This window comes from Tiliqua scincoides, chromosome 11, assembly GCF_035046505.1.
Source record: "Tiliqua scincoides isolate rTilSci1 chromosome 11, rTilSci1.hap2, whole genome shotgun sequence".
NCBI lineage: Eukaryota > Metazoa > Chordata > Lepidosauria > Squamata > Scincidae > Tiliqua > Tiliqua scincoides.
In genome coordinates, this window is record NC_089831.1 from 11130085 (window position 1) to 11274263 (window position 144179).

Genomic DNA, 144179 nt, shown 5'->3' on the forward strand with positions numbered 1-144179 from the left:
AGATCTGGGCCCCGACACATACAGCAGGACACGTGTTGGACCTGGTGTTTACAGCTGGGCATGGGGGCAATGATCTGGAGGTAGAGGAGATCAACATCACTCCGTTGTCATGGACAGATCATTTCCTAGTAGGGTTTAGGCTTGTTGCGACTTCCTACCTCCGCAGAGGCGGGGGACCGTTTTCTATGGTCCGCCCCCGGAGGCTAATGGATCCTGAAGGCTTCCTGAGGGCCCTGGGGGATTTTCCCACTGCCAAGACTGGTGCCTCATCTGTGTCCCTGGTCGACCTCTGGAATGGGGAAATGTCCAGGGCTGTGGATGAGATTGCTCCGGAGCGACCTCTGCCACGCCGCAGACTCGGAGCGGCTCCTTGGTTCACTGAGGAGCTGCGAACGATGAAGCAGCAGGGCAGGCGTCTAGAGCGATGGTGGCAGAAAACTCATGATGAATCCGATCGGACACGGAGTAGAGCTCATTATAGAGCCTACTCCGTGGCGGTGGTAGCAGCGAAGAGATCGTTCTTCTCTGCTACCATTGCGTCTGCTGATAGCCATCCGGCAGAGCTGTTCCGTGTGGTGCGGGGCCTCCTCCATCAGGCCCCGCCAGTGGACCAGGAGGAATACACGGTCAGCCGCTGTGACGTGCTTGCCCAACACTTTGCAGATAAAATTGATCGTATTCGTCGCGACTTGGATGCCACATTGACAATGTCTGTTGATGTCCCCTTGGCAACTGCTTGTCCAGTATTGTGGGATTCTTTTCAGCTTGTGCAGCCTGAGGATGTGGACAGACTCCTTTGGAGTGTGAGGCCGTCTGCCTGCCTGCTTGACCCTTGCCCAGCTTGGCTGATTAGAGCGGCCCGGGGGGGACTGGCTGAGTGGACGGGGAGGGTGGTCAACTCTTCTTTGATGGAGGGGACATTGCCGCTCGCCTTGAAGCAGGCAGTGGTTCGCCCCCTCCTGAAGAAGCCCTCCCTGGATTCCACTGTGTTGAATAACTATCGGCCAGTCTCCAACATCCCGTTTCTGGGCAAGGTAATTGAGCGGGTAGTGGCGTCCCAACTCCAGAGGGTCTTGGATGAAGCGGATTATCTGGATCCTTTTCAATCTGGTTTCAGACCGGACTTTGGGACAGAAACTGCCTTGGTCGCCTTGGTGGATGACCTACGCCGGGGACTGGACAGGGGGAGTGCGTCCCTGTTGGTCCTGCTGGACCTCTCGGCGGCTTTCGATACCATCGACCATGGTATCCTTCTGGGCCGATTGACCGAGTTGGGAGTTGGAGGCACTGTTTTGCGGTGGTTCCGCTCCTACTTGGAGGGTCGGTCCCAGATGGTGGTGCTGGGGGATGCCTGTTCGACACCCTGGCCCTTGAGGTGCGGGGTGCCGCAGGGTTCAATTCTGTCCCCCATGCTATTTAATATCTACATGAAACCGCTGGGAGAGGTCATCCGGGGATTTGGAGTGAGGTGTCATCAATATGCTGATGACACCCAGCTCTATCTCTCCTTTCCTCCAGACTCCAAGGTGGCGGTTGAGAGCCTGGAGCGCTGTCTGGAAGCAGTGAGGATCTGGATGGGGGCTAACAAGCTGAAATTAAATCCGGATAAGACAGAGGCTCTCCTGGTTCGGAAATCCTCGATGCAGGTGCTGGATTATCGACTTGCTCTGAATGGGGTTGCACTCCCTCTGAAGGAGCAGGTTCGCAGCTTGGGGGTCCTCCTGGATTCGCAGCTGCTCCTGGATTCCCAGGTGGCGGCTGTGGCTAGGGGGGCCTTTGCTCAGCTTCGGCTGGTGCGCCAGCTGCGACCGTACTTGGATCGTGCAGACCTGGCCACGGTGATCCATGCCACGGTGACATCGAGGTTAGATTACTGTAACGCGCTCTATGTGGGGCTGCCCCTGAAGACGGTTCGGAAACTACAATTAGTACAGAATGCGGTGGCCCATGTGGTCACCGGAGCCAGGCGGTTTGACTCTGTCAGCCCGCTTCTCCGGGGGCTGCATTGGGTGCCCATTCGTTTCCGGGCCCAATTCAAGGTGCTGGTTTTGACCTTTAAAGCCCTATACTGCTCTGGGCCAGGATATCTTAGAGACCACCTACTCCCGTACAATCCGGCTCGCCATCTCAGGTCATCAGAGAAGGCCTTTTTGCAAGTGCCGCCACCCAAGGAGGTCCGGGGGGTGGCTGCAAGAAATAGGGCCTTCTCGGTAGTGGCGCCAACATTATGGAACTCCCTTCCCCTTGACTTGAGAATGGCTCCCTCTCTTGAGAGCTTTCGGCGAGGCCTGAAAACACTGTTGTTTAAACAAGCCTTCTGATTTCTGGCCTTCTTAACTTTTTATACATCTTTTAGTTTTACAGGCTTGATTCCTCGGTGATCTGCTCTTTTACTCTTTTAATCTGACTACTGTTTATATGGCCCTGTAGTGTGTTTTTAAATGTTTTTATCTGTTTGTATTAATGTTTTTTAAATTCTATTGTTTTTAATATGTTGTTAGCCGCCCTGGGTCCCGTTAGGGAGAAGGGCGGGATAAAAATAAAGTTTTATTATTTTTTTTATTATTATTTCCCAGTTTGAAGAGACACTTGGCCAACAGGCTGAGGCAAAGAGGCAAAGAAGGAAGGCCTATAGCCAGGGAGACAGACCAGGGACAGACTGCACTTGCTCCCGGTGTGGAAGGGATTGTCACTCCCGAATTGGCCTTTTCAGCCACACTAGACGCTGTTCCAGAACCACCTTTCAGAGCGCGATACCATAGTCTTTCGAGACTGAAGGTTGCCAACGAGTCGACAGATTTCTAGAAGAAAAGTCCATCACAGGTTACAAGCCATGATGGGAACGTGCAACCTCCTTCTTTTAGAAGCAGGCTACCTGATCATGCCAGGTGCCAGGGATTGGCAACTGGATTCAGGTCTCTTGATGTCTTGTGTGTGCCCTGGTGCGTCTGTGCGATACAGGAAGCTGGGCTAGATTGACCTGATCCAGCAAGGAGGCTCTTCTTATGTTCTTAAGGCATTCCTCGAGGGAAAAGCGATTCCCCATGGTTTAATTCTACATAAACCGCTCTGGGAGCCTTGGTGTCAAGTAAATAAAGAGATAAATAAATACAGATGTGTTGAAAGAGGTTATTGTAAATGATGTCATTAGTACAAAAATAAAAGACAGCATGCCCGAATCCTAGGCAGAAACCTCAAGAGCTTATAAGTCACCGGGAATCGGTGTTTCATGATTTACGGTTTGCACGCAAAATGAAAGGGGCTGGTTTTGAAATGATGAGTTGGGTGTGAGCGGCTCCAGCCTCTCGGTGACTTATGGATACCTATCCATGCTTTCTCAAATGGGAAATGTGTTTGTACAATTATGGGGCGGCAACAGTTTCAAAACTTGATTCTAAGGCAGGGTGAGAAGGAGCATTTTTTTAAGCATGCAATATTAATGTGATACGATTGTATGATATTAAGTTACCGAGTGTGGATTTTTCATAAATTGCCGCACACACCCACCCACCTACAATGACAGCCCCCGACCACAAATAAAATATTGTTCTTGCCAAAAAGTAGATGTGCTGAAGATATGCTCTCAGTGCTGTGCACAAGGGAAAATACCCCAAGCTTCAAAGGAGTTATACATGGACTGGATTCTGAAAGGGGACCCCATCTGTACCCTAAATCTAAATCTGTACTATTTATAGTGCAGTGCTGCCCAACCTTTGGTCAGGCACTACACCCTTCAGGAGGTAGCAACCCAACTGACATCTCATAGGTGCCATTAATATGCCATTAAGCCATTAATATGCCATTCCAACTTCTGCCTTTTATCCTGCAGCCCCTTGTTAAGTCCAAATGCAGCTCAGCTGTGAGCTACCTCATTAGCTCGGGTCCCATCAAGGTCAAATGAAGCTCAGGTGTCCAACCAGGTCTCCATTCGCCTTGACTGACTACAGCTGTAGAGCCAGCCCTGCCCTTCCCAGAGCTGTCAACCAGCTGTCAAAACAGGGAATCGCTGTCAACACCACATCATCCACCTGATGATCTTCTGATCTTCCATTACAACTTCGAGGTTGGAAAACATTCATGGACCCATATTTGTTAGAATACAAATGCACAAATGTGGCTCTTATTTTCATTGTTCTCCACAGTTGCCATTTTTTTTTTAACCAGCTCTGCTCCTGCGCCTTTACGAGCAGCTGGAGAGAAATTGAGCAGGTGCTGCTTTTTCCATCACTTCTCTCTGTGCCAGAAAAAAAAAAAAAGCTTCACCTGCTTATATTTCTATTGCGCTCTTCTTAGTGGCACAGGAGCAGGGTGAGTTAAAAAGGTGGCAACCTGAGAGATCGATGAAGCCGCATTTTGCCTGAGCTCAGGATCTTGATAATGAACTTCACAGTCCTGGGCTTATTCCCTTAGGAATGCATCAAATGCGTTCCCACTTGAATACTCCCGACATACAGTGTATGTTTCACAAGGAAGTGCTCCAGAGGTGTAATCCTACTGAGCCGTGCAATTTAATATCACAGCTTCAGGTGTGTAAAATCATGCTTGCTTTTTTACTCCCTTGAATTCCCACTATGAGCAGCTGCGGGCATTATGGAATTAGATAATGCATTCAACAAGCCTTGTGCCGAAGCATCGCATCAGAAGCCCAAAGCCTGATTGTTTTCGCAATCCCCGCTGCCGCAAAGCGGTGTTCTTTAACAAACCGCCTGCCTGGTGGCCCTGGTGAGATCAGAGATGGGCTCAGGAAAAGCCAGGGAGATCACACTAATGACAAGCAGCTCAATTCAGAGATTTCGCCACGTTCATGCAAATACCAGTGGGCCGTGTTTCTCAGCCACACTGTTCCAGGATCACTCCCTCACTGGTCCTCATCAGCTTTGCTTGGTTCCTTTTCATTCTGCAGCCAACATAATAAAAATAATAACTTTATTTTTACCCCGCCTTTCTCCCCGAAGTGACTCAAGGTGGCTTACAACAGGTTAAAATCAGATTAAAACATAATTTAAAAACATAAAAGCATAATAACACATTAACACATCATAAAACCAGCAGTCAGATAAAAAGTCAGGTAAAAAGAGCATAGAGCAGCAAATCATAAAAGAATCAGGCCTGTAAAAAATACTAAAAGATGTTGAAAAGATGTTTAAAAGACCAAGAACTCAGAAGGCTTGTTTAAACAGAAGGGTCTTCAGGCCTCGCCGAAAAGTCTCAAGAGAGGGAGCCAATCTTAAGTCAAGGGGAAGGGAATTCCATAGCGCTGGTGCCACTACTGAGAAGGCCCTTTTTCTTGCCACCGCCCCACGTACCTCCTTAGGCGGCGGCACTTGTAAAAAGGCCTTCTCTGATGACCTAAGAGGACGAGCCGGATTGTACGGAATACATGAAGTATGCTCTGATGTGCTCCAGTGTACAAACTCTCCATGTTCAGAGCAGCATTAAAACTGACTGCAGTTTAAATTTAAATCTCTCACTGCAGTGGAACCGTAAGGATTCTGTCACATCCCCTTGAAGGGTCAGAAGATCATTCCATAAACCTCTTGGGGCAGTTTGTGGCTAAGGACGAGGACCAGTGACATCATACCAAGATGTCACCAGGGTGTCAGGAAGGGATGACACTACACCTTTGTTTGGCGATCTCTGGCCCTCTCCAGACCCAGCTGCCTTGTGCTCTGGCCAAAGATTGTGCCCAGAGAGAACATCATAAGAGCATAAGGGCCCCTTCCCTTCTCCACTGAATCATAATTTCTACAAATTATGATATAGGATCCTATCTAAGGCTTACTCAAAACATGACCACTAGTCTTCACATAACGTATGCAAACATGTTCTGAGATTCCAAGAAATTTCCGGTTCCCATCCTTTGGCTCCTGGGTCCCCTTTTTTACCCAGGTACAACGTAACCCCTCCCCATTCATGAGCACTGGTGAAACCAGAAAATGTAAGATCCCAGAAAATTTGGAAGGTCCCTTTGTCGTGAATATGTACAGTTTAGGCCTAGTAGCATATAGAGCCTGTACCAAACTAAACCAGTAACAGGGAAGTGGCTTGCAGTTTCTAGCTGCAAGGATGTGAGTAACAACAATGAAATTAACAACTCAGTGCAGACAGGAAGGCGCCCATCAAGGATGGAATGCAGCTGTGGATCTCCAGTGGGGAGGGGAAGAAATAAGAGGGCTAGCATCCAGCCCCACTTCGGGAAGATTCTGTCCCCAAGAGTTTCTGATTGGACAGTTTAAATAAGTACAGAGTCACCTCCATCCTGTTAGCCTGAGAAGTATAAGAACAAAGCCCAAGGGGTGTGTCTGTGTCTTTGGTGGTAAAGGTTGTGGGTGCAACATCCTGCAGGTGGAGAGCCTGGTTCACCAAGGCCATATGGCCTCATAGGTAACCTGGAGCTGAAAGATCTACAAAAGAAAGCTGACCCAGGTGAGAGTTAGGGAATAATAGAGTTAGCCAGTTAGCTTTGCTATTAACAAAGGAGGAGGAGGAACAGGAGGTCTGGTCTAGAGGGTAGAGCCTCCCTTTGCCTGAAGATAACATCTGCAGGTTGCCAATTCGAGGCCGGTCGACAGTTCGAGGCCACCAGCACCGTGAATGGTGAGACCTTGAAGCAGCTGACAAGGCAAGCCAAGTTAATCCACCTGCTCTTTGGTGTGAGCGAAGAAGCGTCTTGGCTGCCCTCCATGTGAGAGATGAAGGAGCTGTTTGTCAGCTTGCGTGGGAGGAAACTGGAGGCCAGAATGTGATACCAGATCAGAAAGATCCATGTGAAATGTTGTGGTTCTTGAAAGATAGAACCTTTCAATTGTAAAAATCCCTATGGGGATTTAGAACAGCCTATCTTTGTAAACCACCTTGAATAAAGTCTGAGGAGAAATCTGACGACCAAGAAAGGCGGTATATAAATACCTGTATTATTATGATTATTTTAATGCTGATATGTTTCCTAGAAGTTTTATGCCTCTAGCATTTGCTGCCTTTTGTAACTTTATGTAACCCTATGTACTTAATAAAGTAAAAATCCTTTTACTAAGTTGTTTCATTGTCTGTTGGGGACAAAGGTTCAGAATCCTGCCTAGCCGTTCAGCAAGCTACCAAATACTCACTGAGAACTAGTAACTTGAGGACTGAGGCTTTGATTAAAGAAAGTGCTCAGTGCCTGCAAGGGATAGAATTAAGCCTTAGAGGGTCTGAGTGTCCCTGGACTGAGACACTGGCACATACAGGGTGGTGGCAGTACTACTGAACAGGGGTCCTTGAGGGCTCTAGGGTTTGAGAACCAAGAACTCTGAGCACCCCAAACCCCAGGAGCTTACGACACCCTTCCTTGGTTCCTAGGCCTCCCTTTTGATCCTGGGCTGGGGTACAATTTATCCCCTGCACTCCCCTCTTGTGGGCCCTGTTCAAATAAGTGAAAACCCTATGTTTGCAAGTGGCTGCAGCTCTCCTTGTGACAAAGCAGGTGTTTGCTTATTGTGACTGCTTAAGTGGTTTCAGGACCAGCTAGGATGAATATCTCCACATCCGGCTTTCAGTCTTTCTCATTGGATCATAATTTCTATGAATTGCACTATGTGAAATTATGCAGGCTCACACAAAATGTGAATGCTAATCTTCACACAATATGTGCAAACATATTTTGAGCTTCCAGGAAATGTTCTGTCTCCCCTCCTTCGGCGCCCGGGTCCCATTTTTTACCCCAGACCCAGGCATGATGTACCCCCTTCTCATGAGCCCTGGTGAGATCAGAAAATGTAAGATCCCAGGACATTTCTGGGCTCCCTGCTTTGACTCCTGGACTCTTTTTATGACCCTGGACATGGGTACAATTGACTCCCTGCAGCCTCTTCTCACGCAGTGCACATGATCCCTGGGAAATGGGACCATTGCAGAAAGGATTGAGAGGAGACTGGATGAGGTGGTCAGTGGAAGAGGTTCATGCCTGCATCAGCATTGCTCTGCAGTCAATGCTGCAAGGCACCTGGAATTGAAGCATCACTTCTAAGCCCTGAGGTCTCTGCAATAGTGTGGCTGCTGTTCCCCTTGAGGCATTCGGTCTCTTATTATCTCCAGCATATTTTTTTTTTTTTGGTTCCCTCATTAGGTTTAAAGAGGCCCCATCAGATAAAACATGGTTTCCAAATCAGCCTGATTGCCTCAATCAAGCCGCTTGCATAAGGCTTTTAAAAAATCCTTCATTAGCCTCAAGGATCCCTTTTGTAATGAGCCCTGCGACCAGAGAAGCTCATTGACCAAATGAGAGGAGAGCGTCAGCCTGAAAGAGCTGGGATGATGGACACAGAGGGCTCAGTGGCAGTTGGCCAGGTGGAAAGGCAGAGCGGCTACTACAAATATGGACAAATTCAGGAGGCAAGGGGTTTTCTGAATATATGCTACAGAGCAGTGCTTCTCACACATTTAGCATCCAGACCCACTTTTTAGAATGAGAATCTGTCAGGACCCACTGGAAGTGATGTCATGACTGGAAGAGACATCATCAAGCAGGAAAATTTTTTACAATCCTAGGCTACAACTCTACCCACACTTACGCAGGAGTAAGTCCCATTGACTGTCATTGCTAAAAGAATATACATAGCAGCTTGTCAAAAGTACAGGTCTGTAACATTTCCCCCAAGGCAGTCACATACCATTGTAGCATCACGACTAATATATTCAAAATAAAATATCAAAATGAATGGGGACCCACCTGAAATTAGCTCGCGACCATGGGTCCTGACCCACAGTTGGAGAAACACTGCGTAAAGTCCTGTTGTGTTTTACTGCTGAGTAACCATAGTGAGATCCAGCAGTTCCTGCTTTAGAGATGGATGACTGCGTCAAATCTTGTATTGCAATGGTTCTTAAATTCTTTAGCATTGAGACCCCTTTTTTTTTTTTTTTTAGATTGACAATCTGTTGGGACCCACCAGAAATGAAGTCATGGCCAGAAGTGACACAATCAATCTGGGCTTCAAACCTAAGTCAAAAGTTCCATTTCACAGTGTGCATGTGCTGCTATTTTGCATAGCTCAGAATCCAAACATTCCAGCTTGGAAGCCAAAGCAGAACCCAGGCTTAAATCCTTCTCCAACCACGCAGCCCTCCCCCCTTTCCAGCATCCCATCTCCCCACCTATTCAGGGCAAAGCACCAGGACTCTCTCCCACCAGGAGCCTGCCCTGCCCAGCAGCTCTGCACTCTGTCTTTTCAGCTCACTCTTTTCAATGGTGGCTGAGCTAGGTGCCACGTGACCCACTTAAAACTGACTCGTGACCCACCTACTGAGTCCTGACCCACAGTTTGAGAAACACTGTTGTGTTTTGTTTTTTTGACATGATCAGACTTCCTTCCCCATTGAGTAGCAGTCAGATTGTGCCTGAGCAAATATGAAATTGAGAAATTATCTTTCCTCTCCTTTCTAGTTCTCCTTATAAGCCTTCCAAACATCTCCAAATGCTGCCTTTAGTTACCCCAGCAGGAGTTGAGAAGGAGAGGGTCCTTCCTTCCTTCCCATTGTCCCAATAATTGATATGGAAACGGGTTTGTTTCCAGTGAGTAACATAGGGTTATTTATTTATTTTTCACATTTTTATACTGCCCTTTCTCCAAAGAGCTCAGGGTGGTGTACGCAGCTGCTCCCCTCCATTCATCCTCACAACAACCCTGTGAGGTAGGTGAGGCTGAGAGAAAGTGACTGGCCCAAGGTCACCCAGGAAGCTTTGTGGCTGAGGGGGGACTTGAACCTGGATCTTCCAGGTCTAAGCCCACCTCCCAAACCACTGCACCACCCTGGCCCTGGTTAAAACCGAAGGCTGCAATCCTATGTGCACTTTCCTGGGAGTAAGCCCCATTGAGTTGATTGGAATCTACTTCTGAGTAGGCAGGCATAAGACTGGGCTGTAGGTCTTACTCAGTGGGCTGAGTAAGGTAAATAACACCATTTTTAAACAGCTCTAGCAATATGCCTAGAGTAAATTGTGGAGTGTGAAAAGGTCTTCCCCCCTCCTTTCCTCACTTCTTATGTTCTTCCATTGCTGTGCTGATTAGGAAGAAGTTGCACAGACAGGGAGTTGTAGCTTTTGCAAGGGCTGCTACCCTTGGGGTAAGCATTGTAGACTATAACTTCCATCAGCTCTCAGTTCTTTCCTCTGTGTTACCACAGCAATGGAAGGATGCACTGACAGGAGAAGAGGGGAGGGGGAAAATATCAGCCTCATGGACACTCCACACTTTACTCTTGGTGTACTGGTATCAGAGCAATGAGGGGGAAAGTAAAGACCGTTACTCCCCATATTATTATGGGGGGTTAGTAAGGAGTACGTTGGTGTATGTGTTGGTGTTGGTGAAAGACTGAGTGGTTGAAAGACTCATTGACCAGAACAAATATCTCTGATCTCTGGCTTGGAAGCATGCTTTAGAGCTCATCTCTTCACAGTCGGGGGATTTTGAACCCCTCCAAATTCATTTTTGAAATCAAGTAGAGAATTTCACAACAGGTCTATCTGTCTGTCTGTCTCTGTCTGTCTGTCTCTTTCTCTGGTCATTGCCCTCCACCATCACACGGATGACAGCATGGATGTTCTTGGAATGCTACTATTTTGTTTCATAGCCCCCACCCCATACGCTGCTCATTGCTAAATGGGCTGTTGTATTTGATGCAAAAAGCCTTTTGTGGAAGACTTTTCTCCATTGGTTTAAAAACCAAGTTGGTGCTTATGCTTCTGATTAGGGAAAAAAAAAAAAGTATTAGGCCAAATAAAGTTGTCTGATGGTTCTCATGGCTGAGAAAATTCGTCCTCAACCACAGTGCAAGAATAGCAAGATGTGTGCTGCACATTGTCCCACATCGCCCACAGGGTGGTGATCACAGTTATGGCGCAATGGCTAAGAACATGAGCAGGGCTGGGACACCATCTCCTGGTACTTAAAGGAGTACACCCCCTTTACCAGGTGGTGCTCTTGTCCAGCAGTCTTCAGCCTATTTCATCCTCGTAAGTTGCTGCAACCCCACAACTGAGGTTTTGCGACCCCATTGGGGTTCCGACTCCAAGGTTGAAGAACACTGGCCTGGGCCACCAGTACTCCCCTCCACATGCTTCTATATTTTTAAACAGCAGGCATGGAAATAAGGCCTGTGGCTATGGGATCAGGGTGGAGTAGAGGTAAGTTGACGAGGTAGGTGATCAGAGATCATCCACAGAGCACCCACCCTCCCCCACGTGCAAATCCAACACTCCCTCTCAGGCCACTGCTTTGCTGAGCTTCATCAGAGAGCCAGGCTTGCACTCTGCAGCCAAAGAGAGTAATAGTAAATAACAGTCGTCCCCCTCCATTTTATTAGAACAGAAATAATATACAATACAATACAGGTATTTATATACCGCCTTTCTATGTCCTCAGATTTCTCCTCGGACTTTATTCAAGGCGGTTTACATGAGCAGGCAATTTAAGTCCCGGTAGGGATTTTTACAATTTGAAAGGTTCTATCTTTCAAGAAACCACAACATTCAGATGTTTCTTTCTTGATCTGGTCGCAACATTCTGGCCTCCATCCTCCCACGCTCAGAGCAGATGGAATAGCTCGGCTCAGCTTGTCAGCTGCTTCAAGGTCGCAAGGTGTCGGTGGCTTCGAACTGGCGACCTTCAGATGTTATCTTCAGGCAAATGGAGGCTCAACCCTCTAGACCAGACCTCCTGCTCCTCCTGGTGCAGAAACATCAGGCTGCATGTCAATCTTGGTTGTTTTCTCCTCTTTCTTTCACAGAGACCTCCAGAAGTTGGGATTTCTGCCTGTCGACTGGGGGGATGTGGGGGGACGTGGGAATCACATCACTGATGTGATGCCATGTGATCAAGGGCCAGGCATGGCACAAGCCCCATAGGTTTCCTACAGATTGCCACAGATTACTGTGGGGTTTGGTCATTCCTTCTTTCAGTGTTCACATATATCCGTGAAGCTGCTTTGGGATTTAATGAGGGATGGGTGGCAGGAATCTAAAGAGGCGATTTTTCTTTTTTAATCATAAGGAGAATATAGAACAGTGTCTTATTCGTACGTTGTGTATGCGTTATCCACCCCAGTGCATTTGATGTTGTGTCATATTTGGGAGCCCTGCCTGTGTTAACTAGAGTAATGGCCTTTCGGAAAAAAGATATTAGCAGGAAATTTTTCTCATGGAGCAGGTGGCATTAAGATGAGATGCCCTGGCTATTACGCTGTCAATTTGTTTAATGATTATTACAGAAGTAGGTGATTTCTATTAAATGGAACTGACAGACTGCCCATTAAATGGAGATGCATGTTTATTAAACTGGAAAGTAGGCAGGTTCTGAGCCAACTGGGTCATTTGCTTCCAAACTCCAGGCCAAAATCTCTCTCTCTCTCTCTCAATCTCTCTCTCTCTCTCTCTCTCTCTCTCTCTCTCTCTCTCTCTCTTTTTAACCTGGAAAGTTTAAGCCCTGTTTTTTTAGCAGGTAAGATGGGAGAGTGCTTAGGCCACCTTTATATCTGTACAAAAGGATTTTACTTCTCAAACTTTTTTCTTGTCCCACTCACACAACACCAGAACCAGGGGACATTCACTAAAATTAAGTGTTGAGAGAGTTGGGACAGACAAAAGGAAGTATTTCTTTTTGTCTGTGTAATTAGTCTGTGGAACTCCTTGCCACAGAATGTGCTAATGGTACCTGGCCTGGATGTAGGCAACCTTCAGTCTCGAAAGACTATGGTATCGCGCTCTGAATGGTGGTTCTGGAACAGCGTCTAGTGTGGCTGAAAAGGCCGATTCGGGAGCGACAATCCCTTCCACACTGGGAGCAAGTGCAGTCTGTCCCTGGTCTGTCTCCCTGGCTATGGGCCTTCCTTCTTTGCCTCTTTGCCTCAGACTGTCGGCCAAGTGTCTCTTCAAACTGGGAAAGGCCATGCTGCACAGCCTGCCTCCAAGCGGGCCGCTTAGAGACCAGGGCTTCCCACTTGTTGAGGTCCACTCCTAAGGCCTTCAGATCCCTCTTGCAGATGTCCTTGTATCGCAGCTGTGGTCTACCTGTAGGTCTACCTGTGGTCTACCTGGCCTAGATACCTTTAAAAGGGGATGGGATCGATTTCTAGAAGAAAAGTCCACCACAGGTTACAAGGCGTGATGGGTATGTGCAACCTCCTGATTTTAGAGGTAGACTACCTCAGACTGCCAAACACAAGGGAGGGCACCAGGATGCAGGTCTCTCGTTGTCTTTTGTGCTCCCGGAGGCATCTGGTGGGCCACTGTGCAAGACAAGAAGTTGAACTAGATGGGCCTTTGGCCTGATCCAGTGGGGCTCTTATGTTCAGGTCCTGATCAAAGTTGTTTGGGATCTTAAGAGAGTCTTATAGACAGTCAGACCATTGGTCTATTTAGGGCTCAATCCTAAACAATTTTCCAGCACGGGCATAGCTGGGCCAGTGGGGCACGTGTTGCATCCTGAAGTTGGGGGGCAGTCATGAAGACCTTCTCAAGGCAAGGTCGGAGTTACCTCGGAGTTGCATTGCCCTTATGTCAGTGCTGGAAAGTTGGTTAGGATTGCGTCCTTAGCTGTATTGTCAGTAATGACCTGTACCAGCAGCTGTTCAGGGGTTCAGTGAGGAGTTTTTTCCCTGTCCTGCCTGGAGATGCCTGGAATTGAACCTATGACAATTTGATTTGATCATATGGGGGGTGTTAAAAATGTTCCTGCTTGATGATGTCATTTCAGGCTATGACATCACTTCCAGGTTAATGAAATCACTTTTGGTGGGTTCCAGTGGACTGTCATTCTAAAAAGTGGGTCCCAGTGCTAAAAAGTTTGATAACCACTGCCCTAGAGTGTTGCATTGAAGTATCTTCATCACCTATCAGCTCTCTCTCCCCCCTCCCAAGTAATTTTTTTTAACCTATAAATCCTTTACCCCAGGGCCTGTGTTCTCTATCACCCTGCCAAGAGTCCCATGATCAAAGATGTTTCTTAGCTTGCTAGGGAAAAAAAATAAAAAAAATAAAAAGAGGAAGATGAATACTTTTGCCATGCAATGCCTCTGCAAGATCATCTAAAATTGGCCTTGTTAAGTGATGGACAATTTCCATTTGCAAACATTGAAATGAATTATCATATGCAAATGAGCAACTGTTGTTGTTCTGCTGTCAGCCGAGGAGGCAAATTAGGGATAGATGGTTCATGTTTCCATTCCATCTGAACGTTGCACAATTCTTTTGCCACCAAGAATCTCTGAGGTTTTTGTCTTCCATAACTGGAAAAATAAAAATCTATATTTAAATGCAGATTTTTAAAAATTCACCTCTGATCCTAGATTTTTCTACCTATCATGGTTGTTGCAATATTATATTGTGTAGTATGAGGTTACCTATTTCCCCCAAATGTTCTGAATATACAAGATCTTTGGACAGGTGTCATCCTGGGGGTGCAGAAAGTGCTCCCAGTTGGGTCTCGTGCCTAAGGGGTCCATGAACTAAGGTAATCTACTCTGGTCATGTATGCAATTTTAGAATAAAATGTGGATCAATTGGATCAATTTGGTTCATTAACTGACCTGCAGTGGTGTCACTATGGGGTGCGGTTGTGCAAATTGCACCAGGATGCACTCAGGGCGTGTGTGTGTGACCCCTCTACTGACAAAATTGTGAAAATCTTGGTATTTTTGAATAATACCATTGTGGTACATATCATTTGATCCGCAATTTAATGCAGAATGCAATGAATCAAATCACCTTAACGTATCTGTATTCCATCAAAGGTTATAGCCAAAAAACACAAAAGGAAAACGCAACAGCCTTACGTAACAAAAAGTGGATTTCTTTAACTCAAAACTGACCAATGAGACTGATTGTTCCGAGAGCCCATGAGGCTGTTATTATGACACAGCAGGGAACCAATGAGGTGTTAGTATGAACCAGGTCTCATTTCCATGGATTACAGCTCATACTAGAACTCTTATGCAGTGGTATGTCATCAATTTGACCACTGGTTTTCTATTGTTCGGTGATTTGTTGGGTGACCTGAACTGCTATTAATTAAAATAAGTAAATAAATAAAGTGAATGGGGGTGACAGCCACCCAAGTGATGCCACTGGATTGAATGATATTGTGTGAATGATATTGGATATTGGACTGAATGGTACTGGATTGAATGATATTGTGTGAATGATATTGTGTGAATGATAATGAATTTTTTTTCTGTATGGTCTGGTAAGGGAGGATATCCATCATGGGGGGTGACACAATGAACAATCTCACTGACTAACACAACCCTATTTTATTTATTTTTATTTTTCACCACCCTTCCTCCAAAGAGCTCAGGGCGATGTATGCAGCTGCTCCCCTCCTTTTGTCTTCACAGCAACCCTGCGAGGTAGGTGAGGCTGAGAGAGAAAAGTGACTGGCCCAAGGTCACCCAGGAAGCTTCAAGGCTGAGAGGAGGTTTGAACCTGGATCTTCCAGTTCTAAGTCCACCTCCCAAACCACTACACCACCCTAGTGAACCCTAGTGAGCCTTAGACATATCCAATGTTTATCAATCCAGTCCTCTGGAGAGTGGGAGGGGTCCAGAATCATGTGCTCCATCATGAATTTCAGCCAGAGAGGATTTTAGTGACATCTCTTGCAATATCCTTTTGGAATGATTACCAGTTGCGAGACATCCGTAGAGTTGCTCTATCCGTGGACAACTTGGACAAGTGAAAATCAAAGAAGCATCTCTTTTCCAGCAAATATTGTTAAGTCTGACCCATGGCTAAAAAATCACCCCTGCACTCCTCTTTTCTTTGTGTGATCTTGTTCTCTGGGTGATCTTGGCTGTGATGCTCTGATTTCTGATGGGCTTGTGTGGTGTTAAAGGCAGGCAAATGCTGCCATCCAGTGGTCGGCCGTATGTATGGCAGGTGGCTTGCCTACTCCCCCCCCAAATAGCAATAGTATTTCTGTTGCAGTGAGAGAGGGATGGCAACGTTTGAGCATGCTAAAGTATTAAAAAGCTATTGAGAGTGTTTACCAAATTAGTAAAACAGGAGGAAGTGGAAAGATTTCCGTAGGCTGGTATTGTAACGATCGCTGCTAAGTGCCTGAGTCCTCGCTTGGAACTCCTCCAGAGATGGCATAGACCTAAGTGTAAAAAGGAAGGTGTTTCGTATTAGAATGACATTACATACGCTTTCCTGTTCTCCCTGAAATAGACCTTTAATCCACAGAACTCCTTGCTGCAGGATACGGTGATGGCACCTGGCCTAGATGCCTTTAAAAGGCAATGGGGCAGATTTCTGGAGGAAAAGTCCAACACAGGTTACAAGCCGTGATGGGTATGTGTGACTTCCTGGTTTTAGAAGAAAGCTACCTCAGAATGCCAAGCACAAGGGAGGGGCACCAGGATGCAAGTCTCTTATTGTCTTGGCTGCTCCCAGAGGCATCTGGTGGGCCACTGTAAGATACAGGAAGCTGGATTGAATGAACCCTTGGCCTGATCCAGCAGGGCTCTTCTTATGTTCGCAGCAACTGTTACCCTGCACATGCCCGATCTCGTCTGATCTCGGAAGCTAAGCAGCATCAGGCCTGGTTAGTACTTGGATGGGAGACCACCTGGGAATGCCGGATGCTGTAGGGCTATACCATAGTCTTTCAAGACTGAAGGTTGTCAACCAACCAACCTTCTTACGTTCTTATGGAGAATAAATTGCTTATATGCAAAGATTGTTAATACCATAGAGCAGTGTTTCTCAACCACGGGTATGAGCACCACCAGTGGTACTTGAGGTGGTGCCTGGTGGTACTCACAGGACCACAGGACATCTTCCACCCAGCAGCCAGACCAGTGGTGCTGCTAGTGATCTCTAGGTACCATCTAGTGATGCTCTAGTCCAGTGGTCTTCAAGTATTTTCATGCTTGTAAATTGCCGTGACCCCACAACTGAGGTTTCGCGATCCCCTTGGGGTCCCAACCCCTAGGTTGAAGAACACTGCTGTATAGGATTGCAGACCTAATGGGGAGCCGTGGCCAGTGGCCAAGTAGGTCGAGGGAGCTGCCAGGTAGAAAAGGTTGGGAGCCACTGCCATAAGAGTATTCATAGAGTAACTCCCTAAAGACAACCATGCGTTTGTGTACACACAAACTGTGAGAACCTGCTTCAGCAGAGGTTGACCTGGTGTCAGGCCTTCTGCAAAGCATAACTGATTGTAATTGTACTGGACTATCCAGAGAGCTTGGATAGACACAAACACAGTGTTCCAAAATGGCAGCCATTGGACCATTGTTTCATGGCCATTCACATTACAACCCAGATGTCCCAGCTGCAACTGGAACCCATTGGCTTTCAGACATGGAAGGGTGGCCTTGAGCTAATCACTGCACTTAAAAGCCACCATGTTGTTCTCTCACCACTAGCTCTCCTGCTATTAAGCTGTTGTTTTGCTGCTTAGTTTTCCCGGCCATGTGTCTCCTTTTCAGACAAAATCACCACTTTCCTACTCAGCTGTTCTGATTGCATGAAGAGGAACCTGATTGCATTATTCATCCTCCACTCTGTAAAATATCTCTCTTTTTTTTCTACTTCTTTTTTTAAGCCTCTCGAGGAACCCTAGACCTTTTGATGAAATGATGTTGCAATGGGGAGGGAACCGTTGTGATAACTAGCTACATCTGATCCCACAGCTGCAGAAGGAAGCTGTGTGGCCCGAAGGGGAGGGGAATGAAAAATGGACTGTTGTGCTTTCTCAAGCACTTTGGAAACTATAGGACGCCGTTCTTATAGCTGGTTGCTCTTTTCCTCAGCCCTGGTTGGCAACCTTCAGTCTCGAAAGACTATGGTAGAAGCCTACAGCACCCGGTATTCCCAGGCGGTCTCCCTTCCAAGTACTAACCAGGCCTGACCTTGCTTAGCTTCCAATATCAGGCATGTGCACTTGTAAGGGCCAAGCTCAATGTGACGGGGGGAGGTTCATGTACAAGGTCCATGTACAAGAGCAACCATCTACAAGAACCATGGAAGGTCCATGTCTCCCAGTCCCCATGTCATTTTCTGTACTTCACAGTGCTGTTGATTTTGGCAGGGGAACTGGGACTCAGGAGAAGGGGCAATAACATCCCCATGCTATCTTGTTGGCCCAAACCATCAAGCCAGCCTTCAAAAACAGCAGCCACACAGGACCAATTCTTCCATGAGGCCAACTGAAGAGGTCGCTTGGTAGAGGTACCTGTCCACCTACTTGCCGCCACCGCTCCTCCTCTTCTTTCCCTCCTTAGATGGGAGAAGGAAGAGGGGGCCAGAGAGGAAGAGAAAATGTGGAGGAGAGGAGAATGTAGAGTTAGAAAATTAGAGAGAGGGAGGAGAAAAGGATGGCACATCATGGGGTGGAGCCAGTGTTTGGTATGCTCTCCATCTTCTGCAAGCTTTCACATCTCCCATTCACAAACACTCTATCCCAGTGGTTCTCACACATTTAGCACCAGGACCAACGTTTTAGAATGAGAATCTGTCAGGACCCACCAGAAGTGATGTCATGACCGGAAGTGACATCAGCAAGTAGGACCATTTTTAACAATCCTAGGCTGCAATCCTACACGTACATACCAAGGAATAAGTCCCATTTACTGTCATTGTTAAAGGGATATACTTAGTAGCTTGTTAAAACTGCAGGTCTGTAACATTTTCCCAAATGCAGTCACCTACCCTGGTAGCATCAAGTCTAATATATCAAAATAAGATATTGAAATAAATGGGGACCCACCTGAAATTGGTTCATGACCCACCTAGTGAGTCCTGACCCACAGTTTGAGAAACACTGCTCTATCCCATTCTGAGATGAACAGAGTTTTGTGTAGCCCTAGTAATCATGTCATAACTGAGAATATTCACATACCATTTCTCAAACAAAAAGTTCATCCATGGTTTACGTGGTCAAAAAAATGGGGGGGGGGAATAGACTCCCCAACAATTTCCATGCAATGTGTCCTCCCAAGTTCTTGCAGCCCGTGCTGGTCACTAGCTCTTGCCAAGAATGACATCATAGCCTGTTTCTCTGCAGTGACATCACAAAGATTCTACTTGCCTTCCTTAGAACATCTTTCTTAGAACGGTCTTTCTTAGAACATCTCCGGTGAACAATAGGAAAGCTGAGGAAGCAGACATGCCGGAAACAACTTCAGAGACACTTCGTGCTCCTGACCATGTTAAGGAGAACGTAGGAAGTGACCCTTCAGACCTCCAAGAATGGAGTACAGATCTTGGAACTCATTGCACCCAGTATGTTCAGTTAGCTTTCATGAGTGGCTGCCTCTCCATTTTTCTGGGCGGCATAATGATCATCTTGTTATTCAGGATACTCCAGCATGCCTTCTGCTGCTGTGTTGATACGGGTCAAATACTACAGGTAGGTACGCCACTGGGCTCCGGGAAAGCGGTCAGGGAGGAGGGACTGCTTTTCTGTGATATGTGGGGTTTTTGTTGTTGGCAACCTTCAGTCTCGAAAGACTATGGTATCTCGCTCTGAATGGTGGTTCTGGAACAGTGTCTAGTGTGGCTGAAAAGGCCGATTCGGGAGTGACAATCCCTTCCACACTGGGAGCAAGTGCAGTCTGTCCCTGGTCTGTCTCCCTGGCTATGGGCCTTCCTTCTTTGCCTCTTAGCCTCAGACTGTTGGCCAAGTGTCTCTTCAAACTGGGAAAGGCCATGCTGCACAGCCTGCCTCCAAGCGGGCCGCTCAGAGGCCAGGGTTTCCCACCTGTTGAGCTCCACTCCTAAGGCCTTCAGATCCCTCTTGCAGATGTCCTTGTATCGCAGCTGTGGTCTACCTGTAGGGCGCTTTCCTTGCACGAGTTCTCCATAGAGGAGATCCTTTGGGATCCGGCCATCATCCAGTTAGGGTTTCCCAAAATGCCAGATTCTCTCACACAAAGTTGCTGGGTGGAAAGCATGAAACACCCTTTCCACACTGCAAAATGTAGAAGGCTTCAGTAAACTCAGACACCCTCAATAGGTTGATTGGGACCTAGAAGCAGGTCACGCAACCCAACCTCAGGTGCATCTCAGCTAGGATGGGTCCTGCCATTTTGCTTTGAGGTTCTGGCCTAAACAGTTTGAACAGCAGCCAGGACTAGGAGGGCTGCTGAGAGCTGGTATTGCCCCCCTTCCTAAATCTTCCTACAAACCAGATGTTACTGTTTTAAAAACACATTTTTAAGAACATAAGAACAGCCCCACTGGATCAGGCCATAGGCCCATCTAGTCCAGCTTCCTGTATCTCACAGCAGCCCACCAAATGACCCAGGGAGCACACCAGATAACAAGAGACCTCATCCTGGTGCCCTCCCTTGCATCTGGCATTCTGACATAACCCATTTCTAAAATCAGGAGGTTGCGCATACACATCATGGCTTGTACCGCCTAATGGATTTTTCCTCCAGAAACTTGTCCAATTCCCTTTTAAAGGCATCCAGGCCATTAAAAGGGAATTGGACAGAGAGTCCACATCCTGTGGCAAGAGTCCACACTGACCCAGCGAGTAAAGAAATTCTTGTCTGTCTAGCCGCCAACCTCCTGCATTTTAGTGGATGTCCCCTGGTTCTGGTGTTATGTGAGAGTGTAAAGAGCATCTCCATATCCACTCTGTCCATCCCCTGCAAAATTTGTATGTCTCAATCATGTCCCCCCTCAGGCGTCTCTTTTCTAGGCTGAAGAGGCCCAGACGCCGTAGCCTTTCCTCATAAGGAAGGTGCCCCAGCCCCGTAATCATCTTAGTCGCTCTCTTTTGCACCTTTTCCATTTCCACTATGTCTTTTTTGAGATGCGGCGACCAGAACTGGACACAATACTCCAGGTGTGGCCTTACCATAGATTTGTACAACGGCATTATAATATTAGCATGAGAAAGTTTGAAATTCTGTGGATGTCAAAACCCATGGATAATGAAATCGGTGTTTCTTGGCACCTTTAACTCTCTGGAGGATGTTCTGAGGCCTTCGGGGGGCGGCACATGCCCCATTGACCATCACAAGATGCACACAAATCATCCATTATCTCTGAAAGTGCAAGACTGTAATACAGACTGGCACTTTGCTTGTGTGCGTGTGGTGGTGGGGGGATAGTCTCAGTTTATTTCCTTCAACTCTTACAGGTGGTCACCCTGAAGAATAAGAGGCTCACGCAATGGAAAGGGAAGTTTCAGGACTGGATCGTGATGATGCTTTCAGCTCAGACAGCTGTAGGGCGTGTGCTGGTGAGTGATGTGATGGGCAGTACAAAGAATCAGACCTTTTAAACCTGCACTGTTCTCAGATAGCAGGACACACGGAAGAAGAATGCTGGAGGCTGGAACATGGCCAGATGTCATTGATCACTCCATCTCAGGTGTCAGGAGATCTTAGTTCAATCCTGACTCATTGCACCATATGGTGAAATTTGCACCATTACCTGCAACCATTTGAAGTAGCCTCCATGTGTCTCCATGTGCCAATCAAATATGTGCCCTTTTATCCGCAGGGGATCCATTTCTGGATCCCCCATGGATATGCAAATCTGCAGGGACTTGAATCTGCGGCAAACTGGAAGTGGCTTTCCCCTGGTATCCACAGGATCCACGATGAGTCAAATCCACAGATGCCAAGTCTGTGGATACCAGGGGTGCACTGTACACTTTATTGTGATGATATTTTTGAGACCATAAATTAGCATTGTCGATAGAGGTGTGAATCGCCACAGGACTAGAATCAGGATGTCCACTGGATTTTTCTAGTGATGTTATCACTGATGCACTCTGAATTCTTTCCTTTTAGGTAATACTGGTGTTCCTCTTTAGTATCGGATCACTCATTATTTACATCATGAACTGTTACAGGTAATTCAAACCAAGAGACTTTGTCCAATATTCCCTCCTTTCCTATTTGTTTAGTACAAAGATTTGTGTCTTTTGTGGTGGAAGTAGAGAAAACTTGGGGTTTTGCTTTTTCCCTTCCCTTTTTCACTACAACTAGAACTTTGATGATGGGCGGCCCAAGCCACTGTAATTGCCGGTGCGGTGATGCAGTGGCACCAACAAGTTACCTGCTGGATCTTGTGGGGGAGTTTTGACATGTCGAGATCTTTTTGGGGCAAGGGAGCATTTGTTCCCTTTCCCCAGGGTAAGCTTCCACTGCTGCCATGAGTCAAATCAGATCTGCACCAGCAATATTGTATAAGCATCAAGGAATATGGATGTTTTGTCGGCATCCTGGATTTACCAAGCGGATGATCACATATTGGACCAGAGATTTCCAGCCAGTGTGCCATGGCACATTGGTGTGCCATGAATGGTCCACAGGTGTGCCATGAGAGTTTGGAGGAAGATCATGTATTAATAGGGCCATTGGGGAATGTGAGCTCCCTACCGATAGCATAGTGCGGCTTGTCAATTGTAAAAAAAAAAAAAAAAACTGATGGTGTGCCTTGACAATTTTAACATCTGATCAGTGTGCCATGAGAGGAAAAAGGTTGAAAATTGCTGTATTGGTTTGAAGTAACAAAATCTGCTTTTGCCCATTTTTCATGTCCCATTTGACACAGGGGTGTCGAAAATAAGGCCCGTGCGCCGAATGTGGCCCCCAAAAGCCATTTCTCTGGCCCTCGTTACAGCTGGGCTCTCCCAGCATGATAACTGGTCTCTCTCATATCTTGAAAATATGAACAAGATTTGCATATTTTCTCTTCTGTCCTTTGTAGCTAATGAATTTCTGTGTGAGAACAAAGTGCTTATGGCTGACCGTCACCTACTCGATGTCACTTCCTGCTAAATAACATCATTTTTGGCCCACTTCATTGACTCCCCTTCATTGACTCCTACCAGGAGACTCAAAGTGGTTTAGAATGTGCAATTGACAACCGTCCATACAATGGGGGGGATATCAGCAACCATGATCACAGTAAAACAGAGATAAGCAGCAGAGCGATCAGAGGGGAGAATGAAACTGAAGAAAGAAAACTGGAAAATGCCTACTGAAAATGTTGGTCTTTAATCTTTCAGGGTGCTCTGTCATTTGCCATGGTGTGTGTGTGTGTGTGTGTGTGTGTGTGTGTGTGTGTGTGTGTGTGTGTGTGTTTCTCTTCAATAGAAGCCTGTGCAGAGACAAAAATTAATGAAGCCCTTCAGTCCAGAATTTCAACAGCATTCAGTCACCAACTTTTCTTTAATACATGGAAATTTTAATATTTTTTTGAAATGAAAATTCTTCACGAACTGCTGTGTGCAAATTTCAGCCGTGACCTGACATCCGGTACCACAAATAACGATGAATCCCTCGTTTTCCTCCCTAGTGTTACACACTTCTGCCTCTCCTTCGAAGACCAGACCGTGTTTATTGACCTGTTCTTCAATATATTCTTCCTTTTTTACTTTGGATTACGGGTAAGGGAGCTTTGCAATAAAAAAGAGGAAGATCACGACTGCCTTGGAAAAAACATGCATGCAATGGGATGATGCTGAGGAGGGGTTACCTCATGCAGGTTGGAACATTCTCATATGCAATGCTGCCTCCTGGTTTCTCCCGATCTACTTGTCAACACCAGGGTCTGGAGAGGAGAGGAAAGTGGGAGAGCGAGGAAGAAGGAAGGGGTGGGGATGGCCTGATAGAGAGGCAGAGGACCCTCTGCTTGGTCCAGAGGGGACTGAGAGCTGACTCATGAAGTCAAAGCAGTGACCCCACTACCCTGTCCACTGCAGGCAACACAGGTCCCGGTTAGGGTAAGACTTAGGCAGGCTTAGCCCTCTTGCTGTCTTAAGCCAAAGACAGACAGAGAGAGAGAGAGAGAGAGAGAGAGAGAGAGAGAGAGAGAGAGAGAGAGAGAGAGGCCAGACCAGCGTCCCAGAATTGGGGGAGCCAGCAGAATTTAGACTCCCCCCCCCACCTTTGTGGTTCAGAAGCAAATCAATGGGGCTCTTCATTCACCACTTCTTACTAAGAAGGGTGAAGATATGCCTCTGTTTGACCTAGAGATAAGGATTATCCACAGATGGTGGGTCAGGGAGAAAGTGATGAAGTAACCTGTTCTCCCCCCCCCCTTTTGTCCATGTTGAATGACAGCAACCCTACCACTGTGTTATATAAAATAGCCTCACAGAAGAGGGAGCATATAAACCATTCTCCCCTGTACCTTCTCTAGACTGCCCAGAGCCATGTCCACCAGCAACTCCTTAGAGGCAGATCTACTTCCTTAGAGGGTGGATGCTTTTGATCACTGAAGGGCTGTAGTATTTGGTGCCCTGCATTAGGCAGTGGGAGTTCTTTGGCTTGCCCTATGGATCCAACTGAGAATGCCTCCTTTTCCCTTCCAACACTGGGGATGCTTTGGCTTAACATGCTTTGTCCAAAGGCCCATAGAGTGCACCTTCCTGTATCTCACAGTGACCTGCCAGATGCCTCAGGGAGCACACAAGACAACAAGGTATCTGTATCCTGTTGCCCCTCCCTTCCATCTGGCATGTCAGTGATAACCTACTTCTAAAACCAGAAGGTTGCACAAACATATCATGGCTTGTAACCTGTGATGGACTTTTCCTCCAGAAACCTGTCCAATCCACTTTTAAAGGCATTTAAGTCAGACACCACCACTACATTCATGTGGCAAGGAGTTCCACAGTTTAATTACAATTGGGTTAAGACCATCTTGTTTCACCCTCTGAAATGAATGCCGCAGTCACACATGATCCAGACCAGGGGTGCCCAAACTCCGGCCCTGGGGCCACTTGCGGCCCTCGAGGCCTCTCAATGAGGCCCTCAGGGAACCCCGAGTCTCCAATGAGCCTCTGGCCCTCTGGTGATTTGTTGGAGCCCGCACTGGCCTGATGCAATTGCTCTCAGCTTGAGGGAGAATGTTTGACCTCTCGGTGAGCTGTGGGATGAGGGCTCCCTCCGCTACTTGCTGTTTCACATCTGTGATGCAGTAGCGGCAGAAAAGGAAAGGCCAGCCTTGCTTTGTGCAAGGTCTTTTATAGGCTTTGAGCTATTGCAAGACCTTCATTCATTCATATAAGGTCATATTTAATATATTCATTCATGTAAACATATGTACATTTATTCATGTACATTTGTTGATTTGTTGGAGCAAACAAATTGATTGATTTGTTGGAGCAAACAAATTTGTTGGAGTACATTTGTTGATTTGTTGATTTGATTTGGAGATTTGTTGGAGCCCACGCTGGTCTGATGCAACTGCTCTTAGTATGAGGGCGACTGTTTGACCTCTCGTGTGAGCTGTGGGATGAGGGCTCCCTCCACTGCTTGCTGTTTCACGTCTGTGATGCAGTAGCGGCAGCAAAAGAAAGGCCAGTCTTGCTTTGTGCAAGGACTTTTATAGGCCTTGAGTTATTGCAAGACATTCATTCATATAAGTTCATCTTTAATATATTCATTTATGTAAACTCATTTATGTAAATTTATTCAAATTTTAAATGTAAATTAATTCTTTTTTTTTTGCCCGGCCCCCGACACAGTGTCAGAGAGACGATATGGCCCTCTTGCCAAAAACTTTGGACACCCCTGATCCAGACCGTTCCTTCCTTGTATGGGGTGTGGAAGAGTTTACTGTCAGCTTTCATCTTGACAATGGCAGTAGAGTTGAGTGGTTGGTCCTCACTGTTGTTTCAGTGGAATGGCTTAACTGGCTGAAGGGATTGATTGATGAATGGACATGTGAATGCAGTGGTGTCACGAGGGTATGTGACACCCGGTATGGGAGACCAGTGTGTCACCCCTATGGTGGACCTCCTCACATGCAGTAGGTGGGGCAACATCCTGGGCAGTGGGCATGGTGATATACCATTGCCCTGCCCCTGCTGGTTTATTGGCTATAACTTTTGATAGAATAGAGATAACTTAATGTGGTTTGTTACATTACATTCTGCATGAAATTGCACATCCATTGATATATAACATGATGGTATTATTCAAAAATGCTGAGATTTTAAAAATTGTTGGCCAGTAGTGCTGTCAAACTGCCCCCATGTGCATAAACCAGTGCGGCCCACACCCCCTAGCAACACCACTGTGTGAATGGCTGGATGGAAAGAAATGTGGTTTAAAAAGATATGGTTCTTGTATCATCTGATTTTGTATAGTTTCTCTAGTTCTTGGCAGCGAGTGACAAGCTGAATTTTTGGCTCGAACTTAATTCCATTGTGGACTTCTTCACGATCACCCCAGTCTGTATTTCCTTCTATTTAGGAAGAAACTGGCTTGGTGAGTGCATGGGTGGGGGGGGGGGGGTTACTTTTGCCTAAGGCTGCTATACTGCAGCTCCAAACATCTCCTCGCCTCTTGACTTAGATGTAAGTTCCCAAGCTAACAAGTACTAATGATCAAAGATAAGACAGATGGCTAGATGAAATCCTGATGATCATCATATATTGTTATGTATCAAATGATAGAATAAAAAATATCAGTGCAGTATCTGTCAAATATCAAGTGCTTTGATGTGTCAAAGAAATGACCTGGAAAACTAAAAAAAAAATATTTACCAAAAAGAGAAAATCTCGCTTACATCAAATAGATTCTTCCTTTTCTGTGCTGAAATCTGCAGGGGGGGGGGGGGATCTGTTGTATCTCTCCATGCTGAAGAATTCGTGTGGCTGACGTGGTTGATGCTTAGCCAGCACATTAAAACGCTTCTTTTCAAAAAACGCTGTTACACACACTTTCACCTTTTAATCATTCCACCAGGAATAGTGGATGAGTTTGTTTGTTTCTTTTTTTGGGGGGGGGAACGGGGACGACTGGGAAAGGTCATATCACTAGGCAGCTGCCAAGGGCCTGTGTCTTTAAGAAAGGCTCAGTGCTGATCTCTGATATCACCTCTGTGCCCATAGCCTTTTTGGGGGTGGTAGTGGCAGAACAACCCTCTTAGAGCCCACCCAACGAGGGAGAAGCCCTTACAGGACAGTTTGTCAAGCGTTCCTTGAAAGCTAGAGCAAACCCTGAAAGCAGGTTCAGTACCCATCTATATGCCTCCATTAGAGCATCTATGATGCCCCAGGCATATAGCTATTTCTTGCCATGAGCTTGTAAGTAGATTGTTTGGTGTAGTGTACAGTAGTATGCAGTCATCTCTCCATCCCACCCAATGGGAAATAGTGCAGTACCTTCTAATAACATTCACCATCTCTTAGAAGAGGCATTCCATCTTAGAAGAGGCATTCTCCAATATCTCTTAATGGAATGCCTCTTCTAAGACAGCAACCTTCAGTCTCGAAAGACTATGGTTTCCCAATGGGAAATTCCCAATGGGAAATTGGGAAAGACTATGGTTTCCCAATGGGAAATAGTGCAGTACCTTCTAATAACATTCACCATCTCTTAGAAGAGGCATTCCATCTTAGAAGAGGCATTCTCCGATATCTCTTAATGGAATGCCTCTTCTAAGACAGCACTCTACTGTGTTTTCTAATTACAACCCAATCCTATCCTGCGCTTCAACAGGCAGGCAGGTCAGCCTGCGCTGTATCTGGCTCAGGGCTGGGGCTGGCTGTGGGGCAAGGGGAATAACTTTCCATTACCCCCCCATCACATGGCAGTGGCCCAAATGGGGCTACTCGGAACTGCACCACCTAAAGAGGTGCCATAGATTCAAGAGGCCCAGAGTTAGGCCGGACCACCCAGGAGGGGGGTTAGGATCCAGCCTAAGTGCCAGATCCTGGCACCACCTCCCTCCTGGACCTGGTTCACCCATTGGCCCACCCTCTCCCTGCCCTGGAAAGCCCCCATTCCACTCTCCCCCCGCCACGCTTCCCAAACCCTAACACCAGCCAAGGCAAGCCAGCATATCTGCTGGCACAGAGGGGCCCGATTTGGCCTTCGTAGGCCAGCGCATGTCCATAAGCTCGCCTACCTCCTCCTGTGGTGGTGCAGAAGTGCCTTATGGTATTTTGCAACATCCAGAGGCCAGCGCAAAGGGCTTGTGCTGGCCTAGGGCGCAGTTTTGATTGCGCCCTTAGTTTCATTTTTAAAAAAAATCAGAATAATATCAATTATTCTGGTGCTTAATAACAAGAGCACTGTTTAGGAAGATCAAAAATACTTTTCGGTTGCAATCCTGTGTACACTTCCCTGGGAGTAAGCCCCACCTATTAAGAGACTTGCTTCTGAATAGATATGCACAGTTTGTTAATTAATCTAATGTTACAGCCCTAATAATTACAGAAGTCTTAATAAGTTCATTGATTCACCTGTGAGTGAGCCTTTTTTCTTCATTTATCTTATTCTCGATTTTCCCCCTCCTCTGTAGGGCTGAGGTTCTTGAGAGCACTCAGATTATTGGAGCTTCCCAAAATATTACAATTTCTCTACATTACCACAAGTGGGTAAGTCAAACTCCCGTCCTCTTCAGAGACAGTCTGACAATTCTCCAGGAACCACTTTCAACAGTATTTGAGCTTTGTGAATCCTACAAATGTAGGGTCCCGATCCTACCAATTTGGAAGCTTCAAAAATAAGACCAGATAATTTGGAAACCAAAATTTGAGTGATAAGCAGAGATAGTGAGCATTTTAGAAGTCTCTCTCTCTCTCTCTCTCTCTCTCTCTCTCTCTCTCTCTCTCTCTCTCTCTCTCTCTCTCACACACACACACACACACACACACACACACACACACACACACACACACAGAGCCCCAAACATTAATACATAATACAGGCAACCATCATAACACAATTAAACAACCCAACCAGCAATAAAACAACCTGTCAGGGGTCCAGCCCTTGACCAAACCCCTGCCTTACCTGCCTGGCCATAGAGCCACCACCACCTCTCCAGCTGACCAGGTAAGACGTAGGGCAGCTGGGTGGGAGAGGCTGTCCCCCCAGGGCTCACCTGACCTGAGCAGTGAGCAGGGCCGGGTCACCATTAACCACCAAAGAGGAGGGAAGCAGGGCAGAGTCAGGGCCCCTTTAAGCCTAGAGAGGGAGGAAGGGGAGGAGCTGGGGGTGTGGCTGGGGAGGATGAAAGCAGGGAGGCCTGTGATGAGGCAGGAGGCTGGAGCTGGAGCCCCTGCCTGAAGACCACCAAGGGCCTTAGGTCCTGCCTCCAGGGAGGAGGACAAGAGTGTCGTGAACCCCCTCCCCCTGGCTTGGTCTGAGGCTTCCCCTGCAAGGAACCCCAGGGAGGTGGACACCCCACCCAAGGATCCCATGAGACCATCCAGCTGACCCTCAGCACCCCATCAGGTGACACCCTGAGACCCCCCCTTTTCAGGGCAGCCCTCACACAACCCAATAAATCAACCCAATTATAACAAACAACCCAATCAGCAACAACCAGTAAAACCTCAACAAACCTTATTAAGATATAAGAAAAGAAAGAAAGAAAGAAAGAAAGAAAGAAAGAAAGAAAGAAAGAAAGAAAGAAAGAAAGAAAGAAAGAAAGAATGGAATTGATGAATTTATACTACCTTTAATGTGGAAAATAACCCTTGCAATTAAATCCCCAGTGGGGAGTCTACATGTCTGTTGGAAGAATTAAGAGGAAGATCTTTTGCGCCTGCCACCACTCATGTCACGCCTTTCCTTCTGTCTTTTCAGAACTGCAATCAAGTTGTCCAAGCTACTAGCCGTGTTTATCAGCACCTGGCTCACAGCAGCAGGGTTTCTTCATTGGGTACGTACAGCGATGCCTAAAGTCGATGTAGCGGAACACTGGTGTAGTACAATGGCTCGGATTTTGCATCACTTCCCCTTATGATTTGCATCACCTCCTGGTTAAGGAGTGGGGGCAAAGAAAGTGGGCTCTGTTGAGAATCACAACCCACTGGGGGGGAATGGATCATATCTTTAACCTTTCCCTGGGATCAGCACAGGCGTATTGAATTGTCCCGGTGCCTGGGGCAATGATGTCATGATATCATGTCTGAATTCTCCCTGGAGGAGGAAGCACTCATTGTGGTGGCTTCATGCCCTCCATCTCATGTGGAGGATCCCCTTGAAGGAATGAAGGGAGCAAAGCCTCTAGTGCGTCCTCATCTGGGAAGAAACCAGAAATGTCTACCTTGCACAGCTTGCAGTGCAAGGCACTCGCTTCCGGATTCTCTCTGGAGGAAGGGAGACTCACTGCGGTGGCTTTGCACACACATACACACACACCCCAGTGGAAGCTCTCCTTGAAGGGAAGGAACAGGGGGTATAAAGCCACCAGCATCTCCTCTGTAACTAGGGGGTAGTCAAGCCCCCCCCCATGGCGTAGCACTCGAGGCAGCAGATACCCCTCAGTCTCTCCCTAGTTACACCTTTGAACACAGCAACCCTCAACTACACCTGGTTCCTAAACACAGTGGGAAGTTTCTCCTCTCTTGAGAAGAAGAAAAAATGCGTGGGATTGTACTGAGAGTGGTTTTGGGAATGGCTTTCAGTCATATTACATGGCATTTTTCTTTGGTGTCTTTGTTCTTTTGGCCCTGCTGCAGATGGAGAATGCTGGTGATCCCTGGCTACAGAAGAGCAATTATCAACACATATCCTATTTTGAAAGCCTATATCTGATCATGGTGACCATGTCTACAGTTGGGTATGGAGATATCGTGGCCAAAACCACGTTGGGACGTGCATTTGTACTGTTCTTCATCATTGGTGGCTTGGTAAGGAAATGCATTAGTAGTTGGGTGAAGCGGTCCCTTACCCAAATCCTGTATGGGAGATCTTTAACCACACTGAGGATGGAAGGTGGCTGGCTGGCATTTTCTTAGTCAAATGAACCTCCTTTTTTTTCTGATCTATGTGCTCAGAATACATAAAGTTATCAGCAGGACCTTTCCTGGAATTTAACTTGGGTTGAGAAAAGAGTATGCCCTGAATCTAAGAGAAGAATCAAAATTGTACTCATTTTATCCTAGATCCTGTTTGCAAACTTGGTGCCCGAAGTTGTCGACATTGTGAGAAGCACTAAAATCCACAAAGGTGCCTATGAGGCTGTAAAAGGCAGAAAGTAAGTAGATTTTGTTTTGATTTCATTGCAATTTAATGCAAGAAATAGTCAGTTTGATGGTGGAAAGTTAAGGGGTCGGCCCATTCACGAGGCTGACTGACAGCCCAATCCTGAGCTGCCTGGAGCTGCGGGACCCGGCGGCTCCACAAAGGGCTCCCGCCGGATCCAGAGCCTCCCACGCTACCACGGGAGGCTCCTCGGGAGAAGGGGACAGTTGTCCCCTTCCCCCGAGTAAGGGAAGCAGTCCTGCAATGGGACTACTCACTTTAGTGGCGACTGTTTGCTTGCTGCTAAAGCGGAGGCGCTCGTGTAGGGCGAGCAGCCCTGCCCGAGCGCCCTGGATCCTGCAGAACTCGGCTCCATGGACCTGCCTCTCCCCCACCTCCGGGAACGCCCCCCATGCCCCGACCACGCCTCCCCCTCCATGGAACGCCTCCCCTACACCCCCGACCACACCCCCATTTCCCGTTCCTCAGCCCGGCGGTCAAGCTGTGGAACGCGGGCGCCCGCCGCGCACTGGCTCAGTGCCGGCCAGAACTGAGTCAGCTCTGGCAGGAGCCTGGCGGTAAGCCCCACGAACGTGCCTTATGGCACATTTGCGTCTGTGGTCCGCACCACGGAGGTGCGGCACGGACCACAGGATTGAGCTGGTTGCCTCAAGTGACAGATTAGTGAGAAGGTTTCTGCTTCTTTCCACCCACTCCACTGTCCCTCCTTCTCCTCCTTTCTGGGTTGAAAAGGAGGAAGGGAACAGAGTGGGAGAGGACGCATAGAGGAGAGGAGAGACTTAGAGCTATTTCCCAAAGTGAGGGTTATGACTCACCTGTGGGTTGTGTGCCTATGTGCGCTGGGTTGCAAGGTGCCCCCCCGCCCACCTTTGTGTTTGTTTGGCTCCAATAGAAGCCATTCCAGAAGCCAGTCCAGCAACGCTGCAGGCTGGAATGACTTATCGGGAGCCTCCAGTGGCCAGGTCATCAACCCAATCTATTGTCCACCGCTGGCCTCATAATGACACACAGAAGCAACTTACGATTTTCATATGTAACTTCTGGTTCGACCAGAAGTCCCTTCTGGATACTTCTGCAGGCCATTCTGAGGCTTGCAGAGGCCAACAGAGTGGGTTGCGAACTTGGCACGACCCAATAGAAGCTGCCGGTGCCTTCCAATAAGTTATTCCAGCCAATAGCATTACAACCCACTGTGTAGGATGAGATGGTTTGCAGCACTGGAAAGTTGGGTCTAGAGCAGGGGTGCTCAATAGGTGGATCGCGATCTACCGGTAGATCGCGAGGCAAAATGAGTAGATCGCAGAGTGCCGACCCCCCCCTTCAGGTGCCTCTGGGAGGAAACGCCGGGAGTAAGGCCCATTGTACTCAATGGGGCTTACTCCCAGGTAAGTGTGGCTAGGATTGCAGCCTCACAGCCTAATCCTAGGCATGTCTACTCAGGAGTAAGTCCTGTTATACTCAGTGGGGCTCAAGGTACACCAACATACATTGTACACATAAATGTTATATGTGATGATGGCGTGAACATTGTAAAAAAAAACTCTGGTAGATCTCCGGACCTTGCTGGGTTTCAAAGTAGCTCTCGAGCTGAAAAAGTGTGAGCACCCCTGGTCTAGAGCATCTCCAACGCTTAGGCGAGAAGCAGTTTCCCTCACCTTTCTCACTGGCCAGTGAGAGCATCTCTAGAGCACCTGTAATAATGAAAGGACCGGAGGGGGGGACATTAACCACTTGCAGATGGAGCACAGTGATGGAGTGATACAGCCAACTTGTATAATCACTGCCGCTGTTCTATGCTCCCAGAGTGTACGTATAAACAAAATATTCCCAGCAAGGAAATGAATCATGGGAATTGCCTCCTCATTCTGCAGATACCTTGTTGTTTGTGGTTATATCAACCTGCACAGTGTAACTGTTTTCCTAAAAGACTTCATATCTCAGGACACAGGAGAGGTTACCACCGAGATTATCTTCCTAGGAGAGTAAGTACTATCCCTTGTCTATGAAATATCAAATCTGTTATTTGATTTTCTCTGTATAGTGTTTTGTGGACTTGCTGTTGTTGAAAAGCAGTGTAACAGTAATAACAACTTCCTACTGTCACAAGCAGTCCACACACAAGGCAACGATTGTTTTAAGAAACCCCCCCCCCCACACTTGTTTTTTAGTAATTACAAGGTTTATCTCAGATCATTAGGTTCCTATGCCATTCATTATCGGATCCAGACCAGAAGGCTTAGACTCATTCTGGAATCACTGCTCAGTCGTGGTGGCCATTATTTCAACCATACCCGTCCTGAGATGGCAATGCCAGTTTAAGTAATTAAAATGAAATCTTGTCCCCAGGGAAGAGCCCACTTCAATGTCATCTCTTGGTAATAAGAGTACAATAAAATTCCAGCGCTCCAGCATCTGATGGCCTGGCTCTCCTGGTAACCTGGTCTCAAAATCTTACTGGAAATGTTTTCAGCTTGAGAACAGACTCCTCAGCCCCTGTGCAGGAGCAGACACACTTTGGAAGCCTCTTGGGGACAAAACTGAGCAGCTTGGAGATTATAAGTAGTAACCCTTTTGCTAGTGCTAAGGATGCTAGATAGAGAGTGCAGGAAGAGAGAGGGCCAGGGGAACAGGCATGATTGTGTGTGTGTGTGTGTGTGTGTGTGTGTGTGTGTGTGTGTGTGTGTGACACCAGTGGCATAGCTGGGGGGAGGTTCAGAGGGATACACTGTCCTGGATACCACAGCTTGAGGAGGTGTCTTAGAGACTTTTGAAAGTCACTTCTGGTTTTCACCAAAAACCAGAAGTGCCTTATGGAGGCTTCCAGAAGGCCCTCTGAGGTTCAAGAAAGTTAGGTGTGGCCTCCCCGGGCCTCGGAAAGAGGCACTTCTGGTCTTTGCTGAAAACTGGAAGTGCTTTTCGGAGGCCTCTAAGATATCATATGGGAGGTGTTAAAGTTGTGTGTGTGTGTTATGGGGGATATGGGGTATGAGGAGTGTTCAAATTTTTTGTGTCCTTGGATGCCACATGCCTTAAGCCAGGGGTGCCCAAACCCAGGCCCTGGGGCTACTTCCGGCCCTCGAGGACTCCCAGTGCGGCCCTCAGGGAGCCCCCACTCTCCAATGAGCCTCTGTCCCTCCAGAGGCTTGCTAGAGCCTGCACTGGCCCCATGAAACTGTTTGACCTCTCGTGAGAGCTGTGGAATGAGGGCTCCCTCCACTGCTTGCTGTTTCACGTCTGTGATGTAGTAGCAGCAGCAGCAAAGGAAAGGCCAGCCTTGCTTTGTGCAAGACCTTTTATAGGCCTTGAGCTATTGCAAGACCTTCATTCGTTCATATAAGTTCATCTTTAATACATTCATTTATGTAAACTTATGTAAATTTATTCAAATTTTAAATGTAGATTTATACTTTTTTTTTGCCCGGCCCCTGACACAGTGTCAGAGAGACGACGTGGCCCTCCTGCCAAAAACTTTGGACACCCCTGCCTTAAGCTATGCCACTGTGGCACACCCAGGTCCCAAAGGTGCCAGATTATTAATAATAATAATAATAAAACTTTATTTTTATCCCACCCTTCTCCCAAAAAGGGACCCAGAAGTTTAGAAGTTTACTGTACATGGTAAACACCTTTTGGGGCTGATCCAGACCCAACCCAGATACTGCTTTTAAAAGAAAGATCAGCGTTAAGGATGGAATTAACGGAATATGTCACTTGGCTCTTAGACAAAGCAAATGGTCTGTTCTGCCTCCATGCATTCCTTCTATCTAGAAACACCCCCTGTGTAGAGCTGGAAACCATGTTCAGGTGTTACGCTGCCTACACCACTTTCTTCCAAGGCTCTGTAATGGTATATGAAGATTTGAAGAGAGTCAAGGTAAGGCTTCCTCTTCCTTTGCAAGGAACAAAATGAACAGAATGATCCTCAAACAGTGAGCCTGGAGCCGGTCCGCCCATCAAACCGGGAGAGATGGCTGTTTCAAGCAGCAGGTTGGGGGGACAGTGAACTGACAAGGGTTGCTTTGCACCCCACACCTGCCCACCATCTCCACTGACCTGCCTGGCAATTCTTCACCCTACTTACTGCTACCGTGATATTCTTTGGCTTCGCTCTCCAGAAAGAGCACAAGGGAAAAAAAGGATTGCAGTCAGTGGCGTCACTAGGGTTTGTGCCACCCAGTGCGGGAGGCCAGCACTTCACCTCCATGATGACCCTCCTTCCATGCAGTGGGCGGGGCAACGCCCCAGACGGTGGGCGTGGTGATGCACCATTGCCCCACCTCCACTTTTTTTTTGCTATAATGTTTGATAGACTAGAGATATTTCAACCTCGTTTGTTTCATTGCATTCTGCATGAAATCACACGTCACATAACGTATAACATGATGGTACTATTTGAAAGCATTTTGAAAATGTTGACCAGTGGTGGTGTCACCCTCCCAGCCTGTGTGCATCACCTAGGGCAGCCCGCACTCCCGTAGCAACACCACTGGGAAGAATAGAGAGTGTTCCATCCTAATCCTGTTCTCCTTTGCTCTGCTGCTGCCTTATGGGAAATCAAATGTCAGAGAGAAGAATCATGATGGTGACAGCTATCTTAACCTCTTTTTTTGCAATCACGGTGGCTGGCTCCTTTTTAAGAAGCAGTCTGATGGGGAGGAACCTCAGAGCCAAAGAGGATGTCTTCCCTCTCTGCCTTTCACATGCTCCAACCAATCAGCTAGTTTAAAAATAAATTTTAAAAAAAATGAATTGGGAAGGGAAAAGCTTTACCAACCCCACAAGCACAGAATGGAGGGAAAAAAAGAAAGGGAGTGAATATTTGGCTCCACTCTGGGTGTGAGTGCCTTGGGCTGGGAAGAACAAGGTACTTTCCACTGGTGAAGCTGACCAGATATCAAGCAATATGGGAAGGCTCAAAATCAGAGTCACAGCAGGCAAGAATGGTTTTCCCCCTCCCATGGGAATCTGGAGGTTTGCTGGGCTCTCTGTCTGCTGTGGGGGGTGCACAGTGCTCCCTGCTTGAGTGTTCAGAGAGGCAAGTAGAGGGCCCTCCCACCCTCCTGCGCCTCCATTTGGCTCCAAATCAGAGCCATTCCAGAGGAGGGGGAGGTGATGTGATGACGCAGGGAGTGACACGAGGGCATCATCTCAACACTCCACCCTGGGCACTGGGAAAGCATGGCAACATCAGGGTTCAAAATATTCCTCACTCAACCTCTGTGGTTCATTCTGAGTAGGCACATAAGCGTTCTGAGTGTTTCAGCTCCCTTTCTCTCTTTCTTTTGTGTATGTGTTTCTTTCTCTCCTTGGGAGACAGATGGAACATGCCGAAGCCTGCCTCATCTTAGCAGATACATGTTCTGCTCAGCCTTATATCGAGGACACTTCCAACATCATGAGGTCAGGGAGATGGGATGTGAAAGATGACTTTCTGCTTTGTTTCCCCCCCCCCTTCTATTACTACTGGTTTTGTTCAATGTCAGTAAGTGTAAGGTCATGTACATTGGGGTAAAAAAATCAAAACTTTAGATATAGGCTGATGGGTTCTGAGCTGTCTGTGACAGATCAGGAGAGAGATCTTGGGGTGGTGGTGGACAGGTCGATGAAAGTGTCGACCCAATGTGCGGCGGCAGTGAAGAAGGCCAATTCTATGCTTGGGATCATTAGGAAGGGTATTGAGAACAAAACAGCTAATATTATAATGCCATTGTACAAATCTATGGTAAGGCCACACCTGGAGTATTGTGTCCAGTTCTGGTCGCCGCATTTCAAAGAAGACGTAGTGGAAATGGAAAAGGTGCAAAAGAGAGCGACTAAGATGATTACGGGGCTGGGGCACCTTCCTTACGAGGAAAGGCTATAGCATTTGGGCCTATTCAGTCTAGAAAAGAGACGCCTGAGGGGGGACATGATTGAGACATACAAAATTATGCAGAGGATGGACAGAGTGGATAGGGAGATGCTCTTTACACTCTCACATAACACCAGAACCAGGGGACATCCACGAAAATTGAGTGTTGGGAGAGTTAGAACAGACAAAAGAAAATATTTCTTTACTCAACGTGTGGTCGGTCTGTGGAACTCCTTGCCACAGGATGTGGTGCTGGCGTCTAGCCTGGACGCCTTTAAAAGGGGATTGGACAAGTTTCTGGAGGAAAAATCCATTACGGGGTACTAGCCATGATGTGTATGCACAACCTACTGATTTTAGAAATGGGTTATGTCAGAATGCCAGATGCAAGGGAGGGCACCAGGATGAGGTCTCTTGTTATCTGGTGTGCTCCCTGGGGCATTTGGTGGGCCGCTGTGAGATACAGAAAGCTGGAGTAGATGGGCCTATGGCCTGATCCAGTGGGGCTGTTCTTATGTTCTTATGTTCTTATGTCCTCCGGCTCACTTACAAATGTCTCAGTCAGTGGAACTTCAACAGTCATCTAGGGATGCCACAACCAGTAATCACTGTGGAATCGAGCTGGGCTTCAGTAAATGTTCCCAAGTGAATGTACACAAAAGCACAATCCTTTCTGAATCATCAATTTGATCTCTCACTGTCACCCTTGTATTCACCGACACCATGTGTGGAAGGGGTGGTCAGCCAGAACCAGTTCACTATCTCCACGAAGCAGCCCCCTACTTTGAGAATGCCAGGTTCCAGCCATTTCACCGTACTTGGTCGGGTGGGATAAGGTGGACAAAAGAAAAAAAATCAAAAAGTCCTCCAGATACCAAGGTAGATGAGCAAAAAAGCTTAACAGTTTATTAGAGCAGTGTTTCTCAATCTTTTTAGCACTGGGATCCACTTTTTAGAATGCCAATCTGTGAGGATCCACTGGAAGTGATGTCATTATCCTGGAAGTGATGTCATGACCGGAACTGACATCATCAAGCAAGGAAATTTTTAACACCTCCCATATGACAAAATCAAATCAAATCAATTCAGTAAACTTTAAGTTTGCAATAAGTATAAGTTTAAAAATTTAATTAAAATAAAAAGAACCCTCCTAATCTTCCCAAGCAGTTGCTAATATGCTTAAAAAAAAAATCCCCAAACGTTCCAAAGGATGAAATCCTATCCAAACTGACCTGGGAGTAACACCACTGACTATTGTGAGATCTGTGACATTTCCCAAGTATCATGGCATCAATTCTACATTCCATGGTAGCAACACATACCATAGTATCATCAAGTCTAATATATTCAAAATAAAATAGACATTGTAATGAATGGGAACCCACCTGAAATTGGTTCACGACCCACCTAGTGGATCTTGATCCACAGTTCAAGAAATGCTGTACTAGAGGTTTAGGGGGAAAAAATGTTTTAATAAATATATACGTAATGCCAGTTTTTAAAGCAGTTTGAATAACCATAGCATACGGCCATATGGGGACAGAAAGTAAACAGGGGTAACCACATTCAGCTACATTTGTTCCCTATTGTAGCCAGTATCCAAATTAAAACAATTTTCTCATATTTTCAGTCAAACTTCTTGTCCAGTTTTCTGTCCTTCCTTTCCAGATTTCAGCAACTCCTTCTGGCTCCTTCCAATGAAATTTCATATTCCCAAAGTGCTTTTAACCTACCATAGCCCCAAAATCCAACTTTTTCAACAAATACTGTTGTATATGAAAAGACCGACTCTACTATCCTTTCTGTCAAGAGTCGATCTGAAACTGACAAGAGCACTTTTTGGACATGCAGTAGCCCTGCTCTCCTTTCCACTTCCTTACCTGATCCATCCCCTTCATCCTTTTTAAAGACGGGGACTGCAGAAGCAGGCAAACAATTGGGCAGATTTACAGTTCATGTCACCTGCCAGTTTGCTACCTTTGGTGACCACCTTTGGTGACCACCTTAGTTGGCCTCGTCAATGTGCCTGTTCTGACGGATGAAAACTGCTTTCCTCTGCTTCTGCTTCTACCTGTGACTTTATGTGACAGCAGTAAACAGTACGGAAATGCCTCCATCCTGGGTCAGTACCAAACAAGTGCTGCTGTTTGGAACTCAGAACCAAAGCCATGTAAGAAATCAGGGGATATGAATAAACAAGTATTGTCCTTTCAACCAACTTCTGATCCCTAAACCCTTTTTGGAATTGCAATCCTATTCCAAAATCCAGGCAAGGTTGTTAATGTCAGTTTCATTGAATGCAAGGTTATTAGATGCAAATAGTTCCTTGCAACACTTGGAAAAAGGGGGGACATCTAGAGTTAATGTGCTTTAATTGTCGGGCCAGGAATGGCATTCTGAATGACAGCTTTGTCCGTCATTTAGGGTCCTGTCCATCAAGAACCACTACCCGCACACCAGAGTCATTGTACAGATCATCCAGTCTGCCAACAAGGTCTGTCTGTCTGTCTGTCTGTCTGTCTGTCTGTCTGTCTGTCACCTTTAATCACCTCTAATCAAGAATTGTTTTGTTTTATTGCAAATTGTAAATACTTTGTATGCTCCTGTTGGCCACGTACAGATTAACAGAATGGATCCCTAGATCTTTTGTAAAGAGACAGTAAGGGAACACGCCGATATAGGCTTCCGACTGAATTATATGTAGGTGTCCCTCAAAATAATTCTCACTGAGTATCTCATCCACTTGTATTTTCAATGGTTTTTCTCTTCAAACAGGTGTATCTCCCAAAGCTTCCCAACTGGGATTGGACCAAAGGGGACAGTATCATCTGTTTTGCTGAACTCAAACTTGGATTAATAGCCCAGAATTGCTTGGTGCCTGGTTTGACAACACTGTTGACCAGTCTCTTCATCAGGGAGGACTCCCAGGTATGCTTATATTTCTGCTAGGAATGAGAAGACATCTTTAATTCTGCCTCTTCCTTACTTTATTTATTCAACTGTTTTTATATACTTCCTCCCTCTGCTTCTGCACAGCAATTCAAGGCAGTTAACGCAGGCAGTCTAGTCCTAAACCACTATTTTTCAATGGGGTTTTTACAGGCTTGTTCCATGGGAGGAACTCTTGGAACTCTCAGTTCACCAGAAGTTTCCCATCCAAGTGCAACCATCATCCTGGCTGTGCTCTGCACTTTCAAGCTTCCACATTAGCCTTGATGTGCCTCATGGTGTTATCTAACTCTAGCTGACTCTTCCGCACTCCACACTCTCTCACAGTGTGCCTTCATGAGGTCCGGTCAGCAGACTTCCCCATCTCCATCCATAGTTAAGACCACAGCTGAACCTGCTTAGCTTTCTTCAGGCAGGTACTGGCTCAACTACCCGACCACACCGCCTGCCTTTCATTCCCTTCATTCAGTCTGCTCTCTAAATTTTTGACTTAACAAGGAGAATTTATAAAAAAAATAAATGAATGAACATTTTCCAATCTGGGGCTCATGACCCAGTGCATTCTGGGACACCCAAAGGTGAGCACAGTGCCCAGAGGTGATGTGATGCTTCCATTACTTCTGCTTTCAGGAATGGTGACATTTCAAGTACAGCTTTCACAAGCATTTGATCAAACATGCTCAGAAAAGTGAGCACCCTTTTCTAATGCTTGGCTCAGTCAAGCGCCCAGCTTACTGGTCGCCTCTGGCAATGCGCAGACCCCCTTTCTCCATTGGTCCTACAAGCCCTGAGCTTGCAAGGCTCCTGGAGTTTGCCCTGCAGAGTGGTCCACCCTGAACTAGATTTAAAGTTTTGCTAAATAGAATGAGAATGAGCACAGTGTAGTGACGATAGAAGTGAATGAGAACTCTGGAGGGCTGCATTAAAATCCGCACCTGGTCATGAAGCCCAATGGGTCATTGTCTCCCAGCCTGATCGACCTCATAGGGTTGTTGTGAGGATATAAGGGAAACCAAGTATGCTGCCCTGTATGGTTTCTTGTAGAAAGTGAGCAGTTTGTTTAAACACCAACTGGAAGTAGGAGGCAAGGAATACAAAGTGATGACCTGGTTGCTCTCCAATGATTTTGTGGATATGTCCTTCCAAGATGTTTGCCGGTAGGTTCCAAGTTTTTGTTTCCAAACCTTCACCCCTCCTGGTCCTTCTCTCTCACTGGTCCTCTCACTACCTACCCTCTCTTAGGGCCCAATCCTATCCTTGCCTGGCACCACATGGTACAGCGGTGCCAGAATGGCCACCGCCATATCCTGCGGGGCCAGAGCATCAGCCGAAGGTCTCCTCAGGGTAAGGGAACCAATGTTCCTCAACCCCATGTAGAACTCTGGCCACCTCGATGGGTCTACCTGGATCTGTGCCAGCTGGCACAAAATGGAGGAGACCCATGCTGGGATCCAAGGCTCTGGAGGGGGGATAGGATTCAGCAACAGATTCTGCTAGCCTCTCTACCCCTCCTGGGCCTGATCTGTCCTCTGGCCCACACTTCCCTTGCCCGGTTTTCAGCAGATGCAGCCACACTCATTACCCATTACCTGTGCACACACCCCCCCATTAAATAATAAATAAAAACCCAATAAAACCGGTTCATTTTTTCGCAGTTTTTAACAAAAATGAACAGTACAGAAAGTAGTGTTTTGTGGTGTTTTTGTTTTGTTTTGTTTTTTAATTTTTTTATCACCGTTTTCTCCCACCTTTAATTATCAATCCTGTGACAGTGCTACTCTAAGGGGTAACTAGGTTGTGTCCAAGGCCTCTCAGAGCCTGAGATCACTAGCATTCCTGGGGGATCAGGGGCACTAAGTTTTCCAGATGCCTGATAGGTGATGTAAAACAATCCCTCCCCCTCGCCTTCAGAGGTCCCCTCCAAAAGGTTCTGCAGGAGAGGGAAAGGGGGTGCTTTACTCCAGCATCCAGGTGCCTGAAAAACACAGCATCTCCCTTCCCCCCCCAGAACACCAGTGCCTGAGATGGTGAACCACATTTTGTCCACTTACCCAATGGCATTACAGCTGCCCCCATCCCGCCTCCTACCTGGATTTGAGAAAGAAGAGGCCAAACGAGTGGAAGTGTGGAGAAGCAGAATGCAGTGGGCAGAGGCGTCTTCGACACATCTCTCCTTCATGCTTCCTCTTTCATGCCATTTTCCTCTTTTCAAATGCAGGAAGTAAGACTAGGGGGACAGCAGAAGTGGGCAGGTGGAGACAGGCAGTGATTGCCCCCGCCAATCCACCAGGTGACCACCTCGGTCAGCCTGTCTTTGGCCTTTATCATTACATCAACAGCACAAAACTAGGCATGTTTACTCAGATGTAATCCCCACTGTAGTCCATGGGACTTACTCTCAGGTAAGTGGGTACAGGATTGCAGCTGGTGCATTTATAATCCTGCCTTTCTTCCGTCACTGAACTGAAAGCAGTGGGCATGAAATTCCCAAACATTGTACTAAGTGTTGGTTTTTGAACACAGGATCCAGCCTTGCTTACCTTCAACAAGATTTCTGGATCACCAGGCTTGACATCATATGTTTATCCAAAACCCACAGTTAAGGGGTGGCTCTGCCACTTGGGCAGAATTTGGAATAAGGACTAGTGGTGAGACTAGGGCTTGTGTCAGTCTGTGTCAGAGGCCCATGATGGACCTCCTTTCACCATGCTCCGGGTGGTGGGTGTGGGGCATGCACCATCGCCCCACCCCAGTAGTTTTTTTGGCTATAACTTTTGATATAATAGAGATACTTCAATGTGGCTCGTTTCATTGCATTCTGTACGAAATCACACATCAAATGATATATAACATGATGCTATTATTCAAAAGTACCAAGATTTAAACATTTTTGACCAGTAGTGGTGTCACACACCCCCCCATGTGCGTCACCTGGTGCGGCACGCGCCTCCTGCACTCCCCCCCCGCGATGCCACTGATAAGGACCATTTGGTTTTCCACCATTTGGTTTGCCACTGAGAAGGACCATTAAGGCGACAATAACCCTATGCTTCCCCCAATCTCGTAGTTCTCCCCGTCCTTGTTTTATATAAGCATTCCTCTGTTTTTAACCAGAGTTAAACTCTTTCTTTAGGTTGTGCTTTGTGAAGCTGAATCTCGTTCTGCTTGCTATCGAGTTCAGAACGCCCGTTCATGGAAAAAGGTGACCAACTCCCCTGCTGAACACTTCCACTGAGCAGGATTAACTAAGATATAACTATTCCCCATCCACTCCCCAAAGTCCTTGGGTTGAAATTTACCTGCGACCAGAGCAACCTACATGGATCCTGAGCTGGGCTGTAGGGACCACAGTGATGGTCGCTAAATGTTGATGGAGACACTTTTGCATGGGGAGATTCCTTGGTTCCACCTCGATAGGAAATGTCACAGGAAAGGCTCCCAGCTGCGGCTGTGGAACCTTACAGGAGAAACCACATTGCTCTGGCTTCTGTTACATAAGAAGTTGCTTTATACTGAGTCCATTTCATTGGTCCATCCATCTCAGTTTAGTTTATAGTTCACCTACTGGAAGCAGCTCACCAGGGTTCAGATAGGGGCTTTCCCCCATCATATGTGGATATGCCAGGACCAGTGGCAGACCTGCCATTGAATGAACAGGGCAAATTCCCTGGATGTGGAACCTCGCACGACTTATATATAATGTGGAATATAATAAATATAATATTTATTTTTCTTTCCTCTGCTTATTTGATTTAATATTTGGCCATCTTACTCCACTGCTTTTGATTTGTTCTTGTGTTGATTGTTTTTACTGACTTCTATAAGCTGCCCTGAATCCCCTCGTGGGAGAAAGGTACACATTTTGCCCATAAGTAAGTAAATATGTAAGTGGAACTGAGCTGGAGCGAAAGCAACTTGGGCCTATGACAGCTTAAAAGCAGAGAACCAAAAGGGAGCAAAAGTGACACTGATGGTGATTTTCACACTTTTTGGCTTTTAGCATCCTAATCAATCCAACGTCAGCAGCTGTGAAAGTCCATTATGACACCATGGGCTTCTTCATTGCCAAATCTCCAGTTGAAGTCAGAAGGTAATGTCCTTATTCCTTGCATTCAGGAGTTGGTTTTTGGATTACAGCCTAACAGCACAAGATGATATATGTCTACTCAGAAGTAAGCCCCTCAGAAGGCACACAAGACTCCAAGCTTGTCTCTTGAAATCATTTCACTTTCCACGCAGGGGGGAGGCAGAGCTGGGGAGGGGGTCACCTGAACCTAGGGTTAGTTAAGACAGCATTCCTCCTCTGGTCTTTGCTGGATCAAACTGTTCCCTTACATAAGAACAGCCCTGCTCAAACAGACCATAGGTCCATCTAGCCCAGCTTCCTGTATCTGACAGTGGCCCAACAAATCTCTCCAAGGTCCTGCGGTCCTGGTTTTGCCACCTACCCTACCTAATGCGCTCTCCTTTAGTGGCCAGGACAGGACAGATTTGGGACTTGTTTTGTATACTATTAGCAGCCAGTATTTTGCAAACGTGCCTAAGGTTTAGCTTGATCACCTGACTGCAAGGCATATGGAAAACAATTCCCATGAATGCTCTTCCTTGTGAACAATTCATGGTCTATCTCTACGGTTTACTATTATTATTATTATTATTATTATTATTATTATTATTATTATTATTATTATTATAAATCACTTAGCAACAAAAAAGTTCACAATGCTGTTTAGAGAGAAAACCAAATAGATTCCACTGGTAGATCTCTTGGTGAATTGTGATTTGCTAGTGCAAATCTAGCATCAAACTAGTGACCGACACAGGTTTCCGACTCCTATTAACGATAATGGATTTTCTCCCCTCCTAAATGAGGCTGGTAAAATGCCATCTCTGCAGACAATCAGATGGAGATTTGTTCTTGTAACTGGAAGCCATCTTAGTGTATGGCTCGTGAAAGCAGGCAATTTAAAGTAGTTCACCACCCCAAATTACCATTTCGCATTTCACTCCACTCCAGCCACTTTTTTGCACCTGGAAGTGGTTGGTGGACATCATGGTATCTCCAAACGTTTTACTTCTGCAGAACAAAAATGAATCCAGTCTGGCCACACCTGTTTTATACAATACACCTATTCTGAAGTATCTACTCTCTGTCTCCGGTCTCAGAGTTATGACCTTGAGTTTTTCTGGGACTCAGATATCTCCAGAAGTGACTTCTCCCATATGATCTCCCCCACCCCAGGTGTTAAGATGGGCCAATAAGGCATTGTTCTAGGTTCCATTCTCTCATGAGATAAGACCACCATTGATTAGAAGCAGGGCCTTCTCTGTCGTGTCCCCCGAGTTCTGGGAACGTGCCCACCTGCAACTTCATTTGTCTTCTTCATGGACTTATTTTTAAACACTGGTGGAACGCACCTATTCTAAAGACACTTGGCCAGGAAGATGATCTTGCTGTTCATTTTATTGTTAATGTTTCTATGTATTTTATTCATTCTGTACTTGCTGACACTGCTGGAATTGGATTTTTTTTTCTTATCACTTTGCACACACCTAGTTTATCTATGTTGAAAAAGCAGTTTACTAGTGTAAATTTTAAAAAAAACAACACTGTGAACAAACAAAAATGTAGTATTTCAGCAGTTTTCAGTGTTCTAAACTTTGAGCTAACCTTGTTTGCTTTGATTTTTGTCATCCAGGGCTCGATATTATTGCAGACAATGCCACAACGATATCATTAATCCAGACCTCATTGGAAAATGCCGTTGTAAGATGAAGACTTCATCAAAGTCCGTCTCATTCTTGCCACTTGGTAACGTCGCAGAATGCCATTTCACAGCCCAATCCTATGAGCGTTGAGTGCTAGCAGGATGCTTGATCCAGGAGCTGCTGGGCAATCCCTGTCATCTGCTGGAAAGTGACCAGGAATGCCTCCATGTCACTACTGGGTGTTAACTTCATCAGCTAGTACTGGGATGCTAGGCTGGGGGTGCTTACCAGGGTCCCATTTCCTTGGGGTGTGTGCTCAAACCCTCCTGAATGTTCCATATCAAGTTGTCCTCCTGCGATCATCAGTACAGCTCTTGCACCCAGGGCCTCTGAGAGGGATTTTTTCAGGGGGTGCAAAGTTTCTTTTTGACCCCTTTGCAAAGGGGGAGGGGTGAAACAGAGCAGGGGAAGGTGGTGATGGGCAAACAAAATAGGGGCATGGAGGGGCAAAACAGGGTGGGCAGAGGGTCGCGACAGCTGGAAAAGTCTTTGCAGCCCACGTGGATACCAACCCATGTGGCATCGGTAGTGTCCCCAGCATCCCGTGCGGGCAACAAGTCTGAGTAGATAGGAAATTGTAAGATCCCAGGAAATTTCTGGGCCCCCTCCTTTGGCTCCTGGGCCCCCCTTTTGACCCTGGGCCCCAGGTACAAATTACCCCCACTACCGCCCTCCCCAGACCCTGCTTGCACCAGTCATGTCTGGTCATCCAAAGCAATAAGACGATCGTTTTCTGCCTGAAATGGGCTTACAGTCTAGAAAGGGAGACACCAGCACCAGTTGCAGGATGGATGTGATGCTGGAATCATGGGGACAGCAGCTAAATATAAAAGAGCCAAGTATTTTTAAAGAGGGTGAGGCACTCTAGCCTCATCGCCCCTCAGTGCTAGACGTGCCCTTGCTGACACAATATTTTGCAAGTATTTTTCTTAAAAAATTCCAATATTAAATCTGTATCTTTCATCTGAACAGCAGATGGCAGGCAAGCCCCACTGTTGACTGTTTGGTCTCCTGTAAATAAGCTCAGAGGGCTGGGATGGATGGAAGCAACCCCTATTTCTGAAGAGAGCTCAGAATGACACACCTGTGGGTTTGCTTGGACATTGCGTTTGCGACCAAAATGACCATTACGATCTCCAAAAAGATGCTCTGATTTCTCTGCAGTCCTCACATGTTATGTAGGAAGCCGAGCACAGTTCAGTTGCAATGCCGTAATCACAAGCTTCCTACAACCCAATGTGCTTATGTATGATTATGTATTATTCAATCAAAAGTATTTTTTAGTAACGTATAGCTACCGCAAGCCAATGATGAGATCACACGGGTTTGAACACCAAGCATATGATATGGAGATCAGGGGAGTCAAGCTCGTTTCATATAGAGGGCTGAAGTTAGCATTCTGAGGGCCGGAAGTGACATCATTTAGCAGAAAGCGACATCATTAATCAGCACTTTGTTTTCACCTAGAAACTCATTAGCTGCAAGTGACAGAAGAGCAAATGTGCAAATCTTGTTTATTTTTTTCAGGATGTGAGAGAGCCCAGTTATCAAGCTGGGAGAGCCCAATTGTAATGAGGGCCGAATAAATTGTCTCTGGGGGCCACATTTGGCCTTATGTTTCACACCCCTGAATTAGATGATCAGGAGAGCAATCCTAACCAGCACTTATGCATAGGTGCTCCAGAGAAGTTGCAAACGTACCGTAAAGCACATTTGCGGCTTCTTAGGCAGGAACCGCGTCGGCGCATCCAGATGCACCGGCACGCGGACAGAGGCAGAAGCCTCCGCCGCGGCAAGTGCGCCGGCCCAAGCAGCAAAGGTAGGGCATAGGGGGCGTGGGGAGGGGGCATTACTGGGCGGGGTAGGGCGGGCCCGGGGGCGGGCGTGCGGGGAGCCGGGGACGGGGCTGGGACCCAGCAGTTATGCCAGATCTCAACCCCCATCCCTGGGGCAAGCGGAGCGGCTTCAAGTCGCTCCACTCTCCTCGGACTTGCGTCACCACCGGAGGTGGCGCGGGTCCGAGGAGACCCATAGGAGCATGCAGCCCTTACCCACGGGTAAGGGGAAGAGCTTCCCCTTTCCTGTGGCTGAGCCACTGCCCTCTGCAATCCTGCATTGGATGCAGTGCAAGCCTCTTGGCTTGCCTGCTCCAGCGCGTGTTAGGATTACGCCCCAAATTGCATATATTGCTCAGGCTACCTGCAAGGACATTTTCATAAAACATTGTAAGATCAAAGCCTAAAAATATTTGTTGTTAACCTCTCAGTTGTAATAACCATGATATACTGGGGAGGGGGAAAAGAGGCTGATTTGATTGATATTGATAACACAGGCCGACACACATTTTGCTTCCTTAAACGTTACGCCTGGGTATATTTGGGGTGCTGATCCCAAAAATGGCATCTGTTTTGCCCTATCGCATCTAGTTTTGGAGACACGGCATAGCCTCTTTAGTGAATGGTCCAAGCAGCTACCTCATGAGGAAACCTACACCATGGCTTCCTTATGAGGAAGCTGCTTGAACCATTCACTAATGAGGCTACACTATATCTCCAAAACTAGACGTGATAGGGCAAAACGGATGCCATTTTTGGAATCGGCACCTCAAATTCATTTCAAACCACTATAAAGTTTAGGAAAAACTTTTCTGACCCTCAATTTTGTAGGCCTGTGTAATCTGAAGCCTCATCACAACGTATTACCTGTAGAGTTACAGGTGTGTTTTGTGGCAGCTAATGGAGTGACTTCTAGCAAACAGTAATCTTTTCTCATTGTGTCATATCAGAAGAATGTTTGTTTGTTGGCAACCTTCAGTCTCGGAAGACTCTGGTATCGCGCTCTGGATGGTGGTTCCGGGACAGCGTCTAGTGTGGCTGAAAAGGCCGATTCGGGATTGACAATCCCTTCCACACTGGGAGCAAGTGCAGTCTGTCCCTGGTCTGTCTCCCTGGCTATGGGCCTTCCTTCTTTGCCTCTTAGCCTCAGACTGTTGGCCAAGTGTCTCTTCAAACTGGGAAAGGCCATGCTGCACAGCCTGCCTCCAAGCGGGCCGCTCAGAGGCCAGGGTTTCCCACCTGTTGAGGTCCACTCCTAAGGCCTTCAGATCCCTCTTGCAGATAGAAGAATAGCACTATCAGAAGAATAGCACTATTGCAAAATAAGAACCTACTGTAAAACTGCTGCTGTTCAAATATTTTGAATGAGAATCTTCCACCTGAGGCAGCTGTTTCATTTGGCCTTATGGACAAACCAGTCCAATGATTGCTTTCAGCTTGAAAGTGAACCATGTGACATGGGTGTTTTGCTGGTATCTTGTCTGCTTGCCTTAAATAAGGAGCCAGAATCTATTTGTTTGGCTCTAAGTGTGACTGCAAGTAGCAGAGATGAGCAAGAAAACAAAATTGTCTTTATAACCATTTTTTTTTTTTCAGACAAGAAAAAAGCTGTAAAGCAGAATTTTTACTCTTCAGAATCACAACCGGAAACTTCACAGCTCTCTGCCATCATCCCAACCGTGACTGTATCTGATGCAGACAGGTAAGACACTCAGAGCTTTCTGTTTCAAGCAGAGGCCTGGCTTCCTGGAGAATTGGTATGGAAGTGAAAGAGGAGCGGATAGATAGTTCTCCTTGTACATCCCAATACAATTCAGCACTGATGCAGTGGGGCCAGCAAGACCATGCTACATCCAGGGCAGGAACTGAACAGGCTGAAGGTGGTAAAGGGACACTTGTCCCCTGGAGAAAGCCCCGGCCTGCACAATGGCTGTACTTGGACCTGCGGTTGCTAATTCACTGGCACAACACCAAGTGGACCTGTGTTAGCAGATCTGACCTAGAAAGGTGGATAGATTATGGTGCGCACCAGAAGCGCCAATCCAGCCCCCCCCGGCCCAATTCACCCACCACCACCATCTGCTTTCCCAACAAACAGATCTGCATGGGATTATATTCTTTAGTAACTATCTGGGACATGGATAGAATTCACAATCTTCACTGAACTCCTATCTGGGGACTGCATTAGAGTCGGGGTTGGGTAGCGACCAGCCCAATACCTCATTAGGATTGGCATCAGAGATACTCTAGCCCGCCACACTAATCTCTTCCACACTTCCTGTTCCTCTTGATCCCTCTTTTTGATCTTGGGAGCAGGAAAAGGAGGAGTGATGGATGTGGGTGGGTGAGCCAATGGAGGCAAGCACCCCCTTGTCACTCCATTTCCCAGTTCACGTGCTTTGTCAATATAGCCTCATGGATTGGCTGGCTCTAGCCATTGGTTGGGGAAGAAATAGGTGTGTTCTTTTTGTTTGTTTACCAATCTGTATTATAGTTTACACCCCCAAATGTATCCCTGCTAGGACGCCAAAACTGTGTAGGTTGCTTTGTCGTTTTCTCAAGCATAGGAGACATGAAGCGCACAGTTCATTGGGAAGTTGTTCTCTCCTGAAGTCTCTCCTGAACTTTTGAACTGTTAAAATTAAAGACTAAAGTAGGTGCTGACTCTGTGGGAAATCCAATATAATACTACTTCGTGATTTCAGAGTGTGCAAAATGTTTCGCTTGCATTTTCTTGATAATGTCCTTAGGAGCAACTCTGTAAGGTTATAGCGTTATTCCTATATTGCGGTGGGATAAGAGGGAGTATTTTTCTGGCTTTCGGGTCACTAGTGAATTCATGGTAGAGGTTAGTTCTAAACCAGGAAGTTTAGATTTGTAGCTCACAGTCCTAACATGCACCAGCACAGCCAAGCTGCATGGTCTGTGCTGTATCCAGTGGGGCTTGTTTGGATTCAGTATGTGGCAGCTTCCTTGGTTCCTGTAATATTGTTCCAAAGCCCCACAATCCTGCAGTGCGCAACTCCCATGCTCATCAGAGGCAGGCAACACTGTTCACTCTCCCCACTGGCCACCATGAGCATCTCCTAATTGCTGTGCATAGATGAAACAGCCTCTGGGGCATGCACTCATTCAGTGGCGTCACGAAGGGGTGCCGTGGTGCAGACTACACTGGGTGACAGTATGGGGGTAACACCAGAGGGGAGCAGGAAATTTCCTGGCTGGGTCAACAGGGAGGTCAAGTCTGCTGGGTGGGTAGACCTGGGCTCTGCACCGGGAAGCCTAGTAGACCTGGGCTCCAAAGCCAAGTTAGACCTCACCTGGTGGACAAAAAGGCCAACTTCAACTAGGAAGTCAAGTCTACCCTGGTGGGTAGACCTAGGTTCGACATCAAGGAAACCTGGTGAACCTGGGCTATCACCACCCTCACTATGTCATGATTTTTCCCCTCAACTGCCTCCATTCTGCTCTCCCCCATTGCTGTCCTCCCTTTGCCCCACACTACATGACACTAACCCTAGGGACAACATTTATTTGTGAGAGTGACTGACACTAGTTGATGACACTGCTGCTATGGCACTGAGAAGTTCTGGGGTTGCCCTAGCCAAGAGAGTACAGGCCCTCAGGCAGTGCCTGATTTGGCAACCCTTGACCCTACCTCTAATCTCCTATCATTTTTAAAACGGCTAATGAAACTGCAAGATGGGGGGAGGTCAATGACAATTTGGATCAGGTCCCCGGGCGCTGGGGAAAGGGATGGTTGAGTTGAACACTTCCCTCCACACCATTTCCCAGTTGCCATTTGCCCACCCCAGCTATTACATCCAGTCAGCAGTAAATCTGGAGCTGACCAGCAAAGTACACCCTCGTGCAGTCAGACATACACAAATATCATTGCGTGGAGCCGAGTTAATCAGAAGGGAAATTATCATTTAAAAAAAGAAAAGAAAAAGCAGAATTTTTTTCCTCTCCCCTTGGCCCATAACATAACTTGTAAAAAAAAAAAAAAAATTAATTAAAAAACCCTCTCTCAACCTGCTGAAATATCATTATTAAAATGTGCATGAAAAGTCAATTATGCCAGGGGGAGGTATTTAAGAGAAGCGGCTTCCCATACTGTGAGATTACACCTTGGGGATTACAGACATTGCTGAAATCTTTGCAGCTGTTTAACTTGAAAGAGGAGAGGATTTTCACTGTCAGATGTTCTAAGGCCCTCACAAGAGGAGGGCAAACACGGAGGGAAGCTATTGTTCCTGCAGCCCTTGAAGTGAAAGCCCACCCTCAATATGGCAGAGCCCTCTCTCTCCAGTGAGAGACAGTCCCAGTATATACTGGGGACGATTGCATGACCCCCTCCAGGATCTGAACTCTTTGGTATAGAATAGCGATTTTCAACTTTTACTTCCGGAAGGTTCTTCCAGGTTCTGTAGCTCTGTTTCTAGGTCCCTCAGAGGGGCCCCTATCTGTAGTCACAAACTGTCTGTTCCTTTTCCTCTGCTGGAGCTGGTGGGGAAAGAGGGACAGACAATACATAACTAAGGCAGCTAGCGTGCCTGTATTGGCACGCTAGCAATGATTGCCAGGCTTGCCCCCCTATCAGCCAGCAGCGGGGCTTTGCTGCCAGCTGATTGGCTGGCTGGCCTTTGGGGGCAGGATGACTGAGCCCGATCTGGCGCGCAGGCGCTAGACCCGGCTCAGACAAAACATAACTATAGGCAGTTACCCTAGAAAAAGTGCCACAGAACCCAGAAGAGTTTTCTTCCCTGCCATTTTCAACCCCTGTGCTCCCATGGCACACTTGTGGACTTTTCATGGCCACCAGTGTGCCACGGCACACTGGTTGAAAATCACTGGTGTAGAATCTAGAGCATGGGTCAGCAATCTTCTTCCGCATAGGGGCCAGACATTGGTTCTGTTCAACAGCAAGGAGGCATGCGCATTTGAAAACCTCCCAATTAGTGCAAAACTCTCAATTAGGCCACATGGCTAAGAAATAAAGAGATGGGTATGACACAGAGGGGCACATGCCCAGATGGTTCTCAAAGGAATCTTCTTCCCTTGGTCTGCTTATTTTGTAAACCTTACCAAGATAGAATTACAACCTTGAATTCTCTTTTTGAACCATGATGGGCCTCCTGGAGGTGCACACCTCATGTACTGTCTTGATGTAGTCCTTATAATTACAACAGCTTTGTAAGGAAAATAAACATTATTATCCCAGCGCTATAGCTGAGGTTGAATGTTTTGCATAAGGCCACCCAGTGAGTTCAAGATGGAGGCCAGATTTGACACTCTGATCCACGGCTTAATCTCTTAGGGCACAATCCTAACCCCTTAAGTCAGTGCTTTCCAGCACTGACATAAGGGCAATGCAGCTCTGAGGTAAGGGAACAAACATTCCCTTGCTTTGAGGAGGCCTCCGTGAGTGACACCCAACTGCAGGATGCGGCACACGTCCCATTGGCACCGCTATGCCAGTGCTGGAATATACTGACATAAGGGGTTAGGATTGTGCCCTTAGTCAATTAACTGCGCTAGCTCTGGTTTTGGGGATAAACACTTGAAAGTAAATGGACAACGTTTTCATAGTGTTCAAAAGGGTTGTATGGAAGGGGTCCTCTTGGGATCAGAGAGTTTGTGGCCTCGACTGAGGCCTTGCACAGTCTCTCCAGTTCTCATTTGCATAGAGTTCAAATCTATGCAAATCTATCACTGCCTTCTGGAGGTGTTGGAAAGGCACTTCCAATTTTTCCTCTAATGGCTCCCACCCATGGATTCCTTCCCACCTTTTGTCCTCACAACAACCCTGTGAATTAGGTGAGACTGAGAGATGGTGACTGATCCAAGGTCACCCGGGAAGCTTCATGACTGAGCTGGGATCTTCCAGGTCTAAGTCCAGTTCCCAAACCACTACACCATCCTGCCTCTCTTGACCTTTCTTTGAAGGTCATCATTTAGGTCATCTAGCTGAACCCCTTGTTCAGTGCAGGCAGATGCTATCATTGTTGTTGGAATTTGGGACAGGCTAAGTTCCCCCCCCCCCACTGGCCTCTGTTCCATTGCACAGAACTGGTTTACCCTTTTTCTTTAAGCCTGGTTCTGAGGATGAGATTGATAGGTTTGAAGAAAACACTGTGAACAGGAGATCCCACAGCAGTTACGCCGCTTATTTACGAACAAAGGTGAGCACTTCTCATGCTCCTTTTACAGCTGTTCTGTTGTTCATTTTCACATTGGATATATTGTATTCAGCTTGACTTTCGCTTGCTATTTTTATTGGCCAGGAGCTGCCTTGTGCTTTATTTGGAGGCCAAAAGGCAGGAAGAAATCCTCGAAGTAAAGAAATAAAACCGGTGACATTTCTTGGGCGGGGGTCAGGGGGCAGGCAGGACAATTGTGTTCACTTGCTTTGGTACCAAGCCAGGACGGTGTAGCAGTTGTGACATTGGACACCAGATCCAGGTTTAAATCCCCGCTCAGCCTCGAAGCTTCCCGGGTGATCTTGGGCCCGTCACCTCTCTTGCAGCCCCACCTACCTCGCAGGGTGGTTGTGAAGACAAAAGGAGGGGAGCAGCTGTATACACCACCCTGAGATTCTTGGAGGGAGGGTGCAATAAAAATTGGAAAAATAAATAACTAAATTTCATCCCAAGTGAACTTCAAAAGTGAACTTCAAGCTGTTAGATATTTTCCTGTCAGTGGATTGGTGAGTGGTCCTCTGCTTGCCTCCACTTCCTCCTTCTAGGATTGAAAAAGGAAGTTGTCCATGGGACAGGAGACGAAGTATGGAGGAGGTGACAAGTGCAAGTGACCAAGGTGACTTGGTGACAAGACGAGCCAGGGCATCTCGTACTTCCAAATCATTCTAACACTACTAGATTTTCCTTATAAAGGAACATCTCATAGCCTTCTGCATCACATGCTTCCATTTCTTAAATGTGATTGTGATTCCATCTGATCAAAACCTCCTCCCATGATCTATGACATATGTGGTGGAGCTTGATTTGGAGGTGCATGAGTCATTAGATCTGAAGACTGGATTTACCAACTTCATTTCATCCGTGTCCCACCTTTCTCCCTTGAAGAAACTCATGCATAGGGTTCCAAGGGTGCACCCTCTCATCCAGGCACAGTTGAGGTGTAAACCCCTCTCACTTCATCACAGTTGCTGTGACCAGGGATGTGCAGGCGGGGGGGGGGGGAGAGACAGTGTCAGCTCAGCCTCCCCTGTGATTGCACATGTGCTCCATCCAGTTTCTGAGTGGTTGTGCTGGTCACCGGGGAGGCTGAGCTCCGTGGAGGCTGGTCACTGGGGAGGTTGACTAGGAAGACTGAGCTGCCACTGCTACAAGCTTGAGGGCCCAATCCTATCCAACTTTCCACTATCAATGCAGCTGCAATGCAGCCCTGAGGTAAGGGGACAAATGTTTGTTCCCTTGAGGGGGGGGCTCCCTGACTGCCCTCCCCACCACAGGATAAAGCACACACCCTGTTAGCACAGCTGCATCAACACTAGGAAGTTGGATAGAGCTGGGCTCCTAGTCTCTCCAAGAGACTGCCCAAGGCTGTCCCAAATCTCTCAGAGAGACTAGATCATGCGGAGACAGCAGCTCAGCCTCCATTGTGATTGAACAGACTCTGGGACTTCAGGGTTGTCCCCGGAATGTCTTGCAGCATGATGTCACCTAGAAGCTCAGCTCAGGGTGCCTCCCAAGCAATGGACTTCCCCGTGCATCACTGGCAAGGAGAACTCAAGATCCTCTGATGCCAAATCTCCTGATGCCAAATCTCCATGCCTACCACCTCCACTTCGGCATCTCCTCTTTCCGTCTCCTGGTTTCAAAGAAGGGAGCAAGAGGAAGTGTAGAGAAGAGTGGTGAGCGTCAGAGCCACACTAACCTTCCATTCCCTCCTCCACACTTCTTCCGCATTCCTCTCTCCCTTCTTCAAACCTAGGCAGTAGGAGGCGAAAGAATAGCACACAGAAAGTCTCGTGTGGGTTTGCCACCTTGAGGCAAGGACCTCCTTCAGTGGGTGCGCCACCACTGGCTTCGGATCATGTTTTGCGCTTGAATACGTCCGTCCCTCCCCTTTCGATAGGATAATTCGTAGGGCCAGGGTGCGCGCACTTCCTTGCAAACTTTTCAAGTTCGGTCCTTTGCTCTTTGCGAAGCTGCTGGGCCTTGAACTGCACTTTGGTTATGTTTTGTGCTTCGGAGGAGGTTTGATGTTCAAGAGAACAAACCATGTGCAGCAATGGAGGGCTATTAGCCTTAGATATATATACATATATTTTTTTTAAAAAGCCAGAAACAAAACTCAGAATCTTTTAACCGAACAAAACGTTCCCTCTAACCGAAGGAGATGAAAGCGAAAGTCAGGTTTCCAGAAGAAAAGCCAATTGGTGTTCTTTCTTAATTGAAACTTATCTAACATCTGGAGATGTGATCATCAGTACCTGTTGAGCTGCCAAGGTGTAGTTACGACATGTCAGTCTTTTCTTTTTTCTTTTAATAAATCTTCGGGACTTAAGATCGTACCCTTTGATGCTCCCCATCACATTCTGGTCCAAGATGAGAAGAAAGGAAGATATGCATGCACGCAGAGAGAGAGAGAGAGAGAGAGAGAGAGAGAGAGAGAGAGAGAGAGAGAGAGAGCAATAACGCTAAGCAATCCTGCATTAATTTAATCTGGCAGAATGCATTACTGACTGCGTAAAAGCCTGCAAAAAAGGTCACTGATATTTTTGGAGCAATAAATCACAAAAGGGGGGGGTAAAAAAAAAAAGATTTGCATTTTGGCTGTATAACATTTGGGGATGGATTAGAGAGAGAGAGAGAGAGAGAGAGAGAGAGAGAGAGAGAGAGAGAGAGAGAGAGAGAGAGAGAGAGAATTCTTTGAAGTAATATTTCTCCCCTGACTTGTTTTATTAGCTCCCTTTTAACATGTTACATTATTGCTTATAGAATTTCATTTACTTGGATTGGCAGCTTGATAAATATGTCTGTTGGCGATGATTTGGATTGCTCTGGGCATTAATATTATTAAAACCTGTCACAAGGAAATGTCTGAAAGATGACTTACTGCAGAGATTACAGCACCAAATAAATCACCCCGGTGGTATTTGTTACCGTTTACGGCCTCTTGGAGCCGAGTCAATCCCTTTTTTATGTTGCATTATTTTTCAAGTTTTTATAGCTTTACATTATATATCGCTGTCAGAAATGAACAGATGGGGTGTCAAACATGAGCTTTCTGAATAATTCCCACCCTCGGGTTATTTGTGTGAAGGACAAGTGTAAAACTCTGTTCTCCGGGAAAAAGAAAAAAAATAAAATAAAATAAAGGGAGACAGGCAGGGGCGGGGAGTGTTCGGTTGCATTCAAAGCAAGCACTCCGTTCTTTTTGTCAGTATGGACAAGGCGGTTTTAACTTCTGACCTTACCTGGCTCTCTTACCCTACAGTGAGACTTTTGGGAATGTTTCGCCAGAGGGGAAACACAAAATCTTCACTTGCGCATTCAATGGGCCAGGAGGCAGCATCGAGTGCATTGAGCACCTCCGCGGCCTCCTTGTCTCTCTGGTTGAAATGGGGGAAAAAAAATCTGTCCCTACAATCATGGGTGCCTCTCACAGTGCTGTGAATAGGAGTCAATGTACCATCGGTATTTACTTGTCTGAGCTGAAGTTATCTGTTCTCCAAGAGGACTTGTTTTCTTGTCCACTGTTCTGCTAAAGCAGGGGTGCCCAAACCCCGGCCCGGGGGCCACTTGCGGCCCTTGGGGACTCCCAATGCAGCCCACAGGGAGCCCCCAGTCTCCAATGAGACTCTGGCCCTCCAGAGACTTGCTGGAGCCCATGCTTGCCCAACGCGAGTGCTTACAGCATGAGGGTGACTGTTCAACCTCTCACAGGAGCTGTGGGATGAGGGCTCCCTCCACGACTTGCTGTTTTACATTTGTGATGCAGCAGTGGCAGCAAAGGAAAGACCAGCCTTGCTTTGTGCAAGGCCTTTTATAGGCCTTGAGCTATTGCAAGACCTTCATTCATTCATAGAAGTTACATCTCGAATATATTAATTTATGTAAATTTATTCAAATTTGAAATGTAAATTAATTCTTTTTCCCCCGGCCCCCAACACAGTGTCAGAGAGATGATGTGGCCCTCCTGCCAAAAAGTTTGGACACCCCTGTGCTAAAGCAAGGGTATGCACCTTCTGTGTGTGTAGGTGTGAGAGAGAGTATTTTTGGTGAATATTCATGCTGTAGTGTAGCAAGTGGGGGCCATCCCCCATGGGTGATATGCCTGGGGGGGGTGAAGTGTGCACCATTCAAGCCCCCATCAAACAGAGGCCTGTGCTGCATTTGGTGGTGGATAGTTGTCATCATCCCCCAGGCTCCAAGTGGCCAGAAATGGCTGCGCTGGAAATGGTGCGTCATGGGGGTCACACTGTGAATTGCCAGACTGGGTGACCGCAACCCTAGTGGTGCCACTGGAAGGTTGGGTGTTGTTGGTTACTGGCTTAGATGACTTTTAAAGTGGATTCTCCACATTGATGGTGGACTATAGTCTATCAGTGGTTATGAACCATGATAGCTACGTTGAACCTCCAGATGCAGGGGACGTATGACACTGAGTCAGGGAGAGAGCCAGTGTTTATGTTTGGGGAAGGGGCTAAGCATTCTTAACTCTAGAGCCCAGGTCAACCATGCGGGTAGACCTGGGCTCCCAGTTGAACTTTTGCCTCTGTGACTGAGGTTTGCTAGGCAGGTAGACTTGGGCTCTCACCTGAACTTGGAACATAGATCTACCTGCTGGGTATACCTGGGCTTCCATTCTGCCTACCCTCTGGAGTCATCTCTTCCAGGTGGGTAGACCTGGGCTCCTGGTTGGCCTCTGTGGCCAAGGTTTGCTGGTTAGGTAGACCTGGGCTCCCATTCAGACTTGGAGCCCAATTTATTTTTGTCGTATTGGGGGGGAGGTCAAAAATTTATGGGCCCTATGTGTCAGATGACCTAGCTATGCCACTGGTCATCACATCACCACCAAGCCACTTCTGGGTGCCGCATTGGCCTGCCCTTTCTCTGCCTTGTGTGTTTGTGTGTCTCTAGGCACACCCATTCCCTGACTCCCTTGTCTTGCTCATAAGCAGCCTGTTCATCATGAACAGGACTTAAGGTCTGAGAACTGTACCCCTGTTGCTTATCAGGAGGCCTCATCCTGCATCAAGAAAACCAGATGGCTGGGGTGGGGAGAAGGATGAAGACATAAACCCTGCTGGATCAGATCTCAGGCCCCTCATATTCAGCATCCACTTTCCCACAGTGTCTCAGCAGCTGCTTCTGGGAAACCCACAGGGCGTGGAGTGAAGACGTACTGTCCCCCTGTGACTGCTCTTCAGGAGCACGCAACCTCTGAACCTGGTGGTAGCCAGCTGCCTTGTGAAAGGAGCCAAGTGGCCAAAATTGTGCAAGCCTATCTTTTCACGGAAAAATGACCATCAGATGCTATAGGATGCCTGCGCATCAGTCTGTGCATGGCAGCCAGTGCTCAGGAAATTCAGATTCCAATCTCTGAATAGAATCCTCACCCACCCCAGTAAGTAACAATTGGGGTTTGAAATCAATTATCTGAATGGCTAACTTGTTAGCGAACTAGTTTACCTTGCGAGCTTTGTGTAAACCAGTCTATTTCTAATTTGGCCAACTCCTGAGTCCGTATTGAAGAGACTGAGAGTGACTGAACCTCCTGGCAGTGCGCACTTTATATTTTAATTACCCACAGTAATTCTTGCAATCACTCATATCTCATAAATTGCATCATAATGACCCTTAGTTAATTGTCGGGTAGAGACTTGAGTGATAGGGGTGTGAGCGGAATGATTAAGGAGGTCAAGGATCGGTGGAGCATAGGCCTGCTACTTGCTGCACATAGAGTGGAAAAGGAGCTTATACCTCTGGTATGACCAAATCCTGAGTCCTTACACCACATAGTATTTGTCCCATGAAATAAACTAGTGCAAGGCCTACTAAACACATGCATTCAACCTTGGAACAGAGCCCATAAAAGGTTAAAAAGAATTTAAGCCCTTTAGGAAGGTCATAAGAACATTAGTGCCCCATTGGATCAGGCCAACAGCCATCCAGTCCAACTTCCTGTAGCACACAGTGCTCCACCAGATGCCTTGGGGAGCATACAAGACAACAATGAACCTGCATTCTCTTCCCATTTCCTTGCACCTTGCATTCTAAGGTAGCCTACTTCTAAAACCAGGAGATTTCACAAACCCATCATGGCATGCGGGGAGGCAGGCGGAGGGTGGGGAGAGTATCTTTACTCAGCATGTAGTTAAGTCTGTAGAACCCTTTGCCACAGGATGTGGTGATGGCATCTGGCCTAGATGTCTTTTAAAGGGGATTGGACAAATTTCTGGAGGAAAAGTACATCAGAGGTTACAAGCCATGATGGACACATGCAGCCTCCTAATTTTCGAAAGAGGCTACCTTAGAATACCAGGTGCAAGGGAATGGCAATAGGAATCTTGTTGTCTTGTGTGCTTCCTGAAGCATCCGATGTGCTACAGGAAGCTGTACTAGATGGGCTTTTGGCCTGATCCAGCGGGACTCTTCTTGTTGCCTCCAAGTGGCTACAGCTATGTCACACACTCACAACACAATCTAAGACCCTGGTGTTTAATCTAACCCCATGGTTCCCAGACCTGTCAGAGCAGGGGGCCACTGTTGACACCACACCCTGTGTCCTCCAGGAATTTTGGGTGTTTCCACTACACAAATATAGATTCCCCCCCCCCCCCCCCAAAAAAAGCAGTGGTGGTTTTAGGAAGATAAATATAGTCCATTTATGAGACACTGTTCAGTCCCAAGGGAACTCCCACATGTGGATGTGCAAACAATTCTTTAATCAGGGGGAAAAAAGAAAGAAAACAGAATCCATTGCCTTATCCAGCTCTCTACCAGCCTGTTGAGAAGCAATGCCTATAATTGAATTAACCCACTAACTAGCCATGCAAATGCAGCCTGATAAGCACAGTGGCCAAATACAATGAGGGGCTGTCAAGGATGTCTCATCTGTGACAATGTTGTCACTGGAGATTATTTGTTGTCACTGGAGATTACCTGTCATATGATCTCTGGCTGTTTTCCCAAGTTCTCTCCCCCCCCCCACATGCGTCACCACCAGGAGAGCACCGTCAGGGCTACCGTGTTCTTCTCTGCAGTACATCTGAAGGAGAGTGCAAATGATTGGAGCGGCCCATAACCAGAAATGCAGTATACTGCCCCCCCATCCCAAAGCAGGCCTGTGCTTCATACATTTCACTCCAGAACTGGATCTAGTAGCTTTGGTTTTCCCGATGAGCTGGGCATCAAGACAAAGGGAGTCCATTTAAACGGACCTGGCCTGCTGAGGAGGACAAGGTTGGTTGGCAACCTTCCGTCTCAAAAGACTATGGTATAAGCCTACAGCAACTGGTATTCCCAGGCGGTCTCCCATCCAAGTACTAACCAGGCCTGACCCTGCTTAGCTTCCGAGATCAGCCGAGATCGGGAGATAGTGTTCAGTATAGGGAGATGGATGGCAACCTTCCGTCTCAAAAGACTATGGTATAAGCCTACAGCAACTGGTATTCCCAGGCGGTCTCCCATCCAAGTACTAACCAGGCCTGACCCTGCTTAGCTTCCGAGATCAGCCGAGATCGGGAGATAGTGTTCAGTATAGGGAGATGGATGGCAACCTTCCGTCTCAAAAGACTATGGTATAAGCCTACAGCAACTGGTATTCCCAGGCGGTCTCCCATCCAAGTACTAACCAGGCCTGACCCTGCTTAGCTTCCGAGATCAGGCATGTGCAGGGTAAGAGTTGCAAATTGCTCAGAAGCTTTTTAGAATGGCGGTTTTGGCAGACATGACATTTCACAGAAATGGGAAGGATCTAACAGCCCAATCCTGAGCTACCCGGCATGCGGGGCTGCCGCGGAACCAAAATAGCTACCAGATAGAGATTGTAGGGAAACTTTTTTTTCAAATACTTGTTTGGTTTATTTCCAGATCTTAAACTTTTGATATCAAAATCAATTATGGGAAGATTTGGATTTCTTTCATAAGGTGTGTTTGCATGAGAGATACAGGAAGTACAGAATAGAATAGTTATGGGATGCTATTTTCTTTTACGAATTCTGCAAAGCCCCACATGCCTTTACAATCCAATCCTAAACATGCGCACTTGAGCGTACCATTGTGTTCAATAGATTTGACTCCCAAGTAAATGCAGATTGTAGGCTTAACCCATTTTTGCCCATAGGTGTACACATTTGGTCCCTGTTGTGTATATGCAATGTTGGACAGAAATGGCCTAAGAAAGAAAAATAGAGTGCAATTCTATCCATGTCTACTCAGGAGTAATTTCCAATGAGTTTGATGGGGCTTAACCCTGGCATGTTTGCATTGGAATAGCCTGTTATTGTGGTCCCCAAACTTTTTAAAACCTGGACCCACTTTTTTAAACAACACTCTATCGCAGCCATTTTCAACCACTGTGCCACGGCACAGTAGTGTGTTGCAAATGGTCTGCAGGTGTCCCGCAGGCATTTGGGGGTCCTTTATTAGTAGGGCCATTGGGGGATATGAACCCCCCTCCACCATTATGGTGTGCCTTGTCAATTGTCCAAAAACTGATGGTGTGCCTTGACAATTTCAGTACCTTGTCAGTGGGCCGTGAGATTAAAAAGATTGAAAATCACTGCTCTATTGCAACCCAGCTAGATTTACTAGACTTTAACAAAGGAGATCTAGAAAGAAATAATATTTATTTATTTATAAGTAATAATAACCAGAAGACCCTTAAACATTTATTTTCCTATATGCACACGTGCATGCAAACTGCAGGAGCTCAGCTCTTTGCAGGGTAATTACCAGCTCGGCTGCATGGAGAGGGATGTCGCCAAATCCAGCGCCTCCCGCACTACCGCGGGAGGCACCTTGGGAGTAGAGGACATTTGTCCCCTTCCTCCGGGTAAGGGAGGCAGCCCTGCAATGGGGCTACTCTCTTTAGCGGCAACCAAAAGTTCGCCGCTAAAATAAAGGCGCTCGTGTAAAGCATGCAGCCTTCACAAGCGCCTAGGATCCCGTGGAGCAGAGCTCCGCAGATCCTCCTCCCACCCTCCCCCTGGCACGCCTCCGGCACGCCCCCTCCCCAAGTCACGCCAGTCTCCCCACCCCCTCCCCACATCACACTGGCCTCCCTTCTCCCCGGAATGCCCCCCTCCCCACCCTGTTGGCCATTCTCACCACCAAGCAGCGGAACGCAGACACTCGCCGCGCACTGGCTAAGCGCCAGCCGGAGCTGAGCCAGCTCCGGTGCGAGTCCAGCAGTAAACCCTGCAAACATGCCTTATGGCACGTTTGCAACTGTGGTCTGTGCCACAGAGGCGTGGCGTGGACCACAGGATCGGGCTCTTAGTTATCTGGTCTTTCCATGATCCTTTAGCAACCCACCAGAAATCAGGTCACAAACCACCAGTGTATCCCGGCCGACTGTTCGGGATCCACTGGTCTATTACCATAGCCAACATAAAAGAAACTTGAACCGTATGTATTTCACAAGGATTCAAGCCAACTACTCTGAAGGAATGTGTTGATTCCGTGGATGTAATCATCATTTCCAAAATGTTACAACTTATCTGGTGATTTACCTGTCCACTGAGGCTTTTTGCTGATTAGTGGTTGTAGTGCTTTAAATAATGATCATTTTCAGTTACAAACAGCACCTCTGCTGATGTGTTAATGTATTAAATTTCACATGAGGGTAAGCAAAACACTTTGTTGACTTGTTGTGAATCATGAAGTTAATTCATGGTAATGAAGAGTGGGAATAAAAAGGGAGACCGTGGTTTCCCCAAACAGCATTACAGTGGAGAGGGAATATTATTATTATGTGTTAAGCTTTTCTGCAACACATAAATCTTGGTTGTGGCAAATCAGTGCTTTAGGTGGGGCAGCGCACCTACGGTCTTGCTCGTGGTGAGGTCTGTTCTCAGAGCTAGATTTCTCAAAATTGTTGATGACCGTGTCAGTCCATTAGAAGAAAACTCTACTGTTCAAAGCACATTAATGCCTTAAGCAGGGCCAACCAAAAAGGAACAATCTTTCAAATCTTATAAGATTCTTAATTAGGCTAGATCAGGGGTGTCGACATAAGGCCCACCGGATGGGCAACCTGGAATGGGCAACCTGGAAGCTCTTTATCTGCCCTGTATTATAACTGGGCTCTGCCAGTGCCACCCTTTCAACAGCACCATTTCTGCCAAGGCTCTGGGAGGAAGATATGGAAGGTGGTCTCAAGGAATGCTATGAGGACATGGGCAGACCAACAGCCCAATCCTATGCATGTCTACTCAGAAGTAAATCCCATCAGAGTCAATGGGGCTTACTCCCAGGAAAGTGTGGATAGGATTGGGCTGCAAGAGGGGTGAGAGACTGAGATGCTGCTGAGGTGCTGGGAGAGCCCAGTTATCAAGCAGGTCCACCCTTTCAGCAGCACTGCTTCAGCTGATGGGTCACTTCTCAGAGCACCTCTCAGCTGCTGGCCTTGAAAATATGATCAAGATTGCCTCTTCTGTCATTTGCATAACCCCTGCTAATTGGGTAAGAGGCACTTTTTCAAGTGGGTGCTCCTTTTTTTAGCAGGGGGAGAGTAACTGGCCCACCTCACCCCAGCACTGTCTGTTTTAGTGGCTGTCTGCTGGTATTCTTTTGCATCTTTTTAGATTGTGAGCCCTTTTGGGACAGGGAGCCATTTAGTTATTTGATTTTTTTCTCTGTAAACCGCTTTGTGAACATTTAGTTGAAAAGTGGTATATAAATACTGTTATTGTTATTATTATTATTATTATTATTATTATTATTATTATTATTATTATTATTATTATTATTATTATTATTATTGCAGCTAATGAGTTTCTGTGTGAGAGCAAAGTGCTGATTTCAGGCTGTCATCTGTTTAATGATATCATTTCCTGATGAATGATGTCACTTCTGGCCCTCAGCAGGTGCCATGAATGCTATTCAGTTCGCTGTAGGCGACAAGTTCGACACCCCTGGGCTAGATGGTAAGCAAGGCGGGAGAGTAGTAAGGATGTGTTGTAGTCCACAGTTTGTAAAAAACAAAAAGATGGAATGGAAAAAGATGGCAAAGCAAGGGCCTGAAACAGCTTCAATACACCTTGAGTTGTTTAGACAAAAGAAAGAAAGAAAGAAAGAAAGAAAGAAAGAAAGAAAGAAAGAAAGAAAGAAAGAAAGAAAGAAAGAAAGAAAGGTTGAACACCGCCTTTCTGTTCTGTAACTATAAAATCCATACATTAACTCAGTCCAGTCTCCAGTACTAATTTGAAACTCATAGGTTCCTTCTAAAGCAGAGATCAGGGGGGAAAAACGTAAATCAACAAAGTATACTTTCTACTCTAGAACAGGACATAAATTTAAGGTGTTTCACTAGGCTAGAAGTCAATTGAAGCCACATGTCAACCTTCCTGGGTTCCAAGGAATCTTAACTGTCAACTCCTTTGGGTAGGGTTGAAAGAAAAGACAGAGTAGTGAGAAATCCTTGGAACATCTGACCACATGTCTATTTATACTTCGACATGTATTTCTGGTAAGCATAGGCCCCGATAGACAGTGCTTTGTGCAGAATGATTCACTGTTCTCACCCCCCCCCCCCAAAAAAAAAGAGAGATTCCTGAAAGACTCACATCATTTGCTGAGAATATGGCAAAAGGGAACATTAGTTAGGGCACTGAGAGATAAATGAGGATCCTTTTTTGCCTTTGCAACAATATCAGGAGACGAATGCCTTTGTGATGAAGTGGGTTTCGAGCAATCCTGCCTTTTTATTTCCTTACCCAGTGCTCTGACAGGTGTTTCCTCCAGGGCATCGATGCTTCCTAGAACATTTGAGTGAAGGGAGATATCATCTGTGACAGCTTGTGTACATAGATCATGGTTTTATGATGATGGAAAAGTGTGCACTGATTGATTTGCTGAGCTGGGCTGAGTTAAGAGAGCTTGCAGGGAGAGAGCTTCCCTCTTGCCAAAACACAATTTAATCACCAGCTGACCAATCTATCATCCAGGCAGGAGGGAGGAGGTTTCAAATGCTGGGGAGGTGCCATATGACTAATGGACAGAAATGTCTATTTTTGGCATGGGAGTACCAAGAGGCGCTGGCTAATTTATTCTCTCATATTATCCACTATCCTTCAGTGATTCTCTCTTTAAAAGCTGGTACTCGATGGTGCAGTGCTGTGTTCGGCTTTCTGCTGCATGAACTCAAACCCACGCATGTATCCCCAATTTCATCGGCTTTTCATTGGAAAGGTCTTTGGCAATCATTATCATAAGCATTATCATAAGAGTTAATTTCTCCATTTGCTATGAGACAGACAGACAGACCCTCTGTGACTTGTACACCCTTGTCCTGATTTTGGGATTAGTTGTATTTATAGAGCCTGGAAATCATGTAAGGCAAATAAACCAATCAATAATTCATAGCTGACTGTGTTATTGATCATAGCTGATCATCATCATCATCATCAGTGATACCCCCAGTCTGTGACACCACTGCTAACAATAATAGAACTATTAATTCCAATCCAATACAATCACAAATATTAATTATTAAAGAATTATTAAGAAAATTGTGTGCATGGTCTGCAATATTTTTCCCCATTGGTAAAGGTGTGATTTTTTTTGTTTTTATTTATTTATGTATTTATTTATTGCAGATTTTGATTTTTGACAAAAATGAGTAGTGCAGAAAGCTGTGTTAATGTGTTTTTATTCCAAGGGCACATGTTAATAAATTATAAATTATAATACAGGCCTGAAAAACTGAGGGTTGGATTTTTTTTCCCCCTTCAAAATATAGGGTGGTTTTACATGAATTTGGGGTGCGTATTCCAAGAATGGCATCGGTTTTGCCCTGCCACGTCTAGTTTTGGAGATACAGCATAGCCAATGGTACAAATAGCATCTCTGTGAGGAAGACATGGTCATAAGAACATAAGAACAGCCCCACTGGATCAGGCCATAGGCCCATCTAGTCCAGCTTCGTGTATCTCCCAGCGGCCCACCAAATGCCCCAAGTTGGGCCAAACTTGTCCAATCCCCTTTTAAAGGCGTCCAGGCCAGTCACCGTCACCACATCCTGTGGCAAAGAGTTCCACAGACCAACCACACACTGAGTAAAGAAAAGAAAGTCTTACCCATGCACCCCTACTCCCCACTCCCATCAAACCCAACCAGCATACGTTGACCAATCCATAGAGGTTTTAGAAAACAGCTTCATTTTTCGCAGATTTGGGAGGGGGCCGTAGATTTTTTTTGCAGTTTCTGCCCTGAATGGCTGCGATGGCAAGGAGGAGAGGCCGTTTACATGGCGCATTGGGGCACCTGCTGTATTTTCTGCACCACCACCACCTCATTTGGCTACTCTATTGGCATGAGCAGGTCGCTCCTGCATGAGGCCTTCTGTTTAACTCAACCATTTTGCATTTCATTGGTTGGGAAGTTTGCTTTGTTTCAGGGAGTAGCTCAGGAGTGGGGCACGTACTTTGTATGCAGACGGTCCCAGATTCCAGTTTTGGTACCTCCAGTTAAAAAAGAGGTGGGGCCAGGATCCAGCGCTGGATCCTAACCCCATTCCCGTGGAGCCTGGGGCAGCTCTGGGCTGTTTGGATTTGCGCCACTGCTTTCGATGGTGCAGATTGAGTAGCCCCATTGGGGCTGCTGCGGCTCTCCCTGGGGTAAGGGGAAAAGTTTCCCCTTGACTTGGACCAAGCCTCAGATAGCCTCAAACTTGCGCTGGATATAGTGCAGGCCTACCAGCTTGCCTGTCCCAGCGCAATTTAGGATTGTACTGCCCGACTGGGATCACAGTGGTGCTGGAAGCAAGGGTTGACTTTCAGTGAAAATGACCATCCTCCAGGTTTCTATCCACTTTCTCTACTCCCTACATAATTCTATAAGCTTCACAGCACAAGCCTAACCAGCACCGGTACGGCCAGGCCACAATGGCCTGAGCTGCATCCAGTGCAAGATAGGAACAGGCTGGAGGTCACCTTGGGGTAAGGGGATATTTTTCATTTACCCCATGTAACTCTCCAGCCTGCCCTATGGGGCTACTCAGATGTGAGCCAGCTATTGGATGGCACAAATCTGAGAAACCTGTATAAGGCTCTAAGGTTCTAGTAATGGGCTACGTCAGAAGGCCAGATGCAAGGGAAGGCACCAGGATGAGGTCTCTTGTTATCTGGTGTGCTCCCTGGGGCATTTGATGGGCCGCCGTGAGATACAGGAAGCTGGACTAGATGGGCCTATGGCCTGATCCAGTGGGGCTGTTCTTATGTTCTTATGTTCAGTAGCGGGGGTTAGGGTACGGCTTGCACCGCTGCCACAAATCCCACCCTGTCCTGGGTCCTATCCTCTTACTGTTCCACCCTCCCTGAACCCAGAAATGCCCCCTCCCCAGGAATGCTCTCCCACTACTTTCTCCCACCCCCTGTGTCACCCGGGGCAATCTTACCTGCTTTGGCCTGTGTGTGTGGACTGGATCCGGCACTGGCAGGCCAGCACAAATCATTGTACAGGTGCAGGGGGTCTGTGCCTTTATAACACAATGTTGGGTGCCTTTTTTCTAATCTTAAAAACCCCAAAGGAAGGTGGTGCAGGCCCCTTATCATCTCTTAGAAGCTCAGGTGACGCTTAAAATTTATGAATGGATCTGCTTTTATTGATGCTTTATTGATACACCTGCTTTGTTGATGAGGCAAGATGATGTCAACTAGGTCATGCTATGTCCTACTAATCTATTCTTTTGTCCACCTAGAAATCCAGAAATAGCGAAAGAGGATAGTGACACCATACTAGACTCTACAGGAATGTTCCATTGGTGTGAACCGGTTCCTTTTGAACAGGCTGTCCTGGTACGTACAAGACACATAGAATGGAAGTAGCTTCCATGGAGCAGAATGGTCTGTGGCCAGTTACTTCCTTTGATTCATCTATTTGTAACACTTAGAGCAGCCGTTTTCAACCACTGTGCCATGGCACGCTGGTGTGCCGTGAGTGGTCCTCAGGTTGGTTGGCAACCTTCAGTCTTGAAAGACTATGGTATAAGCCTACAGCACCCGGTATTCCCAGGTGGTCTCCCATCCAAGTACTAACCAGGCCTGACCCTGTTTAGCTTCTGAGATCAGACAAGATCGGGCATCTGCAGGGTAACAGTTGCTGCCATGCCACAGGAACTTGGGGGAAGGTCATTTATTAATAGAGCCAATGGGAGATGTGAGCCCCCACTGGCAGCATGGTGAGTCTTGTCAATTGTTAAAAACCTGGCGGTGTGCCTTGACCATTTTAGTGCCTTCTCAGTGTGCCATGAGATGAAAAAGGTTGAAAATCAATGATTTAGAGGTCACATTTCCACCAAAAGCAATTGTGCAAAGCAGCTTGCACAATTGAAAGCGAAATGCAAGTTCAAAAACAAATAGAACGGAAACAGCTTAGGGCACAAGCCTCACCAGGTCTGCTCAGAAGTAAGTCTTATTTTGTTCAACGGGGCTTACTCTCAGGAAAGTGTGGTTAGGATTCCAGCCTAATTCTTAAAGAGAGAGAGTGTGGCTTAACACAACTGTCACCTGCCCAAACACCTTTTTTTGTTAGCTAGGCTTGGCAGAGAGAGAGAGAGAGAGAGAGAGAGAGAGAGAGAGAGAGAGAGAGAGAGAGAGAGAGAGAGAGAATCCTCCCCCTTCTTCAGGATGTCAAGAGATTAAACATATAAGAAACCTCTTGGTGGAAGCTTCAGGCTCTTTTTCTCAATCAGACCCAGCTTTGCCAAGACAGAAGGCACGTGAGCAGCCCAACAATGGAAGGAGCACCTCTCTCCTCTTCCTTCTGCTTTTCCTCCAGAAAGTATTGGGGGGGGGGAGAGAGAGAGAGGAGATACAATGGTATAAACATCTCTTTACAATGGGAAGTAGGAGGAGAAAAAAAAGTGGTGTAGCTAGGGAAGGGCGGGGGGTGCATTGCCCCGGGTACCATGCCTTGAGGGGGTGCCAACCTGCACCCCTGATGGCAGATCCCAAAGCAGGCTGGGGCCTCCATCAGAACCTCCAAGGTTCAGGGAGGTTGAGTGCAGCCTACCCAACCCTCAGAAGGCTTCAGAAGGCCTTAGAAATGCACTTCTGGTTTTTACTCCGATATACCTTCTGAGGCATAGGGGGTGTGCATAGGGGGTGTTCTGTGCATCTGGCCCACAGGGGAGTATTAAAACTTTATCTGCCCCTGGTGCCAGATCTCTTAGCTATGCCACTGAGCAGTGGGGGGGGGGAGAATGAAGCAGAGAGTGGGTGTCAATGGGCAATTTTCACAATGGAGAGAGGTGAAAAGTGGTGTGCCCCAAGGATCTGTCCTGGGACCGGTGTTTTTCAACCTCTTCATAAATGACCTGGAGACAGGGTTGAGCAGTGAGGTGGCTAAGTTTGCAGACGACACCAAACTCTTCTGAGTGGTGAAGACCAGAAGTGATTGTGAGGAGCTCCAGAAGGATCTCTCCAGACTGGCAGAATGGGCAGCAAAATGGCAGATGCGCTTCAATGTCAGTAAGTGTAAGGTCACGCACATTGGGGCAAAAAATCAAAACTTCACATATAGGCTGATGGGTTCTGAGCTGTCTGTGACAGATCGGGAGAGAGATCTTGGGGTGGTGGTGGACAGGTCGATGAAAGTGTCAACCCAATGTGCGGCGGCAGTGAAGAAGGCCAATTCTATGCTTGGGATCATTAGGAAGGGTATTGAGAACAAAACGGCTAGTATTATAATGCCATTGTACAAATCGATGGTAAGGCCACACCTGGAGTATTGTGTCCAGTTCTGGTCACCGCATCTCAAAAAGGATATAGTGGAAATGGAAAAGGTGCAAAAGAGAGCGACTAAGATGATTATGGGGCTGGGGCACCTTCCTTATGAGGAAAGGCTATGGCGTTTGGGCCTCTTCAGGCTGGAAAAGAGACGTCTGAGGGGGGACATGATTGAGACATACAAAATTATGCAGGGGATGGACAGAGTGGATAGGGAGATGCTCTTTACACTCTCACATAATACCAGAACCAGGGGACATCCACTAAAATTGAGTGTTGGGCGGGTTAGGACAGACAAAAGAAAATATTTCTTTACTCAGCGTGTGGTTGGTCTGTGGAACTCCTTGCCACAGGATGTGGTGCTGGCGTCTAACCTGGACGCCTTTAAAAGGGGATTGGACAAGTTTCTGGAGGAAAAATCCATTATGGGTACAAGCCATGATGTGTATGCGCAACCTCCTGATTTTAGAAATGGGTTATGTCAGAATGCCAGATGCAAGGGAGGGCACCAGGATGAGGTCTCTTGTTATCTGGTGTGCTCCCTGGGGCATTTGGTGGGCCGCTGTGAGATACAGGAAGCTGGACTAGATGGGCCTATGGCCTGATCCAGTGGGGCTGTTCTTATGTTCTTTAATGAAGAGCTGGGGGCAAATGGAGGAGAAGAAAGGTGGTGTGTATGCTATACCATGGGGAGGAAGGAGGGGGGCGGCAGGGGAGATATGCAGCACACTTGAGTTGTGTTCAGAGCAGCAAACCTGTGACAAAGCATATGCCTGTCTTCAACCTCGGACTCTCAGATGCGTGTTTTTCCTTCCATTTTAGTCAGGCTAGGTTTTCGTTTTGTGTTTTTTTTTTCCCTAATAGTTTGTATTAAAAAGTCTATATAATGAATCAATTCCATTGGTTAGCAGCACTCGACGGAGTAATAATTAGATTTAAAGCATGCTTTGCTAACTACAACTCAAGGTTTCGTCATTCGGTTTAGACTAATCCCATTAGGCAGAGATGATCATTTAATTTGGCGATGACTCTAATCACTCACCAGCAAAGTTCCCCCGACGCAAGCCTTGCATTTCCCTCCAAAGCAAAAGCCGCCATCCTAAAAAGCCATTGGGGTGGCTCTGTTCTATGAATGTACCAGCTGGACAGCTCCTGATTGGGAACACAGCCCTATACCAGCCCTATAATGCAGTACAAGTCGCGTCAAGATGTCTTCCTCTAAGTTAAGAACTAATAGCGTTCAACTGTTTTAAGCCCTGGAAATTCTGCTGAGTATCAAATCAAGGCAGCTTGTCCTGTCCATAGGATGTTTGGTTTGGAGAACTGACATGGTTGCATGTGGAATCTGATCAAATTTCAGATGATTCCGGTGGAAAATGGCTGAGTTATAGGAATTTTTAAATTGGGGGCTGTGATCTGCATGGTGCTTTGATCTGCTTGGAACCATTTCATGTTAATGTTTTTTGCCCACCAAGGCAGCAGGCCTTAGCTGAGGCAGCTAGATTAAGGTGGTACCTGGACCTTTAACTATTGGCCAAAGCTGAACAGAAAGAGCAAAGCAAAGTGTGGTGGCCAGGGGCCAAATTTGTACAGCATTACTATACTATTGCTTTCATGACTACCTTAAGGGCAGGAGGTCTGGTCTAGAGCATAGAGCCTCCGTTTGCCTGAAGATAACATCCGCAGGTCGCCAGTTCGAGGCCACCAGCACCGTGAATGGTGAGACCTTGAAGCAGCTGACAAGCTGAGCCAAGTTATTCCACCTGCTGTTTGGTGTGAGCGAAGAAGCGTCTTGGCTGCCCTCCATGTGAGAGATGAAGGAGCTGCTTGTCAGCTTGCGTGGGAGGAAACCGGAGGCCAGAATGTGATACCAGATCAGAAAGATCCACCTGAAATGTTGTGCTTCTTGAAAGATAGAACCTTTCTTTGATTGTAAAAATCCCTACCAGCCTGCCTTTGTAAACCGCCTTGAATAAAGTCTGAGGAGAAATCTGACGACCAAGAAAGGTGGTATATAAATACCTGTATTGTTATTATTATTTATTATTAAGGTCTAATTCCCTGCTCTTTGGCACATGAGTGAAAATTGAAGGCACCTGAAATGTCATCTATAACCAAAGGGTTTATTTTTGTTTTGTAATGATGAGGCTAACATCTAGGGACCAAGAGCTGGTCCCAGGAGCTGTCACCAAGTGTCATGTTGTCACCAAGAGTTGATACACTCTTGGAAGGATGCACAAGCAGGATTAACCTGCTCACAATTGAGGTGGTTAACCAGGCAGCTGTTCAGACAGTGGACAACTGAGAGCCCAATCCTGAGCTCTGCATGCTGGCTTACCGCCGGCACGCCTGTTGCAAACATGCATAAGGCATGTTTGTGGGGCTTAGCGCTGGCCCAGAACTGGAGCTGGCCCAGTACAAGCTCACACTGGGCCAGTACTCGTGGGAGGCCAGCAGTCAGCAGTCGCTCGAACCGCTAGGGTGACAGAGAGGTGAGTGGGGGCATGGGGGAGGTGGGGAGGAGGCATTTTGGGGTGGAGGGAGGTGGTTTGAGTGTGGGGAGGAGGTGTTCCAGGGGGAGGCAGCAGGGTGGAGCAGTGCTCCACCGAATTCTCAGCCCCATGTTGGGCCACACGGCCTGACATGGAGCTCCCCGATTCTGCGGCAGCTCCTGAGTTGCTGTAGAATTTAGTAGTCCCATTACAGGGCTGCTTCCTTTATTCAGGGGAAGGGGACGAATGTCTCCTTCTCCCGAACAGGCAGCAGTGGCTGCGCGGCGTGTGCTGGATGCCGTGGCAGCCGTTTTTGCTGCCGTGGCTACCCCACGTTCTGGGCAGCTCAGGATTGTGCTGTGATGTGGTTATCCAGGTGAGTCAGGGGCTGCTCACCTCCTTCTGCCAACGTTCACCTCTGTTCCTCAACCCTAAAAGGAAAAGTGGAATGGAATAGAGGAGGAAGTTGTAGAGGAAAGTAGAGGGCCAACCCATCACTCTCCTCCCCTCTCCCTCACATTTCCCCTTCCCCGTTCGTTTTTTTAAATCCAGTAAATGTGGAAGGAGGAGAAGGAGTGAAGGGGTGTGCTACTGGGGAAGGGGAAGTGATGTCATCACACAAGGAGGGGTAGCATTTGTTGTACCATCATAGATGCTGGAAGGTCTTGTGGACAAGCCTGCTGTTGAAATGTCAGCCAGTGTTTGAGATGTCTGAAAAGGAGGTTCTTGGTTTTGAGCAAAATGCTACCTTTTGTCAGAGATCTCTTGCTGGGCCTAAGAATGGTCCTAGTTTTCTTGAGGTACTTCTGATAGAAAAAAAAAATCTTTCCAGTCCAGACAGTTCTGTTTTGTCTCCTTCAGAAAAAGCACAAGAAGAAGCTCTCTCAGGATTTTCACAACCACATTGTCGTCTGTCTCTTTGGAGATGCCACCTCACCTCTGATTGGCCTACGCAACTTTGTGATGCCTCTGCGAGCCAGCAACTATTCCTTCAGTGAACTGAAAGATATCCTCTTTGTTGGAAACCTGGAGTATCTCCAAAGGGAATGGGAGTTCCTCCAGAATTTTCCAAGAATATACGTATTTGAGGTATGCGTGTCTTTGGCGTAATACCCCTTGTCCCAATCTTTCCCTCTTCCAAACTCATTTGTCTTGCAGCTCAGTCCTAAACCAGGTTGAATTCTGGCAGCCCATGTGCTGCCCTGGCCACCGCAGTCATGTAAGGCACGTCACCACTGGTGGAGAGGACAGCACTAGTCGCCACCAGGCCTCTGTGCCAGCAGGATGTCACGGACAAGTGCCCAGTGGTATCCCTGCCAGGCAGCAGGAAAACTTCTTGGTGCAGGGAGAAGGCAGGGGAAAAGGGGGGAGGGGGTGAGCCATAATGATCTGCAGCAGGGGTGCCCAAACCCCGGCCCTGGGGCCACTTGCAGCCCTCGAGGCCTCTCAATGTGGCCCTCAGGGAGCTCCCAGTCTCCAATGAGCCTCTGGCCCTCAGGTGATTTGTTGGAGCCCGCACTGGCCTGATGCAATTGCTCTCAACTCGAGGGAGAATGTTTGACCTCTCGGTGAGCTGTGGGATGAGGGCTCCCTCCACTGCTTGCTGTTTCACGTCTGTGATGCAGTAGCGGCAGCAAAGGAAAGGCCGGCCTTGCTTTGTGCAAGGTCTTTTATAGGCCTTGAGCTATTGCAAGACCTTCATTCATTCATATAAGCCCATCTTTAATATATTCATTCATGTAAACGTATGTACATTTATTCAAATTTGAAATGTAAATTAATTCTTTTTTCCCCCGGCCCCCGACACATTGTCAGAGAGATGATGTGGCCCTCCTGCCAAAAACTTTGGACACCCCTGATCTGCAGGGCAGAACAGGATGGAGACCAGGTGGGGCGGGGGGCAAATCAGTCCTGGGAGGGGGCAGGGACAATGGCAGAGGTGGCTGCCAGACCGTATACCCCCTCCAGAGCCCCAGAGCCCTACACAGGCCTCCTCGATTCTGCACCAGCTCAAGAGCTGGCACAGATCCAAGTAGACCCACCAGGGCTCAACACAGGGTAAGGAAACTAATGTTCCCTTATGCCAAGGAGACCTCTGGCAGCTTCTCTGGTCCCATGGGATACAGCAGTGGGCCATTTTGGCACCGCTGTACCACAGGGTGATGGGGTAGCATAGAATTGGGCCCTTAGAAACAAGATTTCCAGCAGAAATATTTCTCTGTGCTATTGGTAGATGCCAGGAATCGAACCTTTCCATGTACAGAATGTGCTTACCACTGAGAGCCCTTTCCCCTATCATACTAAAGGCAGAAACTCAAGGTGGGACTAGGAAAGACCCTGTTTGAAATCCTGGAGATCCTTGCCACAGGATGTGGTGATGGCGTCTGGCCTGGCCGCCTTTAAAAGGGGATTGGACAAGTTTCTGGAGGAAAAATCCATTACGGGGTTCAAGCCATGATGTGTATGTGCAACCTCCTGATTTTAGAAATGGGCTATGTCAGAATGCCAGATGCAAGGGAGGGCACCAGAATGAGGTCTCTTGTTATCTGGTGTGCTCCCTGGGGCATTTGGTGGGCCGCTGTGAGATACAGGAAGCTGGACTAGATGGGCCTATGGCCTGATCCAGTGGGGCTGTTCCTATGTTCTTAACTATAATTCCCAGAAAGCCTTGCAGGTCTCTTGTTATCTGGTGTGCTCCCTGGGGCATTTGGTGGGCCACTGTGAGATACAGGGAGTTGGACTAGATGGGCCTATGCCCTGATCCAGTGGGGCTGTTCTTATGTTCTTATCAATCCGTGGAGATAATACTGAGCCAGAGGGCCCAAGGATCTGACTGTGGCCCAAACCCTAACCAACTTTCCAGCAATACCAACTTTCCAGCATTGTGCCAATGGGGTGTGTGCTGCATCCTGCAGTTGGGGGGGGGCACTCACAGAGGCCTCCTTAAGGTATCGTAGGGTTAACCCTAACCCTTACCTCGGTGCTGAAAAGTTGGGTAGGATTGCACCCTCAGGTAGACCTTTATTTTCCACTGAACTTGAGCTGAATTCTCTTCCAATGTTGGTTTCTTCTTCTTGTTGGGAACCTCCCCACCTCTTGGTTTCTTGTTTATGCTCCAGTGTCCTGCCACCAGGCTCACCTGCTGCCCTTCAGTCTGAAACTTGCCCTGTTCTCCAGAGCATCCCACCATCCCATTGACATGATGCACGTGCTTTGTTGTCTACATATTATTTCCAACAGATCATAAAGGAAGTTCGATATATATGGTACGGTGACTCTGACTTGGGCCTTGTGATTCTGGGAGTTTGGAATCTTCTACTGTGCATGTCACAAATAATGCATGGTTTATTTTATTTTTACTTTTATATTCCCAGTTCTCTTAACTGTTTTGCCCTCCCGCACTTCTCTTTCTTATCTTATCTGATACTTTTTTTTTTCTTATCAGGGCAGTGCACTATCTTGCGCCGATCTGAAGTCAGCCAACATCAAAGACTGCACTGTGTGCGCCATTCTCTCAGCCCATGCCAGAGGTCCTGGAGATCAAACCTTAGTGGATACAAAATCTGTTCTGGCTACTTTTAACTTGCGTTCCTTGCAGCTAAGGCCATATCCAGTAACAGGTAAGATGAGAAGCCCTGAGGAATCACGGAAGTGGCACCAATCCAGGCAAATCCATTTTTCACATACTAGAACTCGAGATGAACCAAAACACCTGCCCCAGCTTGACAAACCGTTTGCAGTCTTGCAGAGTTTGTTTAAGCCATTTCTGCCCAATGTTGCATATATGCAACAGGGACCAAATGTGTGCACCTGTGGGCCAGGCAAAAATGGGTTAAGTGGGCAGTTGCATTTCAGTGACCAGGTGGAAAGCAAGAAGGGTTGTCGGGTTCACCTCACTTTTTTGTGACATTGTTCGTCCTCCCCATTGCAGCCTGATGGCATTTCTTGTCAAAGTTCTTTCCGATTGTCCCAGTAAGGACATGTTTCTGGCTTCTGTCCTCTCTCTGAGTTGACTTCCAGATAACACATTCAGAGTGACGGCAGGAGCAGGAAGTAACATTTTCTACCTGTGCTGTGACATCTCCCAGTTAAGAGGGAACTTTGACAACAAACTGTGCTGAGCAGGAAAAAAATGGTGTTCACAAAATAGTGCTTAGCAGTCCCAGGGAATGTGTTTTCTTGGAAGGGGCTAAAGTTCAGAGTAACGTATGGGCAGAAGGTCCTCCATTCAATCCCTGGTGTCTCCAGGTGTCTGAAATTCTCTAGAACAATTTCCAACCAGCGTTGGCAATACTGAGCTAGACGTACCAATGGTTTGCCTCGCTATAAAGCAGCTTCCTATAATCATGTGAACAGGTAGACAGGAAAAAGGTGAGGAGGGCACAGTATATCCAGACCTGTTCTCCGCAGCCTCCCAAGGTCAAGCCAAAGCGCTACATTGAAGAACTGCTCCACACAGCTCTAAGTAGAATCTGCTGAAAGATATCTAATCAATTTACTATGGTGTTGGATGCCAGCAATGCCTTTTAATCTCCAGTGCTGGGAGTTGTTAAAGTGATAAACCCTTTTTAAAAATGAAGATGCACTTTTAAATGAAACGTACATTTTGTCCCCGTTGGTTCGATTCACAAACTCAACAAATCCCAATACTGTTTGGTCGGTGTCTTTTTTTCCGGCAAACTTCCTGTATGACAAATGGAACCTAGTTTTGCAGTCACGTTCTTCCTCCCAGTAGTTTAGGAAGGAACTATATCTACTGGTGATGTCTACCGCCAGATTTATAAGCAGACTCAAACTATAATTCCCAGGGTAACTTGGAGGAAGCCACAAACCAGACCTAATTTGTACAATATGTCCATCAAGTCCTCTGTGTGTCCACCATCTTGGGCAAGGCTGTTCTGCGGCATAAAGCGGTATAACAAAATTTGAACAATTTCATGTTTATCTGAATATTTCCGTCTTTATTCATTTAATGTGAGGATTTAAAAAAATGCCGCTATTTTTGGCATAGTGTCAATAGTTTAGGCACAATTTATGCTATGCAGTTGTATTAGATGACACTGTACTGCAATGCATTAGGCCAGTGGTTCCCAAACTTTTCCAACTGGTGGCTGTCTTGTCCTATGGGGCCAATGGCTGGGGCTCCCCATTAGGGCTACATTATGGTATAGGGTGGTGGGTTTTTTGAAACAATCCTACTGCCCCCACTGGCTGGTTTCCACATCTCCCTGGGAAGCCACGGCGCACTGTTCGGTTTCCTCCGGATTAGGCAATCGGATAGATACAGTCAAAGAAAACTTTAAAAAAAGTGTTGATGGTACAAAAAAAATTATCATTGGAATCAGCGCCTCTGGGTTGTATAAGAAGCATGAAAAATTCAGCATTTACACCGTTTGTGTTACACGGTGGCCATTCTAGAGTTGTGACTGCCATGAACATTTGATCAAGGGTGTTCAATAAGGCAAACATCTCTGGTTGAACGCTGAGAGTGGAATTACAAACAAACAAGCAAACAAACAAACAGGGTCTCCTTGCAGAGGCCTGAGGTTTTGTGAGTAATCCAAACATCAACAGGCAATCATCAACAATACCATTTCATTCCGCTGGGAAGCAAAACTTGGACGTACAGTCCCAAACTTGGATACCATCTGCGTCACTTCCACCTGGGGAAAGGCTCTCAGAGGTCCTTCTCCCAGGTCAGCGATTCTCAATATTTGTCCCCTGCTGTTCCACTTTACACTGTCCACCTATTGGAGGTACCACCAGAAGTAACTGGCGATGATTGGGAGGCCAGATGCAACACCACAAACACCACTAAGAGACTCACAGCCCAATCCTACACATGTCTACTCAGAAGTGAGTCTCATTAGTGTCAATGGGGCTTACTCCCAGGAAAGTGTGGATAGGATTGGGCTGTCAGAATGGATGGGAGGACTCTTCTGAGTACTCATGCTGGAGCTCTGCCTGCCAACCCGAGCCTCCAACTTCTGCTTGTTGCATTGTGTTGCTCACCACCAGGCGGCAGGGATCTGGGGACCCCGCGTGTACCACCAGACACCACCTCAAGTACCACCGGTGGTATGAGTCCCACTAGGTTGAGAAATGACCTAGGTGGAAATGACAAAAATGGCATGTGATTCCACCCATTCAAAGCACCTACACCACCCTTTTTCACAACCCCAAGGGTAAGAACTTTGCTGGGGGCAGAACGGAACTGGGAGGTTTGGTCCCCATAGCAGGAGGTGCTTTGCATTTGAGCCTTTGGAAGCAATTTAATTGCTCACAAAAAAACACAAAAAACCGCTAGCTCCTGTCAGTATTTTTTAGTCTTTGCAAACGCCTACTGAGAATGCATGCAAAAACTCAACCCCATTGCAGGGCAAATGTCCAGGTGCTCATGTACTTGTAACTGCAACCCCATAAGCAGACCAGGTTTGTACTTTCAACCTGCCTTGAAAAGATCCCAGTCTGCTAAAAATTATCATCTTTATTGCCTCTCATCCTCCACCTTTAATTGTGCAAGACTAAGATTTGTCACTCTCTCATTAATTAACCCAAACGGGTGGGGAATGGATGGCGTTCCTAAGTGGTCTGTCCATTTCTTCATTATTATTCAGGAGATTTAATAGCACCCTGGCTGTGCCAAAACAAATCTAATAAGGAGGGAGGGACACTGAAAAGAACTTGACAGTTCGCTATGACTACACAGTTGGAGCGAGGGGGGACTAAATTAATGGTCAGCTTAACTGTAATGTGAACCAATTTCTTTAGGTAGAAAATTCCAGAAAGGGGTTCTGCCCCAAATATCATCTCCAGGCTTCATTTACACAAAGGAAATTACTTTAACTGTAAAAAGTATCTGGTACCCATGCTTATAAAGTCAGTTAGCTCACCTGGTGAAGAAATCATCCCCTTTATTTCTGAAGTCCCAGCCCTATGTGTGCATTGTAGCCAAAATTGGACCACTCACGCAGAAGATGGAAGATTCTGGATAGTTCACTGAACCTTAGAGCAGAGATTCTCAAATGTGTAAGTACCAAGATCCACTTTTTAGAATGACAGTCTGTTGGAACCCATCGAAAGTGATGTAATAGCTCCCCATAAGACAAAATCTTAGGCACTTAGGCTGGATCGTAACCCCCCTCCTGAGCAGCCTGGACTAACTCTGGGCTGCTTGGATCTGGATTGCAGTGTCTGGGACAGTGCTTGGGGTAAGGGAGGCAGTATTCCCTTGCTCAGAGTTGTGCCACAGCCACCTCCAAAAACCCTTTGCTGGATACAGCGCAGGCCAGCCGGCCTTGTCTGTTCCAGTGCAGGTTAGGATTGGGCTGCCCGGCTCGCATTAGGGACGAAACCCATCTATGATGAGACCACTTCTCATAGATAGCTTCCCACATTTCTGAAGCAGCTTTGTACAATGACGGGGACAATCAATTGGGCCATCTGGGGCGAGGGGTGGGCAAGCTAAAAGGATCCCATGAAGCTAAAATGATCCCACTACCTGAGAAGATTGACCACGATGGGAAGGGGCCCATATTCAGTAATCCCTGAGTGCTGAATACAGCGTAATAGTTCCATGGGCTAAAGGACGAGATTTATTTATTTATTTATTTATGGCGAGTCTGCGGAGCTGCTTCTCTCTCCCTCTCTCTTAAAAAAAAATATATAAAGACAATTAAAAAGCTGCCTTTTAAACGCAATGCTTCTCTGCTGCTGACAGACCAGTTTTTGAGTTGTTTTGACATTCTGTCACCCTGCTGTTCCCATTCAGTTGTTATTTTAAACTTTGCAACAGTAGATAAAGTCTCTTTGTTTCACATCAAAAAACTTTGCCAAAATTGCATTTTTTTTTTTTTTTTTTTTGTCGTGAGTGTGCTGTGGGCTTGGAATGCAACTCCCTGGAATAATTCTGGGAGGTAAAATAATAATAATAATAATAATAATCAGGAAACGTTTGGTCTGCATTTTGGAGAGGGGAGAAGCATAATGTTTTTCAGGGTTGTTGTTGCTGAGAGTGTGTGTGTGTGTGTGTGTGTGTGTGTGTGTGTGTGTGTGTGTAACATTGCATTGTGATTCAGGTTGCTCAGATACTTCAAATGCTTATTCACTCATGTGATGAGACTCTCTCCGAGGCCTAGGCTAGCCATGATGGTGGCCAGGGGTGGTCAGAGGTCAGAGGTGTCAGAGGTCAACTCAGGCCAGGCACTGGCTAAGAACCTACTTGAGGAACCCACCTTATTGGGCTGAGACCTGAACCCACAGTCCCCAATGGCACTTATAGCATCCACTGTGTCATGAGGAGCATTCAGCGTTGGCCCATCCATGAAGTCAACTGAAGAGGTTGCCTCAAGCAGCCAGTAGCGAACCTCCTCAGCCCCACACTCCCCCTGTGGGATTTAGATCTCACAGCTCCCTCCTCAGCTTCCCCTGTGGGATTTCGCCCCCCCACGCAAATCTGCCCCCCCCCCCACTTACCTGGAGCCCATGATGCCTCGCACGACTCCAGGACGCATCAGGGAAGCCTCCTGAAGGTTCCCCAATGCTTTAAACTATGCTTCTGGCAAACCAGAAGCATAGCTTCCAACTGCATCAGGAGCCTGAGAGAGTCTTCTGTGGGGTCCTAAAGGTGTGCAAGGCTCCATGCCCAGGGCCTTTGCCCCATCAAGTGAATGGAAGGTCTGCCACTGCAAGTAGCAGTTTGATGAGACCCATCTCTGTCCACCTACTTGCCTCCGTGACTCCTTTTTCTCCTTCCATTTCTTGGATTGGAAAAGAAAGTGGGGGATAGAGAGGAAGAGGAGGGGAGTGCTGGGCTAGAACAGCAGAGAGTGGGAGGAGGAGGCATAACATCGGGTAAGGGGGAAGCATTTGTCCTGCTGTCTCAGGTATCAGGAGGTCTTTGAGGGTCTCTTGGATGAAGGAGCCTGAGAGCCCAGAGTTTGCTGCCTAATGGAGTTCCTTGGAAGGAGGAGAGAGCAAGCTAGGGCACATGCCTTGGATTGTGGTCTAACAAGCAGATTCCAGAAGGGTGGGGCTTCCCACTCCTATCTTAGTGCCTGATTTAATGTGAGAGCTTTGCAAATGCTATAACTGAACCTGGGAACCTGAGCCTGCATCAGAGTCTGGTCCAACTCATTCCCAGTTGTGTGGTTACCCCCTCTGGCCCCTGGGTTATTATTATCCATGTCACCCCCTGGAAGTGCCTGACCCCAAAGTAATTGTGGGGATGTGATGACATCACCAAATTTTTACCAGGTTATGGTGCTGGGGGGGGGGTTGCGTGCAGAAAAAAGGTACTGAGGTGGCCACGGACAAGGAGACATGGTGGGTGGGCCAACTCCAGCTCTACCTTGGGAGCTGCCATTGGGGATGCAGGTTGGCAGCCCCTCAAGGCACAGTACCCAGGGCGATGTACCCCCTGCCCCCCTTAGCTATGCCACTTTTAATTGATGTATCCCAAATTCTCATTTCACTCCATTTTTATCCTTAAAGAAAAGCTTTGTGACGTATCATGACTTATTCTTCGGCCCTGTGAAGTAGCCTTTTCTGAGGTCAGGACAGCTACTTGAGACTACTGTTTCCCAAACCGGGGTGGGGGGAGGGGAAGTCTTCTCAGTATCCCCCTAATTAGTACTCTGTCATGTTACATCACAAGCAGGTTGGCAAACCTAGGTACTGAACTAAATAATCGGTGGCAAAATCTAAACACACAACAATAATTAAGCCTGACAACTTAATATGCCGCTGCGAGTCAAATATACGGTAGGACTGTGTAATTAAGTAATCTTTTGTAATAGCACCCTGCCAAGATGAGAGATTTCAGGTAGAGGGCTGTGTACTGGCTGGGAGTAAAAATATTGACATAAGGAAAACAGAGCCAGGCTCTGGCCAGCTGCATAGTCCAATGAAGTCAGGCACATCTGTAGGGATACTACCAGAATTCTTCTTGCCTAGATTTATCCCCTAATTGGGTGCCCAAAATGTTTCGCACATACTATATTGATGTCATCCTTACAACAATGGTGTAAGGCAAATGGTTCCTAAACTGTGAGCCATGGCTCCCTGGGGAGCCATGTAAGCCAGCCAGGGGAGCTGTGGAATCCTCATTGAAAATCTGACACCCTATACAACATATGGGATTTTAGCCCTAATGGGGAGCTGCAGCCAGTGGCCCAGCAGGGCAATGTTGTAAAGGTTTGGGAACCAACAGTGTAAGGTAAGGAAGAATTATTATTGCGCCCATATTGCAGCTGGCCATCATCCATTCTCACGACATGACCGAGCCAACGCAGGTGTCTCTGTTTCAGCAGAGCATATCCTGTTGGCAACGGAATGCGTTGCCTCGGTCATGTCGTGAGAATGGATGATGGCCGGATCCCAAAGGATCTCATCTATGGAGAACTCGTGCAAGGAAAGCGCCCTACAGGTAGACCACAGCTGCGATACAAGGACATCTGCAAGAGGGATCTGAAGGCCTTAGGAGTGGACCTCAACAAGTGGGAAACCCTGGCCTCTGAGCGGCCCGCTTGGAGGCAGGCTGTGCAGCATGGCCTTTCCCAGTTTGAAGAGACACTTGGCCAACAGTCTGAGGCTAAGAGGCAAAGAAGGAAGGCCCATAGCCAGGGAGACAGACCAGGGACAGACTGCACTTGCTCCCTGTATGGAAGGGATTGTCACTCCCAAATTGGCCTTTTCAGCCACACTAGACGCTGTTCCAGTACCACCTTTCAGAGCGCGATACCATAGTCTTTCGAGACTGAAGGTTGCCAAAAACAATATTGCAGCTGAAGCTGAGTAGCTTTGCCTAACAGCGCCATCCTAAGCTTCCAGGTGCCCACTGGACCAGTAATGCCAAAATGGCTTCCGCTGCATCCGGCGGGCTTCAGGAAGCAGCTGGAGGCCTCCTCATCCCCTTCTCCCAGCGAAAGCCCCAAGCCCCGCGATGGGGCTTCTCAAGTTTGCACCGGCAAAGTTGAGAGGCCCTGTGATGTCCCCTCCATCACCAACTTAAGCCTGGCAGTTGGCTATGAAACAGGGCCTTTTCAGTGATGGCACTCCTGCTGTAGAATTCCCTCCCTAGTAAGGGCTTCATCACTGCTTCCGTTCCAGCATATGGTGTAGTCATGGAACTTTGGGGTAGCCTTTGAGAACTGAGCATCTGGGTCATTTCCTTCTGCCTTCAAATCCGTGCATATGGGGGTCACACTGTATAGCATTTATCCATTCCATTTGTACCACGCTATTAGCTAGAAGGTCCCAAGACAGCTCTACAACTTGGCCATGATCAGTGGACATCCAATGTGGTTCCCTCATTGCTTCTTCTAAGATACTCAAGATCTCCTTGCTTGAGGAGCTTCCTCCAGGCCATCTCAAAAAATACGTGCATTCATTGTCTGCACAATTTGCTAAGCGACTCCTATAGGCATCATTGAAATATAAATTGGATTAACCGCTTCATAAAGTTCCTCCTGGTTTTCTGTAGAATTGTGTTGTGCCTATGTGTGCTCCAAAATCTGCTTTTTAATTCCTTTATCTTGTGACACCAATATCCCACCGACACGTTTAATACCACCCAAATTCCTGCTTAGGCAGCCAATTCAATGTTTAATCCAATTTATCCCCACCTTGGTAGTGTGACCTTGTTTTTGTCGTTAGCATATTGAAGGGAGAAGGTAAAAGCAGTAAATGCTTCTCTGGGTAGCAGTCAAAAATGGGGAAATTCAATTATTGGTTTCATGTTTGCTTATTCACTGGTATACACAGAGCAGTGTGCACTTGGAGAAGAGATGAAGCTGCCTTTTACTGAACTTGATCATTGCTCAGTCTAGCTCAGTACAGTTGATTGTGATTTTCCAGGGTATCAGACAGAAATTTTTCTCTGCCCTAAGTGGAGATACCAGGGATTGAACCTTGGACCTTCCTCATAAAAAGCAGAGGTTTGACCATAGAGCTATTGCCCCTCCCCCCTATTTATGTTTCAATCTACGATAAAAATGGATATCAGTCAATCAGCTTAGACTTGGTTTTCTTGTTTTGCAGAGTTTAGACTATTTCCAGGACCCAGGTCTTAAAAAAAAAAATCTGTTTCACAAGGTGGGGAGGAACCAGGGGCGGATCCAGGAGGGGGAATGGGGAACAGCCCAACCATTTCTGGAAGCCCAGGTCTACCCGCCTGGAGAGGCAGCTCCAGAGGGCAGTCAGAATGGGAGCCCAGGTCTACCCACCCCAGCAAACCTTGACCACGGATGCCAAAGTTCAACCAGGAGCCCAGTTCTACCCACCTGGTTGACCTGCGCTCTGGAGTTAAGGCTGTGCTCGTGCTCCCCTTCCAAAAAACAAACACAGGATCCGCCCCTGGTAGGAATGAAATGTTGGATTAAAGTTACTACCAAATCGTACTGAACAGAGAATTATGAAGCAAAGTTGGAGGTGCCTACTTGAAACAAATATCTAAGGCAGTATTTTCTAACCTGGGGGTGCCTGGTGAGGGATAGGTTTGGAATGTGAGCCTATAACACTATGTGCACTTTCTTAGGAGGTGGCCCCATTGAACATAGTGGGTCTGCTACATGGGCTTGGAAGCTTGGTTAAGTGGGACGACCCGTTTCTAGGTGCAGGTGACGGACGGGCTGCCTAACGGCAATGTCTTCAAAACTGTTCTTTCCGTTCTTGACTTTAGCCTCTCTTTTTCTTCCGCCATGTCGCGACGGATAGCGTCTATGGCTGTGATGGGTTACGATGCCCTGCGGAGTCAATCGCACATGTTTACCAAGAATATCCCCGTCATTACTGAGCTGAGTAAGTTCTTCTTTTGGAGAGCACATTTCGCTGATGTGAGACGTCTGCTGCTGCATTATTTATCGACTCCCAGCCCTCTTTAGAATTCAGAGGCAGAAAGTGATAGCGCACCATGTCCAAAGAAACATTAAAAGGTTTGACTTAAATGTTAATTCAGTGGCTTTGAAGGCATCTGGATGGAGCATCAGGAAAATAATAACTAGAACTGAGTGTTACAAAAGGCCCAGCAGGGAATCAAAATATAACTTTTAAAAAAAAATCTTGGAAAGGCTCCCCCCGCCCAAGAATGGGCACTTCTAACCAGAGTTTTTTGGAGCACATAGAAGCATTTCTTTAAAGATCTAATACACAACACTCTGCATCCTTGAACAGAAGCATAATGTACTGCCCTGGTGGCTGGGCAAGGGCAGATCCAGTGTTTGGGGGCCATGACCACTACCTTAACTCTAGAGCCCAGGTCAACCAAGCAGGTAGATCTGGGCTCCAGCCCAGACTTGGAGCCCAGATCTACCTGCTGGGTAGACCTAGGCTCCTCGTGGAGCTTACAGCCTCTGTGGCTATTTGGTGGGTGGGTAGACCTGAGCTGGAGTCAGGACTTGGAGCCCAGATCCACCTGCTGGGTAGACCTGGGCTGCTTGTCGAGCTTATGGCCTCCAGGGCTGTTTAGTGGGTGGGTAGACCTGCGCTCCTGCCCAGAATTGGAGCCCAGATCTACCTGGCAGGTAGACCTGGTCTTCCATTCCAACTCAACTTTGTCAGCCACCAATACCTTGTCCAGTGGGTGTTCCCCTGGCTCCTGACTTTGTTCCCTGCAGGTGCGAAAGTTTGGGGGGGGGTGGGGCCCACTCATGTTCCCCCCTTGGATCTGTCCATGCACCTGTGTGATGTCACAATATCATGTGACATCACTTCTGGGTTCTCCCTGGAGAACTGAGGTTGGCACATGTTATTTTCAATTCAATTTAACAATTCAACTACACCCTCCCAACTATGCCCAATTTCAAAACTAGATAATATCATGAGTTTTTATCTACCATGAATTACACTAAACTTTGGTCCAGCCTGTGGTCATGGAGGCATGTGAGTTCCACGCCCAGGGTATATGCCCCATTCAGTGAATGGGCGGTCCACTACTTCCAAGTAGTGTGCTCTGCCGTTGTCCAAATCACATGTGACTAAGGCATGAATCATTACTGACCATTTCCATGATTCCATTGATCAGCTTTTTGATGTTTGCTGGTTGGCAACCTTCAGTCTCGAAAGACTATGGTCTAAGCCTACAGCACCCGGTATTCCCAGGCGGTCTCCCATCCAAGTACTAACCAGGCCTGACCCTGCTTAGCTTCCAAGATCAGACGAGATCAGGCATGTGCAGGGTAACAGTTGCTGTTCGCTAAATGTTTGCTAAAGATTTTGTATGTGTGTCGTCCCCCCCGTCCTCTTACAGAGATAGCTTCAAATGCACAGCTCTTTGAGCAGAGGGAAAAGGACGCCTCTGGATACTTAAACCTTAACAAGCAGTCAACCCAGGGAATGATATTCTCGGACAGCTTTTTGGATTCTCTGTTTTGCACAGTAAGTCCCTCGCAAACCTTTGGTTCCCAACACAGATCTCTTAGCAGGTTGTCCACCTTTAAAGAGAGCAGTGGATTTAAATCAGTGATGGTCAAAAATGCTTTAATATCCTTCACCAAAGTCTTCCCATGCCTTGAAAATTAAAAAAAAAGCGGTCGCTTTCCATCAATATTTCTGCTGAAAATCAAAAGCACTTGAGGTTTGCCTGGGAAACCGAAATAAAAAAAAGAACTAATGGACAACTGAGCTTAGAGACCTGCTGTAGCAAAGCCGTTAAGCAACTATAGTGTTTGATCAGGATTCAGGATGTCCCTGGTTAGAATCTGAGATCACTCTCTGTCTTTTTAAGTAGCAGGTAGGCTGGGAAAAAAATGAAAGTGAGTGTGTGACTCACATTTGTGAGTTTGTGGTATAGATTCTTTTTTTAACTTTGCCTCACTCCATGAAGACACATTTAATTAAAAAAAAAACAAACCCTCATCAAAAAATTGAATACGCACAAAAAGAGCCAGAAAACAAAGGACAGATGGATAGGTGCATAGGACAGGGTGGTACCACACCCCGAGTATCTTGCACATCCCTGATGGGGAATCCCAAGATGGAGAATGTTGGCCTGCCCACCATCTCAGCTTTTCTGTGACATGGGAAGGGGGGTTGGAGGAGAAGGTGCTGCAGTGGTGAGGACGCCTCCTTGCTGCCTCAGTACCTTCTCCCACCCCACCCTCATGGGTACTTGGAGCAGTTGCAAGCCACTGTTTTTTTTTTTTTCCATGAAAAAAGTGCCATGACCCAAAAGTAAATGGCAATTGAGAGAGAGAGAGAGAGCCATGAGAGATTGGCAACCTTCAGTCTCGAAAGACTATGGTATAAGCCTACAGCACCCAGTATTCCCAGGCGGTCTCCCATCCAAGTATTAACCAGGCCTGAACCTGCTTAGCTTCCGAGATCAGACGAGATCGGGAGATAGTGTTCAGTATAGGGAGATGGTTGGCAACCTTCAGTCTCGAAAGACTATGGTATAAGCCTACAGCACCCAGTATTCCCAGGCGGTCTCCCATCCAAGTATTAACCAGGCCTGAACCTGCTTAGCTTCCGAGATCAGACAAGATCGGGAGATAGTGTTCAGTATAGGGAGATGGTTGGCAACCTTCAGTCTCGAAAGACTATGGTATAAGCCTACAGCACCCAGTATTCCCAGGCGGTCTCCCATCCAAGTATTAACCAGGCCTGAACCTGCTTAGCTTCCGAGATCAGACAAGATCGGGAGATAGTGTTCAGTATAGGGAGATGGTTGGCAACCTTCAGTCTCGAAAGACTATGGTATAAGCCTACAGCACCCAGTATTCCCAGGCGGTCTCCCATCCAAGTATTAACCAGGCCTGAACCTGCTTAGCTTCCGAGATCAGACAAGATCGGGAGATAGTGTTCAGTATAGGGAGATGGTTGGCAACCTTCCGTCTCGAAAGACTATGGTATAAGCCTACAGCACCCAGTATTCCCAGGCCGTCTCCCATCCAAGTATTAACCAGGCCTGAACCTGCTTAGCTTCCAAGATCAGACAAGATCCAGCATGTGCAGGTAAGAATACTTCCAGATCAGGCACTTCTGGGTGTGACCTGGAGTGCCATTTCTGAACGTTTCGCCCACAACTATTGTCTATGCTTATTTGCAAACCCTGACTGGCCGTAGTTCTCTTGGGTTTCATGCAGGGGTATTTTCCACCCCTCCTTGGAGCTGCTGGCTGGGATTGATCTCTGGCCAACCGGCATACAAACAGGTGTTCATCCAGTGAGCTACAGCCCCGTCCCTTGATGGGAGGGGATCGTCCAATCTGCACTGTTGATTTATTTTTCATATTTATTTTGACTGCTCGTCGCTTTGAGAAAACCAGTGCGTATATATAATATATAATACATAAATACATCAAGTCTTATCTCCTGCCTTAGGGCTTTCTGACAGTGTCTGAAATTTGTGGAAAGAGCACCAGAAGAATCAAACTCAGGAAGCCGAAATATTAATTCACAGCACTGCTTGATGTATAGCGGGGATGTGCGGTGTGGGGGTGACAAATGAGGCAAACTGCCCCCACCTGCGAAATGTGCTGGCATCGTGCAGGGTGGGCAAGCGCTCACAGCCCATGCACTCCAAACAGCAGCTGGAGCGCATGGGTTGGGGGTGCTCACAGCCATGGAAGTGGCCGCACTTTTGAAGGACTCTGGTGGGGCGGTTCTACCTTACCTGCCTCAGTCACACCTTATGTCACCGCAGATAAGCTGCTCAGTTAAAGTAAGTGTGGACCTAGCGCAGAGAAATTCTTCTGTATGAGCGCATGAACTTGGACCGAACAATCTTCTTCGATGGTACATTAATAATAATAATAATAATAATAATAATAATAATAATAATAATAATAATAATAATAATAATAAACTTTATTTTTACCCCGCCTTTCTCCCCGAAGGGACTCAAGGCGGCTTACAACAGATTAAAAAACATAATTTAAAACAAATAAAAACATATTAACACATGTCATAAAAACAGCAGTCAGATAAAAAATAGGTAAAAAAAGCATAGAGCAGCAGCAAATCATAATAGAATCAGGCCTGTAAAAAATATTAAAAGATGTTAAAAAGGCCGAGAACTCAGAAGGCTTGTTTAAACAGAAGGGTCTTCAGGCCTCGCCGAAAGGTCTCAAGAGAGGGAGCCATTCTTAAGTCAAGGGGAAGGGAGTTCCATAGCGTTGGTACCACTACTGAGAAGGCCCTATTTCTTGCCGCTGCCCCACATACCTCCCTAGACGGCGGCACTTGTAAAAAGGCCTTCTCTGATGACCTATAAGGACGAGCCGGATTGTATGCGAGTAGGCGATCTCTAAGATACCCTGGCCCAGAGCAGTATAGGGCTTTAAAGGTCAAAATCAGCACTTTGAATTGGGCCCGGAAAGGAATGGGCAGCCAATGCAGCCACTGGAGAAGCGGACTGACAGGGTCGAACCGCCTACCTCCAGCAACCACATGGGCTGCCACATTCTGCACTAGTTTTATGCACTGATACAGTTAAAAGAAGAAGGGGCAAGTGTTACTTGCCTTTGCTTTCTCCAACATGTTGGCAGAATACAATCCCGTTTTAAATCAGCTTCGGACTCTCCGTTAGATGTCCTGAAATCTCCCACTTCCTTGCAGGGAGCTTCGCCTCTTACAGAGACCTCTCTCTTCCTTTGTCTCTCTTTCCACTTTGCAAACTCCCACAGTGTATAACTCAGCAAATAAAGTCAAGCACACAGGTGACACACAAATCCTATTAATTCACCCAAGTATGTAAATGCAATCCTTTTGATGTCAAAGGAGTGTAGCTGTGATATGTTAAAGAGCTCAGCGACGTTCGGCTAAGTACGCAAAGAGCCAATTCCCTCGGAGCCAGATAAACTCGGTGCACGGCGTTGGATGACTCCGGATGGCTTGCTGCTTCGGAAAGGTTGAAAAGGGCTCTAATGGTATTAGAGTACAACACTTGCCGGCATCAGCTATATGTTCGACAAGGAGCTTTCAGTTACTGGGGCGCTTCAGAGATTTCATGCCATTTACTTTGTTTGTCTGAATGGCGCCAAGCTAGGCCTAGGCTGCAACCGCTTCTGGGTCTAGAAGCAGTGTCTGCACGAGTGATTTCCAAATATATTTTTTAAAAATCAGTAAATTTAGAATTTGGGAGGTGGAAGGCAGACATCCCCTCTCTTTCCACCCCTTATTGATTTTATTTACTGCCACATGTCTACTCCTCCTTTCAGTCAAAGTAATACCCAAGGCAGCTCACAATAAAAATAGAGAACACAAAAAACACAAGAGCCCTGCTGGATCAGGCCAAAGGCCCATCTAGTGCAGCTTCCTGTAGCACACCGGATGCTTCAGGAAGCACACACGATAACAAGATTCCTGCATTCTATTGCCATTCCCTTGCACCTGGTATTCTAAGGTAACCTCTTTCTAAAATCAGGAGGTTGCATGTGCCCATCATGGCTTGAAACCTCTGATGTACTTTTCCTCCAGAAATCTGTCCAATCCCCTTTCCAAGGCATCTAGGCCACATGCCGTTACCGCATCCTGTGGCAAGGAGTTCCACAGATTTTTACCCACTGGGTAAAAAGTGATTTTCTTTTGTCTCTCCAACTCCGGATTCCACAGAAAGTGTGTAGGTTCCTCATTAGACAAATAAATGTGGGAAGCATTATCCAACAATATGGAGATTTTGGAGACCCTGCTTCAGAGCACCCACAGGAGAGCAAAATCAGCCCTGGTATTCTAGGTCACTTGACTCAAATGGGATAGGCATATGCCATTTAGTTATTTGATTTTTCTTTGTAAACCGCTTTGTGAACTTTTAGTTGAAAAGTGGTATATAAATACTGCTAATAAATGTTAATAATATGCCATCCTTTGTCTCATCTAATACAAATGAGTCCTTTGTTTATCTGGTCTACTCTTCCCTTCCATTGCAGACCTTCCATAACCACTACGTGTTAGCTTTGCTCCAGGCACTGGTGACTGGTGGTACCAACCCAGAACTGGAAGAATATTTTGCAGAGGAGAAGTGCCTTAGTGGTACTGGTGTCAATATGGCACCTGTTGGACTTCGGAACAGGTGCAAACTGGCACTTTTCCCAGTGGCAAACAATCCAAGCTCACTACATGGAATGAAGGTGAGTTGAGTTATGGTTGGCAACCTTCAGTCTCGAAAGACTATGGTATAAGCCTACAGCACCGGCTATTCCCAGGCGGTCTCCCATCCAAGTACTAACCAGGCCTGACCCTGCTTAGCTTCCGAGATCAGACGAGATCGGGCATGTGCAGGGTTAGGGGCAAGCTTATCCCTCTTTGATGCGATAGCAAACCAGCACGAATGAAAGCCTTAGCAGGATATTTAGGCATTTGTGTTCCATCTGCTCCTGGATTAATGAACTGCCTGCAGTTCTGAGTCAGGTGCATGAGCTTTTGTGAACCACTTTCACCATTTTCAAAAGCAGTACAGGTGGAACCTTGTTCTGTTACCAGACCCCCCCCCCCGTGGATACTCAACCTGCAGATAACAAGATCTGTGATGGGTCCCTTAGAGGAACTCCAGATGCAACTGGAAGTCTGGGAGGTTCAGTGAGCCCCCCCCCCCCAGCCACAGGAGGTTTGGAACCCACAGTAGGTCAAATGTATGGGTTCCCAACCTGCAGATGAGGAAAGCCCACATGAGTTGGATAGATTCTCATTTCCAATAGGTTCCTTAGAACCACAAAGCAAATATTATGTTGCTGAGGCTGCAGTCTTGTTCTGTCCACACCCACTTCCTGGGCCTGATCCACTTTCAACACAAAATGTCAACTTGCGCCAATGATGTCACTGGCACAGGTCCAAGTTGACCCATGGTGGCAGTGGGGACTTATCCCAGGGGAAGGGAACAAATGGTCCTTTCCCCCAAGGAGGCGTCAACATGCCCAAACTCCTACATGGGATACAGTGGGTGCCGCGTTGGCACCATTGATTCACAGTGCAGGGAGCTAGGTAAGATTGGATTGTCAGTGAGGCTGATATCCTATCCACACTTACCAGGGAGTAAGTCCCCTCGATTACAGCAATACCTTGCGTGTTTGATTGGCTAGGGACCAGAGCATGGATGAAAATCCAAATGGGTGAATGTTAAAGCATAGCCTTATTTAGCTTGCATATTTATTTTGGCCTGCAAAAGCCGTAAATAACTATATAGCACGTGTGAATGCTTGTCAAACCTAAATAAACAGAAATGAAAGAAAAAGAGACATTGAGACATCGTCGAGTGAGATAAAGCACGTGTACGAAAGTTGACGTGTGGTTATCATTGAAAGCGCAAAGCGACGAAAGAGCAAATGGATGAAAGTGGAGGTACTGCTCTATAACAGGACTTACTTCTGAGTAGACTTGCATAGAATTAGACTGAGATGTTGCTGCTAGGCTGGAGGGAATCCTCAGGCAGATCCCCGAGGACTACGACCAGCAGGTCTTGTGCCAGCCTTATTTTGGCTTTTGGTTGAAACTACAGACATCAAAATCATTTGCTGGAGGGCTTTGTATCAGGTGGCACTGAGAGCCAGAATGGTTCGGGAGTTGGACTTAGATCTGGAAGATCCAGGTTCAACTCTCCGCTCAGCCATGAAGCTTCCTGGGTGACCTTGGACCAGTCACTATCTCTCAGCCTTGCTTCCTTCACAGGATTAATGTGAGGACAAAAGAAGGGGAGGGACTATGTACACCACCTTGGAGGAAGGGTGGTCTTCGAAAAATTTAAAAAAATAGAAATATAATAGTCAAGTCAAGTCAACCTTTATTAGGCATATACATTTGGTAGGTGAAGACTCTGTACGGAAACCGTAGAGAGAATATAAACCTAAGTAATACACAGATATATGTATATGTGCACACCTACGTGTACACACAGATACAAACGTACAATACATTTTACATACGAACATGTAATATTAAAAACAAACAAAAAACAATCAGTTACTCTGCAGATATTGCCAAAGATGTAATGTACTCAATGATTACTTGCTACAGAAGGCTTGGCTCGATTCAAATTACTCAAATTTAGGAACTGTGCGACTGAGAGGGTTGTATGCTCTACATCACCTGCTAGAGAAATATAATAATAATGTTCTTTCTTCTTTACAGCTCATTTTTGGGGAAGTGTACTTGAAAGCACTCGACATGTTTGGAATCCTTTGCTTTGGCCTCTACCGTCTGAAGGAGGGTCCCAATCCATATGAAAATAGGAAAGTATTGCTGTTATTAATGCTGCTTTTATTATTATTATTATTATTATTATTATTATTATTATTATTATTATTATTATTATTATTTTATTTATTACTATTATTATATGCTACTTTTCAACCAAAAGTAGTTCATAAAGCAGTTTACAGAGCAAAATAAATCAATATTTTGCTGACTCCAAAGGGCTCATAGTCTAAAAAAGAGATGAAGAAGTCTTCTTGGGTCATCTTCTTGGCAACTGTAGGAACTAGGGCACTGAGCTATAGAACCCAAAGTCTAGTCTAGTCTAGTGCTATCCTGAATGTATTTAAACCCTGACGTATTCACCAGCATTTCAGCAACTGAAGATCAAAACACTGACCTGATTTTTTTTTAGGGGGTGGGCACAGATTGCTTAATAACACAGGCCTATGAAATTGAGGGTAAGAAAACCCTTTTTTAAAAAAAGATTATGGTGATTTTATATGAATTTGGGTTGCTGTTCCAAAAATGGCATCGGTTTTGCCCCATCACATCTAGTTTCGGCATAGCTTTTTTAGTGAATGGTTTCAGCAGCTTCCTTTTGAGGAAGTCATGGTGCAGCTGCCCAAAACCAGAAGTCCTTTGTCTAAGAGGTCTTCTGAGGCCCAGTGGGGACACAACAGTGTCATATGGGGGGGGGGGTGTCAGGCCAAGTGTATCTTAAAAATTGATTGCACCCCCACCAAGTAGAAGGCCTCTTTTGCAGAAAACCGGAATTGCCTTTCAGAGGCCTTGGGAAGGCCCTCTGGGGCACAAAGACTTTTTAAGATACCCTCAGCTAGACAACCTATCAGGTAGGGTACCCAGTGTCCTATACACCCAGCGTGTTTTGCTATGCTAGCACCCCACTGAGCTCTTGAAAGCTGGTCCATCTTGCACGTTGGAGCTTGAGGTGAATCCCAGCTCAACCTGATGAAGACCACTGCCAATGAAGCTGGCAAGGGATCCATTGGATATTTGTAGGTTCTTATTCATGTGATTCTTTATTAGCATTTGTTTTGCATAAATACTCATATCTTTACCTTGCTCATGCCTTCTGAATTTTTTTTTCAAAAATCTCCTTTGAACGCTTAGATGTCCCACATTCTCATGTCACCGCCTCTTTTCCGAAAACAGGTACGTGATTGCTCGGCCACCCACCTTCTTCGAGGTCCTCCCTTCTGATCAGGTCTTTTGCCTTGCTCCATTCAACATCTCTGCCAGTGACCTGTTAGCCGTTGTCAGCGCAATTCCGTTCAGACGAAGGAAATCCATGACCAAATCAAAATCAACGTCATGATTGAAAAGTCAATACTTCTGTACAAATAAAGAATTTATTCTTTACAGAGCTTCTTCAGGGTGCTTCTTCGCTGGGGCGGATCCAGTGTTTATTTTCGGGGAGGAGCGCCATGAGGACGCCCTTAACTCCAGAGCCCAGGTCAACCAGGTTGGTAGACCTGGGCTTCAGCCCTGACTTGGAGCCCAGATCCATCTGCAGGGTAGACCTGGGCTCCCGGTTGAGCTTATGGCTTCCACAGCCATTTGCTGTATGGGTAGATCTGGACTCCCATCTAGATTTGGAGCCCAGATCTACCTGCTGGGTAAACCTGGATTCCCAGATGAGCTTATGGCCTCTGTGGCAATTTGCTAGGTGGGTAGATCTGGGCTCGCACCTGGACACAGAGGCCAAATCTACTCGTGAGGCAGACCTCAGCACCCATTCCAACTCAGCTTCATCAACCACCAATGCCCCACCCAGTAGGCATTCCCCTGGCTCCTGATTTTGCTCCCCAGTGGTGTGAAAGTTTGGGGGGGTGCCACATTGCCCCCCCTTGGATCCACCCATAGTCTTCACCAACATCTGATGTTCAGTCTGTCCAAGACTGAACTTCTCACCTTTCCCATCAAGACTTTGTTTCTTTATTCACCCTCTGTCCACTGACAACATCACCATCCACCATCAGGAATATAACTTTGGCTTTCTCAATTCACTCTTTGTTCTCCTTTGACCACCCTAATCAGCCTGGTGCATATTCATGTTGCTTCCCCTTTACATTACTACAAACATAAACATTTTCTCCCCAGTCTATAAGCCAAAATTCCAGCCCACATTCTCATCATCTCTCTCCTCAATTGATCTTTTTCCTTTTCTTCCCCATTGTTGCACTTCCATTGTCTTTATTCTATCCAACATTCTGCTGCCAATATCATCCACCTTTTTCTTAATTCCAACCCCACCATTCCCCTCCCTAAATCTTCCACTGGGTCCGGCATAAGCATCTCATTTTTACCTTCAGATCCCTCAATATCTATATCATGTATATGGTTACATCCAATGAAAGTGACTTGACCTGATCTGAAACCTTCTGCACACAAAGCATATGGTCTACAATTGAGTCATGATCCAGGTAAGGGGATTGAAACCTGGAGACAACATACGCACTGAGAAGGCATCTCCCTGGAACAAACCTGGGTGCAAACGAATGATATACCAGGGAAAGGAGCCAGAAAAATAAGAACTGCTCTTAATGCCTAATGATGCTTGGAGTGGGGTCGGGTGGCCACAGGTTGTCGGCCGCTGGCTGGAGGTCCATCTGGACTAACCCACCCTTGGAACCCTCTAAGAGATATAAACTGCATCTAGACCTGCATCTTGGACCCCATCTCAACAAATGGGAGCATCCCCCCCCCCCCCAGAATATCCTGTAGGCCTCACTACAGGCCAACATAACTAGGAAATGCTTCCATTGGTCGAGGAGGAGGATGGAAGAAAGAGCTGTCATGGGAGTCTCTTGACCAAGAGACAGCAGGTCTTCCCTAATAATCTTTTCACCCCATGTACTATAGCAGCAATTTGCAAACTTTTTTCTTTTTTTAAATCTTACAGCACATCGTGAAGGAGTTAAAATGGTCATGGCGCACCACCCGTTTTTTTTGACAATTGACAAGGCACACCGTACTGACGGCCAGGGGCTCACATCCCCCAATGGCCCTACGAATAGATCACGCTCCCCCAAACTCCTATGGCATACCTGCAGACCACCTGCAGACCACAGAGACGGAATACTGCTGTACTACAGGTAGAGGCAAACGCAGCTGATGGTTTTTATGTCTGGGTAAAACCCCCTACAAAGAACCTTGAGTACAGCCCTGGCTTTGTTTGACAAAGTGATCAGGGTGAAAGGAAAGGAGGGTGGCGGTGTTTTTGTGTTTGGGTTTTTTAATTTTTTTTTTTTGCCCCCGCTAACACTAATTCGATTTGAAAGGCTGCAGTTTGAGTCCAGCCACCACATACCGAGAAGAAAGGAATCTGAGCAGCTGACGCAGAGTTCAGACTAAACTAACTAAAAAATCCCTGGAGATGTCCCAAGGTAAATCTGATAGTCTCTGTCATTTATAATCATTATCAGGCATCCAAGCTTACTGGGTTTTTATAGAGGAGCCAATTGAGCGTTCCCCGAAGCCGGAGACAAAAGTTCGCCCTTCCTTCTTGGCTTGAAAGGGAAAGCACAGTGGATGGTTCTGAAGAAACAATGGGAAAACGGAACCATCGAATGGTGTAAACAAATGGGCTCCATGAGGGGCTCTGCTTGACTATGTGCAGACCTTGTGAAGAAGCGTTCCCCTGGGGGCTGGGGATAAGAATACGTCCTCAGTTTGGCTGTACTTGTCGTAAGAGGCGACTAAACAGCCACTGGGTAGATGGGACTTGTTAGCCTGGAAGGCAGCTCATCTGAGAGAAGGAAAACTCGGATCCCAAACCTCCACTGCCTTGTGGCTACATCCAGTTATGGAAAAGGCTTCAGGAGTCAACCTCGAGGCAAAATCCGGAGCCGGAGTCCCTGAGGCAGTTCATGGCTGAACACAGTCACGTTCTGGCAACTCCTGCGACGCCGCTGGAACCAACCGTATTGACCTCTGCCTTTCCATTGGATCATTTCAGCGACATGGAGAGGGGGGATTTGCTGCATGGGAAACAGTCTGTCCTCCATATCTACTTTACCCAGGCTTCGCGCACTGGAGAGGACACTCTGTTCCAGAACCACCATTCAGAGCGCGACACCATAGTCTTCCGAGACTGAAGGATGCCAACAAAATGTGAAGAAGCGATCCTGTGTGCAATTCACAATGCATGGGTGGGGGTGAGTTGAGCATGTACCAGTAGGCCCTGCACTCATCCTGACACCCCTCCCATGTGTAAATTATTTGTGGGCAGTTGCAAACGCTATACCCCGGGAGGTTCACCCTGGGGTAAGAAATGCATCACACTGTTACCCTGCACATGCCCGATCTCGTCTGATCTTGGAAGCTACGCAGGGTCAGGCCTGGTTAGCACTTGGACGGGAGACTGCCAGGGAATACTGGGTGCTGTAGGCTTACACCATAGTCTTTCGAGACTGAAGGTTGCCAACCAAGAAATGCTGTTTATAAAGCATTCCTGATGATGGATTATCTCCCTGGGTCCAACATTTATAACCACAGGCAAACATTATACATGTGAAAGGAGCACATCAGGGTGGGTGGGGCTTATTAGCATACAACCCACATGGTGCACATCACACAGGCGATAACATCTCATTAGGGCTGGAGGTTTTGCAGGCTAACAGCTCACGCCTCAAACATGCAACAGGTCATTGTTAGGTCGGGGTCTCACCCAGGTCTCTGACCTGAGGCCCTGGACCTCATGAAGCAGGTTGCACATTCAGAAAGCACTGCACAAATGTGAATCATTCTTATTTTTTATTTTTTTTAAATGGCTTGGATAACAAGGAGTCGATTGATCAGAATCATTAATTTCCACAGTGATTCACTACGTGCCATACCGATTCACATCTTTATGTTCCTAGCTCTCTGAGGCAGAAGAGTACAATCACCCAGGGTTTTTTTTTTTTTTTTTTTTTGCAGTAGAGCAGTGGTGGTCCACCAGCACAAGCCAACACTGAGCAAGCACTGGTGCTAGACTGGCGCTGAGGGCTGCAGCTGAGCCTTATGACATTTGCAGGAGGTTGATCAGGGGATTGGCAGGACAAAGTGACAGCTCCATATCCACCCCTCCCCTTAGGCCTTTTCCTGCTCAATATCATCCCTTTTCTCAAGCTGCTTTTATTCTTATGGGGGGAAAAGGTAGGGGGGGGGGGAAATCAGCTGGGGAATAAGAAGAAAAAAACAGCCCTGGGGAAAAGTCCTCCCTGATTGGCTGAGATCACTCTAAGAATGAGAAAGAAGTCCTAACCGAGGGGGGGGATGGTACTGAAGAAGCCAGAGCAGATGGGGACAACAATGACAGTAAATCGTTCCGTTCCCCTCAAGGCAAAGAATCATGCATTTGAGAGGGGGGTTTTTTTTGGGGGGGGGGGTCATACTTCTGCCTCTCTGTAAATTCTACTTTTTTGTTGATACATAAAACTTATGAGTTATAGACACTTCCAGAAAGGATGGAGTATGAGGAAAGGCTACAGCGTTTGGGCCTCTTCAGCCTAGAAAAGAGACGCCTGAGGGGGGACATGATTGAGACATACAAAATTATGCAGGGGATGGACAGAGTGGATAGGGAGATGCTCTTTACACTCTCACATAACCCCAGAACCAGGGGAGAGCCACTAAAATTGAGTGTTGGGAGAGTTAGAACAGACAAGAGAAAATATTTCTTTACTCAGCGTGTGGTCGGTCTGTGGAACTCCTTGCCACAGGATGTGGTGATGGTGTCTGGCCTGGACGCCTCTAAAAGGGGATTGGACAAGTTTCTGGAGGAAAAATCCATTACGGGGTACAAGCCATGATGTGTATGCGCAACCTCCTGATTTTAGAAATGGGTTATGTCAGAATGCCAGATGCAAGGGAGGGCACCAGGATGAGGTCTCTTGTTATCTGGTGGGCTCCCTGGGGCATTTGGTGGGCCGCTGTGAGATACAGGAAGCTGGACTACATGGGCCTATAGCCTGATCTAGTGGGGCTGTTCTTATGTTCTTATGGAGTCCAACAGCAGAGACATCTGTGACAAACCGGATTCCACCAAAACAAGAATGCAACCGGAGAACTCAGAGGAGAAAATTTTAATTATGGGAACATTTTCAATGATGTGAATTTTGTGGTGTTTTGAAGTCACTTTTGGTTATGGTGTTTGTTTATAAAACTAATTTTAAAAAAAAACAAAAAAACACACACCCACAGCAGAAAACTCATTAAAAACGCACCACTTCTGACCCCTAAATTTGAAGTGCCCCTCTGCACAATCCAATACATTTGTGGTTCTCACACATGTAGCGCCAGGACCTACTTTTTAGAATGAGAATCTGTCAAGACCCATCAGAAGTGAGGTCATGACCGGAAGTGGGGCAGGTGGTGATGGGGAGGTGGAGGTGGGCAGGTTGGGTCACTGGAAGGGGGCAGGAATGGCATTGGGTCCCTAGTCTCAGACTATGTTTTTTTTTAAATTGAGGACGTGGCACAAAAAAGGTTGTTAGATAACGTGCCTTAGATAATGTGAACTAAATAGGATCAGGGAGGACATAGGAAAAAACCAAAGTGCGTGCTCCCTGAAGCATCTGGTGGGCCACTGTGAGATACAGGAAGCTGGAGTAGATGGGCCTTTGGCCTGATCCAGTGGGGCTGTTCTTATGTTCTTAACTACAATTCCCAGGAAGCCTTGCACATCTCTTGTTATCTGGTGTGCTTCCTGGGGCATCTGGTGGGCCGCTGTGAGATACAGGAAGCTGGAGTATATGGGCCTTTGGCCTGATCCAGTGGGGATGTTCTTATGGTTACCTGTATACTGGGAATATCAAGGTTGGCTCACTTGTAAACACACTCTACATGGGGGCTATTGAGCATGAGCAAGAACAACCATTCAGCAGCCACAACAGAAGCCCTGTATCCCTTTGCTGCTGGTCACAGCTGGAATCGGATTCCCGGTTATCAGGGAATGCTGCCTGTATACCAAGCAGATACCTAATGCAGCGTCTCTGTTTCTATACATGTTCTGGCTCAGGCATGTTTCTAGCCCTATACCAGCCCAGGACCTTCCAGGGCCTTAAATATCATTGCCTTGCCATGTCAGATGTCCACCCTTGGTGCAATGCAGCATCAACCACCTCTGCCACTTCTCCTGCTCTTGGTTTTAGAGGCAGGCTGCCTCTGATTGCCAGATGCAGGGGAGAGCACCAGGACGCAGGTTGTGCCTGTTGTCTTGTGTGCTCCCTGGGGCATTTGGTGGGCCACTGTGAGATACAGGAAGCTGGACTAGATGCAGCCAGTGCAGCCGTGCCAATGGGGCGTGTGCTGCATCCTGAGGTGGGAGGCAGTCACAGAGGCCTCCTCAAGATAAGGGAGCATTTGGTGGGCCGCTGTGAGATACAGAAAGCTGGACTAGATGGGCCTTTGGCCTAATCCAGCTGGGCTCTTCTTATGTTCTTATGTTCTAAAAAATAAAGCCGGCAAACAAAACATCTGATTCTGATTCCACTTTCTTTCCCAGCAGGTGGATTGGTTGCTGTTGAAAGCACCTTCCAGCACATTGGATGATTTTTCATCCAAAAGGGGTTGTAGCTTGTGGCATTTCCATAACAGAGAGGCGGCACCTTGTAAACAAGGAACACGGAATCCCTCCCTCATTGCATAACGGCTGTGCGAGAAAGGCAAACTCCCAGGTGGAGCCTTGCTTGAGACAGGTGAGAGGAGAGCGATGAAAGAAAGGAGATGTAAAAAGTATTTTTGAAGTCTTGCCCAGCCATCACAGATCTAATCTCTAGTCAAGGGAAAGGAACTTGAGATCATCTGTCACTCGGGGTTTAAACTTTGCTTTGGGAATTTCCAGCTCTTCATTCTGACAAGGTGGGTGGCTCAACTGTATTCTTAACAGGGTAGAGTCTCTCTCTCTCTCTCTCTCTCTCTCTCTCTCTCTCCCCCCCCCCTCTTTTTTTCTTTCTTCCTGGGGTGTGTTATGTTTGATTTTTCCAGCAATCCCAAGGCCAGAAGAGACATAATCTTCTCGACTTGTCACTCCCAATCACTCTTCAGTGGGATGGCGCTGATGCATGGAGACAGGGAGAGACACTACATGGGTAAGAGGCGGTGGTGTTTCTGCACGCACCAATCCTAATAGCAGGTAATGAAACTTTATGTCGAGAAGGCTAAACGGATCACAGTTTAATGCTGCGGGTCACCGTGCAAGGGTATGGCCAAAGATGACTGACAGTCGACAAGAGTGTCATCCCTGATTTTCAAGTATCAGTACAAAACCTGATATGGAGTAGCCTACACTGAATGAAGAACTCTGGGTAGGGCTATGGAGAGAATGCAACATAAATTTTACAGTGGCCCATTCTTACTTGCTTTGATCATGTCATTGCAAAAATAAGAAGAGCCCTGCTGGATGAGGCTCAGGGCCCATCTAGTCCAGCTTCCTGTATCTCCCAGCAATCCACCAGATGTCTCAGGGAGCACACAAGACCACAAGATGCTTGCATCTCGCTGCCACTCCCCTGCACCCAGCATTCTATTTACCCGCGCACCCCCCAACAAAGACACAAGACTCTGCACTTAGGTTTAACTTGGGCCACTTTATTAAACACAAGTGATCATTCTTTTTTTTTTTGACCATGTGACCATGGTTGGGGAGCTGACATAGTAGCTTGCCAAAAGTACAGGTCTGTAACATTTCCCCAAATGCAGTCACATACCATGGTAGCATCAAGTGTAATATATTAAAAATAAAATATTTAAATGAATGGGGGCCCACCTGGAATTGGCTCGCGACCCACCGTGGGTCCCAACCCACAGTTTGAGAAACAATGATATAAGGTTTACTGTGGTTGTCTATCCACCTGCCTGAGGGGTTAAAAAAAACCAAGTACTAGAGCAGCCATTTTCAACCACTGTGCCATGGCACATTGGGGTCCTATACTTTTGACAAGCTACTATGTATATTCTTTTAACAATGACAGTCAATGGGACTTACTCCTGGGTAAGTGTGGGTAGGATTGCAGCCTGGGATTGTTAAAGAATTTCCTTATTGATGATGTCACTGCAGATGCCTGATCTCGTCTGATCTCGGAAGCTAAGCAAGGTCAGGCCTGGTTAGTACTTGGATGGGAGACCGCCTGGGAATACCGGCTACTGTAGGCTTATACCATGATCTTGGAAGCTAAGCAGGGTCAGGCCTGGTTAGTACTTGGATGGGAGACCGCCTGGGAATTCCAGGTGCTGTAGGCTTATACCATGATCTTGGAAGCTAAGCAGGGTCAGGCCTGGTTAGTACTTGGATGGGAGACCGCCTGGGAATTCCAGGTGCTGTAGGCTTATACCATAGTCTTTCGAGACTGAAGGCTGCCACCCAACCAACCACTTCCAGCCATGACATCACTTCTGGTGCGTCCTGACAGATTCTCATGCTAAAAAGTGGGTCCTGGTGCTAAATGTATTAGAACCACTGCCTTATATCATCCCTGGGTTCCAGATTTAAGGGGCCAGCAATCTTATGACATTACAAGATCCCACCTCCTCAGAAATTTCAGGTTTGGGGATGCATCCTACTTGACAACCCTATTTCCCACTGACAGTCTTTACTGACCATGACAAATCACTATGTATTTTTTGGACTGGGGGAGAGGGTGACTAAATTTGTATTAGTGCAAATTTCTAGAGTTGGGTTCATCTCCCTCCTTAAGGTCTCTAAGTATGATATCCCCTGGCATTTATGGCATGTGAGAGCCTCTCATTTTCAACTTATTCCATCGTCTTGTCTTGATGCCCTTTATGTGCAAAGCTGTCTGTATTTTGCAAAGGATGGAAACTGGGGGAACATAAGAAAGGTAAAAGCATTATTGGGTCAAGTCTTTTTCTGCATAATGCCATTATCACCAGAACTACACAGAAATAATCCTGTTATGCATGTGCTCTGGAGCATCAGAGTGCATTGTCTTACCTTACTTTTTGATGTCGGAAGGGCTTAAGTTCTTTAAAAGAGACAAGGTACTCCAGAGGAGCTGATCAAGGCAGAATGTGCATGATGGAGTAAAAGACTGGTGAAGTTTTGACTCCAGTCTTTTTGATTTCCCTTCATGCGTGTAGCATTTCTCAGCAAGAAACTCTATCTCATGATCAACTGTGAAAAGAAATGGGGTTCAATCAGTATATATGCATGCATGTGCACAAACGTGGCTGGCCCAAGAACCCCCACCCCACTGCCTGGGGTGGAGTACCATGTGCCACTTCCTCCTTTTGCAGAGCTTTGATACACCAATCCTAGACCCAACTCCCTCTCCTTTTAGTTGGTAGTGGACGAGCTGCCATCTTTGTTACTCCTTTTCCTTGGATATGAAAATAATTTCTGGAGCAAAAGGAGGATGTCTGGAGGAGAGGAGGGCAGTGGGCTAACTCACCACCTTCCTCTCCTGCCTTTTCCTTTTTTTTATATCCAGGAAGAGGCAAAGGAGCAGTGGGCAAACAGATGGAGGACATCCCCTTCTAACATGTCAATGACCTCCATCAGTCTCTTGGACAGACCAGCTGCGTGTGTGTGTCCATGATTGAAATTAAGATTCTAATTGATTTTTTAAAATTATTATTTAATTTATGCCCTACCACAATGTTGGTCCATGTCCACCTCACATAGTCCACCTATTCAAAGTACCACCAGAAATAACTGGTAAATGGTCATCACTGGGTTGGGAGGCCAGAAGAGACCCAACACACACCAGTAAGAAGTTCAAGGTGGAGAGGAGATGATGATGATGATGATGATGATGATGATGATGATGGACAACATCATGATGGACCAATAAGAGGTTCAAGGTGGACAGGAGATGATGTTGATGATAAAAACAATGGTGCTCCTGACTGCATATCATTAGCATTAAACATCTACAGAGCCCCTATGTCCTACCTTACCTTGTTACAGTTTTCAAGTGCTAATGGGTGTTCAGGCACCATAAAAGGAAGCAGTCCCACCACCACCCCCAGACCTCTCCATCAATCTCGATCCTGGAGCTGCCAGAAGTCATGTAACTGCTTAAAGAACTCAGCAGCCCTCTGGCACTTATAGGGGAGGGGGAAAGCCCATCTAATTAATCACAGGTGAAACAGTTTGGCCTCACTCCAAAAGGCTCAGAATTTCTGCCAAGCTTTGATGCTAATTTTTTTTTCCTACTTAAGCCCCTAAAGAAATTTACAATTAAGTAATTAAAATGATGAATAAAGAGATATTTAGTAAATGGAAGAAAGATTGGAGGAGGGGGGAATCGTAAGTCATCTTCTCCTGAATGAATGAAGCACATTCTTTTACATGCGCATGGTCCTTTCTGTGTGTTGTCCATGAAACCCAGGTTCCAACTGCCATAAACCCATGCGCTCTATCTGCCATTAGTCACTGTGAACAGCTTTGATGTTCTGGAACTGGCCACTCATAAATCACCTACCCTACTTTGTGGCTATTTTTGCCTTCGGAGACATGCCTTCTGTGACTCCGATGGAGGTGCTTGAGTCATCATTTTTCAGGGTGCAGATCTCTCTTCCTTCACCTGCAGGGTCTCTAAAAATTAAATCTCTAAGAGCTCAATCCAAACTGACCCTTCCGCCAGTGCGCCTGCCATTCTGCTGGACTAAAACGTCACAAATGTGCTACAAAGCATGTTTGCAACTACTGAAAATTTGGCTGCCCCGGTGGGATGGCGTGCACCAGTGCACTGCATTCAGATTCAGGGCTACTGATGGAGGAGAGAATTGCATCTGGTGATGTGGGTGGGTGTTTCTGCAGCAGGGAGGGGCTGTTTTCTGGGTGGTAGAGGGTGGAAGGATGGATCAGGTCAATGAGGGAGGTGAGATCAGTGAAGGCCACCATATTCTCTCCTCTCTTCTCAGCTGGGAAGCCTTACATGGGGCCACTTGGACTTGGACTTGCCAGCTAAATAGCTAATAGAGATTCTAGTAGCCCCATGGGGCAGCTGGGGAATTACTTGGGGTGAGGGGGAAAATATCCTTATATCCCAAGGAGACCTACAGTCACCTCTTACAGCCACCTACTGCCTCTGGGTACAGCACAGTCCATGTGGCCTGGCTGTGCCAGCACAGGTTAGGATTGAGCTGCCCATAAGTGCATCTGCTCAGCACATCTGGAAGTGACATAAGAACCTAAGAAACCTGATAGTGAAGGCATTGGATGATGGAGAGTGTGGGTAGATAGCCTAATCAGCCTAATTAACTGCACAATTGCTCCTTCTCATCACTTGTGTATGAAAGACTGTGTACAGCATTTTCCCCACCAGTTTTTTTGGTGGTGGTGAGGGCCTTAGCCAAATATGAACTTCTGTCTGAGAGGTCTGGGTGGTTGTGTCCACACTCAACTTAGAAGCTCAAGGACTCGTCTTCCCTGCAAGACCTGTTGCCTTTCACAAATACTTAGCTCTTTCTCCCTTTACAGATTGTGGACTATTTGAGTAAAATAACATGAATTTTATTGTTGGGTTCTTAACTGTACCATATACACTTTCAGCATAGCCAACCTCATAGGGATGGATAAAAGAGACGAAGAGATCAAGAATGGCACCCTGAGCTCCTTGGAGGAAAGCCAGGATAGAAATGGGAAACAAACATCATGACTTAAAGGAAACTCCATTATATTTATATTACATTTTTTTACGTCACCCATTCTCCAAAGAGCATAGAACGGACTCAGCAACTGTTACCCTGCACATGCCCAATCTCGTCTGATCTCGGAAGCTAAGCAGGATCAGGCCTGGTTAGTACTTGAATGGGAGACCGCCTGGGAATACTGGGTGCTGTAGGCTTATACCATAGTCTTTTGAGACTGAAGGTTGCCAACCAGAAAACGGGCAGGAGGTCTGGTCTAGAGGGTAGAGCCTCTGTTTGCCTGAAGATAACATCCGCAGGTCGCCAGTTCGAGGCCAGCGGCACTGTGAATGGCAAGACCTTGAAGCAGCTGACAAGCCGAGCCGAGTTATTCCACCTGCTCTTGGAGAGAAGAAGGAGCTGCTTGCCAGCCTGTGTGGGAGGAATCTGGAGGCCAGAAAGTGATAACAGACCACAAAAGATCCATCTGAAATGTTGTGCGGTTCTTGAAAGATAGAACCTTTCTTCGATTGTAAAAATCCCTACGGGGATTTAGAACAGCCTGTCTATGTGAACCGCCTTGAATTAAAGTCTGAGGAGAAATCTGAGGACCAAGAAAGGCGGTATATAAATGCCTGTATTATTATTATTATTATTATTATTATTATTATTATTATTATTATTATTATTATTATTATTATTATTATTATTATGTGTAGTTCACCGTTTTGTCCTCACAATAACCCTGTGAGGTGGATTAGGCCGAGAAATAGGTTCTTGGCCAAGGTTAGTCAGTGGCCTAGATGGCTGAGTGGGAATTTGAATGTAAGTCTCCCTGAACGAAATCCAGCACATTAACCACTGCACTGTCTACCACCCAATGCCTTCTACATCAGATAACTGAAAACTTAAAAAAAAAAAAAAATCAACATAGAAGACCTTATCGTACTGAAAATCTTCCCTAGCTGTTACTAAAAGCTACATGGCTGTACAGTCTGGGTGGCCAGGGCCGTTGGTGCTGGCCACTTGGTCGAGGGCATCACTGACAGCAAGGGAGAGGCGACCAGGATGGAGATGGAAGGCTATGTTTAGAAATGGAAAGAGAAACCCAAACAGTCTCAGATGTGGCCAGGGGAAGGGGTCGAACCACCTGGTTTCCTCCTCCTGCTTTTCTCCACCCAGATGCCTACTGAGCTCCTTTCATCGGCTGCTGGGGAATCTTTATTTACAGACACCTCTGGTCTCCATCCCACCCCTTCTTGCCCTTGCCCTTGCCCTGGTGCAAGTGTTGCTCCCTTCACCGGCCCTGACCCTGAGTGGAGCCTACTCTCTGCCTAGTTGTCCCACCAGCAGAGGCTGAGGCTGCATTGTCAGTCCATTATCTGGTAGGACTGGGGCCATCTGTGACCCAGGTACCTCGCAGCGAGACTGGAGGTGGCTGTTGTGTCGGGCTCCAATCCTGTTAGTTCATTGGGCTTGCCCCAGTGGACCCAGCAGTAACTATGCTGTTGTTCCAGGGAGGATGCTGTGCCCAGGTCACCCAGCAATGGGCACAGTCAGACCATGGCAAAGACCACCAACTGTCAGGGCTCTGTTGGATGGCCACAAGGACTGGAGGTGAGTACCGCCCTGGTCAATGGCTATGTAAGGTACAAAGAAAACATCCAGCACTAGGAATTCTACCAAAGAAAGATGGCCTTTCAGTGTCTTACCCTCCCCCCCCTTGTGAAATTGCCTTCCTGAGCAACTGGGTTGCTCTTGACTGTTCGGAGATCAGAAATAATGACTGAACTCTCAGGAGAGCAAAGGGTTCTCTGTGGTCTCTTCCTTGATTTTTAATGGACTCGTGCTTTATAGTTTTAATAACAGCAATTATAATTTGAATTGGCCAGTTCTGGAGACTTTACGGTGGCACTGGAGAAAGATGAAGTTCAGTCGCTGTCCTTCCTGCTACTGTAGCGGAACCCCCTGCCAGTGGGGCTCTCCAAGTTCCCGGTACAGGGTTAATTAGCACTTGGTGAGTCTGGCCACCTAGGGAAATGATTTAGAACATGAAGGGATTTTAATTTTGTTCCTGGACAGGGCATTTCTCTGCTGTTGTACAGCTTCCCTACTTTCTTTCTTGGTTCATAAAAAAAAGCAGAGAGAGAGAGAGAGAGAGAGAGAGAGAGAGAGAGAGAGAGAGAGAGTCAACAAACTACTACTTATTGAGTATTTTGACCTGCTATGATGGCCCTTTTGAACCACACTCCTACAAAGGACTATATAGCTTCTCAGTTATGCTGGAGGGTTTGTTCTCAAAGTCAGCAAGAAGGAAAGACCAGGGCTGATTTTAAACCAAGTGGACAAAGTATTCCCAATTGGGCCCTGTGTTTAAGGGACCCCCGCGCTAATATACTTTAGGGTCCAATCCTATGGGCTTCTGCACTGGTCTTCTTGGAGCACCACCAACTCCAGCTGTTGCAAAAGTGCTGTAAGGCAATCCCTAGCACCAGTGGAGGCTGGGCCGCAGTGCCAGGAAGGTTCAGTTTGGGAGCAGCCAGTGGTAAGTGGAACCACCAGCTTTTCAGGGTTGGGGGAAGGCAGAGAGGGGGTAGAACTGGGTGGGGGAGAGTGGGCCGGAGGGAGGATCGGGTCCGGGATGGGGGCAAAGATGGCAGCAGACTCTGCCACCAAATCTACCCCTCCCAGGCCGGAAAGCCCAACACAGACCTCGGTTCTGCGCCAGCAGAACATCTAGCACATGGAGACCCATGGGGTCGCAGTGCCTTTACCCAGGAGACTTTGGCAGCTTCCCCATTGGATGAAGCGGCGGCTATTTCGGCACCGCTGGGTGCCGGGTCAGTATAGGAGTGGGCTGTTAGTCTTGTCAAATACATGCAACACCACATTGCAATAGCAGCATCTGTGGGAGTAGGGGGCAGGGAGAAGAGGGTGGAGAAATCCATAGTAAAAGACACATCAGTGACAGATCCCAGTCCTCAGGGAACCACTCCCAGCCTACAGCCTGTTTGATACGCAGCACCAGCGAACGACAGATACTCTCCAGAGCTTTTGCAGGCTGCACATAAATGCATCCTCCATGCTGTCAGCTCACAATGTGATGTCAGACACCGCAACCATTGGTTTCATTTGTCCCAGTCAGTCAGCGAGTGTGTAGTTCAGATTGGCTATCAAGGGGAAGGTGGGCCTGGTGTTGCAAAATCAGAGATGGGGAGCAGCGATCCTGATGGTGTGTGATGAGTGAATGTTGTGTTTCTGGAGGTGAGCAAATGATGAGTTGGTCTCCCTGTAGCAAGAGCCATCTAGGGTCTACCTTGGGCACCAAAGGTGAAACAGAGGGGGGTCCTTACCCATCTAGTGTAGTGATGTTTCAGAACTCTGGCACATTCCTGCTTGCTCAAATGTTTGCAAGCAGAATCAAGATGAGCTGGAACGTGCTTGTAAACATTGGAACCTTTGCAGATAAATGAACCTTTCATTCAAAACCCTTGGGAGCCAGGGCCATCACTAGGCCAATTGCACCAATTGCTTCCGATTAGGCCTCACGCTTAAGGGATACCTGCACTATGGTAATCTAGTATGCAATTTTATAATCAAATGTGCTTAGATCCATTTGGTCCATTAACTCAATATGCACTTTTTAAGCACACTTTTTGATTGCTTTCCATTCTACCATAGAGCTAGAGCAGGGGTGTCAAACTCATTTCATACAGAGAGCCGAATAGCATTCATGATTCCTGCTGAGGGCTGAAAGTGATGTCATTAGGCAGGAAGTGATGTCATTAAACAGTTCAAGACCAAAAATAAGCACTTCCTCTCACTTGGGAACTCATTAGTTGCAAGGGACAGAAGAGAAAATATACATATCTTGATCATATTCAAGATATGGGAGAGCTCAATTGTCAAGTGGGCTGCCCTTTCAGTAGTAACACCCAAGCATGGCTCAGCAGCTGAGAGCTTGAGGGCCAGATAAAAAGCTTCCGTGGGCCACATCCGGCCCCCGGGCCTTATGTGTGACACCCCTGAGCTAGAGAGTCTATAAAATATGTTATTTCTGTCTCTAAGATTCTACAGCACTTGACTGTGAACCTGGGGACTGCAAAAATAAAAAAAATAAAAAAGGTTTCAGTTGGGCCCCGGAGATCCTTAGGCCAGCTCTGTTGGAAGCCATTGGTGATCTCATAGATTCAACGCTTTGTGAACACATTTGAGGCTTTACGATCTGAAAAGACATGAGTTTTCAAAAACTTTCACTTGGGATGTCCACATGCAAAACTGTGATGCTCACGCATGTCTGGGTCAGTCACCTTCCCTGGAATATACTCAGGGCTAACTAATGCCTACGATTTTCTCTGTGGGTACAATCTCTCATCTGAGTATAATCTTAGTGGAAATGGGAATGGATCGAATGGTGGATAGGGCGCATAAGTTGGTACCTGAAGGTCAAAAAAATGAAATTCAAGATGAATGTTAAGTTTCTTCCAAAGAAGAAACACCTGAGAATTTCACGGGAAGCTAAACAAGCTTTAATCAGATCAATACAAATTTCTCTGGGGGTTTCTGCCCAAACTCAGCAAATATGGAATTCATTAATCAGTTCTAGCTACAAAAATGTCCCATGTTCAGTGCACGAACAGAGAACAAAAAAGCATCATAAAATTTGGACAAAAAGCTTCAGCTCAGTCAAAACTTTGTCAAGACACTATGAAATATGCGAATACCAAATGGATCATCAGTGGCACCTGAAATTTAACTAGGCTAAATAAAATGTCTCATGCAGATGGCTTGTAGTGCTGGCAATGTGATTCAGAGAGCAGTCTGTACTCCTGGCTTGTAGGTGTTTGCTTGCCATTTGCCTCCCCAGATGCTCATCTTCTATAGCAGGGGTGTCCAAAGTTTTTGGCAGGAGGGCCACATCGTCTCTCTGACATTGTGTCGGGGGCCGGGGAAAAAAAGAATAAATTTACATTTAAAATTTGAATGTAAACTTATGTACATAAGTTTACATAAATGAATATATTAAAGATGAACTTATATGAATGAATGAAGGTCTTGCAATAGCTCAAGGCCTATAAAAGACCTTGCACAAAGCAAGGCTGGCCTTTCCTTTGCTGCTGCTGCTGCTACTACATCACAGACGTGAAACAGCAAGCAGTGGAGGGAGCCCTCATCCCACAGCTCTCACGAGAGGTCAAATAGTTGCATGGGGCCTGTGCAGGCTCTAGCAAGTCTCTGGAGGGCCAGAGGCTCATTGGAGAGTGGGGGCTCCCTGAGGGCCGCATTGGGAGTCCTCAAGGGCTGCAAGCGGCCCCAGGGCCGGGGTTTGGGCACCCCTGTTCTATAGTGATAAATACAGGTGTCCCCTCAATCCACCCAGTGGATTGACATCACATTCCCCTCCCTCCTGCTGCCCAGACTCCTTGGTCCCAAGAAGGCTTTCCGGGGTCTCAGAAGACCCTTAGAAGTTGATGCTCAGAAGGCCTCTGTGGGCAGCCTCTCCATATGTCCAGTGGGGGGTAGGGCATCATGGGGGGGTGGCATTTTGTGGTCTTGGTCCTAGGCGGCATAGAGGCCAGGATTGCAATTGGGGAAGTGTGTTCCAAATCACAGTCCTTTTCCCTTGCGTGCGCTTTGCATGCGTGTGAACACACGAAGCCTTTAAACATGTCCCCTCTCCAGCTCCGTCAGAAAATGCAACGGCGTCTCTGTCTGGTTAACAGCAACCATCTTGCAGATTTACTGCCCCGGCATCATAGCCTGTAATAAAGTTTTCAGCAGAGGATCAAGTGCCCTCCGCCACCTCAGACGCTCTCATCTTTCCATTTGCTTTGTTCTGCTTTGTGCATACACGGCCACTCATAAACCTTTCGTCAAGTCAACCAGGTGGAAAAAACCCATTACTGAAAGAAGTATTCATTCAGGTTCAGGGGCAGGGAAGCCTGGGGCCCAGGGAGGCTGAGAAAGTCCCTGATGGTTACCAAGAATTAAAAAAATGCTGCATGCGCTTTTAGCTGAAAAGCCAACTTTGCACCGCCACACCTCAGGTGGAGCTCTGGGCCCCTAAGAAGCCTGACAAATCATTCCTCCTCGTGACAGGATCTGGCTGTGTACACAACCAAAGAGGCAGCACTTTGAGTTTAATACAGGGTGATGAAAGGGAGGTTTCAGCGCAAGATGGCCATGCCAGTTTCAACACAAACGTGTTCCTTTGATGGGGAAGCCTGGGGATTGGGAAGGTAGCCCTTCCCTCGAAAAAAGGGACGCGTTCATGGCCCTTTGGCACCAGCTAACCTGTTGATGGAGAACGTTTGCTCCGTGAACTGGCCTATTTCAACAAATTCCGAGAAATGTGCAAGACGAAAACACAAAATAGACAGGAAGTAGCAGGGAATATGCTTGCAACCTGCTGCCCTCCTCCTCCCCTTTCCTGCTGATCTTCTTCATGTTGGCATCCTTCAGTCTCGGAAGACTATGGTATCGTGCTCTGAATAGTGGTTCTGGAACAGTGTCCTCTCCAGTGCGCGAAGCCTGGGTAAAGTAAGTATGGAGGATAGGCTGTTTCCCATGCAGCAAATCCCCCCTCTCCACGTCACTGAAATGGTCCAATGGAAAGGCAGAGGTCAATATGGTTGGTTCCAGCGGCATCGCAGGAGTTGCCAGAACATGACTATGTTCAGCCATGAACTGCCTCAGGGACTCCGACTCTGGATTTTGCCTCGAGGTTGACTCCTGAAGCCTCTTCCATAACCGGATGTAGCCACAAGGCAGTGGAGGTTTGGGATCCAAGTTTTCCTTCTCTCAGATGAGCTGCCTTCCCAGGCTATCAAGTCCCATCTACCCGGTGGCTGTTTAGTCGCCTCTTACGACAAGTACAGCCAAACTGAGGGCCTATTCTTATCCCCAGCCCCCAGGGGAATGATCTTCTTCATAGAAGTCCATATTTTGTACTACCTGTCTCTGGTTAACACTACACCTGCTTTTGCCCACTGTGTTCCTTGTCTAGAAATAGTGTGGCTCCCGTCAAACTAATCAACATCAAAGGAAGCCTGTTGTGGTCGGTTTACTGAAACAGAGGTCTCTGGCAGATGAGCTGTGAGTCGCAATTCAATCTCAGGTAGATCATGGCAATAGCGTTGCTGCCATTTTGCTTTAAGATTCAAGTCTGCCCAGACTGAACAGTCACCAGGGCTACAAGTCCTTGATGCAATACATTTCACTGGAGACTTTGGTTTTGGAGGGATTGCTTTGGCCTTTGTCCAAGACCCAAATCTTCAGCAGACCCCCTTCGGGTCTGTAATTAATCTGTGGAACTCCTTGCCACAGGATCTTATCAGTGGCATGGCTAGAGAAGGCGCAAAGCATGGAGTTATCATGCTTCATGAAGCATGAAGGAGCAAAGCAAAGTAGGGAGCTTCACCGGGGCGTGCAAGCGGCCCCTCCCCTTTGGAGCCATCTGGGTGGTGGGCCCGAAACAGAGGTGTATGCCTGAATGCCCTCCCTTGAAATGAGTATTGCAGGATACAGGCACATCGCAGCTGAAATGTGCATGCCTGGAAGATTCACTGGTAGTCCTGAGTCTGAATTCTTCATTCTAATAATCAAACCACCCATAAAGGCCACTGAGCCTTGTTTAGCAATATTAAACTTTCTCATAAAAGAATACTGGATAAAATAGCAGAGAGAAGGGGGGGGGAAGGAAATTTGTTTATTCCCAAAAAAGATTGAGCTTTAATCATCCAGTGTTGTCTGATGCCATCCTGAGTTCAAGTCTAGCATGGCTGTGATGACTTCCATATAAATTAACACAAGTGTTTCACATTCTGACTGGTATGGGATAGGAACGAAGCCATCTGGCTCCTGCTCGAGGTGTCAGAACCACTCACCAAACGAAACTCTAATCCTGAACGATGTCATCTGACCGTCTCAATTAATGTCTCTTTTCTCTCTGCCTTCCAGAAACCCGATTTGGAGGTTTGCAGGCCAGGCGGTTGAGCAATCAAGAGCCATGGTAGCAAATATGTGATCTGACCAAAACAGCCATGGAAAATTGCCGGGAAAATATATGCAGAAGGACAACAGACTAGCATATTCCGTTGGTGTTATTCATCCCTGGTGTATAACCCGATTAAGAGTAGTGTTTCTGTATTCCTGGGGGTAGGCACTTAAATAATAAAAGCAATCTCTACGCTTTGGGAGCTTGCAGTTTGCATTGGCCTGACTAGGAAAGATCTACAAAGATTTCTTGAAGCAGTTCATTTTCTAGTACCCTGTCACTGAAAGAACATGAGCAAGTTGTGGATCTTATTCTATGTCATAGTTGTGAGTACACCTACATAGCCAAATTTCCTTATCACACTGGTGCTCAAACTTCTCAGGAGTAAATCTCCCGGGATAAATCTTTGCGGGGAAGAAGGGAAGGTAGCGACAGGATTCCCAGGATCACACAGCTACGAGGGGCTATTTTTAAACTTTCCTTACCTCTGCTGGGGTCGGGAGTGGGGTACGGTAAGACAGGGGCAGGCTCTTTGCCAAGGGCCTCCTAACCCTTAAACTAGGGCTGACCTAAGGCCTGAAGTCTGAGGCAGCAGGTCAAATGCTGCCCCCTTACCCAATGACATGCCACCCTCTGTTCCTCCTGCTCTTTGGTTTTCTCGACCAGCGTTCTTCAACCCTCCAAATTTTATCTTCCTCGCTGCCCCCTCTTCTTTTTCCAATCAAGGGTGGAAGGAGCAGGAAGTACAGTGGACATATGCGGGGACGACGACGACAAAAATGGCTACCCCCCCCAGCCAATCTGCAACCTAATGCAACCACCTCATTTGGTCTCATGGATGAACATAAGAACATAAGAACAGCCCCACAGGATCAGGCCATAGGCCCATCTAGTCCAGCTTCCTGTATCTCTCAGCGGCCCACCAAATGCCCCAGGGAGCACACCAGATAACAAGAGACCTGCAAGGCCTCCTGGGAATTGTAGTTAAGAACATAAGAACAGCCCCACTGGATCAGGCCATAGGCCCATCTAGTCCAGCTTCCTGTATCTCACAGCGGCCCACCAAATGCCGCAGGGAGCACACCAGATAACAAGAGACCTGCAAGGCTTCCTGGGAATTGTAGTTAAGAACATAAGAACAGCCCCACTGGATCAGATCATAGGCCCATCTAGTCCAGCTTCCTGTATCTCACAGCGGCCCACCAAATGCCCCAGGGAGCACACCAGATAACAAGAGACCTGCAAGGCCTCCTGGGAATTGTAGTTAAGAACATAAGAACAGCCCCACTGGATCAGGCCATAGGCCCATCTAGTCCAGCTTCCTGTATCTCACAACGGCCCACCAAATGCCCCAGGGAGCACACCAGATAACAAGAGACCTCATCCTGGTGCCCTCCCTTGCATCTGGCCTTCTGACATAGCCCATTTCTAATATCAGGAGGCTGCACATACACATCATGACTTGTAACCCGTAATGGATTTTTCCTCCAGAAACTTGTCCAATCCCCTTTTAAAGGCGTCCAGGCCAGTCGCCATCACCATATCCTGTGGCAAGGAGTTCCACAGACTGACCACACACTGAGTAAAGAAATATTTTCTTTTGTCTGTTCTAACTCTCCCAACACTCAATTTTCGTGGATGTCCCCTGGTTCTGGTGTTATGTGAGAGTGTAAAGAGCATCTCCCTATCCACTCTGTCCATCCCCTGCATAATTTTGTATGTCTCAATCATGGTCCACATTTAACTTCTAAATATCCTCCGAAGTTATGACAGAAGGGCCAGAACAGCAGCACCCCTTGTCCCTACACCGAGTGGCTTAAAGCTCAGCTTTCGATGTTACTCCCCCACCCCTCCACAAAGCCCAAGAGAAGATCTTGAGTTTGCTCATGCACTGCTAACCAAACCAAGCACGTCAAGCACGGCAAAATGAAATGTTTCGACACTTTCAGTCACGCTCATTCACGCTGTCTCCAAACATTTGCTTCGAGTTTGACATGTTCAAAAATATTTTCTCTCGGAAATATTGAGAAATTCAGGTTTGTCACAAAAGAATGACAATCATGTCACAATTCAGTCTGGTCAGGATTTCAAAATCTTGCGCATTCTGGAAAACTAAAATTCTCTTTCTTTTTTCCCCCTCTGCTGAACCATGTGATGGATTGTGATGTTGTGTCTTAAGACCATGTTCTCAGAGGACAAATCGCAGGCAGGGGCCTGCTCTTCCTCACTGTGCCTCATATGGAAGGGTGTTCTCTTCCAGGTCTTCCTCTCCTTCCTGGCTCAGGTATTCAGCTCCTCGCCAACTTTCCTCCCATGTATAGAAGACCCAACATCTCGTGAATGTGGGGGGAAGCCCCCAGCTTATCTTGCCAGAGATTGGTTGATGAACAAGGAGGAGGGAGCACTCATCCCTGACATCCCAAGGGTCAAGAGAAATATTTTACCCAGTGTACCATTAGTCTGTGGAACTCCTTGCAACAGGATGTGTGATGGCGCCTGGCCTAGATGCCTTTCGAAGGGGGTTGGACAGATTCATGGAAGAAAAGTGCATCACAGGTTGCAAGCCATGATGGGTATGTACAACCTCCTGGTTTTAGAAGTAGGCTACCTTGGAAAGCCCGATGTAAGGGAGGGCACCAGGATGCAGGTCTCTTGTGTGCTCCCTGAGGCATCTGGAGGGCCAGTGAAAGATACAGGAAGCTGGTCTAGATGGGCCTTTTACCTAATCCAGCTGGGCTCTTCTTATGTCCTTAAGAGGTCCCAAGGCAGCACTGACCAGATTTTAGCTTTCTTTCAATGAAAGATAACTGGGGGTATGTAGCCTCCTTGTAAAATTTGTTCTCATCACTAATACACAGGTGGAATATTGGATGGCAATAGTTTCCAGAGAACTCTGACAAAGTATAGGTTACATCATTTCACCAGAGGCATCTCTGTACCTGAAAAAGACTTTAAGTTCAATGCCTGCCGGCTGGCCTGTCTTTTACATTGACCACATAAAGGGCAAGGATGAGATACCTGGATCCTCATCTCAGTCCTTCCTCTCAGATGGAGAATACATGTGGTTTCACTAGCTTTTGTGAAGCTTCACTTTCTCAAGAAGACAATCATTAAGGATCCTTCAGGGTCCTTAATGCCTCATTCAGAAATGATTATCTGGTGATGGGATTAACAAAAGAGTTGGCCTGCTGGTAAGGATTATTTAATCCTGTAACACTACTTTGACAGTAGAGCAATTTCAAGATCTTTGCTCTGGAGATAACCTAAGGCTGCAATCCTAACCATGCTTTCCTGAGAGTAAAGCCCCATTGAACAAAATAGGACTTACTTCTGAGTAGACCTAGTTAGGATTGTGCCCTAAACCATATTCAAGGGAACTCCAGCGGACATGATTAGGTGAAACCCCAAATTGGTCGAGCTGCGATGTACTTTTACCTAGTGCTTGAATCTGTCCTAGCCACTTGCTCTTTCTGGAAGAATCTTGGGTCGCATCAGAATGGAACATCTGGGAGTTTTCCTTGGCAAACCTCCCGGATGGTTGTGGAGGGTTCTGCAGCTGTTAGGGTGATGAAATGCAGTGCTCTGTGGCAGGGAACATTGAAGTGCACCTGGGGAGTGGAGGATGAAACCCGCTTGCATTAATGGAAAACAAATTGTTGGCTGTTGGGGTCGGATGAAGCAGATGTTTGTAAGAGTAGCCAAGGCAGGGGTCATTCTAGCAGAAAGTTTTATATAATTAGAATAATAGATATGCACTGCTGGTCTTTCATGTTGTCTAGGTCAGTGCTGTAGGTCATCCAACGGTCAAAATATTTCTGGCTTGGATATATCTAGTTTGAAAACAGTGTACATAACATTTATCTATTTATTTAAAGATTTGTATCCTGCTTTTCCGGAAAAAAAGATCAAAGCAGCTTACAATAGTAAAATACGTAAAACAGAACATACAACAGAATAAAATATGAAAGTAACACAGTAAAAATAATAGTGGTTTGGTGGTGTAATGGTTTGGGAGGTGGATTCAGACCTGGGAGATGCAGGTTCAAATCCCCCCTCAGCCACAAAACTTCCTGGGTGACCTTGGGCTAGCCACTTTCTCTCAGCCTCACCTACCTCACAGGGTTGTTGTGAGGAAAAAAGGAGGGGAGCAGCCATGTACACCGCCCTGAGCTCTTTGGAGGAAGGGCGGTATAATAATGTGATAAATAAAATGCATAAGCCCATAGGCCAATGACCCGTGTAGACCAGCTTCTGGTATCTCACATTGGTCCACCAGGTACCTCAGGGAATTCACCAGACAATTAGATGCCCATATCCTGTTGCCACTCCCTTAAACCTGCCATTCAGAGACATAAAAGGCAAGCCAATAAATAAATAGTTCAACAGTAGCTAGCATAGTACCATAGTCTTTCGAGACTGAAGGTTGCCAACAACTAACCCTGAGGCAGTTTGTGGCTGAACACAGTCACGTTCTGGCAACTCCTGTGACGCCGCTGGAACCAACCATATTGGCTTCTGCCTTTCCATTGGACCATTCCAGCGACCTGGAGAGGGGGGATCTGCTGCATGGGTAACAGTCTATCCTCCATATCTACTTTACCCAGGCTTCGCGCACTGGAGAGGACACTCCAACTTTGCCATACGGCGTCGGCACAACACGGGAAGCAGCAGTTTACCGGTTAGAGCATGACGCCAGGGGCTGCTTCCAATGGTGGGAGAGATCATTGTATCTCATTGGGCAGCTACTGCCGCCTTAAGCTGGGCAGTCCCTAGCCAGTACAGACTGCACTTGCTCCCAGTGTGGAAGGGATTGTCACTCCCGAATCGGCCTTTTCAGCCACACTAGATGCTGTTCCAGAACCACCATTCAGAGCGCGATACCAGAGTCTTTCGAGACTGAAGGTTTCCAAGAACTAGTAGCTAGCAATAAAATTTAAATAAACAACCATGGAGCAAGCAGTTCAAAAACACAGCAGAGAGAAGTCAGATGGCAGCCCCACCAATATTATATCCTACCAAAACCTCACCCCCTTGCCCTTACCAAAGGCTTTATGGAATAAACACGTCTTGAGTCCGCCCTGGCAGGGCTGGCCTTAGGGCAATTTGGCCAATTCAACCAAATCCGTCCCTACACTCTGGAGGGTCCAGCTTGCTTCATAGCTGACGACCTGGCATGGAATCTTCCATGATGAGACACAATGAATGGAGTACTGTGTGGGCCCTTTCGCCCATCCCTTGGACCATACGGCCCAAAATAGGCCTACCAGAAGTAGTTGGCAGTGACGCAGTGATGTCATCACAACCTATTTCCTATTGCGACAGCACCATCATTTTTGGGATTGTTATGGTCACAATAACCTGGGGGCTGGGGATAAGAATAGGCCCTCAGTTTGGCTGTACTTGTCGTAAGAGGCGACTAAACAGCCAACGGGTAGATGGGACTCGTCAGCCTGGGAAGGCAGCTCATCTGAGAGAAGGAAAACTCTGATCCCAAACCTCCACTGCCTTGTGGCTACATCCAGTTATGGAAAAGGCTTCAGGAGTCAACCTCGAAGCAAAATCTGGAGCCGGAGTCCCTGAGGCAGTTCATGGCTGAACACAGTCACGTTCTGGCAACTCCTGCGACGTCGCTGGAACCAACCGTATTGGCCTCGGCCTTTCCATTGGACCATTTCAGCGATGTGGAGAGGGGGGATTTGCTGCATGGGTAACAGCCTATCCTCCATAACTACTTTACCCAGGCTTCGCGCACTGGAGAGGACACTGTTCCAGAACCACCATTCAGAGCGCGATACCATAGTCTTCCGAGACTGAAGGATGCCAACAACTATGGTCACACTATGCTGGGGCTTCTTGATAAGTGGGGAGTTGCGGGAGTGGGGGCTCCACAAAAAAAATGCTTCCCCTTGGGACCTACCACTTCTGGGGCTGGCCCTGCTCTCTGGAACCCCTCCAGAGGTAGCATGGTTCTGAGTGCAAAAGCGAGGGAGTTCCATATTAAAGGCATTAATAACCATTTTGTAGCCCCCCCCCTTTTTTTTTTGAATTAAAATACGTTTGCTTCCAAACATTTCTGTCAGAATTCTCCTCTTCAGATTTGCTGAGATTTTTTTATTAATGATCCACTGGCTATGGGACTATGCAATGCTCCAGAATGATATTTCGTATTACCTGCACTGCTACCACTGACCCTTTGGCAAGAGCTATATGGCTTTGGGTTTGGGGATGAATGCCCTGCTTAGAATTCAAGACCAAAGCGTACGGAGCAATCTACAGCAGCAAACACCTGATGGTGCTATTCCTCCACTAGGAGATGGTTTGTATGTTGGAATGTATGCCAGAAACCCATTCCAGATGCAGGACACAAGAACTTTGTATGCATCACACCTGGGTCTTGTTCCGTTCAGAGACAGATGCTATGAAGCTGGAGAAATTAGTAGTCTATTAGGGTGGCTTCATAGATCCAAGACTGGAGAACGCTTTAATGGCTCCACTGATACACTTGTTCAAAGCACATCTTTCCATCCATACATCTGTCCATTCTGTTCTTCCTTGCAAAGCTCAACACTGGTTGACAACCTTCAGTCTCAAAAGACTATGGTATAAGCCTACAGCGCCCGGTATTCCCAGGCAGTCTCTCATCCAAGTACTAACCAGGCCTGACCCTGCTTAGCTTCTGAGATCAGACAAGATCGGGCATGTGCAGGGTAACACTCCCTCTAAATTTCCTCAAAGCTCCACAAATGGGGTGCGTGGAGGAGCACAGAGTGGTGGCCTAGAGCAAGGGTCTCCAAACCCCGGCCCGGGAGCCACACGTGGCCTGCAGCAAGCCTCTTTCTGGCCCACAGCCAATGTCCCCTGAAAGCCTCTGGCCCACTCAACTGAACATGACCAGAACTGTGCTCTGATAGTGACTGGAGGGTGTTCTGAGGGCCAGAGAGGTGAAATTAATGAGTCCATTCATTCATTCATTCATTCATTTATTCACTCATCTAAATTCAATCTCTAATTTATTTATTTATTTAAATTTCATATTTAAATTTTTTTTTCTCGGCCCTCCACACCACGCCAGATATTTGATGCGGCCCTCTGGCTAAAACGTTTGGAGACCCCTGGCCTAGAGCAAGCAGCACAGTGAGGTAGCAAGATTCATGTTACCAGGAATCTCAATGGTGATCTAAAGTCACTGCCTGCCTGCTCCTTCGCTCCTTCGGAAGGAAGGTGGGAACCAGGAGCCCTTGTCCAAGGTCCTGGTGAAACCCATTCCTTGAATGGCACCAAGCAAGGAAGCAGAAGCTGCATGGGAAGGTTTCAGGCCCATCTTGCTACTCACTGATCCTTACAGCAGTGCAATGACGCTCTCAGTAAAAAAAAATAATAATAAAAAAATCACAAGCCCTGTCAGGGTCCAGGAGGGGGGAAGAATACCTCCAGGCTGCTTCCCTGCTGCCACCAGCCAAGAGTCAGGATCACTAGAGGGATTCCCTGGGTTGAATCCCCCTTCCTTATAAGATAATTCTTTAGTGGGTCTCTCTTTAGTATCTTTAAGGAACTCTTTAGTTCCTTTCTCTTACTCTCTAGAGCAGGTGTCTCCAAACCCCGGCCCAGGGGCCAGATGCAGCCCACAGAGAGCCTCTATCTGGCCCTCTGGCAGCCTCTGATCCCCTGAGAGCCTCTGGCCCAGTTGACCAAACACAACCAGAGTTGTGCTTGTGGGGTAGGGGAATGGGGGTCCATTTAAGTGTGTGCCTTATTTCTTGGGTTGAGTTAGTGCTTGGAGAAATCCTGGACGTTTGAGCTCATTCATTCGTTCATGTTCCATCTTTAAGGTATTTATTTAAATTTTATATTTAATTTTTTTCCCAGCCCTCAGCACCATGTCAGATATTTGATGCGGCCCTTTGGCCAAAAAGTTTAGAGACCCCTGCTCTAGAGGAAGAGAGTAACTGTCCTAAGTCTCTCCATAAGGCCCAAACAAAAAAGGAGTGAGGAACACAGAATTTATTAAGATCCATTAACAAATATAAGGCTTTAATACAAACCCCAATATGTAGTTGGCTAAAGCACTACAATAAGAGGAAGCTCCCAGGCCTGCAGGACTCCCCCCTGGCAAAACCCTTTTATGAACTTGCTAAAGAAAACAATTACAAAGAAAAGATAAAAACCCCTAACACAATCTAACCTTTTTTTCTGACTAGCCAGAACTGGCTTAGTGTCTGTCTGTCTGTCTGTCTGTCTGTCTGTCTGTCTGTCTGTCTGTCTGTCTGTCTGTCTGTCTGTCTGTCTGTCTGTCTGTCACTCACTCACTCACTCACTCACTCACTCACTCACTCACTCACTCACTCACTCACTCACTCACTCACTCACTCACTCACTCACTCACTCACTCACTCACTCACTCACTCACTCACTCACTCACTCACTCACTCACTCACTCACTCACAGATCTTGTCCTCCAAGGAGGCAGCAAAGCTCTCTTCTCTAAAGGTTTTTATCCCCTTTGCTAATGAACCCAACCCTTCTCACCTGGCTCTTTTACACCTGAGGAGTCCCAACTACTCTAACACCAATGGAGGAAGCAAAGACCTACATAAATGGTTCTCACACATTTAGCCCACTTTTTAGAATGAGAATCTGTCAGGACCCACCAAAAGTGATGTCATGACTGGAAGTGACATCATCAAGCTGGAAAATTTTTCACAATCCTAGGCTGCAATCCTACCCATGCTTACCCAGGAGTAAGTCCCATTGACTATCATTGGTAAAAGCATATACATAGTAGCCTGTTTAAAGTACAGAGCTATAACATTTCCCTGGATGCAGTCACATATCATGGTAGCATCAAGTCTAATATATTAAACATAAAATATTGAAATAGATGGGGACCCACCTGAAATTGGCTCATGACCCACCTAGTGGGACCCGACCCACAGTTTGAGAAACACTGACCTACATGAAAGAACAGTTTCATGACAAGACTCAAGCAACCCCTAGTAGATTCTTCCTGGTCTGGATCCCTCCCTCAGTCTTCGGTTTTCTGCCTGCCTGGTTCAAGTCTCCCTTGATCTCCAACCTCTGCTTGGCCAAATTAAATTTCAACATTTTGCAAATCTTCCACCGAGTGACAGGCCGGGGCTGAAGTTGGCTTTTAATACACAAAAGCATCAATGATGCCATCCATCACAAGTGTCACTTTGAAAGATAGATTGCAGGTTGTCCAGACACTGGAATGACACACCAGTGAAAGTTGGAAAATGTGCCCCCCTATTTTTTTGTTTTGTGGTCCGTCCGTCCCCCCCTCCCCTTTTTCCCCTTTCTTAGGTTGCCAGCCTGCTTGATTCTGATTAATGTTGCTGTCAGGGTGGGATTCCGCCTGCCCGGGTAATGAGTTAGGAATGTATTCCCTGTCACAAACACACCAGATGTCAGGAGCAGAAGGGCCCGGGAATGCCAGAAACAATATATAGTTTCTTCCCAGTCCTGTGACAGGCCAATATGCTACACAAGGTCTAATTTATGTAGACAAAATGCAGGCAAGGGGCCGTAGTGGCAGAGGGCAAAGCCAGAAAAATCTGCACTACAATGCAGAAGAGGGGGAGAGGTGAGAAAGAGGCAGAAAACTAGCTGGGATGCTCAATAGCCAAGCGCACATCAAACATCCTTAACAAGAATGGCCCGGGACCACATTGACTTCATTAACCTTACATCAAACCAGGCAGAGGGCTCCTGTAGCTTTAAAGACTTCGGCTGGATTAGTCAACCAGCTGCCCTTCTCTGCCAGGATTCCCACGTGGTGTTCCACTGCTCTTGGAGGTGCAAAATCACCCGCAGTGACTTGCCTTCTGACTCTCAAAGAGCTCAGGCAGGGTGCACCTCAAAAGCCAGTATCCCATGCTTCAAACCATAGGAGGCTCCGCTTGCTAGCCCAACAGTGACAAACTCCTGTCCTTTTTGGTGATGGCCCCATCGTTGTGGAACTTTTGCTAGGGAAAGCTGGACCACTCCCACATTTGTGATTTTTTAGGAAGAAGCTAGAGAAGTTATTATTCAGCAAGGTCAACCCAGCTCTGCCATCGCTTATTGGTTTTAAATAGGTTACTTTATTTATTCAAAATATTTATATCCCAACTTGCCTTCCATAAAATCAGCTCAAAGCAGCTAACGAAAGTTAAGATATAGAATTTTAGTACAGGTAGGCCCCCATATCAATACCCTCCCATGTGCCCCTTAATACTGTTTAGATGTTTATCATTGTGAAAATGTTCTTCCTTCACGCATACAAGTTTATTGTGACATGGAGACAGGCTGCAGGCAGCCTGAATGCTTGAAAAACAGTGGACTGAACACTGACAGGAAGCAGGAAGTGAACTGCTAACATGTGGCCGTGAGGTCATAAGCATATACTTCAGATCTAAAGAGTCAGAACTTTGTCCACCTCGCCCAGCGTTGTCAACTAGCAGCAGTTCTTCAAGATCTCAGGCAGATGCCTTTCCCTGCCCGTCCACCTGCAGATTAACCCGGGACCTTCCTGCCTGCAATCCTCTACCTTGGAGCTGTGTCCCTTCTTGGCAGTAGCGCCCCCACATTAGCACTTTTGCCAGTAACACACAAGAATACAGTGGACGGAGGAATGAGGTTCAGATCACATTCTCACTACCTCTAACCAACCAGACTCACAACAGATCAGTGGCAGGGCCTCTGTGCTGGGCTGTGGGCACCCTAATAACCTAGCCAGAGCCTGACGTGGTCAACTCTTGATACTGACCAGTGGTGTCACACACTGGGCGGTGACACCCAGTTGATACTAGGATTTTTGTCACCCGATATGTGAGGCCAGAGCGTCATCCGCATGATAGACCTCCTCCCTGAAAACAAGGCGGGAGGGGGTGGGACGAACTGTGTGAGAGCGGGGACAAAAGCTGCAAGAAGGAGGAGGGTCATGTGATCATGTGGCTGGGCAGCTTACCAGTATGACCCACTCCTTTGCAGCTCTACTTAGAAGTGGTTCCATTGCGGCCAGTCAGCCATGAGTTTTCTTTGATGGATAGGAACCAACTTGCCCCACCTTTTCCCCTCACTCGTCTAGGGGAAAAAAAATACCTTTGTCCAATGATAATCTGTTCTTTCTGACATGGACAAGAGACTCTGCTCCAGCCTCCTTCCCTTTGCCTCCTGCTCATATGCAAAAGCAAACATTAACCCTTTCCTTCCTCCTGGCTAGAACTTCCCTGCTGCTTGCCCGGTCTGAATGCTGACCCATGAGGTTTTTCACGCTGCAAAAAAAGTAACCCAGCACACCCAGACACAGACAGACTGGAGTCTGCATGCATGGGGACCAAGTGCTGAGTCAGTGGCCTCAGGCTTGAGTCATTGACACGCCTGACTTGAGTGTATATGAGTCAGCAAAAAACACACGTTTCGTGACTTGGATTTGAATCACCTGACTCCAGTTCCCATCCCTGCAAATGATCCCCCCCCCCCAAAATCCTCTGGCATACCTGTGGACCATTCATGCCACACTGGTTGAAAATTGCTGCTCTGACTTCAAATAAACAATAAGCAGGTGGGAGTCACCCATATTTTAACCGGCGACCCCTAGAAAATGCAAACAGCACGATGGTCTCACAAACCCCATGCGCGGCCAACTCAGCCTTTTCCACCAGCCTCCAGCCGCAGGCAGGCTTGCACCAGCAATGCCTTTGCTTCTAAATCATTAGCTCTTTTGCTCCCTCCGACACAGAATGTTCTCATTTAAAATTGGTTCATTCCTTCTCAGAAACCCGCTAATCAGAACCAGAGCCTAACTGACTGAAATAATGTGATAGATGGCTGTGGCTTTCATTGTAGAAGCCCAAGGCCTAGGTAAGGTTTGTGTAGGAAGGGGGCTTTGTTTGGGTAACATTAGTTTTGCTTGTATTCCACTGATCAAAAGAGCACATCACGAAGCACGAGGAAGAAATCAACGGGTAATAAAATAGTGCCTGTCTGGCAAGAGTCAGTACTGAAATAAAGGACTTGTAAACCTTATGAAGGTAGTGGTTTCCTACCTTAGGGTGAGGGATGGCAGGCACTAAAACTGTCCCTGTTTACCACTGAGGGGCAAGAAAGGGGAATCTTGGGCACCTGCCAACCATGGGGTCCCAATCAGTATAGGCTCAGCTTCCCGGGCTGCATCTACGTGGCTTGTCTCCCTCTTCCTATCCTGGGCGTCAAAGCAAAAGGCAGGGAGGGCAGTGGCATCGCTAGGGTGTGCAGGGGGGTGTGGGCCACACCGGGTGATATGCACACTGGGTGACATGCACTGGGGGTGGTGACACCACTACTGACCAAAATTTTAAATTTAAATTTAATTAAAATTTTGCCAGTGCAGGAGGCAAGTGTGCCACCCCCACGATGGACCTCCTCCCATGCAGTGCTCAGGGCATGGTCCTGGGTGGTGGGCCTGGTGAGGCACCATTGCCCTGCCCCAATGGTTTTTTGGCTATGGCGCTTGATAGAATAGATTTCAATGTGGTTTCATTCCATTCCATTCTGCATGACATTACACACTGAATGATATAGAACGTGATGGTATGATTCAAAAAACTCCAAGATTTAAAATTTTTTTGCCAGTAGTGGTGTCACCCCTAGCGCACGTCACCCTGTGTGGCCTGCACCCCCTTGCACCCCCTACACCGCCACTGTACACATGTGGGCAACTCAGATCCCTTTGGTCAATTGCAGAGGCTAGAATTAGCTCTGACTGAGGGCATGCCTTCCAACAGTGTCTAAATTAGTGGTTCCCAAACTTTTTAGCACCAGGACCCACTTTTCAAAACGGCACTCTAACTGGACCCATCTAGGTTTGCCAAACTTAAAAAAAAAAATAGATCTAGAAAGAAATTGTTTGTTTGTTCGTTTAAAAGTAATAATAACCTTTATCTGGTTATCACCCTATATTTACACATGCTTGGGAACTGCAGGGTAATTAGCAGCTAGAGTATCTGATTTCTGAACAGCCTCCAGGCTTGAGGCAATTAATTATCTGACCCTTGCATCACTGTTTGGCGACCCGCCGAAAATCAGGTTGCGACCCACCAGTGGGTCCCAACCCACAGTTTGGGAACAGCTGGCCTAGATGAAAATATGTACATGCTTGGGACACCCCAATTTTGATAAGGCAGATTAGTGCCCAAGCCTCATGAGGATGCTACTTGTACCGCTAAGAACATGAGAACATAAGAACAGCCCCACTGGATCAGGCCATAGGCCCATTTAGTCCAGCTTCCTGTATCTTACAGCAGCCCCACCAAATGCCCCAGGGAGCACACCTGATAACAAGAGACCTCATCCTGGTGCCCTCCCTTGCATCTGGCATTCTGACATAGCCCATTTCTAAAATCAGGAGGTTTCACATACACATTTTGCCATTTTGACACATGAAAGTGTCGACCCAATGTGCAGCGGCAGTGAAGAAGGCCAATTCTATGCTTGGGATCATTAGGAAGGGTATTGAGAACAAAACGGTTAGTATTATAATGCCGTTGTACAAATCTATGGTAAGGCCACACCTGGAGTATTGTGTCCAGTTCTGGTCGCCGCATCTCAAAAAAGACATAGTGGAAATGGAAAAGGTGCAAAAGAGAGCGACTAAGATGATTACGGGGCTGGGGCACCTTCCTTATGAGGAAAGGCTACGGCGTTTGGGCCTCTTCAGCCTAGAAAAGCGACGCTTGAGGGGGGACATGATTGAGACATACAAAATTATGCAGGGGATGGACAGAGTGGATAGGGAGATGCTCTTTACACTCTCACATAATACCAGAACCAGGGGACATCCACTAAAATTGAGTGTTGGGCGGGTTAGGACAGACAAAAGAAAATATTTCTTTACTCAGCGCGTGGTCGGTCTGTGGAACTCCTTGCCACAGGATGTGGTGCTGGCGTCTAGCCTAGACGCCTTTAAAAGGGGATTGGACGAGTTTCTGGAGGAAAAATCCATTATGGGGTACAAGCGATGATGTGTATGCGCAACCTCCTGATTTTAGGAATGGGTTAAGTCAGAATGCCAGATGTAGGGGAGAGCACCAGGATGAGGTCTCTTGTTACCTGGTGTGCTCCCTGGGGCATTTGGTGGGCCGCTGTGAGATACAGGAAGCTGGACTAGATGGGCCTATGGCCTGATCCAGTGGGGCTGTTCTTATGTTCTTATGTTCTTACATCATGGCTTGTAACCCGTTCTCAAAACTAGACATGATAGGGCAAAACTGATGCCATTTTTGGAATCCATACCCCAAATGTACCCAGAAATAGGTCTAACTTTTAAGACACCAAAGTGTGTGGGGCTGTGGAATATATAGTTCTCCAATGCCCACTCTTTTATTGTGCATAAAAATCAATAGGAAGGAATAAGACTCAAGAGGAATCAAAGGGAAGTCTTGATGTCCCCAGCTATGAGCCAAGAAGCTTTGAGATCAACAGTAAATTGGCTTCTATCTTGAATGGGTTGATTCCAATCAGCTGCTCTTCCCCATTTCACCATAATTCTCATATATTTTTACATTTTTTTTCTTTTCCCACCCACATTGAACTTGACAGTTGTGACCTATTAAAGAAGAAATCAACACCTATTAATCAGCCCCAGACTTTCCAACAGTGCAGGGTAGCCAGATTTGGGGGAGGGGGAAACACAACACACACACATGCACAAGCCATTCTGGAAGTGGCCCAAAAGATTCCTGTTCAAAGTCGTAAGGGGATCAGCTTAGCTTGCATTGTTGCCAGTTGGGTGGATAGGCCAGCAGCAGCTGTGCCAAAGAAGAGGCCCTGGGTATGGGCCAAGTCCACCATAAAGAGCACAGCCTTCCTTCATTGGGCAGCTAACACAAGGCCTCTTGTGTCTACACCTCCTTCTCCCACTTACAGAGTTGGACCTTGGTATCCTTGGGGAGTTTGGTTCCTGGACAACCCTGCAGAAACCGAAACCTGCAGACAATTGAACCCATGGGTGGGGGTCCATCTCCCCCCATGTCCAGGAGGTGGTTCGAGCCTGGGTGCAACTGAAAGGAATTTCTGATTGCATCCTGGAGGTCAGGAGAAGGTCCTCAGAACCCATGCTGAGTCAAATCCATGGGTTCTGAACCCACGGATAAAGAGGACCCAGCTGTATGAGGCAGGAGGGGGATTGTAGTTAAAAGATACATTTGGAAACCATCATTGTCTGGCTATATCTTATCAAAAGTTCAAAATATAATTAAGGAGCTGAAATCAGGGGCTTCACTAGAGTTGGTGCCATCCAATGCAGTAACTCGTGGTACATTCTCCTGTACCAGCCTGCTTTGGCCCTGGCCCCATCTCTGATGTGCTGACGCCCATCAAGGTGCAAACGGGCTGTTCCTCCACAACAGGCCTTGTGGGTCTTGGGGTATAATAAGCCCTCCGCCCACCCACTTTTCTTGGCCTGCATGATGTCACCCCCCAGGACGTCACCCAGTGCCATCTGCTCCCCCCCCCCGCTGCAGACCCTAGCAACACCGCTGGTTGCAATGTATAGGACATCAGACTGTGAATCTGTTGGTGCTGAGTGTTCACATGTGTGCAGCTTAGAGTTGGCTCTAGGTTACAGGGGACCTTTGGCAAGCTGCCCTTTATGCGCTACCTTCTACCTGGAAGGCCTCAGCAAATTCTTCTTCTTCTACCACACAGAGACTCTGGGCACAGAGGAATCTACGGCAGACCTTTGAGAGCACTGGGTCCTTGAAAGCTGTCCAACCAACTGGCCTCCTGATGCATTGGCTCACACATGCAACCAGAGAGTAGATGCGTCCACTCTCTGTTCCAGTATCTGCGTCTGTTGCTGCTGCCTCTGCCTGCCGCCCCACCTGCCCGTCAGAGCTGGCAGGTGAAATCCCACATGGTGCTCTGAAGCACGAGAAAAGCCTTTTGAGACTTTTGTGCCATCTTAAAGAGTACTTCTAGTTTTGTCGGGAAACCGGAAGAACCTTTTAAGTTCACGCCAGTGTCATGAATATGTACAGTTTAGGCCTAGTAACATGTAAAGCCTGAACCAAGCTAAAACAGTAACACAGAAGTGGCTTGTAGTTCCTAGCTGCTAGGAATTTACAACTCAATGGAAGGTGATAATGTAGCACCTAGGCAGCCAGAAAGACGCCCATCAAGGATGGAATGCAGCTCCTCCAGGGGGGAGGGAAGAGCTGAGAGGGCGAGCATCCAGCCCCACTTCCGGAGGACAAGGTCTTTGGTCTTTGTCTCTTGGTGAGATAGGTGGTGGGTGCACATCCTGCCCCGCCAGGACCATGTGGCCCATAGGTAGCTGGCCTGAGGATCTACAAAAGAAGCTGACCCAAGTGAGAGTCAGAGAATAATAGTTAGCCAGTTAGCTTTGTTGTTTTATGCTGATATGTTTCCTATAAGTTTTTATGCCTCTAGCATTTGCTGCCTTTTGTAACTTTTTGTAACCCTATGTACTTAATAAAGTAAAAATCTTTTTACCATGTTGGTTCATTGTCTGTTGGGAACAAAGGTTCAGAATCCTGCCAGCCATTCAGCAAGCTACCAAATCCTCATTGTGGACTAGTAACTTGAGGACTGAGACTTTAAGTAAAGAAAGTGCTCAATGCCTACAAGAGATATAGTTAAGCCTAGAGGGTCTCAGTGTCCCTGGGCTGAGACACTGGCTCTTACAGGGTGGTGGCAGTACTACCGAACAGGGATCTTTGAGGGCTCTAGGGTTCAGAACCAACAACTCTGAGCACCCCAAAATCCTGGGAGTGAGACCAAGTAGACGACAGCCAGAAGCCTCAGAAGGCTTCTCAAGGCGATCGAAGCATTGCACTAGGCTCTGTAGGCTTTGGTAAGTATCCCTGTGGGAGAGGGTGGCATGGTGTGGGGGTAATGGTAATGTGGACCTGGCTCCAGAGCAACATAGGGCCAGGTTCATAACTGCCTGGCCCTACCTGGAGATGTTGGGGATTGAACTTGTGATCATCTGCAGATGTTCTACCTCTGGGTCACACTGCCATCCGCCTTCTTCCTATGTCATATATCTTCATCTGTTCTTCCATAACATTTTAACAAGGCATCCCCAGAAGACACAAAACAGAGACAGAAGGGACAATGATTTTCCAGGGACGGATGCCAGGAAATAGGGACTGTCCTTAGTGCACAGGAAGAGAATGCTGACGTCTATGCCAAGGAGTGGGACCATCCCTCCTGGCTACTAACTCAGATGTCAACGTGCTGAATTATTGAAGTTAGAACCCTCTGAACTTTTCAGAAGGCCTCAATAGGAAAAGATTTATGTTACTCACAGCAAGCCCTAGGACCTCTGTAACCCCAGTTCCTCTCAGACTGGGTCAAAACCTGGTCAGCATTCCATCATGCCCTCACCTTGCCTAGTTCCCCCTGCTAGGAGAGATTGTATTTCAAACACTCCCAGTACAGAGTTTGATAAAAACTCATGCCGAAGAAAAAAAAATAGTACCCTAGCAGCAGGGGCATTTGCCACAGAAAGAGAGCAAAAGCATCTCCAACGAGAGACCTTTGCTTGAGACACATCCCTCAGAAGAGAGGTTGAAAAGACCAATGTTCGTAGATTGCAGTACTAGGAAATGGGCATTTGGACATGAGATGAGACTCGGGGAAAGGGGCAAAGCCAGCCACTCTGCAGTCAGCCAACACACAGGTAAATGGAAATTATGATCCCAGGAAATGCATGGAGAATCTACCATGGTAAACATGAGAGCAAAGGCACTTCAGGGGCACCAAGGAGGAGGGATTTACCACCAGGATCCCCACCTGTAAAGGGATAGCAGCCTAGGAGGATTCTCCAGGGTCACACCTATCTGGCTTATCACCTCTGAGGTATCTTTTCCTCCCCTGGTCCTTAGAGCAGAAACAGGGAGGGGGTTAAAGCATCCTACACCTCAGCCTCAGGGCCTTCTTTGGATTCATCAGGTCCTGAAGAAGATAGTCTTTTGCATACTATGGCCAAACTCAACCTATAACTTCCCCCCTTCTCTCTCTCTCTCTCTCTCTCTCTCTCTCTCTCTCTCTCTCTCTCTCATATGCACTCGCACACATATACAGAGAGAGTACACACACATGCACACACTGACTGTCCCAACATAATGTACACAAATTTGAACTTGGTCATATCCAACCCAACTCCCAGGTATTCCAGTGAGGTAGCCAAACCCTGCCAGATCCTTTAGTCAACAATGGCAGTGGTGTAGAGATGTCAATGGGGAGCAGATTGAGCATGTGAACTAACTAACTAACTAACTAACTAACTAACTAACTAACTAACTAACTAACTAACTAACTAACTAACTAACTAACTAAGGGTGCAATCCAAACCTGCGCTGGAGCAGACAAGCCCTTAGTTAGTTAGTTAGTTAGTTAGTTAGTTAGTTAGTTAGTTAGTTAGTTAGTTAGTTAGTTAGTTAGTTAGTTAGTGAGCTTGTGCTACATCCAACACAGGTTTGTTGTGTGTAGTGGCTCAGCCAGGGGCAAGGGGAAGCGCTTCCCTTTACCCCTGGGACTTGGGCCGGCATAAGGCGTACTTTGGATTGCGCCCTAACTAACTAGCCCAGTCAAACAACTGCTTCTGTGTACGCCGTATGTAGCACATGTGTGAACACTAGCATTACAGTATGGGTGTGGTTTACGGCATGATAGTTTTGGCGCTATAAAAGGTGCGTACATTGTCTTGGGGTGCCTTGTGTATGTACATATGTGTATATATCACAAAATGGGAACGGATCCCTGCTTGGAGCCATAGGGTATCTCCATATTATTTATTTATCAAATGCCTGCCAAGAAGGCACCCCAGGCAATGAGCATCCAAGCAATCAATAGAAGCTCAAATCCCGACATTTCAAGTGGTCATCAATTACCACCAGGAGATGCGGTGAAAGCTACTGGCTTAGATGGTTGCCAAAGGGGCTTAGATAAATTTGTGGAGGAAGGATCTCTCTCAGTGGCTCTTAGAAATAACCTCTATCTTCAGAGGTGATGTGTCACTGATTTCCAGTCACTACAGGGGGGGCTGTCACTATGACAGCCACTCTTTATAGCCTTCATAGATCTCACGAAGGCTTTCGACCTGGTCAGCAGGGATGGCCTCTTCAAGATTCTCCCCAAGATTGGATGTCCACCCAGGCTCCTCAGCATCATCAGATCCTTCCACGAGGACATGAAGGGCACTGTTGTCTTTGATGGCTCCACATCAGACCCCTTTGACATCCGAAGTGGCATGAAGCAGGGCTGTGTTCTTGCACCAACCTTGTTTGGGATCTTCTTCGCTGTCCTGCTGAAGCAGGCCTTTGGAACTACAACAGAAGGCATCTATCGCCGGACCAGATCAGATGGAAAGCTCTTCAACCTCTCCAGACTGAGAGCAAAGTCCAAAGTCCAGCTGAAATGTCTGCGTGACTTCCTCTTTGCCGACGATGCAGCTATCACTACCCACTCTGCCAAAGATCTCCAGCAGCTCATGGATCGTTTTAGCAAGGCCTGCCAAGATTTTGGACTGACAATTAGCCTGAAGAAAACACAGGTCATGGTTCAGGATGTGGACTCACCTCCCTGCATTACAATCTCTGCGCATGAACTGGAGGTTGTCCATGACTCTGTGTACCTTGGCTCAACGATCTCCGACACTCTTTCTCTCGATACCGAGCTAAACAAACGCATCGGTAAAGCAGCTACCACGTTTTCCAGACTCACAAAGAGAGTCTGGTCCAACAAGAAGCTGACGGAACATACCAAGATCCAGGTCTACAGAGCTTGCGTCCTGAGTACACTTCTGTACTGCAGCGAGTCATGGACTCTTCACTCACAACAGGAGAGGAAACTGAATGCTTTCCACATGCGCTGCCTCCGACGTATTCTCGGCATCACCTGGCAGGACAAAGTTCCAAACAACACAGTCCTGGAATGTGCTGGAATCCCTAGCATGTATGCACTACTGAAACAGAGACGCCTGCGTTGGCTCGGTCATGTCGTGAGAATGGATGATGGCCAGATTCCAAAGGATCTCCTCTATGGAGAACTCGTGCAAGGAAAGCGCCCTACAGGTAGACCACAGCTGCAATACAAGGACATCTGCAAGAGGGATCTGAAGGCCTTAGGAGTGGACCTCAACAAGTGGGAAACCCTGGCCTCTGAGTGGCCCGCTTGGAGGCAGGCTGTGCAACATGGCCTTTCCCAGTTTGAAGAGACACTTGGCCAACAGTCTGAGGCTAAGAGGCAAAGAAGGAAGGCCCATAGCCAGGGAGACAGACCAGGGACAGACTGCACTTGCTCCCAGTGTGGAAGGGATTGTCACTCCCGAATTGGTCTTTTCAGCCACATTAGACGCTGTTCCAGAACCACCTTTCAGAGCGCGATACCATAGTCTTTCGAGACTGAAGGTTGCCAACAGAGACGGGGGGGGGCAACAGTGCGGGAGGGCTGTTGCCTCTAAGCTTTATGTGAATGAGTGACGATGTGTGTCATCCCCCCCGCAGCATCATGTAGAGCCTCCCACTTTAAGAGCAGTCTACCTTCTCCAACATAGGCACTCCTTCTTGTTCACTCTGAAAGCAATGATGATGTGCTGCGGTCTCTTACGTGATAATATACCCACCACCAGGAGCCCACATTTTTCTTCTTACAACCACTTACTCCAGTTCCACCCTCTCAATTCCCTCCTTATGCTTTCAGTGTGCAGCAACAACAGCAAGATAAAATAAAATAAAATAAATACCTGTAAATGTCATGCAAATGATTGCTTTTCACCTTCCATGTCTGCCCTGCCTTTCTGGTGCGCACGCACGCGCGCGCGCGTGCACACACACACACACACACACCCCTTTTCATAGACTGGGTAGATTTTAAAAGCTTTTCTTCAAGTCACACTCCCAGCAGTGGATGAAATTATCCCCCTCCACACACACACACACACACACACACACACACACACACACACAGGTGTGCTATGAAATACACCCTGCTTTGAGGTGTGGGGAGGCAGTGGGGAGTGAGACAATGTAAACTCAACGCTGAACAATGATTACCCTTTTTTTTCAGTCAGCTGCATGGAATCAAGAACTATTAATTACACAATATTTGTGCTTAATTGCCTAGTAACACAATTATCCAAGTGCTGTTGAACTAATGATCCCAAACTCTGAGGAGCTGGGAAGGTGGGGATTTTCTTGCAGTTCACTCTGGATTAAAGGGGAATGAACACACACACGAACACGGACACACAAAGCATGCACTGCATTGCTGGCTATAATGTACTTAAGGATGGATCTCTTTGCCAGTGGTGTCACTGGGTTGGCGCCACCCAGTACAGGACGCCAGTGTGTCCGTCCCATGATAAACCTCCTCTCATGCAGTGGGCAGCGCATTGTTCGGGACGATAGGTGTGGCAATGCACCAGTGTCCTGCCCCACTAGTTTTTTTTGGCTATGACTTTTGATAGAATAGAGATATTTCAATGTGGTTGTTTCATTTAATTCTACATGAACTTACACATGGTATGCTGTATTATGTATTATTATCACATGATGGTATTTTTGAGTAATATAATTACCAAGATTTACCCTTCCAGTGTGCCTGCCCCCTCATAGCAATGCTACTGCTCTTTCTGCTTGTACCATCCAAATGGTTGGCAACCTTCAGTCTCGAAAGACTATGGTAGAAGCCTACAGCACCCGGTATTCCCAGGCAGTCTCCCATCCAAGTACTAACCAGGTCTGACCCTTCTTAGCTTCCAAGATCAGACGAGACTGGGCATGTGCAGGGTAACAGTCTCTTTGGATCAGATGGGTCTCTCTTCTCATCTTTTCTGCTAAAAGTCCCAGGATTCTCTTTTCAAGGCCCTGCTAAAAATCCATATTTCAAGCCATATTTTTGTCAAACATTTCCATGTATGCTCTGAGCCAAGCGGCAAAGCACACGGCAAAGCTGGCATTAAGATGTCCGGCAAACATACATTCAATCCGTAGACAAATCCGTATTGTATAAAATCTGATCTGCTGGGAAGGAGGTGGGGACAAATCTGGGCACGCTGGCCCAGAATTTCAGCAAAAGAGGGATTTGAGGACACCTGCAGCTGGTCTTCCAAACCAGCAGGCCTAGTCAGCAAGGTCATAGACAAAGAGATTATGAGAAATATCTCCCATGATCAGTGGCATCACTAGGGGGTACAGGGGATGTGGGAAGCACCCAGTCACGCACATGGGCAGGTGACACTGTTACAGGCCAAAATTTTTAAATTCTTGCTACTTCAAATAATACCATTATGTTATATATCATTCAATGCGTAATTTCATGCAGAATACAATGAAAGAAACCTCGTTGAAGTATCTTTGTTCTATCAAAAGGTATAGCCCAAAAAAACAGTGGGAGAGGGGTAATGGTGGATCGCCAAGCTCGCCACCTGGGGCATTGCCCTGCCCACCACGGCATGGGAGGAGGTCCATCATGGGGCCTCCCGCACTGGGTGATGCAAACCCTAGTGATTCCACTGCACGTGACTGTGCAAGTGTTGTGCGTGCAGGACACAAACCGGTTGTCTCCTGCATGGTAATGAAGAAAAAAGTGCATATAGAGAAAGTGTGGTCTTAATTGAGGGCCAAACATAACTGATAAGGAAGATGATGGGGGGAGGGGATAAGCACCTCTGGCTCTCTTCTACTCCATCAAAGATTAGAATCTTGGAGTCCCTTTCTTTTGTGAGGACCTTTCCTAAGGGCACTTCCTATCTCGTCAGCCTCCACAGCAGAAGATCAGTATCCGGGAGAGTTCCACAAGAAAGTGTAGGACTGAGGGGTGTTTTGCTGCACATTGCATGCTGATAGATTGCTCCTGCAGAGGGAGGTTCTGTGGATTAACGGGTGCCATGAGAGCAAAGCCAGGGCTTCGCTTGTGTGTGTACCCCACCCAAGTAGAGAGCCTACAAACACCAGGCTGCTGCTGCACAAGGAGTCTCTGTCCCAGCAGAGTGGATGGATAGACAACACCCAGAGAGACAGTGTCGCTGCACTCCAGCTGCCTACCACCACCGCCAGGCCCGGCACAAAAAGCAACAACCAGACACTGTTTGTGTGTGTGTGTGTGTGTGTGTGTGTGTGTGTGAGAGAGAGAGAGAGAGAGAGAGAGAGAGAGAGTTTGGGAGGATGTGTAGAGCAAGGTCAAACAAGCGACTCATGTAATGACGGCGCGCATTACAAAGCTCTACCCCTTTCTCAGCATGTCTTCAATTTGGAAATGCCAAAGATTGTTTCATCGTCTTCTGCAATGTTCATTATGAAAGTCCCCAGATGGCGCGTGGCTATTAGCTCACCGTGACCTATATAAATGTCAAAGGCAGAGCTATTGCCCCGGTGAAAATCTCAGAATAAATAACAACAGGAGGACTTCTCAGGCTGTCGCTGGGATTTAAGGCTTATGAATTTATGCTAATGCACCCCAACGTCAGCCACGGGATGAGCCTTGTCCTTTCGGAGGGGTACGCTGAGAACCTGTTTGCTGATGAAATCAAATCCCAGGTTGCCTGTGCTCTCCTCCACGCCCCACCCCCCCACACACACACATGGTGGACAGCTGACCCAGGAGGAATGAGCAGAAGATCTGACATTGCTGGCTCTATGCTAGTTGGTATTGATTAGCCCCAAACAATACCAGCATCCGTCCTCGCCTGATGGAGCAGGGTGGGTTTTGTTTGCAAGCATTCTACAGCTCTCCCATTAACAATGATCTCAGATTGTCTCTCGTTAGCATTATCGATCGGGGCTGCACGGAAAACTGGCAGGAAGGTCCGGATTCTTGAACGGCCCTGGAGGAGTGCTGCGTCTTGTCGACGTTGGGCTGAGCAGAGGCTCTTCTTGAGGGTTCCCTGGAACAGCGTGACATGGAGACTGACCTGCAGCACATCCTGTTGCACTCAGGAGGACAAGATGGAGGCGTGCCCAGTAAGGGTTGACCAAACTCCCTCCCAGCTATTTTCTCCAGGGCCGGCCTTAGGAGCTGATGGGACCAATGCAAAACATTTAGCACCTCACCCCACGGGTCTTCCTACTCACTAAGATGAGTGGCAGTGGCAAGGCACCCAGTAGAAGGGTCAACACCAACTGCTTGGGGGGGGGGGTGATTTCAAGCTGATTGGACATGGGAAGGGTGTCCAGTGGCAATGCTCTACTCGCAATGCCTTAGCGTGGAAGATTTCATGCCAGAACATCACCTACAGAGCGAGGTGCCATGGGTGTTCTGCTTGCCACTCCAGGCGCAGGGTTCAAATTTCCCTAAGGCCGGCCCTGATTTTCTCCATCCTGTTTGTTCCATACATAATACAACCAGCAACTGTTACCCTGCACATGCCTAATCTTGGAAGCTAAGCACGGTCAGGCCTGGTTAGTACTTGGATGGGAGACCGCCTGGGAATACCGGGTGCTGTAGGCTTATACCATGATCTCGGAAGCTAAGCAGGGTCAGGCCTGGTCAGTACTTGGATGGGAGACCGCCTGGGAATACCAGGTGCTGTAGGCTTATACCATGATCTCGGAAGCTAAGCAGGGTCAGGCCTGGTTAGTACTTGGATGGGAGACCGCCTGGGAATACCGGGTGCTGTAGGCTTATACCATAGTCTTTCGAGACTGAAGGTTGCCAACCAATACAACCAAGGGCTGTCACAAGAGCTGGCCAAATTTCGTATTCTAAACCAGGTGATTATGGAGGTCAGCAGGAGAAGGAGATTTTGATCCAGTTCAGCTTTGGAGTCCATCACAGACACTGGCTTTTGCAATTGACTACCCCTCTTTGGTCTCAAACAAACAGATCCTCAAGAAAGCCTGCCTTGTGGGTCTAAGGCAGTGGTTTTCAACCTTTTTTGTCTTGTGATACACTGACAAGGCACTAAAATTGTCAAGGCACACCAACAGTATTTTGACAATTGACAAGGCACACCATGCGGTTGTTGGGGGCTCACATCCCCCAATGGCCCTACTAACAAATGACCCTCCCTCAAATTCTCATGGCACACCTGCAGAAGATTCACAGCACACACCCGGTGTGCCATGGCACAGTGGTTAAAAATGGCTGGTCTAAGGAGAGAGGTGGAGTAGCACAAAGGAGGGTGAGATTGTGGGCTTAGATAGAGAGAGAGAGAGGAAATAAATAAGAAGGCAAGTTGTGTTGTAACATCAGAGAAACCACTGAAGAATTTGAATTTTCAAGGGCAGCCTATTTATCACTGCTGCCCCCTTACTGTCATGCTTGCACATTCCTTCCCCAACTACCTCCATTCCACTTCCTCTTCCTGCTGGAGCTATTTAAAAAAAATCAGGAAGAATGTAGAAAAGGAAACATGGGGAGAGAGACTGGCTCACTTTTCTACCCATGTTGATAAGCTTTGATCATGTGATCCTATTCCCTACCATAACTAAGCCTGCAATCCTATCCACACTTACCTGGGAGTAAGCCCCATTAATGGGGCTTTACTTCTGGGTAGACCTGCATAGGGGTTTACTATAATGGAATTTACTTCTGAGTACGTAGGAGTAAAAAGGATTGGATTACATATAAGTGAAATGATCTCATATGCTTTCCTTGCTGGCCCCGATTCCAGCCCCCTTCCCTCCCCTGTTGTCCCCCTTCTGTCAAAAAGTTGATTGTAAGCACCTTGGGGCAGGGACCTGACTTTGTCACTGTGTGCAAAGCATCAGGCACGTTGACAGCAACAAAGAAATGTTTTATCGCATGGCCAAAATGTCATTATGGTTATTAGTTGTGGTGGTGGTGGTTGTAGGCCAACTTGGAAGTTGGACTGAGAGATGGGGTATCAGTGTTTTAACTAAACAGAAAGTTCTGGTTAATCTTCCCTTCCTGTCTGTCCGGCAGTTGCTCCACTTTAAGGCAACCGGCTATTGAAATTGCAGTTGAAAATTAATTTCCAGCAAGGCCTTTGCTGACAGCTGACAGATTGCGGCAACACAGTGTATATTTTGCTGGTGCCCTCCTGTGAAATGGAGGTCTTTGAACAAAGCTTTCCATTTTTTTTTTCCACACTCCCTTTCTTTTCTTTTGTGTGCAGTTTTCACGGTCCCATCAAAACTGCATTAGCGCCGTCTCCATCAACAGAATTGTCAAACCTGGCAGTCGGCGAGTTAAGTGCAACTTCTCCCATCAACACAACACCGTGACAGGCCAAGCATGCCCTGCCAAACCCACAAAGAGGCAACGGATCACACAGAATTAGAAGACAAAGTACCAGAATGCAGGTGACCTCAAACATGAGGCTGTTGCTAGCCTTCATCTTCTGGCAGTGGTTGGTTCCAACAGCCATGGGATGGGGTGCCATCTCACAGTCCCCCACCTTCTGCAAGCAGAAGCCAACAAAAAGGCACAGCCATGGAGGAACTGAGAGTAATGGCATCTCCTCCTCTATCATTAGAACTTGGAATGAGAGGAAATAAATGAGGACAAGATAGCCATGTCTTCAAGGTGATATATAGTTTGATCTCAAGAATCTCTTCTACAAGTCCTCTTCAATTCAGTTGTTGGCATCCTTCACTCTCGGAAGACTATGGTATCGCGCTCTGAATGGTGGTTCTGGAACAGTGTCCTCTCCAGTCCGCGAAGCCTGGGTAGAGCAGATACGGAGGATAGACTGTTTCCCATGCAGCAAATCCCCCCTCTCCACGTCCCTGAAATGGTCCAATGGAGAGGCAGAGGCCAATACGGTTGGTTCCAGCGGCGTCACAGGAGTTGCCAGAATGTAACTGTGTTCACCCATGAACTGCCTCAGGGACTCTGGCTCCGGATTTTGCCTCGAGGTTGACTCCTGAAGCCTTTTCCATAACTGGATGTAGCCACAAGGCAGTGGAGGTTTAGGATCAGAGTTTTCCTTCTCTCAGATGAGCTGCCTTCCCAGGCTAACGAGTCCCATCTACCCGGTGGCTGTTTAGTTGCCTCTTGCGACAAGTACAGCCAAACTGAGGGCCTATTCTTAGCCCCCAGCCCCCTCAATTCAGTACTGACTGCCAAATGCAGGTAGATTGTCACTTATCTGGACATCTAACATCCTGACTATTCCAAAATCCAGACATTTCTGTCCAGGACTTTAAAAAAAAAAACAAAAAACTTTTTGTAGTGCACACATTATAAGCTCTTGTGCTCATTCCCACACACAGTGTAGATACAGGCTGGAATTTCTATTTTCTGCTCTGTGGCATTTACCTGTATGGACACTGTTGAAAAATGCCACAGAGGCCTGCAGACACCCATATAGATAATGGTGAATAGAGCTAGAGCAGTGTTTCTCAAACTGTGGGTCAGGATCCACTAGGTAGGTTGTGAGCTGATTTCAGGTGGGTCCCCATTCATTTCAATATTTTATTTTTAATATATTAAGACTTGATGCTGCCATGGTATTTGACTGCATTTGGGGAAATGCTACAGACCTGTACTTTTAACAAGCTGCAAGCTGCTATGTATATTCTTTTAACAATGACAGTAAATGGGACTTACTCCTGGATAAGTGTGGGTAGGATTGCAGCCTAGGATTGTTAAAAATTTTCCGGCTTGATGATGTCACTTCTGGTCATGACATCACTTCTGGTGGTTCCTGACAGATTCTCATTCTAAAAAGTGGGTCCCGGTGATAAATGTGTGAGAACCGCTGAGGTAGAGGAAGCATTTCTCATTATATTTATTCAATTATTCCACAATCCAGACAAATCTGAAACCCAGACACCTTCCCATCCCAAGTAGTCTGGATAAGGGATTCTCAACCTGTAGTTAGATTCAAGTTTATTCATGACACAGGGATGTGCCAGAGCCACAGTGCTGAGACTTGAGTCGAGAACCGAGCCCCTGACCTCCTTGACTCGTTTCATAATGGGCAGCTGTTGCAACTCATCCAGAGGCTTTTTTTGAGTTGTGACTGAGTCTTTTTGAAAAGCGAGTCAAGCTGCAGAAGCCACAAAAAAGGTAAGCAAACAAGCACATACACAAAACAGAGTCACAAGCACACACAAAAGCTAGTCTTGACTCAAGTCTTTTTGATTTTGTGGCAAAACACCCGAGTCAGTGCCCACGTTTTTGACACTCTTGACTCAAGTCCTTACTAGTGGCAAAAAATGTGTGTTTTTTTGCGACTTGAGTCTAAGTATCTGAGTCTTGGCCCATCCTACAAATAACAAACCCATCCATATATTGTGAGCCAGGATGGTGTGGCAGTTTACGAGTTGAACTTAGACCTGGAAGATCCAGGTTCAAATCCCCCACTCAGCCTTGAAGTTTCCTGGGTGACCTTGGGCCAGTCACTCACTCTCTCTCTCCCCCCCTCTCTCTCTGCTTCACTTACCCCACAGGGTTATTATGAGGACAAAAAGGAGGGACGGAACCAGGTACATCACCCTGAGGTCCCCGGAGGAAGGGCAAGTATAAAAAATCTGAATAAATAAATAAAATACTGAGAGGAGAAGGGCTATGCATCACCCATGGTGCCTGGCCATAGGCCATCCTTAGCGTTAATATTGGGTTACTGGTAACAGTGGGACAAAGGCAGATGCTGGGGCTCCCATGGTGGACTGGGCCCCCATTCCCCCTAAACTTACTGGGAGTGGGCGATGGGCAATATGGTGGCAATGGGGACTCCCAGTAGCTAATGGGAGCATCTTCTAGAGATCCCACACTGATGCAGGGACCATTGTGGGATGCTCCCATTTGCAGATAGGGGTTCGAGGTGCATTATCTTTGCCAGTCTCTTGGCTGACTTGCGACTTGCTGCCATCAGTACTGGAGGGGGGGGGGTCAAGGTTTGGCTCGGCTGGGTGTTTGCTGGCTCAAGTCCCCTGCCCAAACCCCAGGTACCATTCTCGCCATTCTCCCAGAAACATTTTGTATTGTATTTAGTCTCAGGGCAGAAATGAAGTGATGAACAGTGAAAATGGAGGCAAGTTGCAGTTGCTTAAAACTCCATACAAAGTGTGTAAGAAAAACACCCACCCACAAATGGCTCCACAGAGACTTCCCAGGGCATTGGTTCCACTTCAGACACTGTCATCTAGAACTTGGAGAAAATCCTAGTCATCCCCCCCAACTTACCAAAGGGTTCTTTGTGCCGGGCAGGGTGAAGAAAGCTGGTGCAAATGTTTGAGGCTGCGCAGAAGGTCACTGCTGTCCAACCTACACAACTTCAGGTATTTCTGATCTCTCTGCATGGGTAGGATTTAAGGAGGGGACCAGGGAAGGCTTTATCCATCTGGCCCACCCCCAGGTTCAAATTCAGATGAGGAGAGTGTCAGACACATTCCAGCTGTTTGAGTCAGGGACAGTGGCATAGCTAAGGGAGGGCCAAGGGGGGCCATTTCCCTGGGTACCATGCCTTGAGGGGATATCAAGGGGGTGCCTTTCAGAGGCCTTCTGAGGCCCAGGAAGGCCATGTGCCCAAACCTCAGAAGGCTTCCTGAAGGTCTTATATGGGTACTTCTGCTTTTTTGGTGACAACACAGAAGTACCTTTCTTAGGTCTCCAGGAAACCTGAGGCCTGATGGGCGATATGGGGAGTGTTAAGTTTTGGCTCCAATGAAATCTCAGTCGTTCACTTTCCCACTGGCTCGATGGGAAAGATCCCCCACCATCCAGCCAGGATGGAGTTAATTTGCCTCCAAATCAGAAAC

General features: G+C 47.1%; 1 protein-coding gene and 2 pseudogenes across 1 annotated transcript; 1 reads left to right on the forward strand and 2 right to left on the reverse strand.

Moving 5' to 3' along the window:
• Nucleotides 1–19142: 19142 nt before the first annotated feature.
• KCNU1 (potassium calcium-activated channel subfamily U member 1) lies at nt 19143–95244 on the forward strand. The gene is made up of 28 exons (XM_066639672.1): nt 19143–19385; nt 21129–21230; nt 21787–21848; nt 23300–23390; nt 26109–26220; nt 28262–28337; nt 29554–29629; nt 30432–30602; nt 30858–30949; nt 32829–32939; nt 34726–34831; nt 36275–36357; nt 39233–39302; nt 39584–39736; nt 40802–40914; nt 42891–42959; nt 43758–43847; nt 45457–45569; nt 47163–47345; nt 48958–49063; nt 68263–68359; nt 73645–73872; nt 76229–76434; nt 85535–85581; nt 87029–87156; nt 91649–91849; nt 93843–93955; nt 95082–95244. The coding sequence occupies exons 1-28, from the start codon at nt 19143–19145 to the stop codon at nt 95242–95244; spliced, it is 3405 nt and encodes a 1134-aa protein (XP_066495769.1).
• LOC136662999 (5S ribosomal RNA) lies at nt 86856–86975 on the reverse strand (annotated as a pseudogene).
• LOC136662799 (5S ribosomal RNA) lies at nt 91900–92014 on the reverse strand (annotated as a pseudogene).
• Nucleotides 95245–144179: the final 48935 nt, after the last annotated feature.

Coding starts and splice junctions, on each gene's coding strand:
- KCNU1 (XM_066639672.1), top strand. CDS start 19,143: ATGCCGGAAACAACTTCAGAGACACTTCGTGCTCCTGACCATGTTAAG. Junction 19,386..21,128: donor ATACGGGTCAAATACTACAG/GTAGGTACGCCA, acceptor CAACTCTTACAG/GTGGTCACCCTGAAGAATAA. Junction 45,570..47,162: donor CGTCTCATTCTTGCCACTTG/GTAACGTCGCAG, acceptor CCCCTGAATTAG/ATGATCAGGAGAGCAATCCT.